Raw genomic sequence first — 144,179 nt, 5'->3', positions numbered from 1 at the left:
AAGAGCGCTGACCTCCCTGAAATGTTGGTCTCTATATTGCTACACTCCCCCAGAGGGCAACGTCTCCAGCACATTGGTTCCTCCCAGGGGATGTTCTCATGACTGAGGAGGGAATGGGAGAAAGCACGTACGCAATTACTGTTCACCTTCTCTCTGCTGCTCTCGGTGCCTGTAACCCACAGGGCGTAACGGTGTGTTGATAAAATCATAGGAAAAAAGCTGCTCCAAACCCCCACGATCTAAAACGAAGGATAAATTAACAGAGGTCAGTCATAACACCAATGACGTAACAAGTGTGTGGGGGGGACCTGCTGATTTTGGAAAGATTAATGCGAATCGTGACTGCGCAGCTACGCCTGTATCTGGACCACGGCTACTGGTCCTGGAAGGAGAACGACTTCAACTGGGCTCTTGCTCTCAGGAACTCATTGTGGGCCAGTGGAGAATAATCAGGCCGGTCTTTAATGCTTGACACTGCTGGAAAGGCAGAGGAAAAAACACTGAAAAAGTTACCCCATAAGCATGAAGACTGTAGTAAATTGTACCCTTTGTAAGTCCAGGTGTGATGCCCATACTTTGCAGTAACAGGGTCACTTTGTGCACTTCCTGCTGTCAACACCAGGTGACGTCTGCGTTCTGTTTCAGACAAGCTCCTCACCGACAGCTTCACAGCTGGACTGATTCAGGAGCCCACCACTGAAGCCTAAAGTTTTCAGACAAGGGGGACAGTCTTAAAATAAAAACAAAAGTAAAGCAGATAAACTTTTTTGCTGTTACCGTTGAACCCGGGTGTGAATGGACCACAGCACTGTGTCGCGTCCTGGTGGAACCATGGGCACGACTCCTTACGCGCTGACTTTAACCACTTCCCTGGCTCTTTTTATTCTCTTTGCCTCACTCCTCTTCAGCAAATCCCACCCCCCCCACGAAAAAAAAAAAAATAGTACAGGTATAACACAGTCAAACTTGTGAGGAAACTGAACATAATGTAATACACACACACACACATTTTCAGAACCGCTTGTCCCATACAGGGTCGCGGGGAACCGGAGCCTAACCCGGCAACTCAGGGCGTAAGGCCAGAGGGGGAGGGGACACACCCAGGACGGGACGCCAGGCCGTCGCAAGGTACCCCAAGCGGGACTCGAACCCCAGACCCACCGGAGAGCAGGATCCGGTCCAACTCACTGCGCCCCCATAATGTAATAGTAAAATTATAATGCAAGAATGCGTTGTACTGCCCTATTACTGCTGCAATGTGCTGTTTCCAGGAACACACACATTCGTCAAACATTACTTATAAATAACACTGAAAAACACACAGTTACACATTAAGGATCAAGTGGGTTAATTTAGGACCACGTAAGCGTGCGAATCGTATCACCTTGAACACTGAAGGCACGGCTCTTGTTAAGGGCTATAGCTTGACAGCTCAGCAGGTAGTCAAAGGCGTCAAAGGTGTGTGAGCCCACAGGATGAGGTAAGGGCCGTTTCCTCACTGCTTCTCTGGATTATATTAGGAATGACAGGGCTACACACTCCTTAATAACATCAAACAAACAAAAACGCAAACACATGCAGGCTTAGACGTACGGTCAGCAAATGTTCTAATGTCTCTGTCTGTCTGTCTTTTTTTGTGTGTGTGTGTGTGTGTGTGTGTGTGTGTAGTGTTCCAGTTCACAATAATGTACAGGATGAAATCCAGACTAGCCATGACAACCGTGTCCCCAGGAATCTTAGCTGGATAGAGTACTGCCCCCCCGCCCACCCAAAAAAAAATACACACCTAACACTGCTCTTTCTTACCTTGCTTTTCCCACACATTGTTTGCACTATGCCCAGTGCGCGTTCCGCACGACTGCCTCACACCTCGAGGTGAATTCTGGAGGTGCAGGAACAGTGGGTGGGGGAGGGGTACTCTACCCGTCTCCCTTCTGAATGAAGGAAATGAATGAAGAATTTCAGATTGTAATTAATTAATACAGCGGTGTGTTTTCTCCTCCTCCACCCCTGGGCCCACCTTTGTGTTTCTCGTGAAAGACGGGGAGAGGGTGTCGCCTTTCAGCCGCAAGCCCTCTGATGAGCCCATTAGCCTTGTGTCTGTGTGCGTGTGTTATTTTTTGGGCTCTCCAGACATAGCCACACGCACCTACTGGTCCAGACAACAGAAACGCTTTCACTTGAATCCATGTTCTAACGATCCGTAAACAGCAGCAGCGCAGAAAAATCCCAAAAAAAATGTGATGACCTCTCTGCAAAATAGAGGCCTCCTGTGAGATAGAAGTGAAGTTACCATGCCCTTCCACTCCGCTGTGAATTTGCAGTGGGCCTATGTCGCTCTTTGGAATTCCGCGGCATTTCCCCAGTAATAGCGGAATATAGGCCCGAATTATTTTACACCATAAGTAAAATGTTAGAAAACTCAAATTTCACCCAGAACCAAAAACAACAAAGTCCAGCATCCCAGGGTTTAAATTTTGCTTCTCTCTCAAGCTGTACAAACAACAGGCTCTTAGGGGCTGCTGGATGTGTAGTGGTTAGAGCTGCTGCCTTTAGACCCAAAGTGTCACAGCTTTATATCCCATATCCAGTTGTAGTACCCTTGATCAAATTACTTACCCTAAGTTTCTCCTGTAAAATAACTCCGCTGTATAAATGGGCAGATAGTTGCAGGTTAACATTGTAAGCTGCTTTGGAGAAAAGCATCAGCTGAATAAATGTAAAGGTCCATGGATGTGTTCCTCTACCGATGAGACACTTTACTTCCCGTTTATCGCAACAGTCTCTTGTCTTCAGCCTGGATCTACCTGCTTATTGGTCCCGGGCTTCAAAATGCCTGGACCAGAAGTCCACGTTTAAGCGTTTCTAAGCAGTAGAGTTTTTGTTGTCACAAAACTAAAATTCATCTCCTTCCGGAAGAAGACACAACACTCACATTCTCACAGTACACAGTTTGTACACTGTTTATTTCTTTCAGTTTATTTTCAAACTTATTTTGAACAAAGCGAAGGGCTGCTCAAGCACTGCTGCTGGTGCCAGATTAATCATGTCAAAACTAAAATTTTTGTTACTGATAAAATGAAATTTATACGATAAAGTGGCATCCATATCCGCCCACAAAGATTTCAGGCTCTGAACCGCCAGAATCCTTACCACAACAAGCAGTGAGGGAGTGAGGGAGTCAGTAAAATGAACATTTTCCAGGTGTTCTTCAATGGTTGGAATTTCTATGAGGAATACCAAAAGTGGCAGGCATAGAATAAAACATAAATTATTTCAGAAGCAGCCATGAAATGGCATAAGGGTGTAACTCAAAAAGTGGCAGACCATGAGAAATGTGGACGACTGTCCAAATGCAACCCCTCTATGTCATCAAGTGGTAGATAATGATTTTTAGGTAATCAAACACTATTTTAATGTCTACTAAAAGTATAAGGGGAAAATATGTCCAGTGCAAGTGAAAAAATAACTAAATCAAAACATTTTTAATTTACTTGTGTTACAGGTCATTTTGCAACCATCCATTTACAAAACTAAGAGCGAAAAGAATCTGTACATAGGCAATACAATACCCAACACTTCTTGGCCATATATCATTTTTTTACATTACTTTTGCACGAGTGAGTTGCTCATATGGAGGCCAAAGACCTCCACACAAAAAACTGCTATGGCAAATACTGAAGTATGAGACAGGGTGGAACTCAGGATTATGCCTGTAAAAATTAATACGTTATGGTATTTTATATATGTATATATGTATGTACACTCTCATATTTAAATAGTAAATAATTCGTAAACGAGTCGCTTTGGAGAAAAGCATCATATAAATGTAAATGTGTGTTTCAGGTTTCACCCAGGTGTTCTGACCAGGTCCTGGCCTGCATCCAGGTAGCAAGAAAAGTTGAAAAAGTTTTGGTTCCTCTGGTTTCCGCAAAAGAGCCAACTAACTTTTTTAAAAAGAATATGAGCCCTCTTTAGATTACATTTATTCATCTCTCTTCTTCCTGAAGCAACTTACAATTATTTACCCATTTAGATAGCTGGGTAAACTGTACATTACTTCATTCAGCAGATACTTTCCTCCAAAGCGACTTCCGATGAACTCTATGTAGTGTTATGAGCCCACACACCTTATTCACCAAGGTGACTTAAGCTGCTAGATACACTACTTACAATGGGTCACTCATCCATACATAAGTGCAACACACTCTTTCTGTCACTCACACACTACAGGGAAACCTGAACAGTATGTCTTTGGACTGTGGCAGGAAACCCACACAAACAGGGGGAGAACATGCAAACTCTACACAGACTGAGCAGGGATGGAACCCACATCCTCTTGCACCACCCAGGTGCTGTAAGACATCAGTGCTACTTGCTGCTCCACCCCATGGTGTGGCTTTATAGTAACAATCTAGAATAAGTACCTTGCTCAAGGGTAACATACCTGGGATTTGAACCTGCAACCTTTGCATTCACAGGCAGCAGCTTTGCTACTAGCAAAGCTATGTTACTAGCTGCCTGCTTTTCGGGATTTACTATTTTACTAAAAAAAAATCTCCTCACAGGTTATGCAAACCTGGACATGCACTCACACACATGAACTCACTCACTTACGCACACACCATACGCTTCCAGACACAACCGATCAGCAAGGATATGCTGAGAGAGGATAGGCTGCAACAGGGAATCTGTACTTCTTCACAATGGAGTGGCTATTCATCCCTTGAGAATGAAAATGCTCAAAACTCCAGTCATCACAGAATGTCCCAGTTCTTTCAGCAGAGGACACCATTTCCCTCAGCTGCTGTCCAGGAGCAAACCCGCCTCTTCGGCTCAACAGGCATCCCGATTCTTTATTTATCATATGTCTTGAGATGCTTGCTGACTACTATTTTCGACTTTCCTTTCTTTGGGTTTGAAGTTTCGAATGTACATAGAGACTACCGGATTATCGTTCATCGTGAACGCAGTTCCCTTTGAATCAGTTAAATTTTTTTCTCGAGCAGAGGATACCCTGCAAGACATGATACACAGAAAAACCAAATGTCAATGGTCTACCTGCACGCGGTCAAACAGACATTTCTGGAATCAGAGCTGCTTCGGTCGGACAAGCTACTTCAGTGTTATTTCAGTCTTTGACTTTTAATCTCTCCTCCGTGAACCGCCACCTTATCGTGGTGGAGGGGTTTGAGTGCCTGAATGAGTCCAGGAGCTATGTTGTCTGGGGCTACATGCCCCTGGTAGGGTCTCCCATGGCAGACAGGTCCTGGATGACAGACGAGACAAAGCGCGGTTCAAAAACCCCTTATGACAAAAAAATCAAGGCGTCCGTTTACCCCGCCCGGTATGGGGTCACCGGGGCCCCACCCTGGAGCCAGGCCTGGGGGGGGGGCTCGCATGCGAGCGCCTGGTGGCCAGGTCTATGCCCACGGGGCCTGGCCGGGCTCAGCCCGAAGCCACAACGTGGAGCCGCTCTTCGGTGGGCTCACCACCTGCCGGAGAAACCATAAGGGGCCGGTGCGTTGTGATTTGGGCGGTGGTCGGGGCCGAGTGCCCGGCCGACCCGAACCTCGGGCGCCAACTCTGGTTTTTGGGACTTGGAATGTCACCTCACTGGCGGGGAAGGAGCCTGAGCTGGTGCGGGAAGTTGAGAGATACCGTCTAGATATAGTCGGGCTCACTTCCACTCACAGCTTGGGTTCTGGAACCACTCTACTCGATCGAGGGTGGACTCTCCACTATTCTGGCGTTGCCCAAGGTGAGAGGCGGCGGGCTGGTGTGGGCTTATTAATAGCCCCCCAGTTCAGCCGCCATGTGTTGGAGTCTACCCCGGTGAATGAGAGGGTCATCTCCCTACGCCTTCGGGTCAGGGAACGGTCTCTCACTGTCGTTTGTGCTTATGCGCCTAGCGGCAGTGTAGAGTACCCGGCCTTTTTAGAGTCCCTGGGGGGCGTGCTGGAAAGCGCTCCCACTGGGGACTCTGTCGTTCTACTGGGGGACTTTAACGCCCACGTGGGCAGCGACAGTGATACCTGGAGGGGCGTGATTGGGAGGAACGGCCTCCCTGATCTGAACCCGAGCGGTGAGTTGTTATTGGATTTCTGTGCTAGTCGCGGTTTATCCATAACGAACACCATGTTCATGCATAAGGGTGTCCACCAGTGCACTTGGCACCAGGACACCCTAGGTCGGAGGTCGATGATCGACTTTGTAGTCGTTTCTTCTGACCTTCGGCCATATGTCTTGGACACTCGGGTGAAGAGAGGGGCTGAGCTGTCAACTGATCACCACCTGGTGGTGAGTTGGATTCGATGGCGGGGGAAAAAGCTGGACAGACCTGGCAGGCCCAAACGCATAGTGAGGGTCTGTTGGGAACGTTTGGCGGAGGCCCCTGTCAGAGAGGTCTTCAACTCCCACCTCCGACAGAGCTTCAACCAGGTCCCGAGGGAGGTGGGGGACATTGAGTCTGAATGGACTATGTTCCGCTCCTCCATTGTCGGTGCGGCTGTTCGGAGCTGCGGCCATAAGGTCTCCGGTGCCTGTCGCGGCGGCAATCCCCGAACACGGTGGTGGACACCGGAAGTAAGGGATGCCGTCAAGCTGAAGAAGGAGTTCTATCGGGCCTGGCTGGCTCATGGGACTCCTGAAGCAGCTGACGGGTACCGACGGGCCAAACGGAGCGCGGCTCTGGCAGTCGCCGCGGCAAAAACTCGGGCTTGGGAGGAGTTCGGTGAGGCCATGAAGGAAGACTTTCGGTCGGCCTCAAAGAGATTCTGGCAAACCGTCCGGCGACTCAGAGGGGGGAAGCGGTGTTCCACGAACACTGTTTACAGTGGAAGTGGTGCGCTGCTGACCTCAGCTGAGGATGTTCTCGGGCGGTGGAAGGAGTACTTTGAGGATCTCCTCAATCCCTCCGACACGCCTTCCGTAGAGGAAGCTGAGGCTGGGGACTCGGAGGGGGACTCGTCCATTACCCTGGCTGAAGTTGCTGAGGTAGTCAAAAAACTCCTCGGTGGCAAGGCTCCGGGGGTGGATGAGATCCGCCCCGAGTTTCTCAAGTCTCTGGATGTTGTGGGGCTGTCTTGGCTGACACGCCTCTGCAGCATCGCGTGGAGTTCGGGAACGGTGCCTCTGGACTGGCAGACCGGGGTGGTGGTCCCTCTTTTTAAGAAGGGGGACCGGAGATTGTGTTCCAACTACAGGGGGATCACACTCCTTAGCCTCCCTGGGAAAGTCTATGCCAGGGTACTGGAAAGGAGAATCCGACCGATAGTCGAACCTCGGATTCAGGAGGAGCAATGCGGTTTTCGCCCTGGCCGTGGAACACTGGACCAGCTCTATACCCTCACTAGGGTGTTGGAGGGTTCGTGGGAGTTTGCCCAACCAGTCCATATGTGTTTTGTGGACCTGGAGAAGGCATTCGACCGTGTTCCTCGTGGCATCCTGTGGGGGGTGCTTCGGGATTATGGGGTTCGGGGCTCGTTGCTACGGGCTGTTCGTTCCCTGTATGACCGGAGCAGGAGCTTGGTTCGCATTGCCGGCAGTAAGTCAGACCTGTTCCCGGTGCATGTTGGACTCCGCCAGGGCTGCCCTTTGTCACCGATTCTGTTCATTATTTTTATGGACAGAATTTCTAGGCGCAGTCAGGGAACGGAGGGTGTCTGTTTTGGTGGCCGCGAGATCTCGTCTCTGCTTTTTGCGGACGATGTGGTCCTGTTGGCTTCATCAAGTCAAGACTTGCAGCGTGCACTGGGGAGGTTTGCAGCCGAGTGCGAAGCGGCGGGGATGAGAATCAGCACCTCCAAATCCGAGGCCATGGTTCTCAGTCGGAAAAAGGTGGATTGCTCCCTCCGGGTTAGGGGGGAGTTGCTCCCTCAAGTGGAGGAGTTTAAGTATCTTGGGGTCTTGTTCACGAGTGAGGGAAAAATGGAGCGGCAGGTCGACAGACGGATCGGTGCGGCGTCTGCAGTAATGCGGTCATTGTACCGGTCTGTTGTGGTGAAGAGGGAGCTGAGTCGTAAGGCGAAGCTCTCAATTTACCGGTCGATCTACGTTCCTACCCTCACCTATGGTCATGAACTCTGGATCATGACCGAAAGAATGAGATCGCGGATACAAGCGGCAGAAATGAGTTTCCTCCGCAGAGTGGCTGGGCGCACCCTTAGGGATAGGGTGAGGAGCTCAGTCACCCGGGAGGAGCTCGGAGTAGAGCCGCTGCTCCTCCGCATCGAGAGGAGCCAGTTGAGGTGGCTCGGGCATCTGTTCCGGATGCCTCCTGGACGCCTCCCTGGGGAGGTGCTCCGGGCTTGTCCCACTGGGAGGAGGCCTCGGGGCAGACCCAGGACACGTTGGAGAGACTATGTCTCCCGGCTGGCCTGGGAACGCCTTGGGGTTCCCCCAGAGGAACTGGAGGAGGTGTGCGGGGAGAGGGAGGTCTGGAGTACTCTGCTCGGACTGCTGCCCCCGCGACCCGGCCCCGGATAAGCGGAGGAAGATGGATGGATGGATGGATGGACTTTTAATCTAACACTCTCTCCATCGCACTGGGAGCAGCCACTTGGAAGCAATGCTTTTGACCCACAGTGAAATGGGCGGTGTTCCATAATGATGGGAGGACAATGTCCACCCTGGCTCAGCTTTAACTGTAGACAGGTGAGACCAGAGAGCTGACACCTTGAATACATTACAAATGTGTATACCTAAAGAAGGCTTGCTACGTGTATAGTGCAGTTTGTTATCCCATTTAAAATAAGTTGACTCTCAAGTGGGGGGCGCGATGGCGCAGCAGAATTGGCCTATGCCTGCTCTCTGGTGGGTCTGAAGTTTGAGTCCTGCTTGGGGGGCCTTGTGATGGACTGGCGTCCCGTCCTGGGTGTGTCCCCTCCCCCTCCAGCTTTGCGCCCTGTGTTGCTGGGTTAGGCTCCGGCTTGCCGCGGCCCTTGTTAGGATAAGCGGTTTCAGTCAGTGTGTGTGTGCCTCTCAAGTAGGACACTACCTTATTGCATCGAGTCAGTAGGTGGCATTTCCTGTTTAACAGTATCATCAACTGCCACTGCTAACAGATGCTCAGTGAGCACAAATATGAAAAGCCAAACTCAAGCCACACTGCCAGTGTAAACACCGAAAGCTGGTTGATAAGTTATAAAAGCAGTTATTTGCTGTGGAAGCACAGTCACAAAACTGCCAGATTATTTAGTGGAGTTTTGCTGTGTATTACATCAGTGAAAGACACGGCAGGTAGAAAGGAGAGTTGAGATGAAAACCCCTTTAGGCTGGACTTGCAAATAGATATAATTAACTAAAAGGAACTCAGGAGAGAACATGAGAATAAAATCACAGTGAAATGTTGAAAAGACAAGTGGAGTATGCAGTATTATTTATTGTTCCTTAGACATCTTTTTGCAAGCAAAGGCAAAAAAAAAAAAAGCCTTCTAAATGACACAAATTTTTTACTTGTTTTTGTTCTGTTGATTTGATTTGATCAAAATCAGTGCGAGGACTGGAAATAGTTAGAAATGTTACACCGCAGGGCTTGAAAAAAACTACTGGCAAATATATCGAAATTAATTTTGCTGCCATGTGTTTTTTATGCTGTTCAGCGGTCCTGACTTGTGTTAAAGATCAAGTGGCTCTAAGTAACAAAATCTCTGTATTTTTCTGAAGCTCTCCTCATCCACTGACCTTCCAACAAACCTCAGAACAATCCCATCAGTGACATAAAAAATATTTTTAAAAAAAATCTCTCCTCCTTTGTGGAAAAGTTCAACTACACACACCCGCTTGTCCCATACGGGGTCACGGAGCCTACCCAGTAACACAGGGCATAAGGCCAGAGGGGGAAGGGGACACACCCAGGATGGGACATCAGTCCACCCCAAGGCACCCCCAGCAGGACTCAAACCCCAGACCCACTAGAGAGCAGGACTGTGGTCCAACCCACTGTGCCACCGCGCCACTGCACCCCTGTTTCACTCAACCATTTTATTCCAATTTAAGGTGAACATAAATCAGTTGTGACCATCTATTGAGGCTGGGAGTCAGAGCTATATTTACCCATGAAAACCAAACAATGTGGATTTATTTTACCTATACAAATAAATTTTTACTTCAGCGCAAACATTGTTCTGAAATATGTTAAATATTGACCAATATCCATTTTCCCCCACAAAAAAACCATCCGTGAAATACACATTTTTTTGCCATTTATGTAAATTATGTATGGTATGCCGGTCTTTGATATTGTTGCATACACGATCTCTTACAGCTTTAAGAGAAATCATCAAAATGTAAAGATAAGCATATGCAAGTGTTCTTCACCGTATAACTGCACTGTCTGATTTGCAAAATAAACTGCATGTCTGTCAGCGACTCTGCGATGCAATTTGCTTGCTGGCCCGCTTGTCAGGGGGATGGTGAAGGGGTGTATCTTGCAGAGGTGAAAACCTGGCCTGGGGAGAGGTAGCGGGGTCAAGGAAGCTCAGTGTTGGGGCTTTCCAGGCAACAACGTGCTTCAAGAAGAATTGTCTCCTCTGGTGCCAGTGTGATCCCTGAGGAAACATCTCTGAGTATGTTTGTCCACACTCTGTGCTGTGCTTGTCTGCATGTCTGCATGTCATGTTTTTGTGGCGCTCCATACAGTTGGCAGAATACATCTGAGGGTACAGAATCTGTGATGAGATTGAGGTTTTCCATATTGCACCCAGAGCAGCTCACAAAGCTTACAGACCATGAAACTCACTGAAACAATCAGGAAGTCTTCATGTGTCACGATGTAGGACAACAGAGCCTATCTGTGCACCTGCTGGCCTGAAATGGAGCTATATCAAACACATAACTGTGTTATATAGCATGTGGTATCATCCTGCTAAATCTTTGCAGAGGAAGCAAGACCTATGACAGCACATAATGCTACTGGCCATATGAACATGGCATGACATTATAAATTTTATGACTACATTAAATGTTTTATGTCATATATTTGCATGCTGCATTGCATGCCATTGTGTAAAAAAAATGACAGGTTCCAATCTTTTTCTCCTGTGCAAGAAACCATTGAGGAAAGCGAAGAATATTTTCTGAGTTCTAATGGTGTGGTTATTCTTTTCAAAATGACTGCCTGGGGTTGGGGTGGACAAACACACTCAGAGATGTTTCCTCAGGGATCACACTGGCACCAGAGGAGACAATTCTTCTTGAAGCACGTTGTTGCCTGGAAAGCCCCAACACTGAGCTTCCTTGACCCCGCTACTTCCCCCCAGGCCAGGTTTTCACCTCTGCAAGATACACCCCTTCACCATCCCCCTGACAGGTGGGCCAGCAAGTAAATTGCATCACAGAGTAGCTGGCAGCAGTCAGTGTACACAACATGGCAACACACGTATTGCTACAGCAAAAAATTGAGCTAGAGCTAGGCATCTGCCTTGAATTTCAACTTTGAAAGCATCCTCAAACTCGGAGCTGTGTGGAAAAGGTAAATGGAGACATTAGGGAACAGCTGGACACTGGGGAGACCTTCTGAAACTAGAATGTATGGTAATTGCACCAATTATAGATGATCTCTGACCCTGCTCTGATCCATCCTGGAGCCAAGAGGTGAATCTGGGGTGAGATGCGACTCTCAGGTTTTTAGAAGACTCCTTGTCCGCTGGAGGGGACATACCGAGGACTGGACGCCAGTCCGTAGCAAAGGCACCCCAAGCAGGACTCGAACCCCAGACCCACCAGAGAGCGGACTTGGCCAGATCCCGCTCTCTGGTCGGTCTGGGGTTCGAGTCTTGCTTGGGGTGCCTTGCGACGGACTGGCATCCTGTCTTGGGTGTGTCCCCTCTAGTGTTGTGCCCTGTGTTGTCGGGTTAGGCTCTGGTTTGCCTCGACCCGCTTTGGACAAGCAATTTCAGCCAGTGTGTCTGAATTGAATATTATAACATAACACTGTCAGCCAGACTCGCACAAATAAGAGGCTCCAGGTAATAAGAGACTTAAATTTTCTTTAACATTCATTTCCTTCTTGCTGATCTACAATTAGATGAGAGAGGCAAATAATTCCTGATATACTCCCCGCAGTCGCCTCCAGTGATTCATCACACTGAAGAGCAGTGACTCCCTCAAGAAGATAAGTAGTCTGAAGCAAACCCTGGTGGGAAACTCCAGCAGCAGTCAGAACACTAACTAGAGTCACTCACAGATCCGTGCTCCAGAAGGCTCCTGGGTCAGAGAGCTTACCAAAAACGCATCCGACTAAAGGTCTGGGCTAATTCTGAGATGCTGAGATACGCTGTGTGATTCGTTACAAAGTTTGCGTTGTGAAGGCTCTGACCTTTAGCAGTGACCTAAACCCCTCCTGTTACCCCTTCAGTGAACACAATGATTTGCAGGCCACTAATTAGCTCATTTGAGGCAGATCAAGGCCACCGATGACATGGGTTAAGCTCAGGGCTTAGAGGGAACATACACCCCTCTTAACGAGAGCCTCACAGAAGACAAACATGCTTGGGGTGAAGAGTCAGAGGTTGTGACCCCTTAAGGGCATGCTGGGTGTGCCTTTCTTGGGCAACCACCCGACTGCGGGTGACCTCCGAGATCATGACTTCCCTGATGACGTCCCAGGCAAGCAAATGACAGACTTAAACCCGCCGTGGGATGAATAATGAAAGCCACATCAAGCCCCACATCCACAGCACAGGTCATAATACAGGGTCATCTGCAAAAAGAAAACTTTTTCACTCACTGAGGTTCTTCCAGGCTGTCAGGTGTCACTTGTATTGTGTTTGCTGCAGCCTTCAGCAAAAGGGAGTATAGGAAGGGTAATAGTTTTACATTTACATGTACTGTATTCGTTTTGCTGACACTTTTCTACAGAGCAAGTTACAATGAACACTATGCTTTACTTAGTTAATAACTTCATTCTACAGAGCAGTACACTACAGAATACCTCAGGTTTTACCCTGTTCAGTCTTGCAGCTTGATCATGGTACACATTCCATCATGCCATGAGCAACACACCGAGAGCACAATGTCCCAGAGGAACAGTACACCTATTGAACACCTGTGTACTCATTTCCGACTCCGGTATTTAGTACCGTTCGAGGGGTTAGATGAAAAAGGAATCAAACTAGAACAACAGCTAAGTAAAACAAAGCAATAATAACAGCATTAATGTGGCAGTAAAGACAATTTCAATCATTCACACTTTGGCACGACTTGAACGCTGGGCTAATTCTTTAGGAGAGAATGGACTGTGCTTTGTACAACTATGCGCGGTACTGTTACACAGAGCACTGCCAGTGACTGAATGCTCACGACCGGCCTTGGCGCTGGTTTGCACATTCTTTTTTCCGGTGTGAACCAAAACCCCAGTGAGACAACAGGAGCAGACCTGTGAATAAAGGGTCTCATAAGGAACTCACGGTCCTTCGTACTTTGTTTTAATTTACAAAGCGCAACAAGCCTAATAATATTTAAATCAAGGGGCCACACCTCATGCCCTTCATTGATAGTAGATGAATTACAGTTTTAATGAATAAATGCTGTCTAAAAGTTCTGATCTTGGCTCTCAGTACATAAAAGGAGGAAGATGCATCAAGGGATACCATGGGACAGTTAAACTACTGTTCCCTATGGATAATCTTAGAGGTGCTGGGTTAACTTCTGTTCTGTCTGAGAACTTCAATGACATTATTCTTTAGTACTTTTTAAATGTTTCTTTTAAACGTTGATTTTTTTTTTTCAGAAATAAGAGGAATTTTACTCAGGGTAATACATCTGAACACTTTTTACCACCCTCCATATTCCTTGGTTAGCCAAGTATGAAATTGTACTGTACAGCTAAGGCCACTCTCGTATCTAGCTACGTGGGGCTAAACTGAGAGTAATCTGTAAAACATCCCACTGAATCCCATGTCCCATAAACCCAAAACATCACAGGTAACCACCAAGACTGAAGTTTGGCTAATGAATGTTTGTGAATGACCTTGAAAAATCGCATACAGTGGTACTGTCATTGTGAATAATGCAATCCAAGTTCGGGAGGGGTAAGAACATCGAACCTCAGATGAGAGAAATTCCACTGATAAAAAAGACAAAGCCATTGTTCTGTGTGCTCATTGTCTAGATACACAAGCTTAGCTTTCCAAACCCTTAAGAAAGGCAACAATTACATTAACCGTACAAAAGCAAGAAATGGCCGGATCGAGCCGCTTAAAACTTCCGGGGTCGAATGTAAAAAGGGGCCCAAAAGCAGAACATTCAAACAAGTTTTTCAAAGAAAACTTACCCAAACAATTGATTTACAGTTATGATTATCACCAAATAGAAAGCAGCAAAGGCCCAAGGACTAAATGGGAAAACAAAAACACACATCAGTCAAGATTCCAGTTAGATTCTTTTTAATTTATAACAAAACAAAACAAAACTTTGTCACAACAATCTAGACACAGAATCAGGACACAGAGAAAAACCAAACATATGTTGACAACCCGTAATTAAAGCACAAGGGCAAAAGCTTACAACATTTTGCCAGACTTATCTAAGAAGTTCCAAAAAAAGGTCCCAAGTTTCACTTGAATCATCACATCATTGAAATTGTGCCTTTTTCTAACAGAAGAAAGTTAGATACTTGAGCCAACTACAGATTTTTAGAGTGAGCTTCAGGTGTGAATCACAGAAATAGAATATATTTTCTTCTTATATGCATCAGAGTAGCAGCACACGTTCCATAACTTCATCAAAAACAAAAACTGGAGTTGTGATTTAACAGGTATACAGGGAGACAAACTCCTTGTTCTTCTTAATGATGGCTCAGTTAATAAAATTCATTTTTAAAGGGCCAAAAATGTTCCCTCCAAAAGCCGTGTCTGTGACCTAGGGTTGAAAACGTACTACCTGAAAAATGAAAGAAAACAACTGTATTTTTTTTAATTTTATGATTTAGAATATAGCGCAATGCAAGGATAAAGAAACTGTTCACCTGAACATTTGTTTTGCAAGCCACGGATGTGGTGTACAAAATGAATTCTATAGTTTTAGCAACATTTTAAAGAAATCCTAAAGGTTTCTTACACATTTCCTCCTCTCAGGAAATTTCTCCACATCCCATACGCAGCCCCACATGCTGGAATTCCTTCCATGTTCCAGTGAATTCTCTGAACCCCTGTAAGCCGGTCAGAGGGAATTGAGAGGTGGGGGGCATTGCTGCAAAAACGAGTAACTAAATGAATGTCCGCAGCCCTATTGTCCAGCACACAATGGATCGTTGCCTTTGATGTGACACAGTGAAAGGGAGAGAGAGGCGTTCTTCTCTGATAACATCCTCCTCTTCCTCCCATGTTCTCACCCCTGCTTCACGCACATGATCTTTCGATGAGGCAGACTTCAGAAATACGAAACCAGAAAAAAGAGACAGACAAAAACTGGGAGGTTATTGCAAGTCTGTGTTTAATGATCCCAGTATTTGCAATGTGCCCCATGCACATCACCTTCAGACCTTCTGGCATGAAACATCACTCACATTTGGGAGAGTTTTAACTCAACATAAAGGAGCTTAAGCTGGGGGACATGGGTATGAGGCAGGTGTCCAGGCAGGCCTGTTTAATCAGTGCCAATGGCAGAACTGCACCGCCTGAAGGACATCGCCATACTTCGAAACTGGAACGGGGCCTTCGCTTGAAAAGACTCCCAAACCCACGCTGCACCCACCCCTTGCAGCCCAGAAGCCCAGCTTCCCTCCTCCTCGACACCTCTGCCCTTCAAAGTCATAAAAAGACTTTGGTCTCCAGCTGCCCCCCACCTGCACTGCCACCCCCGCAAGCTATTCTTCTCCTGGAAAGCTGAACGCTCCAACGAGCAGCTAAAGGAAAAAACATCCCAGCCTGGAAAGTGCGTCATTGTCCCCAGCTCGGCCCACAGCCAGCACTCTTCTCGCTGTTGGGAAAAGTTGTAAAACTCCTCCAGCTTCCAGTGTGCTCGCCGCCTTTCTTATTCTGCCTTTGTGAGATGTAGGCTGTGCATATTTTACTGAATCTATAAAAAGAGAGGGAAGCATTTTTTTTTTGGCGGTGCTGAATGGGCCTCATAGAGGAGAGGAGAGGAGCGGGACTGTGAGGGCACTGGCCATTGTTGCAAAACAATTGGCTTCCCATGCTTGGTGTAGGACCTGCTTCTGCACTAATGAGGGAGGGCATGGCATTTTCAGGCTGGATTTGCTGCTTAAATCCCTCCTCCTTTGCTTTAAGTTTCCATGTGGACTTAATGAAATAAACAGATCCAGAATTGGGGGTTAAATGGATGCTACCAGTGTTTTAACGGGTCCGCAATGAGGCCAGGCATCAATGTGCAGCCATCGGCAGTGCTGTCTGTAACACTGCGACTCACTGTTGTTGAACTACAGGCCATTTGCCCCTATAGAAGAAATTCGGAATAATAAACAACTGCATAGTGCGTTTTCTTTAACAGTGGGAGTCAAACATGACTTTGAAAGTCTTACTTTTTAATGTTATCGTAATCTGTTTTGTCATGTCAACAAAACTGTCTGAGGTGTACTCCCCCGTCAAATGTCGAAATTCAGTTTGCTGGAGCTCGGCTGTCTCAATTTGTCTGTAGTAGAACATAACTGCGCTGTTGCACAGATACTTCCCGAAAAGTCACGAAGTTCCGGCACTTGATGCAGCAGGAAATGGTCTTCACCGACGTCACAGCCTGAATGTTCTGGAATTTGAGCAGAAGTCAGCTGGAAGCATTACATAACTTCCCATCTTCTGGGATCCGTCCTCAGCTTTGTGGTTTTGACTGAGTGACTGTGAATAACTCAGAGAGGTCCTGTCACGCACTCAGCAAAGCGGAATAGTTTTAAAAATTATGTCAGCAAATCAGCCATCATATGAATGGCAAACGGTGCATTCCTTTGCACGTAGAAGGACACACGTTCCTCACGACGTTCGACTTCTTTTCTGTCGTGCTGCTCAGAACCCCAGCTGTGAATTATTGAAAACAGCTGTCAGTTATTGAACTTGGGTTTGAAATTCCCTTGTCCCTGTGCCAATAATGGGTAAAAGATGCCATCACTCACTAAGCCCGGAAGAGGGCAGGGTGTTCATGTTGACAGTCTCATTTTGGAAACCCCTCGGATTCCCCAGCATTCTGCCAGCATACGGACCTTCCCAGACGAGACTGGAGACATGCATGAGTCACATGTTACTGGCACAGCTCCCCTCCGCACCCAGCGTAGAGCTGGAGCTGAGTGCTGAGCACTGAGCTCTGAACACTGAGCGCTGAGCCGGAACATCTGCGAAGCAGGAAACCTACAAAGCACTGGTGTGCAAACAGCTTCGGCCACAGCGGCTAACTTTACGCCCAGTAGATGCCTGCGCGGTGCACACAGCCACAAATAGCTGGGTATTTTTTATTTTGTATGTAGTATGAAAACGCAGCTATGTATCAGGCTCATTGTTTATGCGTAACATACAATGTATGTGCACCTATAAGAGACTGAGAGAGGGTTTGGCTAAACCATTTTTAGCAATGTTTTGCTTAGCTTCATAACAGCACAGGACGCAAGCAGTCTTTTTGAGGCTTTTGTACTCCGAGGCAACTCCAGCACAGCACTGACAAAAACAATTTTTTCCTTCCCTTCATAATACACCCTATTTTTTGCTGCTGAACTAAAGAGATGTCACATTCTACCCTCCTATGTGTTAACAGAGTGATAGAAACTCTGTTTAAGAAAAATTCTTGAATAAGGCTGAAAGATGAATGGCCTGCAATGCACTGATCAATTCACCTCTGACCTTTGACCCAATCAGTGCAGTGTTGGAGCCACAGTCGCCAGCTCAGAAGCCTCGCAAACACCTGTTTTCCAAATGCAGTATGTTGGTAACCCACCCACTCCCACCACTACAGTTCATCTACATTTTAAATATGTATCCAAAAGCCCAAATGTATGGTCCTGTTTAGCTCATATCTCAGACATGCCGCCACGGGGCTGAGTTAATGTTTGGAAATGTGTCCGTTGCAATCAGAGGTCATGTGGTAACCAAATGTTAGCAATCCATCAATCCCACTTGAGCTTTCCAAACGGTCACGTTATCAGCTCGTCGGCCTACAGAAGGCATTGTGCAAACACGGCAGTACCAGCCTTCAGCCAGCAGTTGGCAGACTTTGCTCCTGTTACCTCAGGACCCAGAGATCAATGGCTCCCTCAGCTCCCTGCAAGCAGTCACGTCAACATCTATGATGCTGTTACTCATTGACAGAACATTAACAAAAGACACGGAGCAGTAAAACTCTACTGGCTCATGTTGGACAGTAGGATGTGTATGTCTCTCTCAAGTCATAGGAAATAACCATATACTCCGTCTTGACATGAATGGTGAGTATCTCAGGTGGCGCACTTAACCTCTATAGGAACTTTAGAGCTCAAGCAAACACAAGAATTCAGAAGCGGGAGTGAACTTCAGACTTGTCTCATGGCACACAAAGAGTGTATTAGTTCACTGACTCAGCTGAGATTCAGGTGTGTGCAGCAGTTTCTGTGTACCTGTGAAAGTGTGTGCTGTGTATGTGTGAGCATGTCCATACATTTGTACAATCTGCGTAGGAAAGAGCTGCACAGGAAGTGGATCCATTCCTGGGGTAAGAGTCAGTGGCCCTCAAAGTCCTCCCAAGTCCGACTCTGGGGATCTGTAGAGGTTCACACATTTACACCATATCCTGCCCCAGACCCCGGAAAACAATTTGCTGTACTGGTATTTGTTCTCTGACAAGTTGGCGAATGAATTCACATACAAAAAAATATTCCTCAGATGATGACACGCCTTTTTCTGGTACACTTGTTGCTAAGTAAGTTGGTTCCTTTGGGAAAGAGTTAAGAGCCTTCAGAGGACCTTCTAAGAAGCTGTTGCTAAAACCTACTGTTAACTATCCATCTTGAATATTTTTATGGAGAAAACTAGGGAGGGGGCTGCTTTTGCCAACCCCCAAGTCATAATGCCCTAACAACACAACAATACAACTCCATAGTACCTTCCTTAATTCTAGGCATAGGCCTCCGCAACTCTGCCCAGGATGAATCCTGCTTCTCCTTCCCAGAAGACCTTTGACCCCAGTCAGGACCACAAGACTGCTGTGATTACTCTTGCCTGTGTAAACAGAGAGGCTGAGGACCTCATGCTGCCACAGATGAAGGAAAAGAGGGATGTCTCGGTGCATTTCAAAACTCCTCTGCGTATCCATGTGTGTCTGGGACTTGGGGGAGACAAACTCCAGCTAATGGGGTTAGCTCACACTGGGGGATGGGATGTTCTCTCTTTTATTCCTACTCTGCCTGTTCAGCTGCTCTATTCCCTAGAGACAGTTACTGAGTTCGGAAAGCAATCCTGGCCCTCTCCACTTCACAACCCATCCCCCAATCTAGGTCTGAAAGAATGAATTGTCTTAATGGTGCTGGGGGAGGTCAGTGAAGACCCTGTCCACAAGCTCCTGACTTCTTCCGGAAGTCAGCCCTCTGGCCTGAGGGAAAGACAGTGGGGCAACCTTGACATCACACTTTATACACCAATTTTCCCCTTGATCACTGCAACCTGAACAACAAGGATGGGTAGCTCAAAAGTACAGTCCACTGGATTCCTGCACACCCTGCCTCCACAACAACCCTGCATCTATAAGAAGCCATTGAGGTAAAGCCACATTAGAAGAACACTTATGGGGTTAATGAATTAATGTCAGAGAATCCCTTCTTTGTTCCATTCTGGATGTGAAAGGCTCTCATCATTACAGCGACCCACAAAGCCAAGAACCCCTCCTGCGGGTCTCATTTCCTTGTGACTTCTCTGCTTTAATTGACTTCGATCTCTTCAATCTGATAAAAATCTAGCCAGACTGTTGCTAATAAGAGTTACAAGCTGTATACGCTAGTTGTCCAGAAGCACAAACTCCATTTCCATTAACTCGGTCAACTGTATTGTTGCTGAAAAAGTAGTGGAAGACAGAGGCTGTGCTTGCTTCAAAGAAAAATAAGCACGGCTCCAGCAGGCATGGACACAAGGACACAAGCTAGCACTATAAAACAATATATGATTCACTATGTGAACAGTTACTGTGTGTCTAATTTTCTGGCCTAAAATTTTAAGGCATGTTTCGTTCTGCACTGGTTCATATGTTGTTTGAAACTAAAGCAAAGATGGGAGAGCACACATGAGCTTACTGGAAGAGTAACATTTTTCGGTAGTAGATGGGTGTGTTTCAGTGGGATGCCTTCCTCCATGTTACATCAGGCATGTTGGTACGTGCGTCTGTGCTTTCCCATCTATGCTTTAGTTTCATACATATCAGGAGATCCTAAGGACCCAAGATCTTTACTTGATTCTTATATTAAGTTGAGCACATATTTTGTTTGTTCGTCACGTGTTGTTTATGATCCCAGGTTCATTTCTGTAATTTGTTTTCCTCGGGGGGGTGCAGTGGCGCGGTGGGTTGGACCACAGTCCTGCTTTCCAGTGGGTCTGGGGTTCGAATCCCGCTTGGGGTGCCTTGTGGCGGACTGGCGTCCCGTCCTGGGTGTGTCCCCTTCCCCCTCCGGCCTTACGCCCTGTGTTGCCGGGTAGGCTCCGGTTCCCCGTGACCCCGTATGGGACAAGCGGTTCTGAAAGTGTGTGTGTGTGTGTGTGTGTGTGTGTGTTTTCCTCGGTGCTCAGTCTGTGCTTCATTCTGTGTTCCACTCGTGTTCATTGTTCACAACTCAAATGATTGCCTGAACATGGTGTTGTGCAGTGCGACAGAAAACTGGGACGGGTGTGTTACCACACACCAAAAATTACAGCAACAGACGGGAACCAAACGCCTCGCACACATTTCCTGTCCACCAACACACATGAAAATCAGACCATGAGGTCTACACAATCTGGCACAGTGCGGGGGTGGCAGTGTCATGACTGTGCACAGCTCAGGAAGTCAACTACCTTTCAGATAAGGCTACCCAAGAGTAGGGCATCAGTCGATGTAGCACAATTGCTTATCCTGGACACACAAACCAGCCCCAATTTCACCTTAAGCTTAGTAGCGGTTTATTCTGCCAGTTACAATACAATCAACTTACGACCCTTTCCTCTGCCAGGGAAGAGTTTAAAACCACAAGCCTGCAACATGGTGAGAAACACGTAAACTGACTTCCTTTAGATAACGCAGGGAGGGAAATAAATGCCACACTCTACTGCTGAAAAGTGTCTGTTGAAATGTGAGAAATTTATTTCAACCTCAGTGTTGACATGTCTAAACAGAACCTTTCAGCTCCTGTATGCCATGTATGCAGTCTTGCCATGACCACAGTAAAACCTTGTTCAGACTACAAGTCCTTAAAGACAATGGGCACAGAAAGGATGTGCAGACCAAGTGGACGTCACACGATTCTGTTCCACTGCAGAAAGCAAAATAAGTGAACAGTGTGTCTCATAACATACATAGTATCAAAAAAATGCACACACTTCATAAATACCAAATTCACAAGAACTCAAACTATTTTAGAATTCCTTCTGAAATACTTTTTAGAAAACATTGTGCAATTTTGTAAAACAGAACCAAACTCAAAGTCTTGGGGAAGTATAGAGGAGGATAGGTAAGCTATGTAAAAGAAGAACACATAGTCAGATCCAGATGGACATATAAAGTCATAAAAGGATAAATACAAGTTATTAACAACAGCCTTGTTGTCTTTTAAAATTAATTTCAGTTACACTGACCAACGCCAACACACTGATACTACAGCAAGTTATTCTACAACATCCATCAAAGGTACCTTGTTGTACCCGTGACAGAAAAATACTGGTTACACTTTGCCACTAGAGAATTTTCTTGAAACAATCAGTGGATGACAGCCAGACATGCGCAGTCATGACTGAATGTGTCAGTCGGGATGTGAGCTGTACGTACTTAATCACACAACCTCTTGAGTCACCAAGTTTTCAACATGTCTTACTCTAGCATGTGTAAATCACAGCATGGGACTCAGTGTTTTTCAGAGGCAAATGAGGCTACCACATAATGCCAACAACAGCCAAGTGTTACCAGGTTGAGCCGAACATAGAAGTGGCCTTGGTTACATTTACATTGATTTATCTAGCAGACACTTTTCTCCAAAGCAACTTCCAATGAACTCTATGTAGTGTTATGAGTCCACACACCTTGTTCACCAAGGTGACTTACACTGCTAGATACACTACTTACAATGGGTCACTCATCCATACATTAGTGGAACACACTCTCTTTGTCACTCACACACTATGGGTAAACCTGACCAGCATGTCTCTAGACTGTGGGAGGAAACCGGAGCACCCGGAGGAAACCCACGCAGACACAGGGAGAACATGCAAACTCTATAAAGACTGAGCAGGGATTAAACCCATGTCCTCTCACACCACCCAGGTGCTGTGTGACAGCAGCGCTACTCGCTGTGCCACCGCACTGCCTGTTACAGATAACAGGAGAGCAACTTTTTATTTGGATACATGTGCAGATTCGTTCCTGCCACCAGGGTGAAAAAAATTACGGAGGTCATATGTATAAGACAATGTCATATTAAGGTAGAATACCATCACAGGTGACAATTTCGTACCACACGGGGATCTCACTGTGCGTAGATTCTGACCACATCAGAGCTCACTGCAGAAAGGCCAGAAGTCAGTCAATGTTGTAAACCTTTAACAAAACATGGCTCAGAGTCATCATAATGAAACTTTCATTTATCTTTTGAAGATTACCTTCCAAAAAAAGGGTGGTCTTATCACAGGGACTGAAACGAAAAGGTACTGTAGGTATTTTTCTCAACATCGTCACAGTTAAATAACTGAGTGTAACAAACTGTAAGTATCAGGATTCAGACACTGTGGCCATTGCCTCTTGTAACCAGACTTTTAATCAGTACCACAGATCCTCTACATACAGCTCACACTTTGCTCCAAATAAATTTAGAATGATTCATCTGTTTATATAGCTGAGTAATTTTCACTGCAACAGTTCAGTGCTCCTTGCTCAGGGGTACTAGTAGAACATTGTATTTGAACCTAATTGCTTTCACTGTAGTTCTAACCACCGTGCTGACTAGTTGGTTACATTAAAATATACTTATTTTACTCTTAGTATTAGTATAATACAAAGTAAATAATCTCTTAAAAGTTAAAAAAAAAAACTTTCAACTTAAATTTTGATCGATTTATTTTTGAGAAATATGAAACTTGACACCATCTTTCAGTTGGACAATATACAGTACCTATGACCATTTTGTCAGCTCCTTAATCCTTTAAAAAGCCCAGGGGGCCTACTTTAGTTGGAAGGACTTGTAATCTTTGCAGTCATTTTACTGGACATGTTGTATAAGGTGTAAGGCTTAAAATCATTTAAATGTGCTCTGAATACTGTTGCTAATTTTATATTTGCCTACATGGACATATTCAACCATATTAAAGATTCAAATCTATTGTTTATAAGTCTATAAATTTTTTCTTTTTATTTACACTGGACAGGGGTTAAGATTTATCTGTGTCAGCCAGCAGAGCACATAGAAGACAACTTGGATATTGCCTGCTTTGAGCAACAGGTTTCACAGACCGCTCCATTAATCTTGGAATTCATCTTTCATCAATCACAGAGACAGCCTACAGGCAGAGGAGGAACCAAAAGCAAACTCCTACCCTGCTGTCACGTGAAAAAGTATGTACACGCATCAAAGCCCACTTGGCATCACATTGCATACACATGTGTGCAGACACAAACAGACACACATAAAGCCCGCGGGGAACACAATGTTCTCCTGACATTCTCCATCAGGACCTTACATCTAATTTCCAGACGGATTAGGTAAACAGTGAGAGCACAGTAAACCATCAGTCTTCCCGTTTGCACTGCTGCACCAGAGTGCTGCTGTTGCATTTGTCGGGAATAACTCGGTTGTCGAGATTCGGACCATCGCAATCTGGGTAGTGCATAGACACATGCCCTCTAGCTCATTCACAAACAATTTTGCAAGCATGGCACGAAATACACCAGCAACCAGACATCAGTTTATGTAGGTTTTTAATGACGCAAGAATGCACAATTAGCTTGATAACCTTAGCAAGCACGTTGAAACTGCCCAAAGTAAATCATTATTCATACTGGACAAAGCTTGTTTCCTTGTTTTTGTCATCATGTTGATGCCCGTTTTCTAGGACGGATAAATTTGGAAATGCCCCGTTGTCTGAGACACACACCTCCAAACTGGTCCATGTTGTTCATCATATCACCCCTTACACATTCAGTCTTCTTCAGTGCACACTTGTTTTGGTGCAAAACTTTTTGGCTGAGAACTGTAAAACCAGTCATTAATACACACACACACACACACACACACACATTTTCAGAACCGCTTGTCCCATACGGGGTCACGGGGAACCGGAGCCTACCCGGCAACACAGGGCGTAAGGCCGGAGGGGGAGGGGACACACCCAGGACGGGACGCCAGTCCGTCGCAAGGCACCCCAAGCAGGACTCGAACCCCAGACCCACCGGACAGCAGGATTGTGGTCCAACCCACTGCGCCACCGCACCCCCATGTCATTAATACATCCAGTTATAAATTAACCTCGGTATTGCATGACTGCAAAATGCATGATATTGAAAATCCAAACAAGCTACAGGCCTTCTGCAGCATAATATCAGCATGTATAGTCAACTTCAGTGAATTATCTTTTTTGTTGTATTTGTTTCTTTGCCTTATGCCTTTGTTCAAGCCCTCAATAAAAATAAATTTAATGTATATAGATTACAAGCTGCATTGTCATACTGAAAACACACACACACTGTCCGAAACCACTTGTCCTGAGCAGAGTTGCAGCAAGCTGGAGCCTAACCTGGCAACACAGAGCACAAGACTAGGGGAGAGGGGACATACCCAGGAAGGGATGCTAGTCTGCTGCAGGGCACCCCAAGCAGGACTTGAACCCCAGATCCACCACAGAGCAGGCTCCAGCCAAAGCTGCTGTGCCACTGCACCCCCCCATACTGAAAACTCTGTTGGAAAATGAAGTAATTCATACGAATTGCTTCTAAACCAATATTATCAAGAAATAGACCATAACCTTCCACTGAGGACCCATGAGGACCTGGTTTAAATATTTGCCTCACTTTGCACCGACCTCAACAGATCAAGACGGAAAGATGAAAATGCTGAACTCAGTACAGGTAGCAAATGGTGAGGGAAGCTGCTTTATGGTTTGTGTATTGATGTAAAGTAAGAGAAGCTCTGACAATAGACAGCAGAGAGAAAAACCACAAACAGCCCAAATCCCTGCATGTGGCCGTTGTCTGTGTGTGTGGTCCACAAAAGGGGATGTACTAGAGGCTGGAAAAAGGCCGTAGAGCCCAGTGAGGTGAGGCGCAGTGGACCAGCTCACCAAACATTACAGTCTGTTTGGCCTTGGAGACACACCTGTCCCAGACATAAGGCCTAGGAAAAATAACCAAAACTCATTCTTGAGCTTCTTTAGACAGCAGTGCAACCATGGGGGCCAGGAATAGAAACAGGATCTTATACATGTAAAGACCAAAAGTTACAGCAATGCTGCAGACTGTTTCTTCAACACTATGATGGTCACATTCTGCCATTATGGAGCATCTCCCCCATTTCTACATCGGTAGCGCCTCTATTTATACTATAGACACAGCTCAGTTTTATCCTCTTTTGGGGCTTATGGAATCCTACAGCTCCGTTCAATTTTAGCACAACGTTTCTATATAGAACTATGTTTTGTTTAAGGGCTTGTGGAGCCAGAATGTTACAAATTACACTGGATGACATGTTTAGGAAAGTAGGATGACAGGCACATGGTAAATATTCGACCCCAGCACTCATAAATCTGCTGGATTGAGGGGAGTGTGTTTTCACCAGATGCTGTTGCTGGGCACTTGCCACGGCGTCCTGTCCTTCCTAAATTGGTAGCAAAGCCACCATCTTGCACTGTTCAGCCAAGCCATTCAATTGGAGGGAGCTTGGCACTGGGCATCTGTGCAGCCGCAACCAAAACAGGACTACAGAAGAAACCCTGCTAACTCTGCTGCACATAATCTCCGTCAGGAGTGAGGATGTAAAATAAACTGAATCAGTTACAGTGGCACTGCAATATGTATGATGTCAGCAAAAGTATAAAGTTCCAAAAAAACCCTCAAAATCCCTGAATCGTATGCAAAGCATTATACAACACAGATGTCTAGATTTAAAATGTGTTTTCTATTTTTGCCCCTTCCAGCCTCATGCAAAATACTGACAAAATGAGAGTTCAGGAAGAACGTGTGAGCAGGTGCAGTCAACATGTGAGGAGAGAAAGCTGAACACATAGACTGACAATCTGAAATGTCTCTATGATACATTTTATGAGTAAAGGACACTTAGTGTTTTAAAGAAATTAAATGCTACAGGTCCATGTATACCCTTTGCTTAGATAATTCTCCAAGACCAACTATGGTAAATTAGTAGGAGAAAAATGCCAAAAATGTGGCTAAATATTGTTACGACTTTTTTTTTAGTTCCAGAACATGTACAACAAATACACATGCCAAAAAAAAAAAACACACTCCACAAGCCACTATTAAAGACTAATTAATCTACATAAGGCAAAAGATTTACATTAAATTTACATTTATTTATTTGGTAGATGCTTTTCTCCAAAGTAACGTACATCTCATAGAAAATACAATCAGTGCATTACGTTAGCAGAAAGGGGGGTCATTCCGCAACATCGGAGCTAGAACCCAGAACCTTCGTGCTTTTGAACCTATTGCGCATGGGACCACCAAGTGGGCAGAGATCAAGGAGCATAGCAGTCTGGTTGGGGTGTAGTAGATAATCAGGTCTTGTAGATATCTCAGAACAGTTCCATTTCTGCTTTTCTATGCCTTAACAAGGGTCTTGAATTTGATCCGGGAAGCTATAGGAAGCCAATGGAGAGAGGTGAGGAGGGGAGATTCGTGGGAATGCTTCAGCAAGTCAGACAACTCGTGCAGCAGCGTTCTGAATCAGCTGTAGAGGTTTGATGGCAGTAGCTGAAAGGCCAGACAGGAGAGAGTTGCAGTAGCCCAGGCGGGATATCACCATGGCCTGGACAAGTAGTTGCACAGAGTCTGTTGTTAGATAAAGACGGATCCTGCAAATGTTGTGTAGGATGTATCTGCAGGTCTGAGTTGTGGCTTCAATGTGCTGAGAGAAAGACAGACTTGAGTCAATCATCCCTCCCAGATGCTCATCCACTTAAGAGCTCTGTGTCATTATGTGAGAAGAGCGCTCTATAAAAATAAATTGAATTGAATTATCCGAGGATGTGGGCAAAATCTGTGAGTTGTCCAGTTTGACAGAGAGTTCACGACAGGAACACAGGCCAGCTGGGAGGTGAAGGACCTCTGCTTTGGAGAGGTTGATTTGTAAATGGTGATCAGACATCCAGGCAGAGATGTTCAACAAGCAGGCAGTGATGTCTGATGTTCCGGGTGGAAATGAGAGGAAGCGCTGGGTATCATCGGCATAGCAGCTGTAGCTAAATCCATGGGAGGCGATGACAGGACTGAGGGTAGAGGTATAAATTGAGAAGAATAGAGAGCCCAGTACTGAGCCCTGTGGGACACCAGTTGAGCGAGGCCAAGGAGATAAACGGAAGCCTTGCCAGATCGCTTGGTAAGATCTGTCTGATAGGTAGGACTCAAACCATTTTAGTACTGTCTCTTTGATGTCAAGCTGACTAAGAGAGCAGAGTAGAATCTGGTGGTTAGCAGCATCAAATGCTGCAGACAGGTTGAGGAGGATGAGGACTGAGGAAAGGGAGGCCGCTCCACCCGACTGGAGAGCATCAGACACTGCCAGGAGCACTCACTCAGTGGACTGTCCAGCTTTGAATCCAGACTGATATCTGTTGAGGAGATGGTTCTGGGTGAGGAATTCAGAAAGTTGATCACAGGCTGCCCATTGTAGAGTTTTAGACAGGAAGGAAGACTGGTTTGTAGTTTTGGACTGAGTCAGCATCCAGAGTTTCTTTAGCAGAGGTGAAATGTGGGCAGTTTTGAAGGCAGATGGGAAGCAGCCAGAGGAGAGCAAGGAGTTGATGATCTTGGGGATGAAGGTGGAGAGATGGTCTGTAGGAGTGTCTATGGGATCGGATCGGTCAAGCAGGTGGTGGCTCTGTGCGACAGCAGGAGGTCAGTGATTTCAGTTTCTGACAAGGTCTTGAATTTGGAGGGGATGACTTCGCAGGGAGGTCCAGCATGATCAGGGCAGGCAGATGCCGAGAATTAATCCGTAATTGCGTTGACTTTGTCTCTGAAAAAGAAAGCAAAGCCATCAGCAGTGAGAGAAGCTAAGAGGAGGAGGTGGCGGAGAACACAGTAGGAATGAGAAGGTGGAAGGTTGAAGCCCTCCAACCTGTTTCAACCTCTCAGTAGGACTCTGGAACTGCCAGCCTTCCTCACAACAGACTGGCAGTTCCAGAGTCCTGTTAAAAGGCTGAAACAGAATGGAGGGCTTGATAGACGAGGATAAACCAGGTCGCTTGCATAGACAACTTTTATATTTGACATGTTCGACACATGATCCCTCGCAGGGCACAATGTTGACAGCAGAACTCACACAGTGGCAGAGGCCTCACTCAGTGGACTCCAGGCTAATTCATATCAGTTGAGAGGTCAAATTGAAACTACTCCGACAATAGTAACCAAAACAAACAAAACAAAGAGAGTGGCACAATCAATCAAAGCTCCTGAGTGACATCCAGTCTACAATACAGGACACAGTTTTTAGCTTTCCATGCACTCTGACAAACCGTAAATTGAATGAAAAAAAGATAAATAAAGAAAGAAAATAAGACAACTGCACACACACAAATATATTACATAAATTTTATAAATACAGAACCGATTACTTTTGTCTATCTGCACAACTACATGATAAGAATGTGTGCCAGAATATAGCGTTATCAAAACAAATAAAATTACCGGAATTGAGATGAACTGCAGCGGTAATCCTCCAACGTGAAATATAATGCACAAATTGGCAGGTGGAGGACAGGAAAGAGTCACTGGGAATATCTCTCTGTTCCAGGATTTTACAGAAGAATTTGGCAAATCAGAAATGACTGAGATTAGGTATCAGTAGTGCTGCAGTGCCAAAGACCTGCTTACCACATTGGTGTCAAATGTTTCTGTTGCAGGGCATTTGTGTGTCAAGCTTTTGCTCCAGCATTTGCTCTTTGTTGTTTAATACGTTTTGTCCTTTTTGATCAAGTATGTTTTATGACTGAAGCATGTTTGCCCTTTCAGCAGGAAACATACTCTTTCTATGTTACATATCTGGGAAAAACCAGTTGGTATGTATAGTAAAGATAATTAAATATTAAGTTAACCAGGTTGGTGGGGGGTTGAATGTGTAAGAGCCAACGTGAAAACTGCCCAGCATGGAGTTTAACCCCCCTGGTTTATAATATAGGCCTTCATTGACAGCCATTCATTGTGTTCCAGCATTCTAGATATTAAGCTGGTGCTGCAAACCCTCTTCAAATAAGAATAAGTGAAAACAACAGAGAGATGCCTTTGCCTGTTTTCATATACAATTCAATTCAATTTATTTTTATAGAGCGCTCTTCTCACCCACTGACACAGAGCGCTTGAACACAGGGATACGGCAAAGAAACAGTCATATGTCCAAGGAGACTGCAAATCATCAAGATTATGGCCTAATGTTAAGACATTAAGGTCTACAAAAAAGTATTAATAATAAGGCATACTGGTAAAGTAATATGTTACGATCACGGAAGAGCCAGTGTGGTGTGCGCCACAAGTTTTCAGACCATGAGAAAAAACTCACAGAGGCATAGGGAGAACTTATATGTTCCACACAGGCAGAGTTAAGACTCGATTTTAATTCAATGTGTTTTAAATTGAGTTTGAAAACCTCACACAACATTTTGTAAGCTTCTGAATCAGAATAAAATTGCTGCTGAGTGGGAAAATTGCCTACTGTCACAGCTAGAAGACAGCTAACAGTGCAGACCTCCCTGGGCCTAGATGCTCAGTACTCTCTCATGTTCAGAGTTTGTCACTGCAGAATCTTGGCAGTCACCAAAGCGAATCCATCAAGAAGCTTCATCACTGCTAACTTAGAGACAAGCCAGGACTCATGTGGGAACTCCCCCATCTATATGGTGCCATCTCTGCTCATGCACATTCACCTCTGATGCTGCTGTTGCTTTCAAACACTTCCTGCTTATCTATTTCTGTGACAGTCTGAGGTTATTTATTCATATTTTGAAAGTCTAAAACTGCACTGACAAGTTATTTATAAAAGTGGACTTCCCCCACCTAACTCATTCCCCTCATTTAGAAAGAGAAACCCTTTGTGGAAGTGTTTTCTTGTGCATGTGTGTCTGTACATACCCATTTTACGGAATACAACAGCAGCAATTTCACGATGGACATGACTCAGTTAATGGCCAAGATAGTAATGCCCGGTTGGGGCTGATGTCATTTAGTTTCATGCGACCCTCCAGCCTGTCACTGACCGGTTTTTCCCCTCTGAGGTTCAATATGAGCATACAAGCAACACGGTTCAGGTTTGGAATGGGTTAGCACAAGCTCTTGTTCTGAATGTGGTTGGACTCATTGACTTCTACTGAGTCATGTCTACGGCACACATCCTTGCACAATATAAAACTTTATACCATAATTTCCCAGTTCCTTCTTGTGACATGCTGTACACCACTCTTCTTTTGCTGCCCTAACGCTCCTCTCTTCCATCTGCGGTCAGCAAATGCAGTGTAGAATCTCAGCAACACGCTATGACTGCATCCCTACCACTGGAGAAACTGAGCCTTCCTACAGAGAATATCCTAGCATGCAACCATTTGTCCTTCCTGGTGTAAAGAAGACATCAGAACTGTCAGGTGGAAGCATTGGACAAGCATATTGTTTTGGCCCAACTTAGAAACATTCTCTCCATTTGCAAGTTATGCTGATAATTGTATAAAGTTAATGAACTATAGACTGCTTCAAATGCTCTTTGTGTAATCTTTGGATTTTATAAGTAAAATATTCACATGATTTGGACTGTGGCCTTCTGGCATGAGACAGCTGGCAGTAAGAACAGAGGGGTAAAGAGCAACGGAGTGAGGATGGAAGCTTCTGGACTTCGGATTTTATGCTGCTTTGTTTACTGATAGAGCTCTGTGTTTTAACTTGATGGTACAGACAGTTGCCTTAAAGGACATTTGGGGCTGTTTCCTGAACTGAATTTATTTCTTAGCCTTTATAGGAAAGCTACTAAAAACAAATACACATACTGGAGAACATCAGAAATACCTGTACTGCCACTGGAACTTAAATTTTAAAAATCAGTTTTCGCAAATCACTTGAATGAACAGACCTATGGTTTGGTGCCAACCCAGAGAAGACACAGGGCTCAAGGCAGGGTACATCCTGGACAGGGTGCCAGTCCATCACTGGGCAATCTCTCTCATACACAACACACATCAAGTGCCAAGAAGAATCCCCAATTAACCTAAGCCTCAAGTGTTCAGACCATGTGAAGAAACTCACGGAGGCGTGAGGAAAACATATGTTCCACGCAGACAGGGTTAGGACTCAGTTTAAACCCGTAAACCAGGAGCGGTGATAAGATACACGTACTACTGACATGCATACAGTCCAATCGTCAGAGAATGATAAGTGCTATAGAGTATTCTTAACGCTTGTTTCTACATATTACAAGTGTTCCAAAGATAATTTTTAATCCATGGTATTGGGTGCCCTTCCTCAACTCTCCTTCCCATGTTAGCAGTGGATGTTTGTTAATGAAAAAGGCAGGCAATCGGCCGAATGGTTCAGTGGTTTCCTGTATTTCTGACTACGCAACCGTACAGCCGTACCACGATCTGTCTGCAAATCAGGATGCAGCGTAACTCCAGGTGAGCACAGCTCATCACACAGTTTGGTGTGTTAATGTGTGTTCTCTTGCTCCCGTTCTTCTCATCTACGTGTGTATATGTTTACTTTTCCACCTTAGAACCCCTTGCTGTCTATTTGCTCAATGTTACCAAAATACCTCGTCTGATCTCTTAGTCCCAACTCTAAGTTCAGTTCAAAAGAATTTGCTAACGTGACACATTTGATTGAGAAAAATGATATATATTAAAATTCAGCAGCTAAAATAAGAACAAAATGCTTGTTTCCTTGAGTTATGGCATTCGGTAGAATTCGGCGCTGACTGGTCCCAAGCAAGCTTCTCGCTGAGGAGGATACTCCATACATCAGAATCTGACATGTTTTGGAAATTTGGAAATGTTTGCCTTATCTTGGGGAAATATTAATTTTTAGTGTTTGTGAAATTTCTTCCCCCTGTCTCCCTCTTATGGGGTGCGGTGGCGCAGTGGGTTGGACCGCAGTCCTGCTCTCTGGTGGGTCTGGGGTTCGAGTCCCGCTTGGGGTGCCTTGCGACGGACTGGCGTCCCGTCCTGGGTGTGTCCCCTTCCCCCTCTGGCCTTACGCCCTGTGTTGCCGGGTAGGCTCCGGTTCCCCATGACCCCGTAAGGGACAAGCGGTTCTGAAACTGTGTGTGTGTGTGTGTCTCCCTCTTCCCCTCTGCCTTCTTTTCTCTTCTCTGGTTGCATGTGTTTTTTTGTTTTGTTTTTAAATTCTTTATTTCAGTGTGAAAGTCTGTGAACGTGCAAAACTACTTTTTCAGTGTAACAGTAACATAATCAAGGTTAACTTTCATATCCTTCACATAACACACTTGGTATTATGAAATCGGCCCCATCGTTGTATCCCCCTCTCTTTCCTTTTCTTCTCCTAGAGATAATCCCTACTCACTCTCTCTCTCTGGCTCATCTCAGGGGCTCATCTAGCCTTGGGGGGTTCAGCTGTACATGGACCCCTCCCGGAACGAGACCATTTGGACCAGCTCTTTCTCTTGGCTCTTCTCAGGGTATCTGTGTATCTCTGGGAAAAAGGATTGCTCAACTCACTCACTCCTCCTTTCTCTGGGAACATCGATTGCACAATCCCTCACTGTGAGTACAAATCACACGTTTTCAAAGCTCATTACAGTAATAGAATAAATGCTAGGCCATTTCTAGTAAACTGTTATTGAAGAAAATACTTTCACATGGTGAGCTATTGACATGCGATGCAGTAACAACACATGCCCACAGTCACTGGTCTCAGCATATCAGTCTCAACGAGGAGTTGTTCATGAAGGAAGCCAGAAAGTTCAATAATTTCCTGAGCACTGACAGCCCTCCCTGGTCCACTTCCCTTTTCACAATGCTCCTCAGTCTTATGGTATTGATCGAAGAACTCCTGCCTAGAACAATCAACCAAGACTGGATTAAGGTTGCTTGTAGTTCATGAAATGATAGATAGTTAGATAGATAGACAGACAGACAGTACAGCAGTTATGGCATGGAATAAAAGATCAGAGGTTCAAACCCTACCTCCTGCCATAGTACACTGCATACCATACTTTAAAAGTGAAATTAGTCAATCTCAGTTTTTTTGATCAAATTATATACTACCAAACCAGACATACACCCTTATAATAGCTAATTTATTTGTAGATGAGAAGTAAACTTCAGTTGTGAATATTGCAAAATAAAGGCAGTTTTGTGTTCTGGATACTTTGCAAATGCGCGCATATACTGATGGGATGGAGTCATTTTTGCTTGGTTACTTAATTTGAATTTCTACCAAGTGTCAAAGCCACTTTATGGTTGAGTAAGATGGGGGAATTTATCTAGGGGAGGGGGGCATTACCTATTAGTGCTGCAGTGTTATATAATTACCAACCCAAGTGTATTTATTTATAATATTTTGGAAATTTTCTTTAATGGCACAATTAAAAAAAATAAAAACTTCTTATTATAAAGATTAAACACTGTGTACTTAACATTCAGTAAATTCTTTGGTGACAGTGGCTTGCTAATGACTATCTGAACACCCACTTTCTTAATAACAGGATCATGTGAAAGCAACACTCTACAGCATCTCGAATCAGTATTGCCATTTTAAAGACACACAACTAAACGAACATTTTAACCAAAAAGTTCATTAATCACGTGTACATTTAAGATGCTCTATCTCAGACACTACAAGGCATTCAAAGGTGAAATGCGGGATGTTTTTAATGTGCACTTTAAATATTAGCTCATAAATGAGAATTCACCTGTTTCCTGTACTCAGAAACAAATAACTAAGCTACACTACAGCCTTTTCAGAGTTGTAGTTTTATTAGATAGACAGATAGCATAATCCAAGATAAAATGGTGAGACAAGAGAAGACAAACTGTGTCATAACATGCTTGTCTAAGTAGCTCCAAAATGAAAGTGACAAAATTGTTGCCACATAGTTGAGCACAGTGCAGCAGCAGAGGAAGGCGCTACAGAAAGTGGTGCAGAACATCTAGGAACATCTAGCTATAGCAGGAGTGACTTCAGTCACATGTGTTTGAGATCAAGAATTGGAAAAAACAAAGCGTGGAGTTGTGAAACGTATGTTTGAACTGGCTGTTGCTCCCAAGTGCAAGGTTCGCCTTCTGTCCATCTCGGCGAGCTACTGGCTCACCTGACTACATAAAGTCCACCGAACAACAAACACACCTGCTAGCCGCAGAGTGCATCGTGGAAAGTACCTACATTTTACCGAGGCAGGCAATGACTTACTTTTCTTAATCTCTTAATCAGAACCTTTCCCTTTCACAGAGAGAAACAAAACTCTGAAACCACCACAAGAGGTTTTATTATCAGAGCTGTGTTTGAAAACATTACTTTAGGGAGGAACGCTCCAAAATTAAAAAGCAATAAATCAGTATCTTCAAGTATTATAATGCCTTTATCTGATAAGGTTTATCGAAACTTGAAGGGTAAAGACATTATTTTCTTTTTACGTATGGGAATGAACAACATAAAGTCAACATGTTCTTTTTATCTACACATTCCTGTGTCCTGTGGGCCAATGAACAATGGTAACACACAAGGGAATACAACATAGTACACAGCATAATTTCACTCCCCTATTTGAGCACCCAAATCCTTTCACAACTGTTCGTGTCACAGGACGCACCGTGAACCTTCCCCGCTGCCGCATACCAGGGTAAAATGAAACGTGTGCCACCCGGCTGACCTCTGGTACCTTCCCACAGGGATGCACAGAACCACTGGACAGCATGACATCAAAATCCCCGCACTTTAGGTCTGAGAAGGAAGTGCACGACAAGGGGAGTTCTCATTGAGAAGAGTACTAAAAAAGAAATCACAGAAACAAAACAAAGAGGAAAATATCAGGTTCCTAGTGATTTCTGTTCAAGTGTTTTCCAGTATTTCTTCAGTCTGAAAAAACAGAATGGAATCTGGATGTTAAAAAAGAAATAAATAAACAGAGCCCAGTAAGACAGATCTGTGTGCCTTCAGAGGGTGTCTGACCCATAGCGCACCCATCTGCAGACCTATGATAAATGAAGACATTCAGTGTAGATGACACAAATATGTCCTGGAACATCAGGAATTTTTCATGAATTGTCAAATAAAATTTGCCAATATTTACACAACCAACGGGTGGGGGGGACTTGTTTATCCCTATGTTAATTACCCACCATGATATCTGCAGTTTTTGAAGCCTGCTAGTTAGTCATACGACAGTTGGGTCTGACATGCACTTGACAGGGCATTTAAGGTAATGAACTTGCAACCACTAGGTCAAAGGTTCAGATCCCTGGGGAAGAACTACTGGTGGAACCTTGAGCAGAGTACATGCAGAACTTGAATAGCTTAAGCAAATATTTGGCTAACAAAAGGGTAAAGAGTAAATTATGCACTGTGTGTCTGATTCAGGGTGTCTACTAAGCAAATAAATAACACAGTGTAAATTGTGCATAATACCTCGTCCTGTCTGAGAGAGTATTCAAAGTTTTGCTTTTAGGGACAAGGGATCAATATTTCAGCCTCCGTGTCTGGAGAGAGACCCAGAACAGGCAACCTGTCTCTTCCAGACTACTAAAGACAAAATGGGTAACACAAGATATTTTAAGAAAAACCTGTTAAAGAAGCTGAGCATACAGGAAAAGGCCAAACAAGGTGTTTTAGAAAAGAAGATTTATTGCACTTAGTCTGATAGTCTTTTGTAATGTAATGCACTTTCTGTCATTTTGAAACCAAAACTGCAACCATGAACACAGACACTGTCCGGTACAGCAAAATAATCACTGAATGAACGTTGAATGTTTTTCTTAACACTTTTAAAAAAATGTTCGTATACAGCACACCTATATTCAATATTGAAAAATAAAGAAGGAAAAAGAACTTACAAATAAAACATAATTCTTGTTCTAATGATAAGAACTAAGTATTTAAGTCAAAAGGAAATTAATAATGACCTTAATAACTAAAAGAGAAAAATATGAAGATGAGTGAATGCTGAATGTTGATTGTTTCCTTTATCCCCCTCACACTAGACATGGAATCTGATCAACATGGCTATGACCGTGGGGAAGACATTTCACGTGTTTCAGACTACAGCTTGATTGTGCTGGCGGTGGCAGGTAGTGGCTTTGGAAAGAGGCATTTCGAAGCAGGCTTAATGCTGTAGCTACAAACACGAAGCACACCCTCAGCAGACTCACAGGACTGCATGGACGTTCGAAAGCAACTCAAAGCTACAATGGAGAATGTGGGGCAACGTACAGGAAAGGAACCTATGCAGGAACGGGAACCCACCCTAATTCCCCATCGGCAACTCCGCTGCAAAAGTCGAGACCTCATTTCCACGTGTCCTTTTCCAATGGGACTTTTGGAGGTTCTAAAGAATAACTTATTAATAAAGTGAAACTTGGCCTCTGCAATATACAACCTCCTCCACTCTTCCTGTGTGCTTTGTCCTCACTCCCCCCCTACGCACTGCACCCACCTCTTGGCCTACCCGCTGACAGCTGCCTCAGATTACGGCTATGGAAATGGGTCAGGCTCGCTGTCGGCATTCCTGAGCCATGACGGGGCACTTTCTCCGCGTGCTCTGCCTGGTGCTTCGCTCCTACTCCCTCCCCTGCTGGGCCCCCCTCGCTCGTTCATGGGCGTGCATCCAACACACTTCCCCCTAGCATCTCATTGCCACTGCAGGCAGTCCTTGAGTTCAGTTCTGGGCCATCCTGCGCCTGTGCAGAACTCTATAGGGGAAAAACTGTGCCACTATCCTGGGTGTTTTCTTGTCCTCCCTACTGGTGTGCATTAAAATAACTTACAAATGAAGAAACCTCATTCTGATCTCTCCTGGAGAGGCCCAGTCATTCCCTAAATACACTCACCCCCCTGTCATCCAGTCTTAATTTGTTGCTGAAAATTAACCAAACAATAAAAAAGTTCTCGCAATGCAGTGCATTTCAGAGTCTCTGTCATGCAGCAGCATTGCACGAATTTTAAATACCATCTCACTTTATCGCTCCACCCCAAATGTACTGGGATGAACTGGATTTGTCAGAATGGATAAATGAAATTCTAAAGCAATTAATTAAAAGTGGTATTAATGATTAAACACCAGATAAGCGAAAAGGGTAATATCAGTGATGAGCAATTTAAAAATTTTATACCTCCAATTTCACCGTAAGTCTGCAAATCTACACACTTCAGCAATGCTGCCTTTGTCACCTATAATGTCACACCATTGTAAAAATTGAGAGATTACTTGTGATGTAATATATTTTAGAGATTCTACTCAATAATGTCATCTAGCAGGACAAGGTCAAGTTTTAGTTTAAGGAGTTTCTGAACATTTACATTTATTCATTTAGCAGAGACTTTTCTCCAAAGCGATGTGCATCTCAGAGAATTACAATTTGTGCATTACATTAGGAGAAAGACAGACATAGTTGCAGACGTGATTCTTAAGTAAACCTAGTTTGTTTCTTATCACTTCATGCACCGATGTTCATCGCATGAGTAGGTGCATAAAACCCAGAGCAGACAATTCCTGATCACCTTCCTACAATTTTTTTTGAAAGGTACACAAACATTTACATACAATACAAGAGTAGCGGCTGTGTAAAGGCTTATCTGGACATGATCATAAAGTTATGGCGCACGAACATTTACACCATACATGAGCTGGAGAGATCATGAGCAAAGTGAGTGCGGAAAAGGTGAGTTTTCAGACCCTTAAATGTGGACAGAGTTCCAGCAGTTCTGAGTGAGAAGGGGAGGTCGTTCCACTACAACGGAGCCAGAACCGGGAATCGAGAACCTCCCCGCTTTACCTTTTGTGCGTGGCACCACCAAGCAGGCAGAAGTAGAAGAGCGAAGCGATCTGGTTGGGGTGTTGTGGTTTGTCAAGTCTTGTAAAGAGTTGGGAGCAGTTCTATTGATGCATTTGTAGACAACAACCAGGGTCTTAAATTTGATCCGGTCAGCTATAGGAAGCCAGTGCAGAGAAATGAGTACAGGAGACACATGGGAACGAAAGCAAGAGCATAAAAGGTAGCTTTTTTGAGGAAATGCGGGGAATATTAGGGTTGTTCCAAAGTGAAGAGGAGTGGGGGACAGTCAAGGGTGAGTCCTTCTTGGCTGCTGTCCTCTGTTGGGTTTGGCAGTCACATCAGCTCTGTCTTTTCCACCAAAGCAATGTGGTGACTCTCTTATGAGTAGAAACCAAACCCCAAACCCCAAACTGTAGACATGGCTGGGACCCAGCGCATTTACCGGGAATGCAGTGGCAGGGCCACCGTGTTTACAGTGGGAACTTTTTGTTTTCTAGGTCTACTTATTTCTAGCTCCAGAACCTCTCAGCTTCTGTGTGCTTGTCTCTAAGCAAAAACTTCCCTAATCGGGAAAAAGTACAGCAAAAATCAGCCACTTCAGCCTAAGAATACACACCCTCCAGTGTTTCTTAGATCTTGAAGCTTAAAATGCTGGCCATTTATTTTTACTGTGGGTCAAAGGAGGTAAACGGAGGTAAAAGGAGTAAAGCGCAACTAGAGATCGAGTGTTGGATATTTTTGCGACGAGTGGTGGAAATAAAAATAACTGAGAAAACTTGACATACCAGATGAAAAGCTGTGTATCTTTAAAACACTGTAACTAAACCATTTAGGATTAGGAAAAATTTATAATAAATCCTATTTCTCAGTGAACACATCCATTTTCACAAACATTTCAATTATATTATTACGCTTATTGTCTCACTGAAAATAATAAAATTTGTTTCTTACAGATAAGCTGTTTTTTCACAAAAGCCATATAAGTCATGGAGAATATTTTAATCAGTGCTGTGTTAAATATGGGTGCTTTTATTTAGTCTGTTGCCTAAATTACGCATGATTCTTCAACAAAACTGTCTCAGCCAGAATAAAATATACCGCTATGCTGAAAAACAGCTCTCTCCCTGTCTTACTTGCCTGCAAGCGACCATGTGTTTCCAAGATGGCAAAAAAAAGCTGTCGATGTGTGTGTTGAACTGAGATACAAAATATGAAATGTAAAACACAACAAATGACCATTGGATTTGCAATCTATTCTATGCAGCCAGCAACGCTGTCTGAATCTTCTTTATTGTAAGCTGGCCCTGGCCACATTCTTCCTCACTCTCCGCATGCACTGTGGACATGGACAAATGACAAAGGAGAAAAATAAAGCAATACAATAGGCAATTAAAATGTACGTACAGTACAGTGTTTTCAAGTTCCCTTTTCTTTTGTCTTCAAATCATTAAAGTAGCAAGTAATGAGCCTTGGCCTGTTGGTAGTCCCATTCGTCTTTCAGTAACGCATTGTCTTTGGCTGAAATCCCCTGCTCTAAAAAAATAGCCTGACTGATATTCTGCAATAGGAGGAGATTCTCACTGTGACACTCATGAGTGCGTACACATTACTTTTTACCGTTCCTCTTGGGGAAAAAGACAGCTTCCAGCATTAAGCCAACAGTCCGACACATAGCATTAACATATAAGGTAGAATAAATTTTTATACGATGCTATCAATAAGACACCAACCAAAAATAGAGTAGGAGAGACATTTCCGGGAAGGTATATGACTGATTCTGTATAATAATAATAATAATAAATGTAAAATTAACCCTGCTCTATATTTACCATATCCATAGCTGCTATTTCTGGTACCTCAGCTTCACTATAAACAACATCACATCACACACACCATCTGAAACCACTTGTCCCATATGGGGCCACAGGGAGCTGGAGCCTAAGCCGGCCGCACAGGACGAAAGGCTGGAAGGGGAGGGGACACACCCGGGATGGGACGCGACGCCAGTCCATCGCAAAGCACCCTAAGTGGGACTCGAACCCCCGACCCACCGGAGAGCAGAACCCAGTCCAACCCACTGCGCCACTGCACCCCCCTTCATAATCAACACACAGTGTTTAATAACTTTTTAAAGTTGAATAGTAATAATAACAATAGTAATTAGAATATATAATATATATATTTAAAAAAATATTCATATTCAGCTGCTTGTGTAAATGTATCCTGGTTCATATAGTGGAATGTGACAAGTTGTTCTCAAAAATCATGTATCTGCATCCAAATCTAAAGCATAAAGAGACTTGGCTGAAACTAATGGTGAAATGGAAATGGCACTAAGGAGTGAACTCCCAAAATTCTTGCTCTTGGGGAGTACAAATTCATTAAGTTCAATTCAACTTAATTCAATTCAATGTATTTTTACAGAGTGCTCTTCTCATGCAATGACACAGAGCACTTGAACAAAGGCATAAGTTAAAGAAACAAACGCAACAAAGAAGACAGTTGACTACAGACTAGCGTATTGAAATTCATACTGTTTGAGTAATATTTGCAGTATGTCACAGGTGAATTGTTTTATTTTTAACTTTTTAACAGCTCTCCTCTTGGCATATGGCCATCAGATATTAATAAATAATTTTTATGTCATCATTACAAGTGGTAAAATTGGAACATGGCAATCATATTAAAAAAATGAAAGGAAGCAAAGTTAATAGGTAGGGCACATTGAGCAGCTGAATTTATTCCATGACAGAAGCCCAGAAAAACTCAATGAGCCTCATTCAGAACAGAAAGAAGAAGAAACTGAATCACTTAAGACCTGATATACAATAATTATGCCTCCATTTTAGAATGCTTACATTTCAGACATAAAATGAATATGAGACAGGAGAAGCTAAAAAAAAAAATTAGGAAATAAATTTAAAATTTATTCACTAGTGGCCATTTGGACATTTGCCCTTTGTGTCTTGAAACACACTCAGTATTTTCACTAAAATCTCATTAAAAGGAACTGGCACTTTGAAATATTCACTCAGAGTTCATGTACATTCCCCCAGAGTAAACAGTGTGTCTGACAATATGAATATATAAAAAAAACTAATCTGGTCATGGATAAACAAAAACATATATGCAGGCTTTGGGGCAAACATGCAGATTTATGAAGCACTATAAGGAGTACATGTCTAAAGACTAGTAGCAATTGCATTCATATAACTTGGTTAACTCTATGAATGGCCCTAAGCACAAAAACCATGAACAAATCTGAGGAGAAAGTATTAAAAAGTAGTCTGATCTGGCCTGTTTCCTGAAATGGCACAGCCTAAACCGGGAAGAGTGGCAGTGGAGATGGCGGCTGGTCTTTGGCCACCTCAAAGCTTTACAGCATTGGTTTGGAAAGTGTTTTGAAGAGAGGCAGCCTTTTGTAATTCTGGTCGTGAGGGGAAGTGTGCATGGAGGGGTTTAAGTTGGAAGAGGACATATTTAGGATGAGGAGGATTCTTTAGCTCCTTTCATCTCACTTTGTATGGGGGACAACTGGAGGTGTCTTGGAAACTACAGAACAAACACCACCCTTAGTCCCATCCAAAACACCATGCCCTGCACAGGTAGTCAAGACGAAGTCCAGGCAAAAAAAAAAAAAAAAAAAAACCCTAAAACACTTGAACTAAGACCTAGTGTCTAATTAAAGCGTTCTGTGTCACACTGTTAGAAGAACGCTCTTTAAAAATAAACTGAATTGAACTGAATTGAAGACTAATCAAAACCTGAAGTCACTGTGAGTGTATGCTGCATTTTGGTCTTTGTTTCTCATCACAGGACTAGTCTAAACTCTCCAATTCTCTATTTTTTTTACCAATGATATTTTAATTCTACCAGTAAAATAGGTGGTAATCAAAGCATCCATTTCTGCTTGCCTTTGTTGGTTATAAACCTTACTTGTGTCTTACCCTAAACCATCAGTGGTTTTCTCTTTGTCAAAAGGAATATGGTACATTTCACTCTGGCATCATTATACAGCAAGTCATTACATTGAAGAAAAAGAGGAACAGTTTTCAATTAGCATAAATGAACTGGTGAATAAACTATAAAAACTAAAATTAATAAAGCTATTGCTAATTGTACATATTAAAGTTGGATAGGTAATAGTCTAGAAAAGCTAATGCTAAGCAGTAGTACAGCATTACAAGCACTCAAGTTTTCTATCAGTAGTATAATGTGTAGCAAAAGTACTGCAATGTGTAGTAAAATCACCTTGTTTTAAACACCAAGGGAGAGATGGGAGATGTACACCACCAATGTACTGTATGTCATGAGTTCTTGATGCAGGGTTGTACCTTAAGGAGTACAGCAATCCTGAATGACTAAGCAGTTACTTGTGTAGGTTTCATAAGGAAACATTCCAAATGAAGCCTGTCAGAGGTATTCAGAAAATGCCATTGTGTTTTCAATCAAAATCCAGTTATGGTCTCAGCTTTGCTTTAAAGAACTGTCAGAAGGTATGAAAACTCAAGAAAAGCAACCATGTCTTCCATTTATCATTTTTGTCCCGGTACAGCAAATACCTACAATATATCACACTGTATCCCCGGTTCAGAGATGGGGGTTGTAGGTATTTCAGTTTCAAATTAATCCTCATAAGAGGAGAAAGGTGTTATGAAAATACAGTGCTTTGTATATTTCTGCATGCAAAGCTCCTCTGACTTAACCTGTTTCTATAAGTAGAACCCATGCTGAGCGTTGAGTCACTTTGGGTGATCATGATTTTCCTTAAGAGATTTCAAGTGCCAACAATTCCTTTTAAAGCTGACTACACACTAAAGTAGCACTGTGTAAACACAATCCTGAGCAATGCAGAGAGAGCTTGGCCTCATGCTCGTACTGGCCATTGCATGAATGGGGTATTAACACATACCTATAAAACACAATTACGTGTATTGGACTTGGGCCCATTTAAAACCAGTAAAGTCAGACTAGGAGGTACATGTGAGGGCTAGGCAAACAATGACAGAGTACAGTTCTTCAAAACACTTTTGAATGTATTACGTTTTTCATTTCAACATCAGTACTCAGTTCAAAAGAACCTTTTCATAGAGCAAGGTACACACAAGGAAAGACACCAGTCTATCTCAGGGCACTCTTGCACACTCATACTCACACACCACTTAGAGTCACCGATTCACCTGAAGAATACGTCTTTGGACTGTGGAAGAAAACCAGACCACCTTGAATAAATAAAGCCAATAAAACAAGTAAACTCCACCTAAGTGGGTCGGTGTACGTTGTGTTCATTGAATTTTTGATTTGAAATTGAAAAACAAAATGCGAATTACAATGCCTTCATTCGTTTTTTGATTTAATATTAAAAGCAGAAAAATTTGAAAAACTGCTTTTTATTGTTTCTGAGCACACACACACACACACACACACACACACACACACAAAAGGACTTGTTAATTTTCTCTTTTCGTTTAATCATACAAAGTGTAGAAATCAAAATCTTACAATACCAAATATGATGAATGTCCTAAAGTGCAGAATATGTTAATTTAACAAGTAGCCTAACCTAGAACAGGTGGCACAGTGGCACAGCGGCACAGCAAGCAGCATTGCTGTCTCACAGCACCTGGGTGGTACATGTGGACGTGGGTTCGATCACTGCTCAGCCTGTGTGGAGTCTGCATGGGTTTCCTCCAACAGTCCGATGACATGCTGTTCAGTGTGTGAGTGACAGAGAGAGTGTGTTCCACTGATGTATGGATGAGTGACCCATTGTAAGTAGTGTATCTAGCAGTGTAAGTCACTTTGGTGAATAAGGTGTGTGGCCTGATAACACTATGCAGAGTTCATTGGAAGCTGCTTTGGAGAAAAGGGTCTGCTAAATAAATAAATGTAAACTAGAACTTCAATGTGCTTTTAACACCTGCATTAATTAGTAATAAGATTCTTAAGAAGTAGCACCTGAAAAATCCTGCTCATTTTCTCAGTGGACATGTCATCCTCCCTTACTGTCAGTCTCTTGCTGCTTTAGAAAAGCACTTAGTGATCCATATTAACTTATGAAGAACTCGGAGCGAAGCCAGCATGTTCGATAAAGCCACAAATGGATTATGCGCGGTTTCAATTAGTTTACACCCAGGGTGTTCAAGAATACCACAAAACGAAATAAAGTAAAAAAATAAGACGGCAAGAAACTATAAATAAGGCATATTTTAAATAATTTTACATTTTCAGCAAAAAAAGGTTTTTAAACATAGTTAATTCGTCTTTTTTTTTTTCATTTTTGAAAGTAATTGTAATTTGCATTTTAATTTTCAATTTCAAATCAAAAACGAATGAACGCAACGTGTACGGACCTTGGTGCTGTGACGTACCAGCACTACCCACTGCGCTACAGTGAGAAAACATCATAGTAATATAAATATGACTTTTTTAACCCAAGTTCCAAATCCTTTATCAGAAAAATATCTGGACTGAACTCCAAAACTTATTTTAACACCAGGAGTGCACTGTAAAAGAATGTGGCTGACTAGTAAATAATAATAGCACAGTTCATTAACCAAAGCATAGCATTAAGAGCAGTGATTTGGCTATGGATCTTTGATATGGCAACACTAAATATCTGCTCATGGCTCAGACAACTGAAGATTTGTCTGTTTCAACCTATGTATAACACACTCTCCCAATTTTACCTTTCATTTTAACAACACCCAGCAAACAGAAAGTAAAACTAAGTAACAAACTTAGCTAACCCACAGGAAATAAACACAAATTTCTTTTCTTTGGCAGTGGTTCATTTTTTATTTCACCTGGACTATGAGGGTGAAATGAGTGTCTTCTGGCTCCATCACTTCAGGCCTTCAGTCTCAAGATGAAAAAGAGGTGAGCAGACAAGATCCGATGAATTTCACCCGAGTTTTAGCTTAAAATTCCACTGGAGTGCCAGCAACCTGTGAAAAACACTTTCTGGGAGATGCATCATTAAATCACATAAGTCAGTAAAAGAAAACTGCACAATGGGTGATGCTCAGTTCAATACATGTGAAAGATATCAGGGTTGAAGTCTATTCCAACAAAAAACAGTAATACAGACTACAATAAATTCAGGAAGTATTTTGAAATAACTGAATTTGGGGACTAAAAAAAAAAAGTAGTTGCTGGGTTAGCAAAACTTCTGCCACTGAGCTCCATTAGGGCTAAATTATGTTTACCATTGGTTCACAATGTGGTTAAAATAAGAGTCCAGGTTCTCCATTTTTGGGTAGGGGAATGATTTCACTGCGGGCAGGTCCCAGCCGCAATGATATGTTATCCATCCATGAGTTTTGGAACTGGCTGCCTCACCACAGTTACCCCCAAAACACACTAGGCAATGGAATGTGGAAGTGGTCAAGCTGTGGGGTCAATGTACATATAGAGAAGATCTTACTGCACCCTGACATCAGCTAACTTCACGACAAAGATTACTGCAGTCATCACTTTGAACGTTTCAGGTATGTCTCTGCATCACTGAAGGAAGGAATTTCAAAAATATGAATTTATACAGCCCTCAGTTCTGGGAAGTCTGATGATCAGCTGTCCTGCCAGCACATGCCTACCAAAGAGAGATATTGTTTTCACCAACAGAATGAAATTCACCTGCAATTATTAGTTAGAGCCGTTAAAATTTCCAGCCAGAAAGGACACAAAGCCTCCTTAAACACAAATGTCCTTTTCTGGGCCTGGGGAATTCCATGTTTACATTTATTCATTTAGCAGACTTCCAATGTAGTATCAGCCCACATAAGTTGACTTACAATGCTAGATACACTATTTACAGTACAATGAATCAGTAATCCATATACCAGCAAAATAATTTTTCCTGTTTGTCACTCACACACAGCTAAAGGCAACTTACTAATTCACCTGAAAAGCACATCTTTGGACTGTGGGGGGCAACCCATGCAGACAGAGGAAGAACATGTAAATGCCATGCAGACTGAGTAGGGATCGAACCCATGTCCTCTTGCACTCACCCAGAGTGACTACTAATGCGTGGTCTGCATTTCTTTTTATAACACGCGCACACTAAATTAAAGGCTGACACAGTGGTGTGGCAGGTAGTTCTTGTTCCTTGAAGCTCCTGGTGTGTGGGTTCAAATCTGGCTCAATCTGTGTAGAGTATACATGCCCTCTATGGTTTTCCTCTGGGTGACCTGCTTACTTCCACTGTCAAACAACATGTTTCAGGCAGACTGGTGACTGCAGTGTATGTGTGTGAATAAATGGGTGTGCATGACTGCCTTGTGATGGGCTGGCATCCTGACCTCAGTGTACCCCAGTCTGTATGTTTTAGGATAGGCTTTAAACCACTACCACCCTGCATCAGACAAGAGGTTGCTGACAACAGATGAATGGAGAAATGAACAATTAAGTGATTGAACTTCAATTTGTGAAAATTCAGACTCAATGTTTACACCATTAGATCACTGAAACATAAAAATTGGACAAAAAATGGAAAGGGAAATTCCAAATATGTGTAAAAAACATATGTACATGGATGCAGAAAGCAGTCACAATGGCCACAGGAAAAGGGTCATAGGTTTGACTAGCAGGCATGAGTTTTACCATGTTGGCTGCATGTTGTGCTATAATTTTCATTCTGAAATTCCGTGTTACCCTTTTGGTGACTGCATACCCAAGAGGCTCCTGTGCTTTACTTTATGCAGACCAGGCTTTCCGAGAGCGACGGCAAAAAATTGGTTTAGTCATCACAGCGGAAAGACAATGCATGGGAAATGAGAACATTATGTCCACTGGGAACATTCACATAAAAACAATAATAACTTGATGGCCTCTTTCCTGTCACCTGAAGTTTTCAGATATTATGAATTAACATTTAAAAAAAAAAAACTTGGAAGCAAATGGCTTACATACATACATAGTCCATGAAATACACAAGATCACAAGAAAAATAATTTGACACATGAATGGTTTTAACCACCTCAAGAAATATTTTACAGGTCAGTGGGGAAATGGAGTTCAAACTTCACTAATTAGCAAAAACCTTCGCAATGTTAAGCATTAACTACTATACAGCAGCAGTATTTATGAGTTTATGACTGTCACATGATACATCTGTAGACACTCAGCCATTGGTTGTGTAGGTCTGTGCATCATCTTGAAGGGATTCCCTACATGCCCAAAGTCTCTGTGCCCAATCCCAAAATGTTCAGAATTTCACAAATACTTCAAATGGAAAAAAAAAAAGTCATATAACTCCCACCAATTTTATAAGACAATTCAGGTTTGCCAAACAGTTTATTAATAGGAAAATTCTTTTCCTCCTTTTTCGAAAAAGTACTACTTGATCATGGTGTTTGGACCTGTAAAACACTAACAAGAATGAGGACTGAAAGTGTTACAAAAGACAGTATATGTGGGAAACATGATAACGACTTTCTTATTCTTAATTTTAAAGAAAACTGCATCATAATAGTATTCCCTTTGCTTTGCTTACTTTTTTAAATAACTGCAAAAGTTACGGTCTGGCTCAGGCATTCATTTTACATTATTCAAATCATCGAAGTGTGTCAGTCGAACTTGGGATCAGAAGGTACAGTTAAATTTTAGGTAAAGGTCATTTTAATTTTAGGAAATGGCGAAAAGACACTGTCGTGTGACGAGTAAGAACCTCGGGATCTACTGAGCGATGGAATCTCTCAAACTATAAAACACCAACACGTCACGCAGATCAGGTTAAAATATATGAACCATATTGACCAAAAAAAAAATGGATGACGTTTACCTTGTCAATTTACAGCTGGACGGAGGATAATGCAATGCCGTGAATTCTGTCTGCATTTCGCTGACCAAGATCCCATCTTGGCTGATTGTCGGCGGTTAAAGTGCGAAGCGTAAAATGGCACGTGCAGCTGGGAGGAAGAGCACAGCCACCAGCGCGCGCGCCTCATTGAGGTAACGAGCGGTCGCGCGGAGTACAGGCCGGGCCTCGTGCCGTGCCATGGCATAGCGTTTGCGTCATACTGCGTGTCTGTGTCCCGTATCTACCAACAAGATGCTCCTAACAGGTTCAAAGACGTGTCTCTGTTGTCATTTGAAGAAATGTAGAGTTGTACCGCTCAAAGTGCTCTCGAGATGCCTTTTTTAAACGACGCTCACAGAGCGGTTTAGCATGAAACTGGGACAGTGACAGCCGGGTGCATATGATATGGGACCGAGGGGGCAGACCGAAACCACGCGGAGGCTGGGTCCCTAAGACCAAGACTCAGAGCCGGGGACCGAGGAGCGACCGAGACCACCTTGGACCGTCCGAAACAACCCGCGGGGGAGTGGAGAAAGCGCACGCACCAGAGTAGAGACCACGAATCGAGAGTGGGGACCGCGCCGGTTCTCCATCATGGAAGCCGTTCGTTCACCTCTCTTCTCGCACGACGCGTCTTTGCAGCAATCGGTGCTGACCGCTTTTAGCTGGAGGTATAAAGTATTGCGGAAGAGTAGGTCGGTACCGTTCCGAGCTGAGGAATTAATGGTCTCTGCGAATTGCGAAAGTGTTAAACTGCAAACGCTACGCTGACACAAACTCTGCTTTTGAAGGTAGCGCTCTGTGTGCCTGGCCCGCGCTGGAAGGTCCCTCCCCGCTGCAGGGCGACACGGGGGCGGAGCGGGGGGGGGTTAAGAGGGCGGAGGGGGCAGCAGGCGGCGAGGCGGAGCCGCCCACCGGCTCATGGCCCCTCCTGTAAGCGAAGAGCTCTCGGCGCGATTATAAAGCAAACCCGCGGAGCGAAGCACCGACAGAGGGGGTCTCTGTGGAGGCAGCTGGACTAGGCTAACAGGCGCCGTTGGCTGGTTCATTCAGCACTTCGTAACTCGTATAGTTCATCAAAATAAAAGTTTCCACAACGAAGATGACCACGGTCGTGGCGTCGACATTCTTTGACTTCGGCGAAATGATGACCAAGGTACGCTTCTTTTTATACAGCTTTGGCCCACTGCGGTTTTTAAACTTAGTGTTTAACACGCCAGCGATCGATGGATATTAAAAAAAAGGCGCAACTGAAGGAAGCGCTCTTTCTTCCCCGTGACCGCAGATGTGCGCGTGCTCGCTACGGCGGTGCGCTCGCGGAATTTGCTCGTTATTCGCAGCTCGGCTGTCGCCGCGTGGCTCGCTGTGGAGCTGCCACGCTGAGGTCGCAGACGGACACGTTTCCACGGGGTTATACGGCAGTGCTGTCTTTAAATTTGCACTCAGGCCCGCATGTTGTGAGGGTTTGGTGGGGAGGGGCGGGATACTTACTGTTCTGTTATCATTTTCTTTTTGTTAAGCAGCGCGTCACTTGTAGATACTACTACGCCACCGTTACTAGAACTTTCAGAAGCTACTGTGTTGACATTCGTGTCATTGATTGGGCAAAGAAGCTTAAGTTATATTCTTACAGGTGTCATGTTTTAACTCACTGTAGTGAAATCTTTAGTTCGTGATAGGCTTAAGTTTAGTTGGACGTTTCTTTATACACTTGTCTGATTTGAGCGCGTTCTGCAGAGGGATAAAATTTAAATAACTACTTTTGCAGGTTATTCAAATCACCGTAGCCGCAACTTTTTTTTTTTTTCTTTCCCTAAAGGAATCCCCATACTCGCAGGAGACACGTGTGAATTTGTACGAAGCGCGAGGCTGTGCACATACATAGACTAGTGATGCACTGTACAGTGGTGGCACGCGCTCTGCCCTTCTCACTAGCCCTGCAAGTTGCTTTATGGTTTTTACTGCTCCTTTTAAACTTTATAACTGAGGTTAAAAACGGGTTATAACAGCCCTTTCGCGGGTTTTGCACCAAAACAAACCGCCACGAAGCTTACGAATGAATGAACGCGTGTAGGAATGCGGATTTCATGCGCACAGAAAAAGCGCTGTTCCACACTCCGCTATGGTATTTTTCGCTCTGGTTTTGAGTCACGTCGCCCGCGCAGGCCGCGTTATGTAACCACAGACATTATAGAGCGAGCTCATCTTTCAGATTTCATAAGAAGGAAAAAAAAAAATCAATAATTTGGCTTGTTGTCCTCGCCCCGCAGTCCGAAAACGTTCCTGAATGGCCACAGGTCTCCGTGGTGGAGAGCGAGTCTGCATATTTCACCACAAAACTTTTCCTCAGTTCTGCTGCATGTCTAAAACATCAGTTTCCGATCAAAATTGTACATGGTTCACTTCCTAATAGTAAATGCAAGTGGTGTAACTTAGACCTTTTTTGCTGGGGAAGCAGTCCTGCTTCTGCTAAAAGGGCTAGCTGTGTGGTGGCCTGCTGCGGCGCAGCCACAGTCGTTTAGAAGTTCTCTGGTGGACCAACTCAAAAAGCAGTGCTGAGTGGAGCTTCTGCAGAACATGAAGCTGCACACGGGAGATGTGGCCAAGACCTGTGAACTTCCTCTTGACTACAGGATAAACTTACTGGCCTCCAACCCCAGATCTGTGTTGCACTCTAGTCATTGTAGTTCAGTTGACTTCGGGGTGAAAGTGATTAGTCAGTAAGACGCTTGGTGTTTCTTTACTGTCGGTTAAGGCTCAAGGTCCAGTGATCCACTTGTTTTGTTAGTACCTGTTTGTAATGTATAAATGAATTCTACCTGAGTTACTGGTTGGGTTTGTACTTCATTTAGTAACTCAAGTGGCGATGGACCAAAGGTTGTTCAAGATGGGAATCTTAAAACTAGCTACCATTTAGTGCTTCACTTGTTGAATCTCTAGTGTTTCCTCCACAAGATGGTGAGGCATGTAACATGGAAAAAGTGAGGATATTCAGTTCGTGATATTATGCTTCAGGTTTCCTACGAGAAGCAGAAACTTTAACAATAGTAATGTTTAAAAACTGATGCACTAGTTGAGTGTGGTCAGTCATGTGTTCTGAAAAGTGACAGGAAATAATTACTCTGGTATGTATGTCAGATGTTGAAATTTTTGGCTTACTCAGTTTTGTTGTACATGTGTCTGCCTTTTCAAAGAGCAAAGATCACTTAAAGCTTGCAATTTTAATGATCTCGTGCACTTGTTTAAATGTGCGTAGTAAGAGCTCAGTTTGAAAGTATTGCACCATTCAGATTAGATCAAGAAGCGAATGTCAAGAAATTTTTAAAATTTGGGAACTCCAAGAGTTGTGAAAAGCTCTCAGAACATTTAGCCCTGTGTAAGTACTTTTTGCTACAAGCCCTTGAGCTTGTCATTGTAAAAAAAAAATTTTATTTTATTTTTTAACTGGTACTTTTAATTTGTGAAGACTCTTTGCAGTACAGTATATGTATTAGAAAGGTTAACAAAAATCATGTAGCTACAGCTTTTAATGTACTGAGTCAAGAGTTTTTAAATTGTTTTCTAGACTTCTTGGAGATTGGGGTGTGGGACTGACAACATGCATCAGGTAACCAAAACCATGCGTTGCTGTTTATAGCTGAATTTCTCATCCGTATGCCGAGTCCAGTTCAAAGTTTGAAAGTAAGAACATTGTCGTTGTATCAGTCCCAGATTAGCATTTGCTTCCACAGAGTGGTCTAATTAAACATATTGTTGTTTGCTCATCTTCCATTAAATATATTCTAAGGAGAAGTATGAAGATGTACGAATAATGTATGACACATTTCTGTTTCTGTCAACAGAACAACAAAACAAACTACAACAACAACATCCTTACTGGCTCCCATCAGATACCTGCCTCCTGCACTGGTAGCACCCCTACGATGGTCTCCCCCACTGGGGCCCTGCTGGACAGGAAGGCAGTGGGGACCCCCTCAACAAGTGGGATGTACCAGAGGCGACATTCTGCCTCTCTTCCAAGCTCAAAGTTCAACCAGAATCAGTTCATCAATGGCCTTAAAGTAGACCCCTTGCCCACCTTGGGCAGTGGCAGCAGCAACAAGGAGAACCGCTTCCGGGATCGCTCTTTCTCTGAAGGCGGTGAGCGTCTGCTGCAGAAGTCACTCAGCATGACTGGCAGTGGCAACAGCCAGGTAAACTCCAGCCGCTACAAAACAGAGCTGTGCCGTCCCTTTGAGGAGAATGGCGCCTGCAAGTACGGTGACAAGTGCCAGTTTGCGCATGGTGTCCGTGAGCTCCGCAGCCTGAGCCGCCACCCCAAGTACAAGACGGAGCTGTGCCGCACCTTCCACACCATTGGCTTCTGCCCCTATGGCCCACGCTGCCACTTTGTCCACAATGCTGAAGAGCGCCGGGGGCCTCCACCACTCTCAACCTCCAACAAGCTGGAGAGGCCCCGTCTCCAGCACAGCTATAGTTTTGCTGGGTTCTCAAGCACAGGCAGCCTGCAGGACAGCCCCACATCTGTCACCCCTCCACCCATCTTCTCCACTGAGGATCTCAGTGGGTGGCCCAGCAACCCATTCACTTACTCCAGCCAGGAACTGGGGAACCTGTTCGGCCCCAGCCTAGGTGGTGCGTTCAGCAGCGATCTTTCAACTCAAGCACCCCCCTCCCCAACAGCAGCCTACTTCCGACCGATGTCCGAGTCGCCTTCCAGCCCTCCGGAATCCCTCTCAGATCAAGAAGGGTACCAGAGCAGCTCAGGGAGTCTGAGTGGCTCAGAGTCCCCTGTTTTGGATGCTACGCGTCGCCTACCCATCTTCAGCAGACTCTCCATCTCAGATGAGTAAATCAGACACACATTACTGAGATGGTGCAAGAGAAGGAAGGCAGTGGTCACTCCCCTCTCCTGCTCCACCCTTCCCACTTTCCTGGCTTTGTTTACAAGTGAGGGACAGTCAGATTTATATCCAACTGTTTTAAATTAAGCTGAATGCTGCCCCACTTCACCCGCAGTGACAGTCAAATCCTTTCCTGCCGTTCACTTTGCCTTTCCTCGCACATTGCTACCCTAACCTTCACCGATGTGGGCCTGGTAAGTTCTACTTCAGAAGAACCGTTCAGAACTCCAGTTTCAAAAGGACTAGTTGAATTAAGGGAGAGTCTAAAATGGCCTTTCAGCTAAAGCAATAAAAGGGGGGGGGGGGGGAACTCCTATAAGTTCCTCAAAACAGCCACATCTGACTTCATGCCTCCCACTTTCTTTGGTGCCAGAAGGGTGAAACAGTTGTAGAAAACGAGAGCTCTGTGGGAAAGGTGTTAGTCTGTGACTAATGCTACACATCTCATGTGATGTCTTTCTCCTATTCCCTGGTCATGGTTTCATGTTCTTCACTGGCCACTGCCTCAGGATCCCTATTCATGTTTGGCAAACAAAGGATGCAACCACAGCCTTATGTACAGTTTTGTAGCAGCAGCTAAAGAATCAAAGTGCCTGGGGGAGTGTTGTAGCCAGTGCTAAAGCAAAGGCCTGCAATTGGCCCCATCATTCCTGTAGGAACACCCACGTGTGGAAAATCTGCAGGAAGGATTTGAAAGATTGGGAAGATTGTACTGGCTTGAGAGTTTGACAGGAAAATACTCATTTTCTTTATTTTGGTGTGATAAGAGTTCTGCCCCCCCTTTCATCACCATGACAGCATCCTTAACTTGTGGCCTTAAGATGTTTTTATTTAAATGTAACTCTTTCAAATGTCTTGTTTTTGGGAGGAGATTGTTGCTGATGTTGGGGGGGGGGGGGGGGAGAATGACCTTTGACACCAAGACTGTTGCCCTCCTGCTTCTGCTGCCCTTACCCCAGACTTTAATGCATTCTGCCAAGCATGGGCACATTGTGTTTCATCAGTGCAGCTGTGGTCTGCCACAAAGTGGTCCGTTCCTACCTAAATTCCACTTTGTGGAGCACTTTTTTTTAGCCCTCTCATAACCGCTTGCTTTTTTATTTTTTGTTTTGGAAAACCTTTCAAAATGTAAGATTTGCTTGTCACTGCTTATTTATCAAACATATTTATTGCTGATCATATGCATTTTTTTGTTAATTTTGTTTGTATTTATCTGGATAATAATGAAACGATAGAATATATTTTCTTTTATGTTAAATTATGATCTTCCATATTAATCTAAAGATTGTGAACTTTTCCACAGTTAATATATTCTTCAGTTTTTTTTTTTTTTCTCTCCACTGTTTTATCATGAGGGGGAAAACAGACTGCAAAAGTGTTTTTTGCATTTTAATTATTTATTGTAAGTTTTTTCCATCCTTAATGTTGGACTGCAATTTCAGGATTCTTACAGTGGCTTACTTTCATTCCTAAACTTAACTAGTAGGAGTGGGCTTATTGGCCTTACTTGACCTTTAGAATGTATAGTCTATAACTTGCCTTGACAATAAGTCCCTTCCCGATACTCTAAACTCCACACCTTAATGTGGACTGACATTGCAAATCTCAATAATATAGCTGCTCCCCTGGTTCTGTATCGGTCCTTTGTGGTTTGTTTGCGGTTCAAGTGTGTAGCCCATTGCCTAATGTCCTCAAAAAAATATATATAGAAATTTAACCTAGGAATTGGTGCACATTGACTTAGCTGATATTTGAGACAATTGCCTCAAATTTGAAGTAGTAAACAGGAGTGTGTAAATATGTACTTTAAAAAATTTGTTAAAAGTAAACTTACAATGACAAGCCAAGATTCTGGGAAGAAAAAAAAAAAAGTTGGCAACCAAAACGTTTAACAATTTAGCATTTAAAAATGTTGTAGCAGCAAAAAATTGCGAACGAGTGACAGATGGTCTAGGGAGTAGGAGTCTATTATTGTGGAGAGTATTCAGTTTTGTTACCTTAACATTTTTATACGTGTTCTAAAGTGATTTAATTCTGCATTTATGGTCAAATAAGTTTCTTTCTAATTTTAAAACTCTGATCTTGTTAGTTTACCATGAGTGAATAATGGAATCAAACCATTCTCCCAGCAAGTGAGAGGTTATTAAAGTGCAGGCAGTGTGTGACAGAAAAACAGGTTTTAACTTTGTTTCTCTGTAGTTATAAGTGCCTCTTTGAATACATTCCAAGTTTCTGCCTATTTTGTCTGTTTTGGGGGGAGGGTGATCAGGGCTGGAAATAAGTGTTTATAGTGAGGATTGACAATGAAAGCAAACTGAATGTATTTCTTTCGGTGTTCCTGCAGTAATTTTTTTTTTTTTTTTTTTTGTAAAGACCAATTTGCAGTTTAAATAAACCCCATATTTTTGAATAAAAGGTCTAATGTGCAGTTATTGACAGTGGTATGCACATTTCTATTAGATACTGACCTATGGAACATGGTGTGATTTGGTCTAAAATGCTGGAGATCAAGTTGATTGAGCTAATGTGCAGTGATGGGGAAAAGTATGAACTACCAGTATTAATAGGGGGATGGAATCAGGGGATAGGTAATATTAGAATATACACAACATTAAAATCACCTGCCTAATATTGTGTAGGTTCCTCTTGTGCCACCAAAACAGCTCTGACCCAGCGAGACAGGGACTCTACAAGACCTCTGAAGGTGTCCTGTAGTATCTGGCACCAAGATGTGAGCAGACCTTTAAAATCCTGTAAGTTGCGAAGTGGGGCCTCCATGGATTGAACTTGTATTTCCAGCACATCCCACAGATTCTCGATCAGATTTGATATCTGGGGAAATTGGAGGCCAAGTCAACACCCTGAACTCTGTCATGTTCCTCAAACCATTCCTGAACAATTTTTCCAGTGTGGCAGGGTGCGTTATCCTGCTGAAGGAGGCCACTGTCATCAGGAAATACTGTTGCCATGAAGGGGTATACATGGTCTGCAATAATCTTTAGGTAGGTGGTACGTGTCAAAGTAACATCCACATAAATCCCAGGACCCAAGGTTTCCCAGCAGAACATTGGCCAGAGCATCACACTGCCTCTGCCGGCTTGCCTTCTTCTCATAGTGCATCCTGCTGCCATCTCTTCCCCAGGTAAATGATGCACACCTACCTGGCTGTCCACATGATCTAAAAGAAAATGTGATTCATCAGACCAGACCACCTTCTTTCATTGCTCCATGGTCCAGTTATGACGCTTTCGGTGGTGGATGGGTCAGCATGGGCACTTTGACTGGTCTGCAGCTATGCAGCTCTATACATAGCAAGCTATGATGCACTGTGTCCCCTGACATCTGTCATGGCCAGCATTAAGGTTTTCAGCAATTTGTGCTACAGTAATTCTTCTGTGGGATCACACCAGATGGGCTAGCCTTCATTCTCCACGCACATCAATGAGTCTTGGGTACCCATGACCCTGTCTGACTGTTCACTTGCTGCCTAATATATCCCACCCCTTGACATGTGCCCTTGTAAAGAGATGATGTTATTCACATCACCTATCAGTGGTTTTAATGTTGTGGCTGATCGGTGTATACTACTGCTACCCTGAAGAAAAAAAAAAAAAAAAACACATTCAGCCTATTCTATAGGCCAAAGCTTCCTAGAGACTGCAGATTTATACTGAACTGGCCTTCTTTGCATCAGCATCCTTGATTTCCTTCTCCCCGCATGCTGTCGTTCAGGCTTCGACAGTGACAATGAACGGCTGTGCGGATGCTTGGCTGTCAGCCCCGGGCAGATGCAGGGGAAGTCAGTTGATGGGAAGAAACGTGCTTTTGTCAGGCCACACATGGGCCAGCAGCCCACAGGCAGGTCCTAACTTAGCTAGTGTGACTCGAGAACTTGCTGCATCGCACCTGCATGGCCTCTTGCCATGGAACCAGTCTCTGACATTATCAGATGATTAGTGCTCTGGAAAAAGGAGCTATTTCATTTCCTGACAACTCTGGTTTGTTGAGGGAGGAAAACATGGGTTCCGTTTCTCACATGTACGCTGGTATTCACAGGCTAAACGTCCATGTATTTGTTGAAAGGAAACTTCCTATTTTGCAAACAGCCTCCCAAACTCACCTCTTCTGGACTCACTTCGACCATGATCCATTAAGTTCATGTAAAGTATAAATGTTCATGCACTATAAGTTTGAGATCACGCCTGTTAATGGATAAACCTTCATTCAACTACTCCTGTAATGTAAATGTTTACATATATACTGTATATGTATATATAAATATATACACATTTTTTTCTATATATATATATATACAAACAAAATTAGGAAGGAATCGTCAATATTCAGATAGTTTTATGCAGCTACCAAAGTGATGTACATTGATTCATATGGTGGAAAGAACTGTACTTAAACATCTGCATCTATGTTGCTCTTTCTGCTAATGTAATGCACACATTGTATTTTCTATGACATGTACTTCGCGTTGGAGAAAAGCGTCTGCTAAATTAATAAATGTAAATGTAAACTGGCCACCTTCCTGCGCATGGTTTGCGCTTCAACTGTTTTCCAGGAAAGTGCTGCCAGAGCAGGAAATTCAAGTTCAGTTGAGCCCAGCACTTTCCCAAGGATACAGGTCAATGGGGGAAAGGAGGGGGGTGAACATTTTTTTTTTCCCCTGCAAATCACACATTTTCAACCGGCCTTAGTGCAAAGCTGACTTAATGTGTTTGCTTTTCAAAACTTGTCCTTCACGCTTGAATTAAGACACTTATTGTGTTAGCATACCAACTGCTTCCCAAAGAACACACACTGTCCAACTGTATTTGTAGTAAAGTCCACGTCACTTTTCCCAAACTCAGGTGGCCTTCTGGTTTCGCTGTAACAGCCGAGGCGCTGCACGCGTGCTCTCTACACCCAGGCTTCCCATTGTTTCAAAATGACTGTTCTGCACGTGACGTGGAAAGTCCTACTTCCTGTTTATGATGAAGTCGAGTTAAATGGCATTTCACACACGCCAGGAAGTAGTTTGTTGGTTCTTGGGAAGGTCTGGCAATGGTACGGTCCGTGGATGTGGTAAGAGCAGAGGGACGTGAGGGTATACTTTCACAAAAGAAAAAGGCAAACCTGATATCGCAAATTTCCACTCATTGTTTCACTTTAAAGTTTTGAACATCACATCCTGACTCTCCCTCATCCAGGACTTCTTCATCAGGAGAGCACGACCTGAGACGAATGCAGTGGCTCCTCTCTCTGTTGCTCCAGTAGCTGTAAGAAGAAGTTGCTTTTTGATTTAAGAAAGACATAGTTCCAGCACATCAATCAGCCACCACAAATTTAATCTTCGTAATTCAGTATCACATTAGCTACATGTCAACTCTTCAGCTACTCTGAAAAAGGAGCCACAGAGAGAGAGAGGCAGAGCAGTGTTAGTGTTGGTGGGGTGGGGGGCTGGTGTAGAAATGATTGAAATCTAAGGTTCAGACATGCTCTGGTTTCCCTGTGGGCAAAGGCAGGGCAGACAGCCTCAGGCTCACTCAGGCGACCTGTGAAAACACGCCGTTGCCAAAGAAAACAAGCTGGGCTTGTGGTTTGAAGAGTACAGTGTTGTTTTCTCTGTGTGCTCTGGGCTCATCACTCTCCTCCTGAGTCATTCTGCCACCTTCTGCACTTCGGTTAATGTAAACATGAGTAGGTCTTCCTCTACACACTCCTCAGGGTTAAGTAGTACAAGCAAGCGCACGCTGGTGTGCAGCCTCGTGCAAAGCTTCACAGGTGTACCGAACATCACTCCACGAAGGTCTTGGTACAGCTGGGAATTTTTTCATCTTTTAATTTGTTTTAAGAAATTCAGGGGAAGAATCCAATTGTGACGACCTGGTAATTTGGATGCTTTTTAAATGAACTCGCACATAGAGGTCAGAACAGGTAGATCTACAGTACTTGTAGTTAATGGTTGTTTATTGCTCTCGATGGGCTGTTTTATGTTACAAGAGGAAGGAAGTCCAGATAACTTCATATAGTTTATATGGGCTAAAACACAATGAATATAAATCATTCTCGTTTCTGGAGTTAAATCCACCCAATGAGACCATCTGTTTTCCAGTTTGATTTTGGTTTAAAAAAAAGCTCAATAACCAACTTCACACTTTCCAAGAGTCCCACAGTCTGATACATTTCAGAGCTTTGTATAGACACCTATGGTCTGTTCTTACAGTAACCAGGAAGCAATGCCCTTATACCATTTTACAATACAATACATAGAAATGCCTCGAAATACTGGGATCCTCTGCTTTTGTTTTTATGTCCCAATGAAAACACAAATTCATCATTCTTTAAATTGCAGCTTGGATTGTCATGTCTATGAAAGGCACCTGGTCAAAATATATATATTTTTTTTAATTTAAGTTGTAAAAATTACTTGCAGTTTCACCTCCCATGCTGTATTTAGGATTTTATTTTTAAGTTGAAGTATAAACACTGAAACAAAAACAAGCAGTTTTTCTCTTGGCCTAGAGGGGTCCTTAGGGAGCAGATGATGGATTTCATTTCTTTTGAGGGAATGGAAGTACCAGACAATAAGGAATGGAGCCATTTATTTTCAGTTTACTAACAACTACTTTTATTATTAACCATTCTTTTAATCTGGGATGTGATATCTCCCAAATACAAAACGGGAGGAAAAAAAATAAATAAATGAAAATCAATGCAATCTGAATAAATGGCAAAGCAGTACAAGAAGCTTTAGGACAAACACAATTTACTTTCAGGGTCACAACTAGAATTAGGTTCTGACAGTCTGAGCCTGAGAAACCAACCTCTATTCACATGTGTATACAGTAAAAATGAGGAAGTACCTAAAATAAAACCATTGTTCAAATAATCAGGCAAACTTCCTCATCTCCTCCTTCAGACCTGGGCCTTATGGCAACAGCTGGTTGAGCTCCACTGGAGAAGGCCAAGACCGATGCCCTTTCTTCAGTTCTCAAGGCAGGTAATAAAAACAAGAAGGGAGTGCAAGATCCAGTAAATAATCAGCCAACTGACAAGTTTTGAAAAATATCACACTGGATGCCTTCCATTAAGATTAACTCCTGCATAAGAACCTGTCCAGCAGGCTCCCTGCCTCTCTCCTTCTCCACCTCCTGAGGGCTTGTTACCTGGGGATTCGCAAAGACATGTGCACTAAAGTGTTACCTGAGCCTTTATTTCACACCTCAGACCTGCAGTCACACTGCTTCTGTGCAATCCTGCACAGTATGACAGTGTAGACAAAAACAGTCACTGACCCCGATCAAGGAGAAAAGAAAAAAAAAAAAAAAAAAGACAGTCTTTTCTAGCGGTTGTGGTTTGCCTTGCCAGGAAATACTGCGCAAGCTCAAGTAGTCATCTCTTTTCAACTTGAATAAAATTCTTGGCCGTTAATTTCACAACATATTTCTGCAGCTAGTCTATTTAGTGCACCAACCGTGTACAGGGTTGACACCACAGAAGTAGAAGAAGTGACACACTAAGGAACTTTGCTCTGCATTCCCATCAGTGAGATCACTCAGTGTGATAGGTTGAAGTGTTGTGTCCCACAAACCTCAGCCTTCACTCCAAAATGACCAAACAGCTCATTATCACTGCGGTAAGTAACATCATCACCTGCATGGGAACCTATGGCAGTAGAGGCCACAGGTTAACAAGGTCTTTTTATTATACAACAGCCCTCTGAAGTTATTGCTAATATTTTTGGCTATCACTCAGCCATTTGGGAAGCCCAGGGACTGGGTAAACAGTGTAGATTAAAGCGTACATAAAAGACAAGGCCACAGCCCAGGTGCTATCTGGCCAACCACTTCTCCACAAATGCTGCCGTTTACTGAGCTAACAGCCTGCCATCCTGCCCAGCAAGTACACAACAGTGGCGATAAGGGCAATGGGCACATGACCGCAGGCTGGGAGGGCAATGCGGTGAGGTGTGTCTGACCACAAACAGTCTTCTGTGACGCATAACCAGCAACATATTGCATCTGAAAACCATGCAGGCCACCCTACCAATTGTATTTAGGAGCCTATCATCCGGTTATTCATTGAGCCTTTGTCCGAAGTAGGGTGGTCTGTCCCGTGTCTTCTGTGTTTTTTAATAAGGAACACAGTGGGCTCTGCGATCCTCAGGAAACGCTGCTCCTAGAGTGGCTGCCAGTGGGCGAGACCTGCGTCAGGTTACAGTTGAATCCTGTTCGCACCCTGATGGGCTGGAGCCCTGGATCTGTGCCTTGATGGGAGGGGTCTGCTTGGTTACTGTCACCTAAAAGACCAACACATCATAATAAAGCCTTTGTCCTTCACAAAAATAATTACGTCACAAAAAAGCAATCACACAATGTCACAGGTAATGGGAAGTCTCCAAGTAACGTTAAATTATTCTTTTTTTTCATTACAGTAAGTACGGACTATTATTACAATTATTATTCCAGACTTATTGCAGTTGTTTTCAAATCTTTGGAGGAATGGTAAACAGAGTAGACACTTAGCAGTAAATCCTTTTTTTTTTTTTAAAAATGACTGAATAAATGGAACAAGATAAGCTAAATGGGTTGTTTCAAAACAGCTCTGATATTACCTTTTGGGATTTGAACACCAATTTTCTGTTATTCTCCCCCTATTTCACATACCGATAACTAACAGGGTGACTGCAGAGCTAATCTGTTTTCTGCACACAGCTGTCCATTTGCAAAGAAAACAAGCAGAATTTAACAAAAAACTGCACAGCACAGAAACACATGAAAGATAAGGAAATTTACAAGAGCAGCAGAACTGATACAGAAAACAAAGCAATACTGTAGGCTCTAAGTAAAATTTCCCACAAGGTGCCACTCCATTGCACAGGGGTGCTTGACCACAGTAATTATAACAAAACTTGACTATACACCCACTTACCTCTCTGTGTGGCAGTAGACATGTTGCAGTTAGCATATTAATAGATAAACTGGATGATTCAAAACATTCAACCAAATGTAAATTCATAGCTCTATATTTGCTCTTTGGGGGCACGGTGGTGCAGCGGGTTTGGTCAGGGCCTGCTCTCTGGTGGGTCTGGGGTTTGAGTCCTGCTTGGGGTGCCTTGCAATGGACTGGCGTCCCGTCTAGGGTGTGTCACCTTCCCCTCCAGCCTTGCACCCTGTGTTTCCGGGTTAGGCTTGGCACAGGGGTTTCAGATAATGCGTGGGCGTGTGTATGTGCTCTTCATTTATGAGATGTTCCAGGAAGAACACAGACTTGATTAACACATTTAAAAAATGATTAAGAGTCCAGTTCTAGTTCATGATTTCAAAATCATGCATCATGTTCCATAAACAGCTCAGTAAACAGGCATAGGCTGCAAAAAAAGAAAAAAAAACAGCACATAGGGGATCATGTAAGGATCATGGTTATTAGACCTGGAGAGGAAAGGAGAGATTTCACATCACAGCTGATCTAGTGCAGAGTCTTCAAGTAACCTAATGATAAGAGGAACAATAGAAAAGACTGGATTATACACTTGGATGTTAACTTTGGGTGACACTATGAAGCACTATTGATTCTCTGGAAGGCTCTCTCTAGTTGTATTGGAAGGGACCACGTTGCAATGTTAGCCATCCCTAAACCCTGTGGCAGAAAAATAACCATTTTCTAAGCATAGGAATTAGGAGCAACAGGCTATAAAAAAGGTGATGATGCCTCATAATTCCACCTAAGCACAGATTGCAGGCCTTTATGTTTGTGGATGGAGCAGTAACAGAAATATGGTGGCTGCTTCATTTCTTCCCTTAATTTTCTAGTATTTACCATTACCTGACTCCTACCCAGTCCTCTCTTACGGTCAAGTTTTTGTTCCACTTTCGGTGAGGGTTTTCCCAATATAGGAAGTGAAATTAAGAATCAAACAGCCCATCCACTGTTTTCAGGAAGCACAGGCCCTCAGGCCCTCTCAGATCAGACTGTATGATTCTGTGAAACGAAGAGTGCCACCTGACCAAGCCAGTCCTGAGCTTGGAACAAATATGCGTCATATCACCGCCTTGTGAGCAAGACTCTGGTGGTGGTATGCAAACAATTTCAACAGCCTATGACACGACTGAAAACGGTTCACTAGAAGTGTTCCTTAATGGTGATGGGACAGTGGTGCTAAATTTCACAGCTTTAAATACCAAATCAAAAAGAAAGAGGAAGCCTTTCAATCACCAAAGAGGAAAATTTGATCACACAGAAAATCAATCTAATTCACATCTCTTTTTGAAAGAGGTACCAAAGTCAGAAATGTAAACTGAAGAGGATTAAAAACCCAGACTGAAAGAGACATATATAGGCATATACAGACTGACTGAGGCCAATGCAGGTGCAATGCAATGCAGAAATTGCAGGTGCATTGGTCACAAAAACTACAAGATTTAGCCTTTCAAGGGCAGCAATCTTAGAAATAATGGCAAAATAATTCATTTGTTATTACAGCTTGCAAGTTGAAGCTCACTGACAGGGTAGACGTACATTTTACAGGACAGTTGCTAAATGCCGCAAAAGTATAGCCTCAAAAATGACAGTAAAATGGAATCAGCACCTGTGTGATTCAATATCAACAAAAACTATATGTAATGAGCGTCACAAAACTGAAATGTATACAGGGCTGCTATTCAGAAACTGCTTGAATCCAAGGCCAATGCACTAATGTACTAATAAGATCCACCTAATCTGGAGCCCTTAGCCATTTAAAAAAAAAAAAAAAAAAAAGACATTCTGATGAGTCATCTTTCACTATTTTCTACATAAGGACAGGATTACATTTGGACAAAACCAAGGAATGCCTTTAACCTACCATGTCTGCTGTAAGCTGTTTAGCATGGTGGGGGGGTCTGTAATGGTATGTGCAGCCATCTCACGGGAGTCAGTAGGTCTGACGATTGCTCTGCATGTTCGTCTAACACCCAAGGAACACGAGGCCATTTTGCAGGACCAGGTGCACCCTATAGCCCAAACACTGAATAGTTCCTATATTCCAGCATGATAATACCCCGTACACACTGCTAAAAAAATTCAAGAGCAGTTTCTTGAACACCAAGATAAAGACAAATGCCTTTCACAGCCTCCCTGGTTACAAGATCTAAACATCACTGAACCTTTCTGGAATGTTCTGGAGCACAGGGTATGAAGGAAATTGTGTCCTCTTTGATCCTTCAAAGAGCTGGAGGCTTTTCTTCTATGCAATATAATGCAATATTCCACTACACAGAAATCCCACTACACACAGAAGAACCAAAGCTGTTCTGAAGGCAAAAAGTGTCCCTACTCCTTATTAGCTCCTTGATATTAATATTAGTTGTGTCAACTGTTTTCTGCACCCCCTGAAGGGGCCCAGTTAAACAAAACTTCTGGTATCAACTCAAGACTCCAGCTTTGATTCAATCCTTTTAAAAGGAGGGAGATAGAAGGTCTTGAAATTAACCCCTTAACAAAACCTGGTACCATATAAAGTAACTGAGATGTGTCTTGAAATGGGTCCAACTGGGCCAAGAACAGTCAGTCACATCAGTAATAAAAATATTTGGCTGTAGGCTTGGGCACTACCTCTTAGCAACTAATTACAGCTGTAGATGAAGGGTTGAAGCTTCATAACAAATGCAAGACCTCCTGATGGATGGATTCATAAGACCTGCCATACATTTTACATCAACACTGGGCCAGACTGGGCTTGTCTAAAGCCTTATGTAATCGCCCTAATAACCAACCTCCCTCGCCCCGCCTCAAGATGACTAAAAGTAATCTAATCAAACCAGTTGGTAACAGAGCAACCGTTACAATTTTGGGCACTAGGGACGGTCAATGTTTCAGTGAGGTTCTCAGACTATGGGAAGATACTTCCACCCACCGATAACTGGGGGTAGCTTTCGTCTGCAACACCACTGGAAACGCTGAGTCACCCACTTTCTTCTGCTTCTTGTTTTTGTATGTTAGTCTGCCAGAAGGTTTTCTGTATGGTGGTTTTTCAAGACTGTGCTTATGGACACTTCACTTCTGCTGAGTAGGTGATAGCAGTGTTAGTACACAGCACATAAGTGAAGGTCATCTTCAAGGAATCTAGTTACAGATTTCCCTTGCATGGATTTTTTCCCAACACCCACCTGTAGGGCTTTCCAGACCAGAAATTATGCAGCCAAAGCAAGACTGTGACCATTCAGACAAGCCTAAATTCTATAAAAACATCATGCTGACAACAGATGAACTCAATGCTCTGAAAGAGGAACCCATTGAACTTTATGATGAGGACTTCTACGAAAAATGTCACTAGAATCATATAATAAAAAGTACCATAAAAAGGAAAGACAAGCAAGAACAAATCACAAGAAAGAAACCAGCTGGAATTCTTTTCTCTGAGGGAGGCAAGGAAACAAGAACGCATGCATACTCACAAACCGAAAAGAGAGCACAGTGCAGCACAGTCAAGCTCCTACTTATCAATGACATGTATTCTTCAAGAGCAGCCAGAGCGATGCCAAAAGATGGGAATGGAAACTGCGGTCTGTAGAGTGCACATTCATTCCATTCCCTTGGCAGACAGAGGTCAGACTGCACTGTCTCCATACTGTCATTTGAACAAGGGCTGCACCCTGTTGTGCAACTCAGCTGAAGTCTTATATAATCCATGTGTCAACTGGGGCAGCAGGACTTGCCTCAGCCCAGCTCTGGATACAGTGGCTTCACATGTAATAAGAGGTTGACTAACAACCAAAATCATTAACCAGTTTGAACTGTATTCATGTTAACTTGTTGAAGCAAATCGAGGGCTCAGGTATTAGATAACGAATATTGCTTTGGAAAAAATCACATGGCTGCCATTGTAGAGTTAATCCTTAATGGGTTTTGTTAAACTAATCAAAAGCAGCAAGATAATAATTACAGAATTAATTTGTAAAGCGGTGAAGATACAGGTGGTCCCCGATTTACGGTGGGGTTACGTTCCAGGAAACCTATTGTAAGTCGAAAATATCCTAAGTTGAAAATGCATTTAACACACACCGCAGCATGCCAGACTGAGAGATGTGGATCACTGCCACTACCCAGCATCGCGAGAGAGTATCTTACCACATATTTCTTGCCCGGGGGGGGGGGGAATCCAAATTCAAAATTCAAGGTACGGTTTCTACAGAATTCCTATCGCCAGCTCACCATCATAAAGTTGAAAAAATCGTTAATTGAACCATCGTAAGTTAGGGGCCACCTGTACACTGACCTATCCCTTAAATTGTTTTGTCTTCAGAAAAAATGTAGAAAAGTGAAAAATCAGTGTATACTTAATTTTGAAATAACTGTTGGGTTGGATGTAAAATGTTTTTAATTAATTAGTCCTCAAAGTCCTCTGAAAGAACAAATTTTATGACAAACTTTTTTTCAGAATTATTTTTAAAATTGTCGATTAACATTTATGCCCCACTCAAGGCAAGGGGAAGTAAACATTGTAATTCTTTCTCTGCAAATAATCTGTATTTTTACATAGTAGGTACAGACACTGCACACCTAGCTGTCTAATTACCTGCTTCAAATGTTGAGTACACAATTGCTCTTACGTGAATATTTTATTAGTTCACAAAACAGTTACACAAATCTGTAAGCTGAGAAGACAAGGACTTAGTAATAACAAAACTGTAGAAATACACTTTCCATCCATCCATCTATTTTCTTGCCCGCTTGTCCTTCTAGGGTCGCAGTGGCAACAGAGAGAGCAGAGGGGCCCAGCCACCCCTGTCCCCCGCAACTTCCTCCAGCTCAGCCCAGGAGATCCCCAGCCATTCCCAGGTCAACTGTGAGATAAAACCCCTCCAGCGGGTCCTGGGCCGACCTCGGGGCCTCGTCCCAGTTGGCCGTGCCTGGTATACCTCCAAAGGAAGGCGCGCAGGGGGCATCCTTATCACGTACACGAACCACCTCAACTGGCTCCTCTCAATGTGGAGGAGTAGCGGTTCAACTCTGAGTTCCTCCCGGATGTCCGAACTCCTTACCGTCACAGAGAGTGAGTCCCAACACCCTGAGAAGAAAACTCATTTCAGCTGCTTGTATCCGCAATCTTATTCTTTTGGTCATTACCCAGAGTTCATAACCATAGGTGAGGGTAGGGACGTAGATCGACCGGTAAATAGTGAGTTTAAAATAGAGATTTTCCTTATGGCTCAGCTCCCCCTTCACCACTACAGTCCGGTACAGCGACCGCATTACTGCTGCCGTTGCTCCCAGTCTGCGGTCGATCTCATGCTCCCTTCTTCCCTCACTCGTGAGCAAGACCCCAAGATACTTAAACTCCTCCACCTGGGGCAAATTTTCTCCGCTTACATGAAGGGGACATGCCATCCTTTTCTGTGAGAGAATTATGGACTCCAACTTGGAGGTGCTGATCCTCATCCCAACCACTTCATGCTTGGCTGCAAACTGTTCCAGTGAGTGTTAGAGGCAACTATGTGACGGCGCCAAAAGGACATCATCATCCACAAAAAGCAGAGACCTCACCTTCCGACTCCCACACACAATGCCCTCCTGACCTCGACTGCACCTTGATATCCTGTCCATGAAAACCACAAACAGGATTGGAGACAAGGCACAACCTTGGTGGAGTCCAACACCCACACTGAACGGGCTTGACTTAATGCCGAATATACGGACACAGCTCTTGTTCCGTGTGTACAGAGACCAAATGACTTGCAGTAGTGGCCCTGGCATCCCATACTCCCTAAGCACCTCCCACAGAACTTCTCAAAGAACACAGTCATAGGCCTTCTCCAAGTCCACAAAACACATGTAGACTGGATTAGTGAACTCCTATGCCCTCTCAATTATCTGTGAGGGGTTAAAAAGCTGGTCCACTGTTCCACGGCCAGGACAGAATCCGCATCGTTTCTCTTCAATCTGAGTTTCAACTATCAGCCGGAGCCTCCTTTCCAGCACTCTGGCATAGACTTTCCCAGGGAGGCTGAGAAGTGTGATACCCTGATAGTTGGCACACACTCTCCGGTCCCCTTTCTTAAAGATAGGGACCACCACCACCCCAGTTTGCCAATCCAAAGGCACTGTCCCCGAGGTCCATGCAACATTTCAGAGGCGTGTCAGCCATGACAGCCCTACAACACCCAGGGCCTTAAGCAGTTCCAGGTGAATCTCATCCAACCCCGGCGCTTTGCCACTGTGGAGCTTTCCAACTACCTCAGTGACTTCCACCAGGGAAATGGACTCTGATACCTCGGAGGCCTCTGGCTCTGATTCCTGTAAGGGAGGCATATCTCTCGGGTTTAAGAGTTCCCCAAAGTGCTCCTTCCACCTCCTGCCAATGTCCTCATTAGAGGTCAGAGTTTCTCCACTCTTGCTGAGCACATCTTGAGGGAAGCTCCTCCGAACCATCTTGAGCCGCCAGATGGTTCTCCAGAACCTCTCTGAGGCTGACCGACAGTAATTTTTCGTAGCCTCTCCAAACTCCTCCCATGCTCTGGATTTTGTTTCTGCAACCACAGCCGCTGCTGCCTTTTTTACCTGCCAGTACTTGTCTGCTGAGTCAGGAGTCCTCAGAGCCAACCAGCCCTGAAAGCCTCCTTCTTCAGCCTGATGACTTCCCTTACCACCGGTGTCCACCAGTGGGTTCTTGGGTTGCCTACCTCCTCCAGGACATGGGAGAAGCTCCCCCAGAAGTGTGAGTTAAAATCAGTCTGGACAGGGTCCTCTGACAGTCGTTCCCAGCATACCCTCACTAAATGCTTGGGTCTACCGGGTCTGTCCATCAGTTTTCCCTGCCATCTGATCTAACTCACCACCAGATGGTAATTGCTTGACAGCTCAGCACCCCTCTTCACCCGAGTGTCTAGGACATGTGGCCTCAAGTCAGATGAAATGACTACAAAGTCAATCATTGACCTTTGGCCCAAGGAGCTCTGGTACCAAGTACATTTATGAGCATCCTTGTGTTCAAACATGGTGTTCGTTATGGAAAAACCATGACTAGCACATAAGTCCAATAACATTTCACCATTTGATTTAGATTGGGAAGAATGGCTTGCCCAATCATCCCCTCCAGATTTCCCAGTCATTGCCGACGTGAGCGTTGAAGTCCCCCAGCAGGACTATGGAGTCTGTAGGTGGGGCCCTGTCCAGAACCCCACCCACCCTCTCCAAGAAGGCTGAATACTCTGAACTGCTGTTTGGTACACAAGCACACACAACAGTCAAAGTTTTCCTCTCTGCGACCTGAAGTCACGTTGTGGCACCCTCTGGTCCGCCAGGATAAACTCCAACTGTATGGCAGCCAGCCAGGGACTTGAGAGTATCCCCACACCTGCCCAGCGCCTCTCACCCTGTGCAACTCCTGAGTAGGAGAGAGACCACCCCCCTATCAAGGAGTTTGGTTCTAGATCCAGCACTGTGAGTGGAGCTGAGCCTAGTTGGTATCTCTCAACCTCCCACACCAGTTCCGACTCCTTCCCCCAGTGAGGTTACATTTCACATGCCAAGAGCCAGTTTCTGTTGCGAGAGGCCGAAATGCAACGCGTCACCCTGCCCGATCCAGCTCCCTGAAAAGCACTGCATCCGACCCCCATGAATAAAAATAGAAATACACTTTGCCACACATATTTAGTCAAATCGCTGCATGCAAATTTTGAAAAGGGTTCATAAAACTAAACCAAAACAGCTTTCACTGGCCTTATTTCTGTACAACCTCCCAAAAACTGAGAGCCTGAGATCACACTCAGTATGTGGAGCAGCTGGAGCCTGAATACTAGACAGGAAAAGCAACCACAACACAAATGAAAGAAGCTGCCAAATTATATCCTCTCCTTTTATTGCTCTGTGCATGTGTCTACCCTCAATGACATAAAAGTTCAAATGAAGTTTTCACTTTGTGATTGTCTCTCATATCATTAAGGGAAACCCTCCTTGGAGTGTAATGCCAGTCACCTAGTCATTAAACTATAGTGCATTTAACATATTTTTTCCCTGCAAGTCCAACTGCAGTCCCCTGTTCGGATAATTTGTGACAAGTGATACTGATAACCGATTTCACCAGCTTGTCACTGGACCTGGGCTCTATACGTGTTTATACCGTAATTATATAGTAACAGCTACAGGGTACTTGCTTTCTTGGTGCAATTTCTGTGAATAAAAGTAACGGCAAGTTGATCCTACATATACCAAAAAGCCAGAATTTAGGACAACTGTATAACATTTAAAAAAAAAAAAAAAACCCACTGAAACAGGCCCAGTCGCTCAGCTATGCAAACCTCACTTCACGATGACATACAGGTAGTGATGCATGATTAGAGCAGGAAAAATTCCCCCCTTCCATTTTCCAACCTGCTGCTGCATTGTATTACATAAGACTTCTTACAACAGAGAGCTTTGACATGTAATCTTAAACAAATGCAAGGAATTTAACAAACCATTCAGCCAGTAAGAGACTTTACAGAAATTTTATTACATTCACAAAGGGGTAGGTCTGGGACACAGGTCACCCAAGTTAAACCATGGAGCAGTACAACTAGTATGAGACAATACTCAGTTGGGCTAAACCCTCATATAAGCCATGGCATAAATCTTACCTTTAATGGTCTTGAAACATTGTTTTTAAGTTAGTGCTCACCTGGGACAAGTTCTAGACTAATGGGGGTGGGGGGGGTTGGGCCACATTCTGATCACAGACCAGGCATGACACCATCCCCATCTTCAAAAACTGGAAAACCAGTGTGACAGACCTACTCAGAAAATAACTATTACAAACCTAAAAAAATGCTACATAAACATGTAAAAATGAACACTAGGATCTACCTGTGGATAGTTCAAACCATTTGTAACAGGACGGGACACACGAAATGTAAGAGAATGTGGAATGTTGACTTTTGGTAACAAGCCTGAAAATTTGCACCTTGGTCTCTAAAGTTTAATGGCCTAAGTGAAAATATAAATAGTTTAGTGTCTGTTTACCGAGAAAGAACACCAAAACACTGACCATCACACATCTGCTTTATTAAACAGTTAAAGATTTAAAGAAGCAGTTAATCAAATTTTAAACAGCGCTTCCTCTGCATGCCAATTAAACAGCTTGTCTGACAGCACCAGTAAAGGTGGGTGGGTGTGTGTGTGTGTGTGTGTGTGTGTGTGTGTGTGTAGCTAATGGGTCACACTGAAGGTGGGAATGTTTGAGGTAACAGTAAATACATTTGATTCATAAAGTGAACACCAAAAATTTAGCAAATTTTTGATCAGTTTGATTATGTCAACTTGAGTCCAGTAAATTTTTGGAAGTCTTTGGGATCCAGTCCAGTAGCTGACACAGTACTGGAATACTGGCTTTCTCTTAGAGACCCTGCCAGCCATGGTCTTGTCTTAGGGTATTCTGGCCTTTGCGGCAACTAGGATTTTTTTTTTTATTACTACTGATATAATTTAAATCACACTGGCATACAGATAACTTTTAGAGTGGGAGATAACTTGGAAATATAGAAAAGTAAAAAATGATTAAACTTCATTTAGTGCCAGAAATACCTTCACCAGTGCTGAACAAAGAGCTTTTCTTTGAAGATGAAAAGTCACAATATACAGAAACTACATAAACACTTTTCATCAGAAACACTGGTGAAAGAAGCAGTTTTTTTTAAATCTGAGAAGAAAAAGGAGAATGCTATTTAGCATAATCTTCCATTCTGCTTTATTTAGCACCTTATACAGTCAATGCTTTTTTTTTTTTTGCTTAATGGCATGGAGGCATTCCTTATTCACCCTGATACTGAAGACAATCTATAATTGGCTAGAAATCTTGCAATAATTTTTTATTCAATAAAAAGACAACACCTACTATAAGGCAAGAGCAATTTGATAATGTGTATTTTTGACTGGACATAATTTATATGTAATATAAAGACACACATTGGCAGAAGCCGCTTGGCCCAAGCGGGGTTGCAGAGGGCCAGAGCCTAACGCTACAACACAGGGTGTAAGGTTGGAGGGGGAGGGGACACACCCAGGACAGGATGCCAGTCCGTCACAAGGCACCCCAAGCGGAACTCGAACCCCTGACCCGCCAGAGAGGAGGACCTAGCCAAGGCCGCTGCGTCTCTGCATCCCCCACTGCATGTAACATACACACACACACACACACACACACACACATTTTCTGAACCGCTTGTCCCATACAGGGTTGCGGGGAACCGGAGCCTACCCAGCAACACAGGGCGTAAAGCCGGAGGGGGAGGGGACACACCCAGGGCACCCCAAGCGGGACTCGAACCTCAGACCCACCAGAGAGCAGGACCCGGTCCAACCCACTGCGCCACCGCGCCCCCTGTGTGTAATATATTTTAAGTCAAATTCAAAAATAAAATTTTAAACTCAAAGTGGCTAATTAAGAAAACTGTCATATGTAGTCTCACCACTATTATACAAATGGCATAAAAATGTTCAGCACTGGGGCAGAATTTCTCCTGTTCGTCTTATTCACCGGCTGTTATTTTAATTGCCCCTATAATGGTCTTTACTTTTGACCAGCCAAGTCAGGATGGTCTTTTCGGCCTCTTGCTCACCAACACACACACACACACACACACACACACACACACACACAAACTTTCAACCAACTTAAAAGTTCTCCAGCCTTCCTGTGCAGCCCAGGGGCCGATAAGGTTAACTTCAACAGCAAGTTTGTTATTGTTTTCCTTCCTTTTCATTTCCCCTCTTTGTCTCTTTTTGCTTAGGTACTTTCTAGACATGTGGGCAACCTTAGACAGCTCACCCCCTAGAGGGGAAGAAAAAAACTCAGAAACACAATCTTCTGAAGTGTGAGAGAATGAAAGAAAGAGGGACAGAAATGGGAGGGATAAAGGATAACTAGGATAGATAGAGATGGAGCAAGTAGGAGAGAGAAAGGACTGAAGAGAAGAGAAAGAAAAAGGAGAGAGGGAAGGGGAACAGGAAGGCAGACTTTATGAGAGTCTTGCAAACAAAGGGGGTCTTTGTATGGTACACTGAGGGACCGAGGAGGAGCTAGCACTCGGGGAGTGTTCAACAGTGTATTTGAACTGCATTCCTGCACTGTGATAAGACGGTTTTCATTTATGCTCCTTCCAGAAGCTCCTTCCCTTCACCTGTTGCTTTTTTGATTTTGCCAACCAAAGCATGTTATCACCTTGCCAATTTAAGTAATTTTTACATGCATTCCTTTGTTTAGAACACACAAAAGCTTTGATAGAGTCAAAGTACTAATGCAATGGACAGTACAAAATACTCACTTGAACACACAAAAATCCAATAACTTACATCTACTTAAGTATGGGTATGAGAGAATGACTTCATAAATTTGACTTTCATGATTTTAAATACACCGAAGATGATACTTCTTGTGGTGCCAAAACATTTGCAAGTAAACCACTCAACCCTGCATGTGCTTAGCAACTAACCAAATGCTTCAGGTTACTCATCTTTCCTCTTACTTGAAAATATGCATTGTAATTTATTTTTGACTTTGTATATAAGTATTTCATTGCTGTGTTTAATATATTATTATTGTTATTATTAATCATCATAATACTTTAAACATCTCCATGGAGAAATTCACTCAGGCTGCCACAGAACCAGCACCAAACATGTCTTTGGACTGTGTGAGGAAACCCATGCAAGCTGAGCAGTGAATGAACTTGCTTTCCCATGGATCTGTGAAACAGCAGTGCTATCAGCTATGCTGCTGTGTCCAACTTTACAGTATATTACTGCTTATTATATTTATGTTAATGTTGCAAAATATGAGATGGAAATGGTTTTGTTTTGAGAGTATTTAATGCAGTAGTAGTCTCACACTATGGTATTTTCATTGTACAATAGTGTCTTTGGAACAAATTAATATCACAAAGGGAGGGATCACTAATTGGTGGCTGATGCATCTAATACGAAATAACAGCATTACTGAGTATGTCCTACCTTCTGCTAGCTTTGTATAGGTCTGAAAGGGAGCAACTTGGCACTGCTGTTCTGGAATGCTCCAATATTCATGTTTTTTTCATAGAGTTACATTACCACAGGGTCCTGACTGAACCTGCTCATTAGTGAGCTCTATAAAAGAGGCTAAATCTTCACTGAACTCCCTCCAACCATTTCCACCACCAATCTCTTGCTATGTCTTCAGTGCTACTGGCAATTCTTGGGCTGCAAGTACCCAGAAAAAAAAGGGGATAAAGAAAGTGTGTGTGTGTGTGTCTCTCTCTCTTTCTCTGTGTGGCGGGGGGGTTACAGAAGACAGAACTGCTACAGGAGAAACTAAAAGAAACTAAAAAAGCCCCTGCAGGAAGAAACAGCAACTCACTTCATCTTTTCTTACCCTTTTACTAGCTTCTCTTCTCCTCACATTAATAAGGCCACTATGTGTTCTTCAGAACCTTCTCCTCCTTCAAAGCCTTCTCCAGCTGCTTTCACCAACAAAAGAGAAACTGCATGGACAATTATGGAATGATCATGATGAATAACCATCTAGAGTCCCCATTCCTAGTAGCCCCAGGTGAGGAGGCAGGCTTTCCACCACTTTTTACACTATCAACAACCTTAGAACTGAGGGAGCCCAAGGCTGATTTAATAAATTACTTTAAATTAATTGTTTAATACCTTAGGGAGATTTTTTTTTAAAAAAACATGACAATATGCTGACCCCTCAGGACATTTAGACAGATACAGAGGAGATAGATTCAGTGGGGTCTAGTTGTATCTATTTGCCACCAGACCCTTTTCCCATAGATAAAAATTCCTCAGAAATGTGTCCCTAAAACTGGCAAATCCAGCCAAGTCTTCATACTATCTGCTGGTCTTGATTTCTCATTGCAGTGCAAAGGAAAACAAACGTATGGTCTAAGCAGTGCTTTAGCACTTCAGCAACCAATCAATCTGTCAAGCAGTTAGTTCCATGTGGTAAAACAAGTCATAATATGGCCTGGAGTAAGGCAAATACAGGTTCTTTCTCGTAAATGTTTCACTTCTACCAACACTGCTTTGTTGTCTTGCAGAAGCTGTGCAAGTGATAAGACCTCCTTTACAATAAATGTTTTGCAGGCCAGAGAGGTTCAGAGAAGCCTCAACTGGACAAATACTATGAAAAAAATTACCACGTCCCAGTACCTGTTATACTCACAATACAAACACCTAACTCACATATACCATGAGTTGTCATTCTAAACTACCACAGACCCTACAGTCTTGAGTCTTAACTTACTATGTGGTCTGATGTAACAATTCTGCCGACAACAAAAGAAATGCACACCTTTCCTATATATTGACAACTTCGACCCAATTCCATCCTTGGAAAAAGTTCTCTTGGAGAAGGTGAACAGCAGGTGGATGCTGCAGAGGAAAGTTGTATACAGAGCACTGAAGCATGGGATTGGTAGCCCCCAGCAAAAAAAGACTGGCTCTCTGAGAGGACAAAGAGTGAAACCCGGCCAGCTGTTGAACATGATATGTGGAATATTTGAGGGTGGAACATTTTGTTGTCTTTAAATCTGGTCCACTTTGCTGTACTGTCTTCACACCAGCTGTATTTTTTAACCACTCTGTGGTTAAAATGATGAATGCAAATTAACATTGGTCATTTATCATAATAGCGGTATATTTCTCAGTTGCGGCAAGTTGACGATGTTTAATACTGTAGAAAAAACAGAGACATGAAAGTGGTTAGTTGACCAGCATGTTTCCAATGGCAATTGTAACCAGTGCCCTTTTGAGACTTTAATAAGGTTATGGGGCATCATGAGATTAAAACAAAAACTCTACTTGAGTATGAGGGAACAGGATGGTATCAGTTAGCAGCACTGAGAAGGTCAAACCACAGAAGTAGTTGGAAAAATACCACACAAACAGGACTGTCATATGCTAAGATGCTGCCAATGAGCCAGTTGCTAGGTACAGGGAGCCACTGGCTCACAAAAAAGAGACTGCTAATCCAGGTGAACAGCTGGTCCCTGCGACACACAACACCACATCAGCCTTAGTATACCAACTAAAGGTTAATGAATAAATAAAAGGGAAAAGGAAGAGAGTCACAGCATGATGTCTACACTAACAGCACAACTACACCAGGCACCTTTCTGCTGCTGGACATAACATTATGACAACCGAGGTGAACAGAGGACACCACCAAAAGAGAATTCATGCAGCAACTGGGATCTTTGAGAGTTGGTTCCTATGAATTCAAAGCTTCTTCCTCAGTTCCCACTGAAAAACACAGATGGGGGTCAAGGAAAAGTAGGGGACACTAACAGCCCTGGTGTCACTGAAAGCTTATAAAGCAGTAGACAACCGAGGTGACTGCACATCCTGACTTATGTGTGACCTATTAATCAAGCATGACATGCCTGTCTCCCCTCACACCATGTCTATAACCCCTTTCTCATTTCACTGTAAAACAAATCAGGCCCAGCGCCGCTTTTTTATGCATCCAGCTCTGAAAAAGAATGGCCCTTTAGCAACAAGTGTCATGAAAGTACAAACCTGGGCCACAGTGACTCAGGGAGACAGAGCAGCCCTCTGTTTCACATTCACACAGTGTCTCAGAAACCGCCCCTCACTAAAACCATAATTCATAAGCTACAACAAAAGCTACCATCGCTCTCCCACAGCAGCAATAGCTGGTCAACCTGTAAAATGAAAACTCCTTGCATCCACACATAATAATGTGCAGTGAAGTTATACAGGAAAATGCTATATGCAAAAGTTTGATCTATGTTAGCAAACCGTGATCAATCGAACCTATTAAACCTGAAAACCGATTAAAATGACACTGAAAGATTGTTAAATAAAAGGTTCATGCTCATCAGTAAACAGTAGAACAGTTTGTTGGAGGATGACTATTCTAGAGTCAGAATGGGTACAGAGAATACATAGAGTCACAGTGAATACTGAATTAAAGATTAAAATACCACAAATTCCTATTTCCAAGGCTTTTGCCTGGGTCCCACTGTTGTTAGGCAACATTAATGAAAAACAGAATCATGGTAAACCTCAAAGAAGAAGAATAAAAAAAGAAAAGAAAAAAAGGACAGAGAAAAGGAAAGTCCTGTGACTGTATGCAGACCTAAAGTTTGGAAAACACACAATATTTGTTCACAAATTGGAGCACGTCACTATAAAAAGCCCCTGGCAATCAGTCAAGAAAAACTGCCTGGGCCTGGCTACAAGAAAGTGATTTAAGCTATGAGAGATTAAATAAACATAGAAAGTATAGCAGTCTTCATTTCTTCCAGAGAATCTCTGAAAATAATGCTTTGCACAGGACATCTCATAGACTCCTGCTCTGAGACACGGGAAACTGAACCTTGAAGAGAGAAGCAGGTTTGCAGTTGTGTGCACTCACTTGCTAACCACTTATCCCAAGGCAGGAACATGATGGTCTGGAGCCCAATGACAGAAGCATGCTACGCTAAGCACAGTATGACCCGGACAGGATGCTACTCCATCACAGATAAATCACACACAGTCACTAACGTATTTTCACACTACAAGCATTTGAAAATATGAGACACTAAAAATGGAAAATGGTTGGACTGTGGGAGGAAACTAGAGCACCTGGAGGAAAGGCACGCAAAGATGGGAACAACATGGAAACTCCACATAGACTGAAATGACTGAACATATGCCAGATCAACACAGAATCAGATTAACAAACATGGCTGACAGGTAGATGACGCAGATTCGATTCAATTAATTTTCAGAGTTTCCTTTTTTGATGATTGACTTATGCCATGTGGCCTAGCCTTGTCCGTATGAGTGGAACCTCAACTGAAGAGAACACTGAAAGCAGAGGATTTAAACAGGTGTTTATGTGAACAGGGGAAAAGCTAAAACAAAAGAAATTTTATTCACATCATGCTGAGACAACATGCTTAAGGTACAAGATTAACAACAGTATTTCCATTTTTTCTTATTGCCCTCTCAAATTTAGACGGGAGTTTAAGAGCTTCCATCACATGCCAGGAGAACAACAGTAATCGAGCAGGCAAAGAAATGTGGAGACGTTGTATGGAAGGAGAAAGGCTGAAAGGAGAGATATGAGCAGGCTGGAAAGTCGTCACTCAGGAACGATTGAGAAAACCTCAGGCTTTTTGTAGCCTATTTTAGGACAGTGGTGTCCACCCATGCTCTATCATGGATTCTCATTCAATCACATTTTGTTTGTCCATGTATGGAGCACCAATTGCTGTACAGTTACTATCCAGGATTAATATAAGTACAGTCATCCTACAAGGCTTTCCTTTTCACTTATAAGGACCAAATTTGGATCGAACACCTCCCAACAGCTGAGAAGTTTGAGAAATTTACATTTATTCCACAGTGCGTATTAGTTTTACCACTCAAAACTGTGGCTGCCCCCAGATGCTGCAGTAAAAGGATTTTTGTAAAATTCAAAACCAAGTCTCTGTCCTGCTTCTCATTATACATGTTAATGCTCAGACAGAATTCCAACTAGTAAAACTAGAGAAGAGAAGAAAAAAAAAAAAAAAACCTTCCCCTCTGAAGTTAATGTATTCATTTTATTTTTCGTCTTTCCATTGTTTTAAATTTAAGAAGTTTTTGTATTTGTACATCTGCTAATGAATCTGCATTTACTTTGATTATCTACACACACAGGATCAGCTGGCAGAGTGTTTAAATACAGTATAAGATTACCATTTTTTGTGCCTTCATAGTTCGTAGGGGATGCATAGTATCCCCACAGATACTATGACCACACCACCACCCAAACAGTACTAAGGCTAGACAGCCCCTTTACTCTGGGAAAACAACTCCCTGTTGACCTGTTCTTTGGATGACACTAATATTTGTGGTTCTATTTAACTACTTTACATACAGGGGCTATTTTATTATTTTAAAACGGATTTGATGATACTGGATGCCATTGTGGGGGGGGGGGCGCGGTGGCGCAGTGGGTTGGACCGGGTCCTGCTCTCTGGTGGGCCTGGGGTTCGAGTCCCGCTTGGGGTGCCTTGCGGTGGACTGGCGTCCCGTCCTGGGTGTGTCCCCTCCCCCTCCGGCCCTACGCCCTGCGTTACCAGGTAGGCTCCGGTTCCCTGCGACCCCGTATGGGACAAGCGGTTCTGAAAATGTGTGTGTGTGTGTGTGTGTGTGTGGATGCCATTGTTCTGAAACAGAGCCAGGGAGTTGTGTGACAATATTAGAGTTATTTTGGCAGAATTTTCAGATGTAAAGAATGCATCTTGTATTATTTTTAACAATTTAAACATTAAATGCCATGTCCATTTTCCAGCTGCAAAGATTAATGTTTCCACATGACCCCAGGCTGGACCCCAGACTGAACCACATGCCCCTGAGATGGAGCATTTCTTGTGGCAAGACTCTGGGATCGTGGACTGCACAGCATTCCAGTGGTATGGTTCTCATGAACGCCTTGGAGCTGTTTCTGAACCAGAAATGAACATAAATGCTTAAGAAAATAGATACAAACCATCAGTCGCACATAGTGTTGATGGAAAGAATAGTGCAAGACACGTGAATCCAAGAAGACATACCACTGCACATTTTTTACACGATTTGTATGCAATGCAGTTTGAACTTGCACACATGGGAATAATCAGTCATATTGTGTCTAATGGCTAAATGGTAATGGACCAAATGAATTAAGAATTAATGCAATCACCATCACCTTTACACCTTGCACCCCCCAAAAAACTCAAGGGCCACCAAGCCTATGGGAGAAGGTCAACTGACTCCACTGGAGAAATAGGCCAACAGCCCATGCCCCCTTAGAAGACACAATTAATTTTGAGGTCTTCTGAAATAGCCGTGACATTAAACACCAATGTACACTCACCAGCCATTTTATTAGGTACACCTTGCTAGTACCGGGTTGGACCCCCTTTTGCCTTCAAAACTGCCTTAATTCTTTGTGGCATAGATTCAACAAGGTGCTGGAAACATTCCTCAGAGATTTTGGTCCATGTTGACATGATAGCATCACGCAGTTGCTGCAGATTTGTCGGCTGCACATCCATGATGCGAATCTCCCATTCCACCACATATACTGCATTGAGATCTGGTGACTGTAGAGCCCATTTGAGTATAGTGAACTCATTGTCATGTTCAAGAAACCAGTTTGAGATGATTTAAGCTTTGTGACATGGCACGTTATCCTGCTGGAAGTAGCCATCAGAAGATGAGTACACTGTGGTCATAAAGGGATGGACATGGTCAGCAACAATACTCAGGTAGGCTGTGGCATTTAAACAATGCTCAATTGGTACAAAGGGGCCCAAAGTGTGCCAAGAAAATATCCTCCACATCAGTACACCACCATCATTAGCCTGAACCGTTGATACAAGGCAGGATGGATCCATGCTTTCATGTTGTTTACGCCAAATTCTGATCCTACCATCTGAATGTCGTAGCAGAAATCGAGACTCATCAGACCAGGCAACGTTTTCCCAATCTTCTATTGTCCAATTTTGGTGAGCCCATGCGAATTGTAGCCTCAGTTTCCTGTTCTTAGCCTACAGGAGTGGCACCTGGTGTGGTCTTCTGCTGCTGTAGCCCATCTACTTCAAGGTTTGAAGTGTTGTGCGTTCAGAGATGCTCTTCTGCATACCTTGGTTATAACGAGTGGTTATTTGAGTTACTGTTGCCTTTCTATCAGCTCGAACCAGTCTCGCCATTCTCCTCTGACCTCTGGCATCAACAAGGCATTTTCGCCCACAGAACTGCTGCTCACTGGATATTTTCTCTTTTTCTGACTGTTCTCTGTAAACCCTAGAGATGGTTGTGCGTGAAAATCCCAGTTGATCAGCAGTTTCTGAAATACTCAGACCAGCCCCTCTGGCACCAACAACCATGCCACGTTCAAAGTCACTTAAATCATCCTTCTTCCCCATTCTGATGCTCAGTTTGAACTTCAGCAGATCATCTTGACCACATCTACATGCATAACTGCATTGAGATGCTGCCATGTGATTGGCTGATTAAATATTTGCGATAAGGAGCAGTTGAACAGGTGTACCTAATAAAGTAGCCGGCAAGGGTATATTTGTCACCATTTATATTTCATGCATTCATTTACACATGCAACTATACAGCACATAGTATGTGTATACACACTTAGATTAAATGATACTGCATCACTCATTTTAAATCTAATATCACCAAAATGTTTCAAGTAAACATCTGGTTTTCTCTTCTTTTGACTTGGCATATATTTCAGCTTCAAAAAGAAGAATTAGATCACTTTAACACTTCTTGGAATATAGTCAGCTGTGATAAAATGCAGATTTTCCCTCTGAACTAAGTGCTATGCACTTCTCATTACTTCCCTGAAAAGATTTCAGTGGGCAAGTAAGTGTTAGAGCAAGTGCTTAAGATTTCCAGTTTTGATACCTACAAAGATGACTGATGAAAAGATTTCAGTGGGCTATAGAGTACGAGTAGAACAGAACTATTAGTGAGGAACTGTGCGACTGCATTGTCAGTTCTGCACTTTTTTTGGCAGTACTGTTACACACAGCAGCCATACTGTAAAATGCCTGGCTGCAAAGTGAGGGAAGTTATGCAACAGAAAGACAGGCGAACAAGCATACCTAAAAAATAAATCAACGCAAGTCTCATCTCCATTACAATCTTCAGGACTCCACCTCTAATTCAAAACTTACTTTCAGTGACAAAAATCATAACTTTGAAAACAGCAACGTATAACATGTACTGCTAACAAAAAAAAAAAAAAGAAAAAAAAAAACCGCACAGCTTGAAAAAATTTTCAGTTAATGGAAAAGAAGCTTGGACTGGTAATTGCCTGGGTGATTACAGTAAACCAGGTTTTTTTTTGGCAGGACTGATGTCATTTCATGGTGGACATCTGCTCACTCTCATCACTTCCATTAGACCTGTTGTTAGGCTCGTTTCTATCATCATCCACTCACACCGAAGCGTACCGCATTGGCCCCCAGCCAAAAGAGTAACACTTACCATGAAAAACTGCCTTGGTCAACAGAACATCAGCTAACCCATGACTTTCAGCCAATCAGAAAGAGTGTTTCCAAACACCCACCCCTTCCATGCAAGCATGATGCATGGCTGTATGAGCAGTTCATATGACTGCACAAGACTACAAACTGTGACTCAGAACAGCTGAAACCACATCAAGCAGAAGCTATGGTTCCTCAGTGTGCTTTCAATGTTTTGACAAACTCTAGATGTGAATTCACTCAGTACAGACAAAAGACACTGATTTTTTTTCCTCCATTGAAAGCATTTACAAACTAAATGGGTTTCACTGTCAATTATCCTGCTAAAGACATAAGGTCAGAGTTGGCCAGCCCTGAAAATGAAGTACAATACATAGACACAAAAAAGTAGGCTGAGCTGCAACCAAATAGAAGAGGAGTAATGGGCATAACACTGAATGCATAAAACAGCTGGAGGAGAGATTCATTCAGCTTTGCGCTCAACTTCAGAGACAACAGTCACCTGGGAGCAGCTGTCCTACCAGGGCTAGGTGCTTAGTTTTGGAACTGACAAGATCCTATCCATTTCAATTTAACTTTGCAGATAAATGCTTTGTGCCACTTAGTGAGCAGTTTGAGGAAAAGATGTCCAGGTCTACAGGAACGAGGGGAACTGACTATCTATAGCAAGCAAGTGGTATAGTAAGTGGTTAAGATTTCCAGTTTTGATACCTACAAACATGACTGGTGAATCTCATAAAAATGCAGATTTTGCAGTGGAGAGAGATGCACATAACGGCAGAGCTAGCGAAGGCTTTGAGAGACCTTGCATGACCACAAATGATCCCAAACAACCAAATCCCCAGAGACAGAGGGTCATGAACATGCCTTCAGGTCCAAGCTGCCGGCAGGGTGGACTGGGGTGAACTAGCAGCAGGACAAACATGGCTGTGCATGCGAGGGCTTGGGAACAGGGCAAGGGAATAATAAAACAGAAACCAACCGAATCACAATTAAAAAGAAATAACACACAACAGGGTCCCTGAAAACTACCGCAGAATGCTTAAATCAGTCCCCAGTATAATTCCCCCCTCCTGATGAGGCCAAAACCAAAGGATACATACAAATGGGAATGAATACCAGATGAGGTCCATATTTTAAGTCTTTTCTTTGTCTCACATTTTCAGCCTCTTTTTCCCCTTCAAACCCCCAGCCTGACTCAGAACCATTTTTTTTTTTAAAACAGCGAGGTGGTTATTCAGAGGACTTGGCTGTTGTGGACACTTGGCTTGGGGGTGGGCAGAAATAGGGGAATCGTACATCAATGAAAGGGGACTCTGAGGGCGATTATGCACCACCCACATTTCAAAGCACTATCAAAGCCTAATGCATTCAGCAAAGAAAAGCTCTGATACCGGAGCCCTGTTGGGAGTGCTTCCTGTCTGCTCTGCTTTCAGATCAAAGGCCTGCTTGTGCAGAGGACCTCGGATTAACACGACCCTTTCACAGATAGAGGGGAGGGAGAGAAGAGAGTCAGTCAACGGCCAGGCCCACGGGGGGTATGGGGGAGTTGCACTCGCCTGCACACACACGGTGGCACATACACCCCATGGCGCATGTGAAGCAATCCCTCTTCTCCAACTTTGTAATCCTGTCCTGCCCTCTGATAAGGCTGTGCTAAAACAGCCTGTCAATAGGCCTTCTTCGGCAGCCTCATCAACGACACCTTCTCCCTTTGGCCCCGCCCATGCGCTGCAAGGAGAACATGTTGGGTGTCTGAATGGCCCAGGGGCCCCATAAGGGCTTCTTTTCTTGGTGGCCCAGCCTGTCCAGATAAAAAGATGGACACTTAACACATCAAAGCCTTCCAAGTAAAGAGGTGGTGTGTTCACTAAGAGTCAAGAGGGTACAGCATAAAACTAGTGTACAGTTTTTGACAAATACAGGAACCAGATATTACATTTTTCATCTTATATAATTATTGAGTTAACAATTACTCAGCCATGTGCCATGATATGTAGACAACACAATACCTTCAAGGATGGTAAATCTGTTTTACATTTACATTTTTTTTATTTAACAGACACTTTTCTCCAAAGCAACTTCTAATGAACTTTATGTAGTGTTATCAGCCCAGACACCTTATTCGCCAAGGTGACTTACATTGATAGATACACTACTTACGATGGGTCACTCATCCATACATCAGTGGAACACACTCTCACTCACAGACTAGGGGTGTACCTGAACAGTATGTCTTTGGATTGGGGGGAGGAAACCCATGCAGACACAGGGAGAACATGCAAACGCCATACATACTGAGTGGGGATCGAACCCATGTCTTCTTGCACCACCCAGGCACCATTTTCACTCAGTTTTAGAATTGATCACATTTACTTTTAGATCCAAAGTCTATCCAAGTACGGAAGTAAGATATTCGTGTGGCAGAACAGTTTTGGTCACGGCCCATATTTTACATTGTGGGGAGGTTCTGAGCATTTCACACCAGATCAGAAGTGGAATTTTCTAACAGCTGTAATATCTCAGTGACCATGCGTTATGGATTTTCACACACACTTCTTATTTTGATAAAGTTGTGCTTATGTTGCATCCTGACAAAGAGAAAACAGCTAACAAGAACTTCTCAGTACATCAATGGTTTTCAACCCCAATCAATCCTTACACGTTGGTTTTTATTCCATAGGAACTTTTTGTCTTCAATAAGCAGTTGATTGAGTCATGCAATATATTCAGTGTTCTAATGAATTTATTCAGTTTTCTTTCAGTTTCAGAAATAAACATGCAGTTTATTTTCTTAGATCTACATGAATTTGCTGTTTCACAGGTTGTCCTCAACTAATGTGTTTTGTTTGTGGTGGTTTAAATTGTTCAATTCATTGATGAACAGATAAATGATGGGAAATTAATTCAGCTACAACAAAAACAAATTGAGGACCTGCCAGGGCTTCTTTACACAAATAAAACTGTAGAGTATATGAAACACATTAAAACTACAAAATATATTTTGGTAAATATGTGGCAAAAGAAACAGAGAAAACGGCAAAGTCGGTTTTCAGGAAACACTTTTCATGCCTAAATCAATCATTTTTTCTTTAGATGAATAATACCTTTACATCTGGAGACAAAAATACAAGGTGGCACCACCTACGGCTTTTCTTGAGATACACAGGCTTGATGAGAGTCAAGGACATGAGAAATGTTTCAGTGGAGATCCACAGATCAAAACAGTAACCAGCAATTTCTGACTGAACTTTGTTGAACTCCATTGGGAGGCAGAACTCAACTTAAGGGTCACTGGCAGTAACACGCTGAATGAAAGAGACAGGAAGCAGACTTAACTCACCCTCCAGTTGGATGCCATCCCTCTGAACACTGTAGTTAAATACAGCAAAAGGGGCAACGGGTGACTTTGCAACAATGATCTGAAGCAGAAACATAAACAGAAATGGGGGAAGGGGACAGAGAGGGAGACAGAGGAGTTGTTATTCACATCTAGGAATTTTCCCTGAGGCTGAGAACATGGACAGCGCATGTATGGCCAAAGCAATGTGCACAGTAATATATGGATTGAAAAGAGCCTCAGAGACTTTGACACAAAGCGTTCGTGTGTCTCTACCATCCTCCCACAAACCAGTGCAGCAAGAGAAGCCAGGGAGAGAGACAGAGAAAGAGAGAGAAAGGAAAAAAAGGGGGCAGATTGCCAGGAGTGGGGAGGGGGCAGCTTGTTTCAAGATTAATGTGGTCCGCAAAAAATTTGCATGAGGCCAGTTTAAAATTCAGTATTACTGAACTAGCCGTACCGAGTGGAACGCCAAACATAAAAATTACATTTGCGTCTTAATCAAATAAGTATGTTTATGAAGTTGTCTATTTCTTTTTCCAAATTTGCTGCTACGTCACTGGGTGCAAGTTGCGGGGCTTCATGATGCACAGTTGAATGGTTGCAGATAGCTAGTCACCATCTGGAGGCTCATCCCAACCCTAAATAAACTCTGTTACAGTTTTGTCACAATTAGTTGTTTCAAGTAAAACTAAGTCATGGAACATATTTAATTTTTCCCACATACACTTATACGCTTGGCAATTCTTTTCTTGCCAAAGCATTTTTGTTAATCATTCAATTCAATTTATTTTTATAGAGCGATCATCTCACGGAGTGACAAAGAGCGCTTGAACACAGGCACTATCAAATTCTTAATGCGTTCTTCTAAATCGCGGACTTTTCGCGCCAAGTCATTACTCGTCACGCATTTCGAGCAAATGAAATGTTCCACAATTTCAGCAGGTGCAACTAAGCAACATGCATTACACACAGCAGATATCTGTGAGCAGGCAGCGAAGTGCAAACTAAACATCTCTGGAGGGAAGCTGAAGTTTTTAACACTGTGCCAGAAGGGTAACGAGTGGAGGAAGGTGTTTATATAACTCCATTTGTAGACACAAATCACAGTCCGAACTCCTTACTGGACAAAAGCAACTCTCTCTTTGGGAAAGTCCAAGAGAGACACTTCCTGTGTGTCTTGTATGCAATCTCACTTCCTGTCTGAAATGCAGCTGTTGCTAAAGCATGTCTCCAATACATTGAGAGGACAGGAAACTGCTCAGTAAGCAATCAGTTGTCCCTGATCTCCCAGTATTCACATGATCTCTAAAAACACCCCGAAATTGACTTACACCAACACTAGGACACATCTACTCATCAAACTTCAGGTGAATTTTAAAACAACAACCTCGCTTTAATAGCACAACTTCACTCTACCAGAAGACTCCCTGTGGTATAAATAAAGCACAAATAAGGAAGCATGTCTGACAATTAAGTTTAATCCAGGTATCACAAAGCATACTACAAAGCTAGCCATAACAAAAATCTAAAATTCACTCAATGAATCAAAAAGGTTAAACACTGGGTCAACATTTTTCCCATTAATGACTCCGCATATGAAAGCCCCCCCCCAATGATTACATCCTGAGCTTTAAAGGCATCACTAGTAAATAAATAAATAAATAAATAAATATACAACACTGACTAATCAACAATGAACCTGGGGCTCGGCTGTTCGCCACATGTGCCAGAGGACCTGGGATTGGTCCTGGTTTTTGTCACACCATTTCTTTTTCCTTTCCCGTAAATCATAAAAAGGAAAACAGAGCACTTGTGACTAATTATGGCGCAGACAGGGTTTCAGACAAACATCAAGCCATATGTACATGGAATGTACTGGCAGCTGGAAGCAGGGGTGTGGGGGGCAGCCATATTACACTGTTAGGAGATTACTAAAGAGCTGTCACGGCTTGTGGAGTACTCTGCGTTTTATCACTTGGGGCAAATCTCACTGTTTGCTGAATTCGCTATGAGAGTCTGGGTATGTCTTTGGTTTAGTTGGTATGATTTTGGGGGAGAAAATAAAACTTATTGGCACAGAGCATGAGTATGTTGCAATTTCTGCACGGGAAATAAACTCAAATTAGGCACTGATAATACCACAACACCTGCATGTCAGTCTTACTCATGATGCCACAAAGAAAAAAAAAAAAAAAATAGACTTAACTGCAAGACATCTACTATTATTGCGTAACTATTGCACCTGTGACTCACGCTTGTCAAAATCTTATCAAATGTTGCTAATGTGAGAACACAGGAAATGAGGGATTCACTTTGTGCCATGTGCCATTTCCACAGAGCATGTGTATATCTGCATGCACCTGTAATTCTGACCGTTTTTAGTACTGGTTTACACATTTACTGTGGTTTGAAGTGTCAGAGTTGGACCTGATGACCTGTAACGTTTTAACACATTTAGAGGGAAGGGGTGCAGCAGGAAACCTCCTAATCTTCTACTTGCCCTTCCCCATATTTTCCTCTTTGACCTCCTTTAACTCTCCTTGCTCCCTCTAAAATTACTCATCTTTGTCCCTAACTTGCTATTAGATGATCAGTGTTATAATAAATTGCTCTGAAAGTATAGTAAGTCATAACTCTGGTCTCAGGTTACAGGCTCCACTTCACAGGCCAAAGCAGAGTGGATACGAGAAGAAAAAAGGGGTTCCAGGTCTGAAATGAAGAAAATCTTAAACAGATGCCCCATGGATCCAACCCCTCACCAAAAAAAAAAAAAAAAAAAAAGCTTTCCATAAAAGAACCCAAAAGCTTAGCACTCTTTAAAAAAACTAATCTCATGGAAAGACAAAAAAAACAAAAAAAAAAACAAAACAAAACACACAACACACAAAGGAAAACACAAAAACAAATAGTCTCTAAAATGTTTTCATTCACTGAAAGGCAAACCAGTTCCACCCTTCTGACTCCCCTGCTCCTTCATGAGCAGGACCTTCTGCGCAGTGGCTGTGGAGGGTTGTTTCCTGGAAGGGTCTTCAAGCCTACTCTTTTGTTGTGAAGTTTCATCTCGTCACAGTTACAACAATACAGTGTTTCCTGTCCTTGTGATCTTAGAGTGTGACAGAGCTCTCTCCTTTCCTTCTTGTTCTTTTCCTGCATCCACACACAATACACCCCAGCACAGAGGATCAGAGTGAAAAATTTCACATACATTGGATGCACCTCCTTTTGCAATTCCCTGTACTGAAATTCTTCCCCAGTTCCAGCACTCAATATACCTTCTCAACAACTCCTGTATAAAAGCCAGCCAAGTTTCGGTGTCTGGGAGCCGAGGTTTCGGTAAAGCTGTTTATTCAGCTGCAGAAAGGCTCACAGGAAGGCCCGGAAACGCCAAGGAAAAATCACTCAGTACCATAAGAGAGGGAGGGAAAAAAGGCAGAAGGAGTAAAAGAAGAAACAACAAGCTGAGGAAAACTTAAGTCATGTATCTTCAGCAATATAACTATGCAGATGCTGACGAAAGCAGACATCATCTTAAGAGCGATCGTGCAATAGTAGGTGCCCACTTCTTAACTCTTGGGTCAACCATACAAAAGCTAAGGTAGGAGGATTTCAGGGAATCTGCACAAAAAACCTGCACAATAGCAGCTTTACTCAGACAATCATGAATTGCTTTCAATAACTTATCAAACCTTAACTGGAATAACTGAAATCATGTCAACTGGTAACTTGGACCAAAAAAGGTCCAACCAAACCCAGGGCCATTGCCAGTCTGTAGCTTACCTGCCTCTGACATGAATCCAGGTACTGCAAAATGAGACGTGTGTTGACAGTGTGGCTCCATGTATTCCCCAGTGCCGCTGTCACGTACCCAGAATCCCCATCTCCAGGCAGCACAAACCCTAAAATATGGACCACATGGAGTACACTGAGAAACATATGTGACAAAAGGGCAAATCTGTTCCCCACTACAATCATTAGACTCTTTGGTCAATGACAAAACCTGCAGGTCTTACAGATAATTTTCATTGTTAAACAAATGTGCACAATGAATGCCAACATTACAGAATCGCAGTGCTTAGGAAAAAAAGAAAAAAAATATTGTGAGTTCACGATCACTGAAGTTTGTTCCAACCAGTCTGTCAACATTACGGTCTGAAAGTGAAAGCATACTTTATGACTACTTTAGGACTGCAAGAAACTAAGGAAACAAGCAAATCAAGGACAAGATCCTGTAACTTCCTACCACAACTACTTTATTTAACTGTTACGCTTTAAAAGTTTGGGAACCGAGACAAAACTTATGGTCATTAGAAAAAAATTAAATTTAAAAAAATTATTGCAAATTTGCTTATTTGGATTTTCATACTGTTCTGGTAAGCCTAATGCTGTCTAAATACAACGAAAGCAAAAAGGGGAAACTACACATATGTTTTGACAAAGAGCCAAGTCATTTATCAACTGGAGTGCTGAAATTTCAGCCTAACAAGAAGAGAAACTCGAACCTGAGCCCAGCTGTCCCCAGTTTGATATCACCTCTCAGTTCCCGCCACACAAGTCCACATACCAGATTTGAAAATACCCAACCTAAAAGCACTTACAGAAACCAGACCTGTGAAATAGAAAGAACATGTAACTTGATTTGTAGTATTCCTCTACTTCAGGTAAAATGAAAAACTATAAATGGTCCTTTGTCAATACAGTGCAGGTTTTACAGGAAATACTGCACTATTTTATCTTATAAGGGCACTAATGGTTTCAGCCTTAATGTTGATCTTACTGTAACAAAAGTGACAAAAGTAACAGATTTGATCTCTGTCTGCTGCAATCACAGGAACGAGGGGGAAAAGAAAAACCATAAAAGATCTCCCAGGTGGAAAATTTGCAAGACAATTTCCATTAATACTTAAAAGCAATCTGCCCCCCATTAGTGCTTTGTGGATTTTTTTTTGCTTTTATTTCTGTAGTACAGTAAATACAGAACTTATTAGCTCCAAAACATATTTCTGTCATTCCATAAGATAGCAATTTCTAGGATTCCGTCAGTAACTGACATAATGGGACTCACCAGGACACATTGCTAGAAACATGGAAATTTGTGTTTTTAAAGCACTCTTCTCACCAGAGTCACACAGAGGACCAAACAATGTTACTGGGAATGTCATCGGCTGTGATTAGTAAAAATTAACCTTAACTATAAAATAAGCCAGCTAGCAGTTGAGGAGAGGAAAACAAAAAAACACTGAACAGCAAAGAGCAGGAGAAAAATAAACCTGTGGGTCCAAGTACTACTGGCTGCCCACCCAGCAATTTATATGCACTTTAACCTTAGTCAAAAGTATCAAACTCACTTGAAAACTTCTTATCCCATAAATTCTGCTTTAGTGGGGCCACCCAAATGCCGTAACGATATTTCCCTTACTTACAGGAACACATAAACCAGTATTTAACCATATTCTACAAATCACACACACACACACACACACACACACACACTTTCAGAACCGCTTGTCCCATACAGGGTCACGGGGAACCGGAGCCTACCCGGCAACTCAGGGCGTAAGGCCGGAGGGGGAGGGGACATACCCAGGACGGGACACCAGTCCATCGCAAGGCACCCCAAGCGGGACTCGAACCCCAGACCCACCGGAAAGCAGGACTGCAGTCCAACCCACTGCGCCATTGCACCCCCCATTCTACAAATCATTTTCAGCATATTATGATGGAAGGGAGGGTTTAATAGCCAACCTTTGACAGGCCAAATTCAGAGTTGGGGCGAGAGGTCTCCTTATATCCACCCAGCTCACAGTTTGTGTGTTCATGTGTGTATGCTAGCTGAACCAAAGGTAGACTAAACAGAACACTAGTGCATTTTAGACTTCTGGACAGAGCCTGAATGACCAGCCATTATCAGCGAGACCCCTCCCAACTCCATTGATGATTCTGCATTCCAATACAAACATTATGGCTGCACCCCTACTGAGTTACATAAACACACGTCTTACCTAGCAGACAGTTTAAGTAGGGGAATAGGATAGATGTGAGATACAGAAATCCAAAGTCAAAGCAGTCAGACAGACCAACACTGGTAGATTAGGGCAGAGTGCCAGTCCTACATAGGGTCAGAATGCACTGTAAAGTTTTGATAAAGCCCCCCCCAAGTAATGTCATTTCCCAACTTAAAGAGGAAGTTGATATTTTACCAAGACATACCTGAAATTGGGTGACCAGTGAAAAAACTGGATTCAAATTCATCTGTCTTGCAAGTTCTTTTGCAAGTCTCACTGAGAATGGTCTGCTGAGAATTCCCAAAGATGCCCTCCCTGTCATTGCTATGGTAACAGTTCTGGAGGAGGGTTCCATACAACTGACCACAGAAATAGACACCAAGCAGTAATACTGTTGTCAGGGGATAAGGATGAAGGAAAAAAAGGGGGTAGTCGCTACTCCACCACATGACTACCGCATAAGAGGTGTATTATCAGGCCAGGAAAATTAACCAAGAAGCTGTGTCACAGAATCACAGAAAACTTTGGAAACTAAGTGTTACCAAGTCAGTATGCAGACAAACTCAGGCCTCAGAGACATACCTCTGTTTATAACAGCCAGTCTGGGAGATGGCAGAAAGTAAACACAGAAACAGGATGAGAGCTGCCAGGCCTCATGGGATAACTGACCGGAGGAAGCAATCAAACAACTGGAGTAGGATCACAATACCCAAATGAAGATACTTGAGGGAAGGACAGGGCCACAACAGGTACATAGACAAATGATTTGGAACGTAGCAACCATGTATGGGTTATATGTTGCTGATGCAATTAAAACTCATCTTTGAAATCTTTTTAACTTAAACTTTAGGACAGTATGCTTCCTTTCTTGCCTTACCGAGGATAGTTGCGTGCAGAGAATTGCAGTGACTTGCGTGGGAAGGGGGCTGAGAGGAGGAGGGGTGGAGGAGGCTAGCACTCTGACATTGTGGTGGCACTGCGCTTGGGTTTGGTGGGGGGCAGCAGATGTTTCAGCTTTCTGCTTAGGTTTGGTTAGGCAATTACAGGCAGCCTTTATGATGCTGGCACTGACTCACAAACCAGGATCATTGAAAAGAACTTCTCATTAGGGAATGATGCAGAAACAAAATCTAGCCAGTACAAAGTAGTAACCAGGTGGCTGCTGGTTCAAATCCTTGGGATTTAAACTCTTCTTTTAACAGTAAGGCTTAGGGGCTCAAACTCATCCTAAGCAATTGCAAGCTCAGCATTATGAAGGATATAACATTAGGAGAACAGCTTCCAAACCCAGTCTGTCACAGGATCTTCATGACAGAGGACAGATAGTAAACTAGGACTCTCCAGGGACAAAGCAGTTATAATGGATATTTCCCAGGATGTTGGACTGGACTTTATCCTGGCTGACTTAGGTGGGACAGATTGAGCATTGGAATGCTAGAAATAATAGTAATTATTGTAAGTTCCCCACCTTTATACCAATTAATCTCTTAGCAATTTGTAAACTGCCTAAAGAGCTACATGGAGAACTTAAGGCCTCTCCTGCCCACCTCAACGGTAGCTTGTTCCTAGGGCTCTTGTCCCAAGTCTTGCTCTGATTAAAACCACTGGTAGCAGACACTCATGGTGTTCCATGCTCTGCTGAGGTCTGACAAAACTAGGTCATCACGAGGCCTGACTGGACAAATGTGCTGAGACTAAATTTATGAAGGCTGGAGTAGGAATACAAGTTCTCCTTGGCACATAATCAGGACAGAAGTACTGGGAAATAGTAGGAAAACTTGTGTTTTTGAGCTATTGAACTGGATGTCATGCAAAAGTTCAAGACATTTTTGAACTGTAAAATGGCAGCACATTTGCATGCACACACACACCAAATGACACAAGAGAGATAATTACAAGATGACTATGAACCCAGTGACCTACCAGATCACTATTGTGCAAGCCTGTACTACTGAGGACTTACCACACATACGTCGAAATATACATACTGGTCAAAGACAAATGAAAGGTTACTTTCTACACAAAGTACAAAAATTTGAATACAGAAATTTTTAAGAAGTATCAAAGGCCAGATCAACACCCTTTCCTTAAATCCCTACCAGAAAATTATCACTATTAAAGAACCATAAAAAATCCACTTGACAAACATTGTACTGAGTTCTCAGATAAAGAGCAAGAAGATCTGCCTCTTGAAAACATTGCATAACTGTCCATCTACCTTCCAGACTATTCCACTTGGAAGACACCGATGGTCTCTCACCCAGATGTGTGGTAATCTGATTAGTCAGCAGTACCTAAAAAGCAGGAAGAGAAAGAAGTGGCAGTGTCAGTATGATCGACAAATGGCTTTCCATAAAGCAAGCGGGAGTAGCAAGTGTCAAATGATAGGGCATCTGGAGTTTCAATTGTGTGGCTTAAAGAACACTGATGGTGAAGGTCAGAAGGCCATGTCTTGCTCTAGGACTAACACCATATAGAAACACTGTCAGCTCTATGCTACTTGTGCCAAGTAAGTAATACAGCCATCTGACTCAACCCCCCCCAGCACATCCACACCCTGACTGGTAAACAAAAAATGGCTAGAGATGAGACTAATAGTGTCATGTCGTATGATGTCAGTGTCACAAGACACAGATAAAGATTTTGAACAAATACTCTCAACACAAACACAAAGCTTCTGACTGCAAGTTAAAGTGGGAGGGATTATATGTCAGATGAGGAGAGTGGGGGGGCATTAAAAAAAAGATAAGAAAATCCCCTCCCTTTAGCAATTTTTTTCCCTGTGGTTGAACCTGAAACTGAGGTGTGACCCAATTTCATTTCTTTAAACAGAAGGATGCATGACTGTGCACCATGAGAAACCACTGAGAGCAAACTCATGGCATGTTGAAAATTTACTGATAAAAATAATTTTTTTTTACCATTTTCAAAAAACTTAAACATGTATCACAGATACCTGTAACTTTTGCAAAAACGGGAAAATAGTCATCTATACAATTCAAAAGCAGTGCACAGATTTTCATAATGAAGACACAAACTTAAAAATAATGGAATTAAAGGATTTTATGGACAGAAAAGTAGAGGTATCAATATGTTGTCTAAGCTAGAGATAATGGGACAGATAGAAAAATACAGTGTCTGGATGTTTCCTTGATCACTTCCAATTCTGCACCTGCCTGAATGAAATACTGTGCTGCAGCGCATTCTTTAGAGAAAAACTGAAATAAATCCTGAACGGAAACAAGACTCGACTGAGACAGCAGGGTGAGCCGATTCCTGTTCCCCTCTTGGCACATCTGCATTTCGGTCTAGTTAAAAACACCAACAAATACACAGAAAAGACACAGAAAAGGTCAGGGGTAACATTATGAAACATTTAATAAATGGCCAAAAGAAACAGAACAGGTATGTGAATAGCACACTTCAGTAGGTACCACTTGGCTTTTAAAATGGACTCTGTGCAGCTCCCAACTGCTCACATTTTTACAGGATAAATATTGCCCAAGAAAAGTGACTCCTAGTATTACAACAACAAAATTTCACATTATTTAAACAAGTACCAAACAGGGGCTACCTGTAAAATTACATCCAAAATGCAATATCAAACCAAAAGGACAGTGTTCGCCCTCTTGATTCCTCCAGTAGAAATACAACTTTTTTTTGTATTATTTGCCCAGTTTCTAAAGACTTTGTACGTGACTGGCTATGCTCATGTAAACATGGGCCTGTGTTTCAAAACAAACAGAGCGCACATCGGGAGAAGTTAAGCCCTTGAGACGGCTTCTCCCCCCCGCACAAGATTCTGGCATACTTTTTCTATGCATAAACATGGTGTGAATGCTTGTACACACAATGTTTTTCACTTTGGCAGTGCAGCCAAAGCAAGCCGGAATAACCTGAACCGCCTGGCACCCGGCTGACTAAACCAAGATGAAACACAAAGGTAATGACCATGGAGGAAAGAGCCTTGTCAAATACAGACATTTCCAACCTGCCGTTAAGACTGCAGCAGCTTTAAAACATTCTTAGTTGTTATCACATGGACAGCAAAAGGGCCAGGCTGTTTCAGTTCCTATCCCACAAAAGTGGGGGGGGGGGGGGGGGAGGAATTTCCAAAAACATTTTTTTTGTACACCTGCATACATATATGATAAACTTGACAGGGAATAGGTTGAAACTCCACAGTGCCAGGAAACGACCATTCCTCAGTCTCCCACATCATGGATATAGGCCACCTCAAACTTGATAATCAGCATTCTGTCCTTGACCCATTTTTCTCCTAGTCAGCAGGCCACCTCACCTGTGAAATATATATTCTCATACCTTTAAATGTGGCCCACAACCACTTCATCAAACTGCGTACTTCTGAAAAAAATCCAGTGTACAAGCCATCAGTCCACACTGTAGCTGGACTACTTTAATCATCATACCACTTCATGAAAAAAATTAGACTAAAGACACCAGCAAATCAGGAGCATTCTAAAGAGGCAACGTAAAAATTATGCCAGTTAAAATCCTTAGGCTGCAAGACAAAGTCTTTGGATAGACCGGCTGTACATACTAAGAATTACTATCACTGTGCCTAATACACTCAACATACCTAGGAGGCTACAGGAAAAAACCATCATATTTTAAATGTACTATTCAGACAACAATTTAACCATATGAAGATACCAAATTAAAATGATCACCTTTAGACATATTAATATCTATTGACTCATTACTTCAAGCAGCTGAACTATAAGACGTACCGGTCTGCTCTGTGGCAGGGAAAAAAGAAATTAAAAACCCCTCAGAGCTTCCCTCAAAGCGCTTTCCCTGCCCTCTAGTGGCAAATGTTTCCCACCTTGAAAGAACACGTGTGCACATGTGTAGAGACCCAGCCTCACTCTGGACAGTAAATGAGCCAACTGTGGATGCAGCAACCAAAGTCAGATTGTTACTACAGCCACAGATGCAAAAGGTTTGAAGTGAAGAGATGCCAGACATATAAACAATGTCCTCCATTACCTCCAGAGACCATACGTGCTTCTCTGAGTTGCAGCCTGGGGCCTCCTCGCTGACATACTCTTTCGACCAGTCTCTGAACTGGAAAAGGAGGAAATCCTGAGTCCGTCCCATTAAAGAGACCAGCCTGCACTCTCAGTTACATGCAACTCAAGGCCCACATACCCTGCCTGAAGAACAAAATTCATTTTGGAAGGGGAGGGAAAAAGGTTGTTAATGACCCAGAGCTGAATCTCACTATAGCAACAGAGACAGACTGAATGAGTTAGAAAATGAGAAAGATGAAGGCTACAGCAGAGCTGCAATGACAATATGTGCGGAGGGTGGTGGGAGCGAGAGTCTAGCTCACCCTTTGCAGTGACTTCCAGAGGTGGTCTTTGACATTTGAGCAATGCTTGACCTGGGAAGAGCTGTCAGTGTTAAACAAGCCCTCCAAAGACCCCGATAGTGCCAAGAATCTCTTCTTCAAACTATAGTCATCAGAAAATGCAAGAAAGCAGTTTAACTGACACACAATATAAAAACAGCAGAGATGATATTTTTGTTTGATCCAGGCTCTGTGTTTATTCAATAAGAAGCAGCTAAGTTGTATCTATGAGTCAGCCATATGCATATAAACTCAAAATACTAAAGACTTGAATTACTAAGTCTACTTAGTAAGTTGTACTGCAGTGGTATTTCCTGCATGTAACTCATGGGTGAGTCATTAGAATTCCCTGAAAATTTACAGTGAAAAGCCTGATATCTTCAGATAAAGTTGCCCACTGATGTTACATGGCTTTTTTCATAAATGATTTTTACCACAGAGGAAAACAGATTAACAAGCCTATTAAAGTTGTTCCTTAGCAAAAGTTAAATATTGAAATAGTTTTACAATTATGTACAGGCCTATTTGCCTAAAGTTTAATAACATTTTAGCAATTACCACTGGAGACCGTAAGAACTTTAGATGTTCATTCATATCAGTAGGTTTCTATTTGTTTTTGCAACAACAGAAACATCAGAAGCATTAAAACACCCAAGAAATTTTAATAATCTGCTTATGCAGAAAGGAAATTCAACTACACTGGAATCATTACATTATATAATTACCTATACTGAGACCTATTTAACCTCTTTTATTAATTCTTCAGTTCTGACTACTAATTAACCAAAGTTTTGATGTACAGTACCATGTCCCTAAATAAAACAATTGGAATGGCCCATCTCAGTCCTTTTGTGTTCAACTGCCTGTTGCTAGGAAACTAACAATTCCTTTATAGGCCCTGTATTTAAACATTAAGAGGTAAACAAATGGCCACAACAAGTGCAGGAGGAGGAAAGCAGAGAAGCAAGTGCAATTGTCCCTGGTGTAGATTTTTAAAGAGCTCCTACTCACACAGATACCTATTGTGTGAGTTGAAAGGAATGATTCACGTACTGCATGACTAACTCCCAATTAGGTCAAGGGACCTGTCCGCTTTGTGCTTCTTGGCATTGTCCTTGTCCTTAAGGAAGTGAGTCAGGGCACTGTGAGAGGCAAGAAAAAGAGACAAACTATTGTGTGAAAAGTAAGGCTAAAGTGCAGAGATACTGCTTTGGCAACAGACGGTGGATCGGTTTAAGTCTGAGTGACAGGTTGCGTTTGTGTGTGTGCGCATGTGCACGGCTCTACATGCAGTTTAAGCAAGACCCTTCCACCTCCGTCAAAAAGAAAGTGTGTCAAAACACTGTCAGCCACCACCTTGCAAACTAAGGTTTAAATCAGCAAAGTGAACAAAGATATACAAAATGTCACTTTCACCACAGTAAAACTACACAGATCAAATGGTCTTGTTGTTTACCAAGGGTAGTCAGAAAATAAACATAAGAGGCCTACATATAAATAGATGCATATTTTTTGCCAAATGCAAGTAGCCACTGTACATACAGGATGGCCAAGAAAATGCAGAGGGGTCCAGATGGGCCAAATAGGGGGTCAGAAAAAGGGCAAGTCCTGAAACAACCAACCGACTACACCACACCCTGTTATGATGGAGCACGAATCTCTTGAACTGCTTGCAGAGAGCACTTTTTAAAAAAAAAAATAATAAATTTTAAAAAAAAAAAAACCCTTCCAGAGAGCCCATTTCTTAATGGCATGACCAACCCTCCGAAAAAAAGGCTGGCGCAAAAAAAAAAAAAAAAAAAAAAAAAAAACCCACCCCACACACACACACACACACAAAAAAAAAAAAAAAAAACTCCTGTGGGAACCTCAGTGAAACAATATCAGACATGAGTCAGGGTGGTCCCCAAAAGTATGTGGCACTCGGTGAGAGGGCACATGGCAGACACAGGCCAACTGTCACCCAGTTGAGGACCAAATGTCAGCAGAGAGTTGGAGGAGGGCACAGGCAGGCATATGAACACCATTTATATGTGAGCATGTGCATCTGGAAGAACAGTCTCAAGCTGTTCATGCATTCCTGCTTCCCTCCATCCTGCCAAAACCATCCTAAAAAGGAGCTGATCATGCGAGTCACAGAAGGTGACCTTGACCACTACGACAGATTTGACAGCACAAGTCTCAAAGGATATCGGGGAATAAGCATGTATGGTACAGACCTAACAGGAAAATGCTATGCCCCCCCCAACCCACATCCCCTATGGGCAGTGTCTCCGTGATCCTAATGACATCTAATAATCACAGCGCAGATGATTTGCCCTTAACCTGTACTTCACCATCTTCAGTCATGATCATATGGGACTCGAAGTTACTCCAGAGCTCATGAGAGTTACAAAACAAAGTGAAGGTTGACTTGCCAGAAGCTACAAACAAGATAAGGACACACTGGCAAGCCTTGGCATCTCAGCATGGGAAGAAGAAACTTGCTTTTCAAGTTCTACCCCTGACACCTACCTGACCAAAAATCAGCACAATACTCTGCGGTTATGACTCAAAAGCCCATGTGGATGTGAACAAGAGAAAAAACCTTTGCTCTAATGATAGCACAAGCTCACGTATGCAGAAGAAAAACAACATAACGTGTATCTGAATGAGAGGGGTGAGGAATCATAGTTGTCCAACAGAGGGTTATTATCTTCACCCAAACCTGGAACAGAAACCATACTGTTACAAACAAATCTCCATCAAAGAGAAGCATAACTTTTGAGGCTGAGTTTGGACAGAGGTAGCATAGGGGTAGAAGGGCAGCAGGTTGTGTAGTGGTTACAGCTTCTGCTTCAAGAAGCTTACTTACAAGTGCTGAGGATTTCAGTACTCCAATTTTCCTACAAGCTCCTCTCTAAATGAAATGTCACTTATTCTCAGCTTCTTAAAAGTTATTCATTAATGACAATATCTTTTAGGAATAATTACACTACTAGACAATGAAACAGTAGACTTCAGACTTCAGAACTGTTCAAGGCCCTGAAAACATATCCCTCACTATAAAATTGTAAGCTGCTTTTAGAGAACACTTATCGAAGTGACAAAATACCTTTACCATTTGATGAAAACGTCTGTCTGGGAGACTGCTTTGTGGAAGCAATTGAAATACATCCCAGAAACTGCAACAGTGACTTGCTGGAACTTTGGAAAGCCTTGTGATTGTTCAGTGCATCATGAGCACTTGTTTGTGGGAACCACAAGAACACTAACCACTCCGAGGATTCCCCAATGACAACCAGTTCTTGACTTCCACAAAAACATTAACAATAAACAAACTTACATTTCCTGAAAAGAGCTTTCTGAAAAAGTACAGATGCCCATATAGTAACATTAACTTTACAGTAACTACAGCATTTACAGGGAGTTCAGGGATCAGTCACAGCTCTGAACCATCTGTTATAAGATAGCTATTGTTCACTAGACAGGATCCACTCCCTCCATGAAAGAGTTAGAGTCTTTTTCTGTTACTTTTCATAACTCTTGAGGGAATAAGCTGCATAACCAAAAATGAAACTATTTCCCTTAATGGTAACAGAACCATGGGAGGTCTGAGGTGAACGATTGTACCACTCCTTTTATCCACACCTGTGCAAACAGAGATAAGGCCCGGAGCCCAAACGGCTGAAGCGTTGTACCCTGTTGCGAGATAGTGGCATGAACGTAAGGTCTTGGCATATGGAGAATATACATAGCTTGGAAACAGCCTGCCAGGTAAGCGGCATAATATGCTGGCCACTGCTAGAAAATAACTTCTTTAGATATTCTGGGCAGGATGCACCTAACATGGACGTGCTCTTTGGATGCTGAAACAGCTCATTTCCATTGTTCCCTTGATGAGAGCTTATGCAACAGACAGAACCAACCCTGCAGCACCAGAACAAACTAATAAGAGCAACTGCTCTACAATGAAAGTACATTTTAAACACACTACATAAACTGTATAAAGAAATAAAAAACATTATACAAGCTACAAAAACACCAATACTGCAATTTAAAAAAAAAAAGGGTAGAACAAGGGACTTACTGATAATGCCATTTCTGGACTTTTCCATGCATCTCATGCTAAGCACAATGAGGCAATCTTCTTATAAGGGTGTAATACAAAAACAAAAGTGGCAAAAGATAAAAATGTATGATTTTGTTGGACACAGTGAATCATACACTGTACATCTTCAACTCAGTGATTCAAAAATTTGCAGCAACAATAAAAACTCTTCTTTTGAAGCATGCCTGAGGCCAGAAAGGATGGAGTTTGCAAATGAGATGCCTACCAGACACTGGAATTCTTGTTCAACAGCACTGCATGCTTTTGGGAACAGAAAGTTGGGTGTGGGAGACCAGCCATTCCTCTTGAGTCAACTAACCTAATGACCTCAAAGTGCCATTTTAGACCAGAGTCCATACCGACAGCTGTGGGCAGTGCTGCAGCAGGTAGCACAGTTATCTCACAGCTTCTGGATGGTGTGAGAGAACATGGATTCTGTCTCCTGTCAGCTATTGCGATGTCTGAAAGTTGTTTGTCTTCACGTGGGTTTCCTCTGGGTTGCTCCAGTTTCCTCCAACAGTCCAAAGGCATGTGTTTCAACTGATTTGATGACTGTGAACTGCCTATAGTGTGTGAGAGTTTTGCTGTGTATTGATGAGTGAATGACAATAGGGAGCATTGAAGTACCTTAACACTAAATCACCGTGGATGAAAAAGTCCTCAGATAAATATCACACAGTATTCATTACAAGCTGCTTTGGAGACAAACACCTTCATCCCCTATGATAATGAAACATCACATAAACATGAAAATTTCATAACTTCCTTACCCCTAGCAAAGAATGACTGGTTTTTCCTGGAAGTCAGCCAGGGCCAACAGTTGTTAATAAAAGACAGAGTGATTGCTGAACCGCTGAAGCATGTCCTGAGTCCTGACTTGCCCTTTATCGGTTTGGTTGCAATTTCCTAGAGTGTAACAGACTGGTTCTGCTGGTAGTGTCATTTCCCAGATCAACTTGTTATATCACAAATCCACAGGTGGTAACAGACTGCACAAGCCCCCTTTCTGCAGGTCCAGTCTACTGTGTGCATACATGGAAAATGAAGTTACACAAGTCAACCATGTCATCCTTTTGTTTAAGTAGTGCAAAAAAAATTAACTCTAGAAGTGCACTCAAAGACTACCACAAGACACTATAAAACCACATATAAGGCGGAGAAATGGCTTCCATTCCTACTTAACGCAGCTAGCTTTAAGAGAGTTCTCATTGGTGATGAAGGTCTGAAAACCACTACTTTTGTTCACTGGTTGTTTTGTTTTGATGGAAAAGTATTTACCGGGGGGATTAGTTATTCTATTGTGAGCAAGACACTTGGGGGGACTAAATGAATTGGGTAAGTGGGAGGAGAGCTGCAGTAAGCCATATGATGTGTCAGAATACTAAGTTTACATAGAATACTGTCATGGTCACTTATCTAGGCTAGTTGCCATCCTTGATGTGGGTACCATGTCCCCACAGAAGATGAAAGACAGTAACATGATAAAACCAGTCTGTCTCGTGTTCAAATTGAAGGCACAATGTAATGCTCAAGCCCCACATCAAATCCATTTTTTGCTCATGTTCACTGGAATAGTTGACCTTTACCGCTCTTATCACTTGGAATGGATTTTAAAAAACCTCAAGCAGCAAACCACTGGCAGACTAGCCTTCTGGTCAACCATGTCTGGAAAATGCAAAGCAGCTTGGACAACCCAGGTCCCCATATGCAAATTCTGGCGGGATATGGGCTGCAGTGGTTTTCTGAACAGTCAGGCATTCAACAGATGGGGGAAGGTGAAACACAGATGTCCCACATTTTCCAGACTCTGTGCTTTAAGCAGAGCTATAAAAAGAATATTTACATAGACACAACAAGGAGATAACTGCTCCTCACTAGCAATAATAAAACTGAAACTGTATGCTAGATAAAAACTAAAACATGCTAATTTTCTCTCCAATTCATCACACATGTAGGCAGACAAGACAAGTTGCAAATACTTGATTTGCTAAGTTGCCTTAAAGCTTGTTACGATGGATGAAGACAACACTGATGCACACATTGGACGAAACATACAGAGCCAATGACCACTGAAACTGCTAAATGGTGAATCTTAGGGAGGGAGCCTTATATAGCCTGTAGAAGCCCATGCTGGCTTGCTGAAATTTCAGTGCTGAAATACAGCCCTTTAGGAACAGGAGGCTGAAGAATGTGGACAACACTGAACACAAGGGAATCTGGTATGCACTGACAGCCCCAGTGCAACTAAACCACAGAAGCCAGTCAACTGCATGCTCTGGTTCCATGTTTCAAGGAGGCTTTGACAGCCCACCCGCTTACTATACAATGTACCATATCCATCTGTTCACACTAACTATATGCTGACAGAAGAACCCACAACCTGTTAGTGAGCTACAGGGTCAAGAAGATTAACATCAACATACACCAAATAACTGTACAAGAAAGAAGATTTTTTTGAGAGTTGTTCTTGTGAAGAACTGCAAATTTATTTTCTTATTACCTTGTAACACATCCCCTATGCCAGCTCTCCCTGGAACAGGGGATGTGTTACAAGCTAATAAGAGATGGAATGGAATGGAATGTTTGATGCCCTGCTCAACTACGGTTCACCAGTACACAAAGCCAAGTCAGCAGCTGCAGAAATACAGGAATACAGGTGCTGTGATTTCAAAGCCAGAGATGCACACACACGTGGCATCCAAACAGCAAGATGGACAAAAAAGAAAAACAAAAGACAGGGCCCCATACTAAGAGCTCAGAACAATGCAAACATAGTCAGACAAAGCACCACAGGAAGTAGTCAAGTGAAAGAAAGAAGAAGTGCAAGGGAAAGAATCTGTATAAAGGCACTCAGAGGACCTCTCTGGATACTGCCCCTCTTTCACAGGCTGAAAACATGGCAGCTCTCAGATGAGTTCCAGTAGCACTGCATCAAGAATTTTCCTTTTCAATTCTTTTTTTCTTAAGTTACCATATGACAGTATACAGGAAGGCACTTTGCCATTTCCAACATTAGAACAAGCCCTTCTCTCCCAAATGTACCATGACGCTAAAGTTCACCCCAGGTAAGCTTGACACATGGCGGCTGGCAAGTTCTACAGACAGAACAAGGTCTTTCTTGGCACCAAAAGAATAACTGGTCAAGAACTGACATGTAGGTTGAGAGTTCCCATGTGCATACGTACATTTATTCTGTTTGTGGTTAGAGAAAGAAAAAAAAAAAAAAAACCCTCGCGGTCTGTCTACAAACTAGGTCTCATTTGTTTTGGCTCATCAGGGTGGAGACTGGAGAGGTGTTGCTGTAAGGTGGACCGTTTCTTCACTTTGCTGGAGTGCATTCAAGAAAAACACGTCCAGCTTACAGGTACATAGTTAAAAAGACTGAAGATATCATTGCATGGCACCTCTGCCCTTCAACAAAAACAAAAGACAAAGCAATACTTTGCCTGAAGGCAGAACACTGGGGTTGGTTTCCAGGGAGTAGGGCAGTATGAGCCTGGCATAGGACTCTCACGTGATTTCCCTTCCCATGGCTGAGCTTGCATGGGACTCCTGTCAAAGTGATGACAAGGAGGCAAAAACATGCAGCACCCAAGCAACTGTGAAATGGCAGCTCTGGGGCTTGCAGAGATGAAGAAACACCCTAGCCAGAACTGCACAACATTCTCTGCAATGGAAGTAATGAAAAGAGGAGGTATAGTGTGCACACATACAACTACCCACTTCCCACATGTGTAAGGGCACACAAGTGGCATCTACAGCCCAAACTCCAAGAAAACTGCAGAACAAAAGGCAGAAGCTGACCAGGTCTGCTGCACTCAGTCAACCATATGGTTAGATGTTTCCAGTAGGGCCAATGGCACCACCAAGCAAGGCAGTTAACTGTAATGGCTTTACAATCCAGCAGTCAAACTGGACCTTTGGAAAAGGGCCACCCAGTTCCTGGCTTTGTGTTTCCACCAAGCCAGAGGCAGTCACAGATCCCTACAACTACAGTTACATCTGTGCATTCTGCCTTCACCTGCTGCACAACCCCAGCTAACCCAAAGCAAAGAGAGAGACATTACTCTCTATTCATAATTTTTCACAATGGCCTGTTGGTCATAGTTCAGGGCCTTGGTACCACCATTATTACTGTCAACACAGCCACAGCAATTCACCGGACATCTCATAAAAAAGAGAATCTTTATGTATGAAGCTGAGCACAGAAAACACTGCTAAATTAATAGGTAAAACTAACAAAGTGCAAATACTTCAAATTAAAACCATACCATAAAACCTCAACCTCACCATCTCCATTTCTCCCCTGACCACTTCCTTCCTCCACATTTGTAAACAAAGTCATTCTTCAGCTCATCACACAGTAAGGAGGGATTTGAATTTGAGATACAAACAAGCTATGGGTTTAACTGTTGACGATTAACCCGTTGAAAATTCTGGCATCATTCTGAGTCTCACCAACCGCTTATGCAAATATGCCTCAACTGTACGCAAATAAATGCATAGAGCGTTCCAATAGAGTTCCAGTATTAGGGTACACCCCAAACAAAGAAGACCTACAGTAACTGAATCCAAAACATGTTTCCTGTAGAACTGTTCAGGCAAGAACCTGAAAACCAGAGCATCTGGTCTTCCTAACTGAGGCCTACAGGGGAGACAGCAGTATCACTTTAGGATCACACAGCAGAAACTAGCCGGAGGCAAAGTGGCACAGCAGGTAGTGTTGCCACCTCATAGCACCTGAACTGTTTGGGCATAACTTTGATACAAGCTTTGTCTGTATGGAATTTGCATGGGTTTCCTCTGGGTTGTCCGATTTCCTTCCGCAGTTCAAAAACGTGGAGTTTGGGTGAACTGGACACTCTAAATGACCCACTGTGTGACTGCCTGCATCTCTGTGCGTCTATCCTGAGAAAGGTAGAAGTCCTGTCCATGAAAGTAAGTGAATGAGTGACTAGAAACTGGGTTAAAGGAACCATGAGGATACACAGGGGTTACGGCCATGACCTTGCAGTTACATTTATTCAATTAGCAGATGCTTTTCTCCAAAGCGACTTACAACGGATACATGTAGTGTTACTAGCCCACACACCTTATTCACCAAGGTGATTTACACTGCTAGATACACTACTTATAATGGGTCACTCATCCATGCATCAGTGAAACACACTCTCTGTGTCACTCTCACACTATGGGGAACCTGAACAGCATGTCTTTGCACTGTGGGATGAAACCCACGCAGACATGGGGAGAACATGCAAAAACTCCACACAGACCGAGCAGGGATCGAACCCACGTTCTCTCGCACCACCCAGGCGCTGTGAGACAGCAGCGCTACTCGCTGTGCCACCTTGCAACTGAAGAACCTTGAAATCTCCACTCCAGCCATTCAAAAAGGTAGTTTATGCTTCTGTAAAAATCTATATGTACAAATGGACATATACTAATAGGTTGCCTCATGTACAAATTCACACTGAAAACTTATTTGGCGAAAAGCATCTGGTAAATGAGAACAGTAATGCAGCACTTTACATATTCAACGACAAATTTTAATTATTCAATTATGTACTAATTTAGCTGATATGTTTCTTCAAAATGACTAACAGTGATTAACTCATTTGTACAGCTTTGTTTTTCTTTTTTCCTGAGCAATTCAGGGTTATTTCCATCCTCTAGGGTATTACAGCAGGAGATAGAAATTGAACCTGGGTCCTCCCAGTGGAAAGCATAAGATGTAACTATTATGCTACCTGTACGAAATCAGCAAACTAAAACTGGCCAAAACTGTACTTTTTTTCAAAGGGTGATATGAATGTGTGTGTAAAATGTTGCCAAAGCACAACCCGTTTCAAACAGCTGAATTCAGACTTCGTATTGAGTTTGCAAGAAGAACCTGAATAGTCTGTAAGTACAACAGGGACACCTAGGGACTCATACCAAGAACTGCAACTCAGCTGGAGCACTCACTCAAGCTACATCACAAAAAGTGACATTAGTAAGGTTGTGCATTGCAATAAAACAAAGATCACGCTCCAACTATGTTTAAACAGAGCCCAGAAATTCAACAGGAAACTTGAACACTTATGGCAGGTCATTAATCACCACTGTCATTCTTTGCATATCTTTAGATGAGGTCTTTGTTACTGGCATTCAGCACAGCTGCTTTACAATTACCAGCCTGCGAGTACAAGGCGGAACTCACCGGGATGCTGAACTCCTGGGCCAGACATTTGAGCATAGCGGCCTGCTGGCCCAGCAGGTTGCTGCGGTGGACCAGGTTCCCTGGGAGACTCAGTTCAAACTCTTTTCGCACCACAGATGCCATTGAGTCCAGAATTACTAGCCTTGCCTGGCAGGAAATTATGTCTTCCTCTAAGTGCTGCAACCTGGGCCAAACCACATGGAGGCAGAGTATTAAATATGTATCTAACAAATAAACACTGAACAATTCTGATGGCTTTCCATACACTTATTATTCTCTCTCCTTCTGTTGTTGTAATGTGCTAATTATATTTTTCTCTGAGTTGTACATCGCTTTGGAGAAAAGCATCTGCTAAATGAATAAATGTAAATGCAAACAGTTCATGTGTGCTTTGAACACCTGCAACAGGACTGGCTTCGAAAACTTCACTTTGCCCAGCTTACCTATTCAGGACATCTCTACAAGTGAGCTCACGGAACAGGTGGACTCGCCCAGCCATTTCCACAATTCGTTTCCGGTCTGAGAAGTGGTCCGGGAATCGATTCTGAGCAATTTCCACCAGCCTGTGAATGTAGATAGGTCAGGTACATTTACCATTGTGTGATAACACCAAAGCAGTGAGGGGATCCAAAAGAAAAAAAAAAATTCTGAAGGATTATGGCACCTTTCAGCAGAGAAAGCAGACTCAGTGTCTATGTAGACCACCCCACCATCAAGACCGCCCATGCTTCGTGGCAGTGTTGCCAACACACTGAGCATCATACACAGCTGACTCTTCCCACAGCCAGCAGGGCCAGTCATCTGCATGACCAAAGAAACTATTTTACTTGAAAGATGCATGCATGACAACTGTACACCCAGCAAGTCAGAATGAGAGGCATATTGCTCTTTACAGCCCAAAAGAACACTAGAATATGAGCACCTACCTCAGTTAGTGTGCCGCATGCCAAGCCACCCTGCAGCCAATGGTCAAGTGCAGCAAGGGATGTGGGGAAATATTGGTCAGCCCTCTGCTTCCACAGCTCCAAAGCCTGGTGAACAAAAAGTGTAAGCAATCACACTAGAACAATATCAACAAGATGCATAGTCAATATATCTCATAATTGTGACATATAACAATTTAAAATACAAGAAAACTTTGCATTATTTACACTACTGACAAGGATGAGAGCACCAGAAAAACAAACATGAGCAGCTGATGCTGCAGTTGTTAGAGCTGTTGCTTTGCAATGTGAAGTTCTCAGATTCGGGAAAACCATGAGCAACATACAGTACTTGACCTCAATTGCTACAGTAACAATATTCTGCTGTTGATATGACAAATTAAAGTTGATTCGTTTTCACTGCAAGCCACCGTGGGAAAAGGAGTCAGCTAAACAAATGTGAATAATAATAATAATGGGGGTGAACACAACAAATTTCAGTGCCCTGTTTATATTTTTGAGGGGATGGGGCTAATGTATCTGCATAAGGGCATCAGGAAGCAAAGTAGGGTTAGGGCTATTACCTTTGAAATAAAAATCTGGGTTCAAATTCCCACTCCGGATGAAGTACCCTTGAGAAGAGCAGTTAACTTAAATCGTTCTAGTAAAAATTTTTCAGCTGTATTAATGGTAAATGAAAATGATGATTCTCTTAAGGGGGTGCGGTGGCGCAGTGGGTTGGACCGGGGTCCTCCTCTTTGGTGGGTCTGGGGTTCGAGTCCCGCTTGGGGTGCCTTGTGGCAGACTGGCGTCCCGTCCTGGGTGTGTCCCCTCCCCCTCTGGCCTTACGCCCTGAGTTGCCGGGTAGGCTCCGGTTCCCCGCGACCCCATATGGGACAAGCGGTTCAGAAAGTGTGTGTGTGAATGTAGGTAACCAAGTACACAAGCCTAACATTGGACATCACCTTACATTTACTTATTTAGTAGTCACTTTTCTCCAAAGCAACTTCCAATGAATTCTATGCAGTGTTATCAGGCCACACACGTTATTCACCAAGGTGACTTACACTGCAGGATACACTACTTACAATGGGTCACTCATTCATACATCAGTGGAACACACTCTCTCTGTGTCACTCACACACTATGGCTGAACAGCATGTCTTTGAACTATGGGAGGAAACCAGAGCACCCAGAGGAAACCCACACAGATATGGGGAGAACATGCAAACTCCACACAGATTGTGCGGGGATCGAACCCTCACCACTCAGGTGCTGTGAGACAGCAGCGCTACTCGCTGTGCCACCGTGTTGCCCCCTGGACTGCCAGTTAAATCATGGTAATAATACCGTGGTCATTTTGGGGGCACAGATCTGGCTGACCAAGCGCAGCAGCTGACAGGCTTGAGCATAGCTCTGTCCAGCCAAACACATGACCTCCAGGGCTGTGAGGGACAGCAGGTCCTGTGTAAGAGTAAGAGAGAAGAGGCGCAGTGGTTAAAGATGATGGAAAACAAACAGGCAGTTTTACCATGAACATGGAAACACTGCTTAACAATTTCTCCAATCAATGTACAGTGTTCAACAGTTTAATTTGTTAAACAAACTTTTCTAAAATACCTAACAACCTGATAAGCATTTACAAAATAAAAACCAACAAAAAAGAAAAAAAAAAAAAAGTATCTGACATACATCTGACTGTCCAATACGGTAACAGGTTCAATGATTCAATAATTTAAAATGTAATTCGTTCTCGTTACACGTCGTAACATATAAGACATAAAACGTGGGGTGAATGAGCGCATTCGTTCATCCAGGTTAGGCTTAAATTGGCTCCAGATGACACCTCAACGTAAACGGAATCATATCTTTGTTTCTTACCTGGCATGTTTCTATATGGTGCCGACTGAGCCGCTCGCAGACATCTGCAGGAACGCTGCTCCTTCTCAGCTTCCTACTCGCCATGTCCACGAGTGGAAATAAAGCTAACCTAACTGTTAGCTAGTTAGCTAACAAGCTACAATTTCCATCGGCGTTGGTAAATAAAAAGTCTTTCGTGAACGTACATATACACATTGTAGCTCTCTGAAGATAAATAATCTTGATGTAAAAGATAATTGCGCACGATAAAAAAAAAATGAACAAGTATAATTAAAAAAGTGAAATTGTAACCTGTATTATTATCTAATCAAACGCGTTGCGTCATCGACCAGCGTGAAAGTTAAACGCTGTGCATCCTGGTCGATGTAGTCTCATGAAAATTGAACTGTCGGACGATATACACATGAAAATAACTCACAGTTCACATCATATACCTTATTTTGATTGTTGTTCATGTGATATTTTTTTAATCCTCCGTGGTTATAACTGCTCTCGATGCTCTTGTTTGTAAATGTTCTTGTTCAAAAATAAGGAAAAACATGCAGCTAGAATACATTGTAATCGTTTTAAAAGATAAAAACAGTGAAATACACTGGAAAAAAATGGAAAGCAGCTCTACTGAAAATACTAAAACAATACATTTACAATCAACTTAATACATGTATGTCTGAGATGAGAAAATAATTATATTATATTAGGTCCAAGTGAAATTCAACACACAGTCATCAAAAAAGTGATACGATCACGCTGGAATAAAATGTTCCAATCTATTTAGACTTCTAACAGATCATGGTGCAGTTCACTCGACATGATTTTTACTGCTTGTTCACTTTGTTTAATTAAAATTGCTTAATGTAACAATTCTTTTGCATTTTGTCAACTTAATTTCGTGTACAATCAATCTACGTTTACTTGATCTAGTTGTGTTGGGACTACGTGAATAATATTTGTTGGGTCAGTGTATTTCTGAAACTGAGCTGAAAAGAGAAGCTCTGTTAAAAAAAAATATATATCCATTTTATAGAGTATATTGTATTATATATAGCTATAATTTATATTAGTTTAACATTCTATCACTTTATTAAATATATGAATGACACGTAATTAATAATGTTATGCAGATGATTGGGATACATGTTTTTTCTGTCTTGTTTTCCCGAAAGAAGGAGGAAAAAAGGAGAAAATGATGGCTTCAGAATGTTCCGAGTCTGAACTGTTTGCGAATGCATATTTCCACTAAGGTTTATCACAGCTTCATTTGTATGGGGAAAAAAATTAGATGGACTTTTGTTGAAACACTACCCATGTATTTAGCTTGTATTCAAGAAATATCAAGTTTATTCCTCACGTATTTTTGTCTCTGCCTTCTGCGAGTTTTTTTTCTCTTCGTTTGCGCGGGAGAAACAGCAAAGTGAGCGAGCGCGCGTGCGCTTTGTAAAGCACGACCGTTAGTCTGGAGAGCTACACCTGAGCCTGAGGGGACCGACTGGTAATTTGGTAAAAGGTAAGAATTGCAATAAAAATCTGATTGTATATTCTTAAAATAGCTGTCCACCTAACCTTAAGTACAAAAAATAGTGTTTTAAGAGAACCTTACACGTTTTTAAATCATGCCGACCGTTAACAAATTAGGCCTATAGTATAGTTTCGCCGAGCGTCGGTCGCCTGACTTGTCCAGGGCCAGAATAGCTTGTTATGTAATACTTTATTATATTGCGAATGCGGGCGTATTGTTGAGATAAATATTACGTCGTACGAGTCGTGGTTTAGTCAAATATTTAAAGCGAATCTCTGAAAATATATGAGAACGATTTTGAGATTATGATGTCTGGTGAAATGTCACACGTTTTTTGATATATTTAAATGAATTTGAAGACCACGTTCTTGGCCTATACCACCAGCAAGCGGTTTATATTTTTTTATATGTAGGTAATGATACGGGTAAACAGCTCATTTAATTGCGCGCGCCCGTTTTCACATCTCTGCCATTATTGAGCACGAGACCTATGAGCTTCCCTTGAGTACAGTTAGATACATGATGATGACCCCCGTCCATCTAGATTACTTGCTTCACTCAATCAATACTGACATAAGTTAATGTAACTACGATGCAAATTATTAGTAATAGTTAAATTATTGTTGTTCATGTTATTTATGACTAATTGCTGCTCTTTCTCTCGTTTCTTTGAGGGTGTGATTGTGCAGGACAAGGATGTGACTTTTGCAACTGCAATATTGTTGTTTGGTCTCATTTATGCTCTCAACCTAAAGTTCCCCACAAAGTTGTTACACTTTTGAGGTTTCAAGCTGCATAGAAGAGTCTGAGAGGACAAAGTTGTAATTAAGTAAAATTATTAGTGCTGTTATGTTCTGCTTGTTTATAGAGACATGCGGTTTATGTTATGCAGAAATGTGATGTGTAACTTGTGTTGCTTATGGTATTGTTAAAATGTTTGTTTATAACCTTCATAATGGAATAGTTAATATGTCAAGCTGTAAAATGGTTGTGTATGTATACATCAGCACATTTTTTACATATTTTCACATACAAGTTGCTTTTAAGTCATACTGTTGTCAATTGGCCTGTTAAAGAGATGTCATTTAAACTAAGTTTTGATAAGCATGATCCTTTAAGAGCTAATCTCTGTATTTCACATTGCAATGCATTTGAGTATTGTTCATATAGCTGTTAAAGAACATCTGGATCACTTAAAGCCTTTAAATCAAAGCTGTTTGTTTTACTGAAAATAAAATGGAACATTAACAAAAAACTATTAAACCTGAACAAAGATAAAGATGTGGTTAGACTGCATAAAAATAACATGATTCAAACATGTATCTGAATATAAAAGAATAACATGATTGAATTATTTTAGAATAACTTAGAGCATGTACACTTTATTAAAATACATCCGATTAACAAAATTATGATGTTGAAACCATCTTAATGTGTGGGATACTGTGAACCCAAACTAATTATGGGGAATCAATGTCCATAATTTGAGTGAATCCAACAAATTCTTCTTTTGGTGTAAGTCTCATGAATCACAATGTGTGTCAAGTAGAAGGTAAGGTATACTTTCAGTTCTTGAATACACAAAAGCAAGAATATGAATGTTTTGGGGTACAGAAAACTGAAATGGGTGTCAGTCTTATGGAACTACTATGGAAGTTAAATTCAATTTAAGCACAATTAAACACTGGTTTTCAGTGGGTATAGTGTTATTCTACACAACTCATAAAGACAAACCTAAGAGATATAGCAAAGTTTAACAGACATACTATGTGGCTGCTTGTAAACCAGCGGACACATCAAGGCAGGATCCAAGGCACCACCACAGTGCTGTACAACAAAACAGCTTTATTTACAAACACAGGTCAAAATCAAGACAAGAGAACCCCACCCAAACACTCCTCTCTTGAAGCCTTCAGGGCAGCTGCTTTAAAGTCTTTCATCATTTCATTCCATTTGCAGCAGCTGGCCTTCATTATTCTAAGGACTGAGAGGGGCAGGTACTGGGAAAGGCTGTCTATCACAGTAACCACACCCTCTGCTCAGCTACCACTGTCCACCAGCTCGCGTAGAATTCATACCGTATGATTGGGTTAGAGGGAGAATTATGTGGCATGTTAAAAGGTAATTTTACCTCACCTCTCAAGATTTATGACAATGACAAAAAGATTCAAGTATAGAGGATACAGTACTTAAACGTTCAAACAAATGGCTACAGTCAACTTCATAATCCATGCACATCCTTAAGAAGCTGTTCTTGGGAATGAATCTCACATACAGTTGTTATGTAAGAACATGTTCTAGCAAAAAAAATTAATTTCAGCTTATCTAAGCTGAGTTTTGGTGTGGTAATTAAAGAAAAAGTAATTTATTCATATTTTGACTTTCCTAAAAATGTAATGCAAAATATTCAGGTGTTAATTTAACAGCATTTTAAGTTTAGCAGACATACGCTAAGAGCTACTCAATGATGCTGATTATCATTAATATGGCTTAATGACATATTGATTTGCTTAGTGGGGGTCAACACTTTTGAACAGAATACATTTTAAACCTTAAAGGCTTGCATATTGATTAGAAATATGAATACATTTATAAAATTGTTTTAGCTAAACTTGGAATAAATGTAACTGCCGACATTAATGGCTACAGAGTTAGTCGGAAAAGGCACTGTACCAGCAATCATGTTTTGTTGCATCTGCTCTACACAAAGCATTATGAAGTCAATGGACATTGGACCATCACACATAAGTTGAAAGAGTTCCCCCTCGAAAAGTTTTACAGGTTTTGAATAGCCGCAGCTCTGAGGATATGGCTTCGTGCTGTCCAAGCCTGTGAAGTGAGTGCGACATTGTGTAGAACGATGGTTTCCACAGCTTTTCAATCTACCTTGACATAGCCATTGGCTCTTCTTCCTTCTGGTGCATTTGGGGCCCTGCTCACAGCAGCTGGGTCTGTTACTTTGTCGAACCGCAGCCGCAGCGTGTTGCAGATGATCAGCCGCTCCACAATGAAGGAAGCGCAGAACCAGGGCAAGGCATACTCAGCTGTGATGAGGCCCATGAAGTTGTAACGGAATTGGGAATAGTCCCAGGGACAGGCGTTAAACTGGCGCAGCAACAGCCCAGTGCCAAACTCCCACAGGTAGGTCCAGAGTGTGTAGATCAGGCAGCGCAGCAGCATGGGGCAGCACCCACTCAACCGTAGGTACATACGCTCAATGACCAGGATGCTTGTGCCGTAGATTAACAGCGCCCACACGCTGGTCACACCGGGGAACTTCCAGTTGCAGTGAATTACAAACTCCCAAGCTGCAGTAAACATCACCTCGCAGAAGTAGCCATGGATGGCGTACAGGTACCAGCGCGACAGCGCTGCCAGGGGTTCTGGGACTATCCTCCTGGCAGCCATGCTGACTGCCACGTCCAGCCAGACACTTAAGATGATCAATCTGGTGTGTAGATAAGAAAGAAAATTAAGAACTTGAGACAGAAGATGCTAGAAAGAGATACAGGTTGACATTAGACATCTCTGGTAGAAGCAATACAGATCCTAGTCCAACAGAGCTACAGTCATGTCAGTCCAGCTGTCCAACAGATTCAAGACCAAAGCAGATTCAAAATCCATCAAGAGGCCTGGAGAGAGATTGTTTCACGCTAGAATTATATTCACATATTTCATATATAATCCTTTAACATTTCACAATTCTGGTATTAAATTTTCTAATAACAGATTTATACAAAGCAGGAAATTAGCATGTCCAGTACAGTCAGCATGCTTTACACCTAATATTAATATCTAATTCTGGCCATATTAGGAACCGCAGACGAACAGGCTTTAGCACTTGTGTCCTCAGGTTAAACCAAGTAAGATGGCTACAAATGGCCCAAGATGATTATTGACAGTATAGATGGAATCCCAGCAATAAGGTTATTTTTTTTATATGAATTTAAACATTTAGAAACTTAGAAATCTGAAACAAGATTTATATGTGGAATTTCCTCTGGGACTTACTCACACACACACTTACTAGATGAATGAAACAAAAGATGTGTACTGTTAAATAGCTTTCAGGTAAAGCTTGTGTCATTGTTCTACATATCATATAGACCCACATTTGGTACAATATTTCACAGCAAGTACTAAGGAACACTATAAAATCTTGCTGAGACATGGAATCAGAAAAATATTAACCATTATAACAAATTGATTCTTTTTTTTTGAGATGATGATTTTACAACATTAGGACAGCAGCACGGGGGCACGTGGGTTGGCCCTTGTCCTGCTTTCCAGTGGGTCTGGGGTTCGAGTCCCGCTTGGGGTGCCTTGCGATGGACTGGCGTCCCATCCTGGGTGTGTCCCCTCCCCCTTCAGCCTTGCGCCCTGTGTTGCCGGTTCGGGCTCCGGCTCCCCGCGACCCCTTATGGGTCAAGCGGTTCAGATGATGTGAAATGTGAACAGCAGCACAGAGTGAAGCATTGGAACAAAACAGAAGAGGCCTGTGAGTGGCTGTCATTAGAACCAGGCTGGAGCCACCTGTCACCTGCAGCAAGCCAGCAGAACACAAATAACTGTGGACAGTTGTTCAGTGAAAGCCTTAAAGATCAGCATTGGGATGTGCTGGTGGGTTAAGAGTGTGGATGTTGTCTAACGAGAAGGTCAGGCCAACAGAGATCCATACACTTTGAGTGTGACCTGACTACCCTTTTGTGTGGGAACAGGTGAGCTGTTGGGGGGGGATGAGCTGCCTCTTCTGAACCGCGGAAGTTGGGTGGGAGCGCACATCCTTGACCTCGGAATGCCAACAACTTCTTGATCCACCTCCCCTTCTCCGCGACCTTTCCACCCGAGACGGGTGCAGGTGGAACTTCTTAACACGGAAAGTGAAGATGTGTGGGACACGACGCACGTGACCATCATCAACTGGTGGTGGTGGAGAAGCTGTGGACACTGCGAGAACTCAAACAATATTATATTGAATATAGTCAAGTTGTTCGCTGGCCGGGTTCGACCCTCATCTTGCGAATGTTTGAATTACGAATTTGAAGATGACAACATTTTTTCCCGTGTAAATTTTTTATTGTATTTTCTTCACTTATCTTCTACTTTGGAAAGGGAAGTGAAACGCTACAAAAAAGAGCTCTCTACCTTGAGTCGAAGATGAAAAGGGCAGTTTGTGGTGGAGAGAAAACTGTGTCGTTAGTAGCGTCTCACTCGGTAGCGCTGCAGGAGAACGTCGCACAGCCGCATTGTGCAGGGGACTCGCGTTGGGTGCCGCTTAACAGCAACGAAGACAGCTGGGGGTGGAGCGAGCGAGCGAACGCGCGCGGCACTTCCGGGTTCCGCAGACATGCGCAATGTAACGGAAGAGCGTTGAACGGTGCAGCTTTAAAGAAGTCCTCGCGGAATGTTTCTGCGGAGTGCGCGGCTTAATGTCAATGTGTGGATTTCGCTTAAACCGGCTTGTACAGTCGTCGTCCCCCCCCCCCCCCCCCCCTTATTTCCGTGATTTACTTCAATTTAAAAAATGGGAGCGATTCCCGCAGTTACTGAGAACTACTCTTCTACGATTCCATTTGCTAAAGATACTGTGGTAAAGTGACTGGAAACTGATTAGCCAGAAAAGTCCACTGTACTTCAGCTGACAGCGAGGAGGCGCTAAAGGGACTTGTTTGGTTTTAAGGGAAGTTCAAGGTTATTGTCATAGGTACAAGTACCATGAAATTCTTTTTGAGTGCTTCTCTACAGACATGATGAACAAAAAAAAAACTGGATAATACTGGAGAAAACGATAAATAATGCCAACAATAAATAACAGTAAATAACAACAGACTGCCAGAGTACTTAAAACTGATTGGAGGGATAGCGACACAAACAAAACAATACACACAAAAAGTACCAAGTCTGCGAAGATCAGCAATCAACACGTCTCCACGCACCGGCACCGTATTCTCATAAGTTTAAACATGATATGCGGAAAAATACAAAAGTAAAGACAAGGCAGGACATGTAAAGCTGTATTTTCCTTCACGAATGTTGTCAAGTAAAAGTTAAAAGCGCTGTACTGGCTGTCAAAAAATGATTATCAGAAATTACTGTGAAAAGTACAGTTTCTGGAAAAATGTACTTACCTACGGAGTTAAGACGGTCACTGTACACCTCTGAACGCTGTGTTACAAAGAATTGACGGTCACCACCTTGGGATGAAGCTTTTCTGCAGCCTGGAAATGCAATGACAAACAAAACATCTTGTTTCACTGAATTGTTAACTACCCCAGTACAGTTCCATCCATCCATTTTCAATAACTGATTATCCTGCCCAGGGTCGTAGAGGTCAGGAGCCTATCCTAGAATCACTGGGCTCAAGGTTGAGCGGGTACACCCTGGACGGGATGCCAGTCCACTGCAGGGTAGCCACACACACTATTCACACACTAAGGGCAATTTAGAGTCACCAGTTCACCTGAACTGCATGTCTTTGCACTGTGGGAGTGCAAACCAGTCATCCAGAAGAAACTCACATAGGCACAAGAAGAACGTACAAACTCTACAGAGGAAGATCTAGATTGAAACCAATGCCTGAACAGCGCTACCCACCGCGCCACTTCGCCACCCCTCCAGTAAAGTTGCAAGGGATTTTTTTTTTCTTTTGTGAAACTAAAGACGGATCTCAGAACATGCAGTTGAAGGCTTCTGACGGTATGTATCTGAAGTCAGGTCACGTCTGCACAGGTCAAAGGCAAATGAGCTAGAGACTATACTGTAGCTTGTGGTGAGTGTACTGTGTTCTCTGCACTAATAATTACCCAATTTTTACAGAAGAGTTACTGATGAAAAATGACTTATTTGAAATCATTTGGACAGTGAAGAAAGACAATATCAGATTATATCCATCCATCCATCCATCCATCCATCTTCCTCCGCTTTTATCCGGGGCCGGGTCGCGGGGGCAGCAGTCCGAGCAGAGTCCTCCAGACTTCCCTCTCCCCGCACACCTCCTCCAGTTCCTCTGGGGGAACCCCAAGGCGTTCCCAGGCCAGCCGGGAGACATAGTCTCTCCAACGTGTCCTGGGTCTGCCCCGAGGCCTCCTCCCAGTGGGACAAGCCCGGAACACCTCCCCAGGGAGGCGTCCAGGAGGCATCCGGAACAGATGCCCGAGCCACCTCAACTGGCTCCTCTCGATGCGGAGGAGCAGCGGCTCTACTCCGAGCTCCTCCCGGGTGACTGAGCTCCTCACCCTATCCCTAAGGGTGCGCCCAGCCACTCTGCTTATATCAGATCTTATATCAGATCACAGAAATGTATATTATAAACAGCAATGGCAATTATCAGAGCTAATGTGCACAAGACCAAAGGATAAGTTATGATGCTTAAGTTTCAAAGCCAAGTTGATTTAGCGCTATTCCCCTTTTTGTAAGTCTTACATAAATGACTTTAATTCCACCTGTAAGAGCATTCAGATCCTCTGTCTCATGTTGTCAACATGTCCTTCCAGTTAGAATATGAGAAATTTTTTCACTGATTCTTGCCTGAAAGTCTGTACTATGTGTGTACTACATAAACAGGAGCCAGGGAGTGCGGTGGGGCAGCAGGTTTGACCAGGTCCTGCTCTCCAGTGGGTCTGGGGTTTGAGTCCCACTTGGGGTGACGAACTGGCATCCCGTCCTGGATGTGTCCCCTCCCCCTCCAGCCTTGCGCCCTGTGTTACTGAGTTAGGCTCCGGTTCTCTGCGACCCCGCCTGGGACAAGCGGTTTCAGACTGTGTGTGTGTGTGTACATAAACAGCTCAACTGTACACCAGGCAGCAGGGCTACTGTTGCAGATTCATTAAACATATCCTGAGCAATAACAAGTCATCATCACAATCCTTCTGAAAGCAGCCTGGCACCATAACGTAACATTCTTTAATTTTCTCAGCTGTAACAAGCCCAGCGGCCATAGACACGCAGGAAAACAAAGGAGCTCGGCAGAAATTGTTAAACAAACTCAGTGACAGCTGCAAAGAACAGTCACTGACTGTACTGATTACTGAGAACAGCAGCGGAGAAAACGCACAACCTCAAGCTCTTTCAACACCGGGCTGTGCAAACTTTACATTCACTGAGTCACATGGGCAAAGTTAAAGACTATATTTAATGTTACCAATGTTAAATCCACTGACCTGTGTAATGGATGCTTGTCCTATACCGAATTCCATATTCATCAACCCAAATTGGTAGAGTTAAAAAAAATAAATAAATAATGCACTTATGAGACTCTAGAAAAGGTCTGTCAGTGTCACCAAAGAAGGAAACAGTTGAGATATTACCTGTGACTGAATAATCCAGTTTTTCTTGCCTTGTTTATTTGCACCCAAGCAGATCTCGCTCTCCGGTGTCCGTTTTCAGTCACTGTACCCCTGGTACTCCGTCCTCATTCACACAGATCTGTGTACTTTGTGGAGGGAGCACAGGACAAAAATCAAAACAAACCGCGGGAGAAAGTGGAAGGAAATCGACGGAGCCTTAACCACCAGCGAAGGAAAGGGGACAGCAAACATGACAGTCATGTAAACAACAGCTGGAAGCTCAGTCAATTCCACAGCACTCAGTAACTCTCCACCACCGGCGATGCTGGTCTTCCAGCAGCTGGTCTTGAACTCCCTTCATGTCCTCACCGCTCCCATGTTGATCATTCCTATCAGTTTGAAACTTGTTCTGCAGGATCTCTATCGCAAACAAGTCTCATGGCAAAAACCGCTGACGCCACAGCAGGGAACACGGACATGAACTGCAGCTGTGCTGGTTTCAGTGTCATTACCTCATCACCGGTGTTTACTTGTAGTTTGAGTCTTTGAATCTCAGGACACCAAAACCAAAAAGGGGGAAGTGAGGGGTTTGCGGATGTTTCCTTGCTCTGTTTCATTAATATCCCGTTTACTTTGGCTTACTTCCTACTTACTGGCTGTGGCCTCTCATTAACTCCTTCTTGTTTGTGCTCTGTCCTGTTTGGCTGATATCTCTTGTGCTCTGTACCTTCTCAAGAGCAATAATTCAATTCAATTCAATTTATTTTTATGGTGCGCTCCTACACAGTGACACAGTATAACTATGTAACTAAATAACCACAATATCTCATAAAAAGCTCGGAAAAGCCATTTTTGATTGCTGGTTGAGCAGTGTGTTGACAGTCTAGCTACTTAGTACAGGAGCTTCATACAGATTCATCACACATACACACTTTCTGAACTGCCCGTTCCATACGGGGTCGCGGTGAACTGGAGCCTAACCCGGCAACCCAGGGCGTAAGGCTGGAGGGGGAGGGGACACACCCAGGACGGGACGCCAGTCTGTCGCAAGGCACCCCAAGCGGGACTCGAACCCCAGACCCACTGGAGAGCAGGACCTAGCCCAACCCACTGCGCCGCCACACCCCCTACCAGATTCATCACACAGACTTTATTCTAAGCAGCCTGTTGCTTTGGTCAAAGCATCTAGATTTGTGCTGCCTGTTTAGTACACGGGTCCCAAACTGGCACCCGAGTGCTACAAAGATAAGCTGGAAAAAAAAGCTTCCCTTCTAAAGAGTCCCCTTCTAAGTCTACTGCTGCACAAAGCATGTGCTATTTTTAAAAAACCTCTGCAATCTCAGGTCAATGGCAGGAAGTTGTACACAAAAAGACTGAAATTGTGCCATTGTCACTAATAGGTTCTGGGCTCAAATGTGACTCCAGCTCTGTTTGTGCAGCACTTACCTGTTCTTTCCGTGTTCTTGTGTAATTCTGCATACTGTGGCTTCCTCTTACAATCAAAAATGTACTCTTCAGGAGCATAGGAGATGCTAGTACAAGACAGGAGGTCCTGGTGATGGACTACCAACTCAAGTAGAGTTTGTACAACCAAATGCCTTGCATTTCTTAAGACAGGCTCGGGGTCACTGCAAACAGCACTACTGTCTCCTGAAAATGGATAATGAATGAAACACAGCACAGATCCTAGTGTATGATGTAATGATTAAAAAGCTGCGCCAAGGAAAAGAGAGGAAGATAATGATTTCTCCAAAGTGCCATAAGGACCCCCTTTTTTGTGCGGCACAAGGCTTTGTTTTCAGGTGCACAGGTTTGCAACAGCTTTAAAAGGTCAATGTCCCATTTGTGCAATTAATTTTATCTTTCATATACTTGGTCCAATGATTTATGCTATGGATGTGGGGTCTTTCAGAGCTGAATGTGGTAAAAGATTAATGGAAAAGATGGGATAGACAAGTCTGATGAGTTCCTTAGTTAAAAGTTAGGAAATATTAACCCACAGGTTTCAAAATGAGTACACACTTCAGTAGGACAAGGTCTCCAAATTTGAAAGCACACAATATCCTCACTCTGGAGGTACAAATTAAAGAAGGGGAAAGGCTGCAACAATGTGAAAAGGCAAGGTTTGTTGGGAGAGGTTAGTCATCCATTAGACTATTTCACACAAGTTAATCTGACCTATATTTGCCCTTCAAATTACTGGTGATTACAGTAATTGTCTAACAAATATCACGTTTTGTGCAAAATTAAGACCCCGATTACCTGCTGTATTTTCTTCTTCTCACCAGTGAAAAAAAATAGTAAAACTGGTTGTTTATTGCTAAGTGTTATGTAGTTGACATGTTTGTCCAAACTGATATTACCATGTTAGATAACAAATTTTACAATGATTTATCCATTAATACAGCTGGTTATTCTCATTGCAGTTATTCAGGGTAAATGCAGTACTTTGATCAAGGGTACTACAGCAGGAGTGTTTAGATTACACCACAACTTCCACCACAACCCAAAGAAATATAGTTGATCAGTAACGGCTTCTCTTTCCAAATGAACCCTTGGGTGAATCATCAAGTAAATAAGGTACCTTGAGGGAAATATTCTGGTCACGAAAGCTCTCTTAACTGGGAGCAGCAGATGAAGTGGACATCTACCTCTGGGCACAGATGTTAGCATTCCTGTTCAGTGTCATATCGCTGAAAGTTACAGTTCATTTCACACACTTTTTTTTTTTTAAGCAGGTGTGCAGACTGTAAGAGAGAGAATACAGTTAATGCTGTGTTACTACAGAATGCTATGGTACAGTTTGTCGCCCCTCTTTACCAGATCGATTCCAACATTATTAATTCCCAACACTGTATGCAAACTGTTCATTACACCTATAGAAATCAATGAAAAACTCAGCAGTAAAAGCGGTAAAATGATGCTAATACTAAACTGTGTGTGGTCACACTCACCATGCTTCTAACGTATTTCCACCATTCAGTGTCACAGAAGAGTCTTCACGGAAGCAGCAGTCAAATATTCCATAAGTCATTTTTAAAAACAATTGCAAATACTGAGTCATCAATGTTTTGCTTTATATTTGTGTTTTCACCAGCATTGCCCTTCTCCTCGTCGCTCTTCACAGATCCTCTTTGCGTAACTTTGCTTATGTGGTGGAACCGTGTTTGTGTGTGTACAGATTGGACTCTAGAGTACACCACAAAATTTTGCATCTTCACATTCCTGAAAAAGTACCATGCACTGCCTTTCCAAAAATCAGACAAAACTTTTACATAATCAGTGACATATGCCTCCCTGTTAAAGCAAAGTCCTGTATGAAAATACGATGTGGATTTTTTCTGCTGCTGTTATTGTGAAAGCTGGTTTGCTGTGCTCTCAGGAAGCTGTTACAGATAACTGCATGAGCACATGGAAAGTCCTCTTTCAGTAAATATAACATTAACATGATAGAAACATTTCTAAAACAGGAAATAAACTGGTACTTCACATAGCATGGTGCCATGACCACTCCAAGTCCTCAGAAGCACTGCATCCTGCTGATCCTCCTCCCATTCCTTCTTGCTCAAAAAAAAGATTAATATAACAGAACTAATGATAGAACTTCAATGTGAACCTATAAAACATCTAGACTAACTCATAATTAATCTAAACGTGTCAAGCACAAATCTTTCATGTAATGAAACAATGCTTGGCATTCAAATATTCACAAAGCAGAAATAACCAATTTATTTCAATTATAAAAACTGTAATGCGCAAGTTGTGAAAAAGGTATAAAGGCACAGTCATATATTCATTCAATAAATTAAACTCCTTGCTTCAAAGATGGAGCTGGTTCACAAAACAGACAAGAAACAATAAAGAAACTTTAAAAAAACAACTTTTTTCTTTTCTATGTGTAAGAGGTAAAAAGACACGTGGTTTATGCAACTTTTAGTTTCATGAAACGTTACTTTGTTGTAACAAGTAACAAATCAACAAAGTGTATGGTCAATATAAAAGCAATATTTAAAACAATACAGATTATTATGACCAAAACCTAATGCAGTCAGCTCAATACTGATTGGCTGTAGCTGAGATCAGTCGTCAATGACTATTGGCTCCTCGTTGACAGGTGCTCTAAGTGATGAGCCAGGCTGGAGGGGAAGGACACTGATTGGCTGATGTGGTCTCCTTGCAGCCCTTCTCATCTGTGCAATAGGCAGAAGTCGCTTGATGTGTCTGCTTGCGTAAAAGAGGCAAAGGTGTGAAATGTTTTCCTCAGGTAAGTAGAGCCATGCCTTATGTCTGAGCGGATCTTCAAGGTGAGCCCAGCTTCTCACCTTGTCCCTCTTTTTGCCAGGAAACAGAGATCACCACAGGGGTTAGTCAAGCTTGGCCGCTGTCTCTTGATGGGGGGCTGAAATGATTTCTGGGTCAGATGGCCTTTTTGGCAGGCCCTTCCAAAGATGCCCCGGGGCTTCACACTTGCCACCTGAGACATGGCGCAAAAGAAGGAGAACACAGGGTGTTTACAGAACACATGTGCCCACTGAATCCATTCAGGCCTACAATGCTGGTCGAGCAAGATCACAACAAAGAGCAAGGCTCAAACCTACACAGAGCCTGAACACAGGTCATGTTACCTCAACTAAGGCAGCTCCTAGACTGCTTCTTCAACAAGAATTACCGCAGTCACGTTACTCCTGTTGATCAGCTCTGTGTGACAAAGTCATTGGGTAACTGGCCATCCATTTTTTTCAAAGATATCATATATGTCAATTATACAGTAAGTCCTCGACTTATAAACATTCAGAGATACAAACGCACCTGACCGTATGTCCACTACAAACAAACTTGGACATACGGTATGTCCAATTTCCTGCACCAAGCAATAATTTCACCACATCGCTGAAAACAGGATTCATTGGCAGCCCCAGAATTCCCAGAAGTTCCAGCATGCCCAGCTAAGCTGCCACCAGTGCTGGGGCAGCTTGGCATTCACATCACTGCAGCATATTTCTCATGTTCTTTTTTTTAATTCCTCCAGCAGAGCATTATGAAAACAATATACTGCTTGTAAGAAAAATGCACAGGTACTATGTGAAGGAAAGCGAAAATAGTAAAATAAGTTAACGAAGCTGAGAAAACTGCCATTGCAAAGGCAAATGTCACCTGTGTTTTTCACAAAAATATCATGTTCGAAAGTTGAGGACTTACTGTAGTGCACACATTATAGTGTACTATTTAGGAGTCATGTGAAATATAAATATTCAGCCCAGATGTCCAATTCATCTTGATCTGAACAATGATTGTTTCTTAAAATCCATGTGGACATCTATGGGCACGTCCAGTCTAAATCCAGTGGGATTGCCAGACTCATGAGCTTAAAGTTTATACCACACAAATGATTACAAACACGTGGTATTTTTTGAATGAGCACACTGTCTGTGTACAAAGTGGGAATAAAAAGCTACATTACAGTGAGATGAACATTTAACTATTCCTGTGAATGGCAGTGATTCACAAACGGAGAAAGAAGAGGAGGCTAGACAGAAAAGCAGAGCAGACCGAGCACCCTGAGTGAGGTCTGGAGCATCCCTACGTGGGACTATGGCAAATCCAAGAGGGCAGCAGGGTTGTCTTTCCTCCCCTGGAAAAGCGAGAGTCGCACAGTGAGTAGAGGACAATCCATCACTTTCAGTAGACATGCTGAGTGCTTCTCACAGGACGCTCAGCCTGAGAAGCACTAGTCAAGCAAAAGCCTTGATGGCTCCAAGCTGTGGAGTTTTGAAATTCTGCGCTGTCATTTGCCAATCATGACGAGGAGGCCCACGGCACCAGAACGAACTGGCACCCAGGGAAAAGAGGGACAAACAGATCCAGAGACCTCAAACAATCACTACTGACTTACAAGGTGACTCTGCTTCGGGCTGCAATAAGTGAGCCATGTAGTTTCCACTCTAGGCATTTAGTTCTCCTTAACGATGGCTGATTATAACTCTCCAGAAAGAGATCAGAGAGCAGTACCACTGCAGGGGTGTAAACCACCCTAAAAGACCCTGTAATCATCAGGGACAAAATGAAAAAGTGGTTCAAATGTTGAAATTCTTTGCATCTATCCACCCATCCATTTTCATTAACTGCTTGTCCTGATCGGGCTCGCGGGGGTTCGGAGCCTGTCCCAGAAGTACCGGGCAGACGACTATGAGGGTACGAACCTCGCCCAAACAGCCTAGGCACCATCTAGGATCTACTGAGTAAGATTTCTTTGTTTCTTGTAGCAATACAATATTCACCATAGACAGATCAATATAATTTGATCTTGGGTCACTGTATTATGTATTTAAAAAATACACCCAGCATTCCGATAATGGGGCTTATTTGTTTAACGAAATCATCAAGTTAAGCAAATTCCCATTTTGAGCTGTTTGAACTTCCATTTCTTCCTCTGAAAAAAAAATCACATAAAATTAAACTAAAAAATGACATAAAAAATGAGAATAAAAAATATGCCTGACAATAAGCGATACATTTAATATATTTTTATATTTTGCAATAAAATATAACTTAAGCAATTCAGAAATTTTTCCCTTTCAATTTTTTATATGTTACTTTATATTATATACACACACACACACACACACACACACACACACACAGTGCGCTTGGCTTTCAGTGTTATATTTTCATTAATTTATTGTCAATAACCACTTATCCAATGCAGAGTCATGGTCGTTTGGAATATATGGTATTTTACACCAGTTAAGAAACATTTTTTCTCCTTTGGTGGAAACCAAGTACATGCTCATGAGGCAAAGCAGTGTCTTTTTAAAGGCTCTTTATTATCTTTTTTTGTACAATTTATATTTTATAGTGTTTTGAAGATTTCTGTTGTTTCAATCCATTCTGGGAGTTTGTGTTTTAAAATTTTCAGTTGTCATTTTGAAGAAGAGCTTTGTCTATGTTCTGCTGCCCTTTTTTTGAACAAAAACATTACCAGAGACTCAAAAGCTAATTTTCTGCAGCGCAAGGTATATTTCATCTGGTCTGTAACTGTTCCAATTTATTCATTTTGAACGGATTTTTTGGGAACACTGTTAGAACAGCCCGATGAGGCAAGTGTGGTGTTTGTGAACTAAATAACAGTACTGCAAGCACACTTGCGAGATGAAATACAGTACACCAATGCACCAAAAATCTCTCACCTGTTTTTCAAGATGGCACTTTGACTGTTTTAACCTTTTCGAAACATCCTTCTAGCGGTTCGCCCGACAGCCTGAAAGCTGCACAGCAACTGCTCTGCCAGCAAAGTGATTTGCTTTCTCTAAAAACTTGAAAAAGCTTGAAATAACAATATGGACAACTGGCTTTCTTTTATTAATCATTTTTATTGCATGCACTTTTTACTGACTGTTTCCCTCACTGGACAGTTTTGCACCAGTGTGCAGGGTAACACTTTCAGTGCGCAAGTGAGACCAATGGTCACCTGGACTGTTCCATAAACTTTTTCTCGGCCCCCTGTTCATATTAAAGGAGGGTATGAATTGCTTATTGTCCTTCCACACAATGTCCGCCTGCGTATATGTCCGAGGTCACATAAGGTTATAATAGAGTTGAAAAATCTCGATCGACTAACGGCACGTAGCAGACATAAACGACCATAGTGCATCTTCCCACAACACCTGTATCCTATTTAAACAAAGCGATTGCAAAGCCATTGCACTGCCAGGCGTATAACGATACAGTGCATACACATAATACTCGATAGCGATATTAAACATCTATGTTACTGGTTCATGTATTTATTGTATTGTACTTTTTATCACTATTTTAACATGAACTCTCCTTACTTACAATTATGGCATTTATTTGTTAAAATACGGTTTACTGTATAATATTTTGTTTCGCCCCGTAGCCAGCAGCATCTCAGTCTTGTGTATCTTGCGTCTCATTGAGCGCATCATTTCTCGGTTAACTTACATCTTGCAAAATAAGGTGCATCATGACTGCCCAAAAGTACCAAAACCAGTCCTAGTGATGCCAACAAGAGGCAAAGGAGGATTATTGATTTGGAAACTAAATTAAAGGTGATGAAACAATACAAAGGTGGGAAAAGGAGTGAATGTTATTGCTCTCGAGTTAGGCATGTCCCACTTGACAATCACGTGTACAATAGTACAGTACTGTATTAGTTTAAATACAGGACAGAATCTTGGTTATTTAGTCAGTACAGTATAGGTACGGTATTATGCCATAATAGGCTTGTAAGGTATATATGATGTTCGCACAATATCCAAATCGCCTAACGCCCTATTGGACAGAACGTATCCTGGACGTTAAGCGACACATGGCTGTATTTACATAAGGTGCTGCAGTGGTCTTTGGTTGTAGAGAACCATGGTATATGACGGCTGAGCGCACGCAGCGTAGCTTTTGGTCTGGGTGCCTAACAGGAGCCAAAAAAAGCTAGTAAATTAAATTAAGCAAACCCATAACTTTAAGATATTTCAACTCTAATCCAAGTTCACTGTAGAAAACATTGTTCATCTCTGGCAACCTCTGCAAAATAAAATCTAACAAGGCACCCCCTCTACAATCCTTGCTTTGTCATCGTCATCTCTTATCCCAGGTCATTTCCATTCCATCAAATTTTCAGCTGTTATTATTGACTTATTCAAGGTGACGTCACATTAACAAAAGCGCTGTGCACTTCTGTTCAGCTGAAAAAATGTTTTCACCAGGCTTGTCAATTTAAAGAGGACTTTCATTGTTCTAAAGAGGAAAATCAGCCCTGATAAGATTTTAATAAGCAGGACAGGTGAGATTTCATTAGATGTTATTACACTGGAACTATTACTGGACAATGGCTTCATGAGGAAATAATGGTGGTTCACTGATCCCTACAAGAAGTGTCTGTTGTCACGTACTCCAGCTACTTGATTTTAACTTTGGAGTCACAGTTATACAGCACTGACATGCAGATAAACAACAAAAGCCTTTAAATATTGTGAAATAAAGCATTATATGAACACCATATAAAACAAAGCACATCAAAGCTTCCTTATTATTATTATTATTATTATTATTATTATTATTATTAACCATTATTTACCTGACACAGTTGTCCAAAATGACTTAAATGTCAGGTTTATATACTAAGCTACTTACAGTTATTGAACCATCTATACAGCTTGGGAATTATTACTGTAACAATTGAAGGTAACTACCTTTTTCTCAAGGGTACTACAGCAGGAGTGGGGATTCAAACTCTGGTCTTTTGGGTCCACAGCGGCAGCTCTCACCACTACACCACCTAATGGCCCTATGTGTACCTTTAAGGTATACAATAAAATTGGATTAAACAATATTAAAACAAATTCAAAAATATATGATGGCGGACATAAAATTCTTACGTTATTTGGTTAATTTTTATTTAACAAGAAAAATTCCCTCTTTTGCTGAGAGGAGCACCAAAATGCTAGTTTAACTGGCTGTCTAAAAGAAATGCAGCGTAATGAGTTTAGAAATGTGTATCTACTCTTTAGAATTTTCACATATACACATGAACTAAAAGGACATTTTTGGCCCAGAGGTGTAATATGTACTAAATATACACAAATGTTCTCCTTCAGCCCTAGGAAGTGTTGAAGTGCACATATTGCTGCCCAGAGACACTGCGCCTGCTGGACGTTACAGCCCCCATTATTGTGGTAAAGACACACCTGACAATAGGCACAAGCTGCCGGGTCCACTAGTGTCAGTTGAGTAGGGATGCTCCAGCACTTTCCAGGATGGTCCCCAGACAGATGTGAAGCTGCCTGAGGCAAACCCTTCAGCGCTCTGCGTCACTGTGTGAGAAGAGCGCTCTATAAAAATAAATTAAATTGAACTGAAACCCTGCTGCCCCCTCCTTCACTGCCTGGTTCCCTCCTCATTTCCCTCCCACCCCAATATTGCCTGCTCTCAGAGAGACGTGGCCTGATCTCCCAGAATACACCACCACCGAGGAATGTTCTCTTACCATCTGTCTGGTTTGTCCATGGTTAGGTTTACCTAACAACATGAGAGAGAACACAACTTAGTCCAGGAGGACAAAAACTCTGATTTGAATGTCAAATTTGAGACAGAGAGACATCTGCAGATGGAGATGTAAACACATAAATAGAAACTGTACTATTAAAAAAGCACAGTACACATTCTGAAAACGGCCAAAATTCGATTAATTTGAACCTAATGGGTTTAGAAATCAAATGTACTGTTTCAAGGTGCTCTCAGTTTTATTAAGCCTATGAACATATTAACAACCACCTCTAGTGATTAGATATACTGAAATACTGAAGTAGTTTTTTTTTTTTTTTTTAAAAAACTTAGGCATCTGGATACTATAGTAACACTGTTGTGTGCAGCAAAGTATGTGATACAGTAGAACTGGCAAGAACTGACAGAAACAAGTGAGAAATTTGCAAGAATCAGAGTCCTAACCAGTTTTCCAGTTTATAGCAGAAAACATTCACTGTGTACCTGCTCCATACCTAGTGATCATACACTAACCTTTGGCCATTCACCACAAATTACTACAGAGAGCAGTCGGTACTGAAGGAAGCAGACAGCTATTGAGCTCAACCCCATCCAATCTGCTCTATACTAGAAATGTCACCTAATGAATCACACAGACACCCACAAATTGAAAGAGGTTATATTGAGTTGAAACAGTGTGCAGTCTGTGGATCTGATCTCTGTATGATACTCCTGAAAGCTAGAGATATTGGGAGTTAAACACACACACACACACACCAATATCAGTGCCAGCATATTAAATAGAAGAAATAATAAAAAAGGATAGGTGTTGCACTGCCCTCTGCTGGCTCCAAGCAGCATGGCACTCATCCAAGCACAGATTGGGTAATGTTTCCCTGCCATCACACAATGGCAAATCAACAGCATCCGACACTACGGCACAATGCAGCCAAGCCTGGAACAATCTGTACTAAAATCATGCAACAGAACTGGATCTCATTCAAGAAGACCTAAAAATTAACTCTCTCATAAATCAGGCTGCCAGCCAATGTTGCTATCCTTTAAAGTTCATTGTAAAAAAACTACATTACTTCACTTTCACTTGAACATATTTTAACACTCAGCAATCACTTGGTAGATATTGTCTCTGTCTATATTCTATAAGTTTTATGTAATTAAACAAACATTAAGTAAACAATTAACTGTTAGAAGGATATAAAGTGACAAAATACATCACCAGTAAGTTAAATGCACTGCTGTAAACAAAAAATGTCATTAATTTAACTGCTATGCCACATTAAGAAAGGTTTCTAATTTTAAACCAAGAAATGAAAAATTTCAGTAATGCTGGATCAGGGTCTGGTGGGGTTCGCTGAGAGGGAGTCCCACTAGCAGGAGACAGTACAAAAGCAACTGACAGTGCTGTTTTACTACAATCTCATCACACCACACTCCCAGACATATTTCCCATCTCTTTGTCCCCCTCGTTGGCCCTCCTCCACCTACCCACCCACAGCCACGTCCCCCCTCACCATCCAGCCCGTTGTGGTGCTCATAGCTCCTCCTGCCTAGGATGGTGGGAGAGCTGTTGTTGAGGGTTGGGGTTGTCTTGACAGGCACCTGGTTCTCTGTGCACTGGGTGCTGTTGCGAGGGGCTCTGGGTTTCTGAAGCCTGGGGTGGGTCACTGAAACCAGAATGGGACATCTCAATCTTGACAGCAAGGTACAGAAAATAAAATAATCATCCAAAATTCAAAAAGTTTATGCTAAGAAATACCAACATCACAAAGCTACCCTGAAGATCATTGAAAATCAGTTTCGTAAAACAGTTCTTGGAATGCAGCATAACTGACAGCATTTATTTTCACATTTATTATTAACCTTGTTCCTTCTCCAATAAAAATTAAATGCTTCTGAATGCATGCAGGCCATCAACTTACTGAGAAATAAATCTCAGAAAATACAGGGCACTTATCCTCTCACCAAGGTATCTGATCACCGATTCCAGGGGCTTCCGCACAACTGGCTTCAAAGGCAAGGAATTCCTGGCCACTTCCTGCCACCGCGCTGCACCTGCTGGCCCAGCAGATCACACTGATTTTACTGTATGACTGGGCCATCAGGTGGACCAAAGCAGAAAGGTGAGGAACGGACACAAGAGTCACAGACTAAGGGCTCATAAACGCACCCATTTTGTGGAACCCCAAAGCCCACAGCTAAAGACACACACTCCTTGTGCTCCAATGATGGGAGACCCACTGCAGTGTGTGCTGGGTGGAAGAAACTGGCTACTCACACTTTGCCCTTGCGGCGACCGCGGTCAGTGGGGTGTAGGGGTTGCGGGCGAGGTGTCTGGGCCGCAACATTTCATGGCACGCCCGCCTGGCAGCCCTCGTCAGCTGGGATGTCTGCATGTAGAAGCCTTGCCTGGTTTTTGGTGCAAACTTTGGATTCGAACCAAATCTCTCCAGCTGGCTGTGGGGGCTCTGCAATGGCATGAACACAGGGACATACAGACAGTGAGTTCACGCACAGCCACACACTGAACATGAGGACTCGGGGCAAACACAAATACACCCTCCGAAAAGTCACACTCTCCTCAAACTCCACAATCAACCTTTGTAATGTCAGGACAAGTTCTTGGACCACAGTTTTCCAGGTGAACTTAATGAATTAATATTTTTTTGATTGAATATAATCACAGAATTGAAAAAAAAAATCATTCATTATCAATTCATAATTACAGGGATCCAGTGGTCCACAGCCTATTCTGGAAAGACAGGGCACTATTCAAGTCAGGAAACAACCTGGACAGATCACCAGTCCATCTTGAGGCAATCACACACAAAAACTCAATTCTCTCACTTGGATTGTGGGAAGAAGCCAGAGCACCTGGAGGAAACCCACGTGTACACAGGAAGAACACCCAAAGTCCACAGAGACTGAGCAAGACTTGAACCTACGTCCAAAGTCGCGGCCCAGGGAACGTCAGGCACTGGTACCACCTGCTGAAGTGCCGTGCCACCGATAATAAAAAAAGGCAATCCAAACAGGCGTTTCCAGATGTTTTTACTTCTCCCAAAGAACTACATTTAGCTATTTAATTAATCAGCAGCTACTTTTCTTCCACATCCATCCATCGTCAACAACCGCTTGTCCCAAGCAGGATTGCGGCGAGCCGGAGCCTTTCCTGGCAACACAGGGCGCAAGGCTGAAGGGGGAGGGGACACACCCAGGACGGAAAGGGTGTGTAAGGTGCTGGTAACCATGCCATCTTAACATAAACACCTGGTTACCACTAACAAACACCCAGTTGCCATGACTCGCCATTTAAGCGAGATAGGACTTGCCATGAAGCGAGAGAGAGAGAGAGAGAGAGAGAGAGAGAGAGAAAAGGGCTTAAGACTGTTCTCTTCCCCTTCTCCCCAACACCTCTCCCAGCCTAAGAATTTCACAGTAAAGACCATTAAATCCAGACAACTGGAGTCAGTGTCCTTGTGTCCCTCAAACCAGTACATTTGTCACAGACTCGTAAAGCTGATGACAGTACTCCTCAGTGCAGTACAAGTGGAGCAGTCTGTCACTGAAGGTCCTCCTCTGTTTAGCTCAAGTGTCATGTAGACTCTTCCTTCAGAGAGTCCAGCTCAACTCCCAGGTCTTCCTCACTTCTTTATTCAGTCTGCTGGCTGTAGTCACTTGTAGAAATGCCACTTCCCCAGCACAGAACATTGTACTTGTACCCTCTGCAGCTGGCTGGTACAACATCTGCACCCTGTGTCCTCTAAAAGTCCTACAGGTAGGGTGCCTCTAGAAAATTCTGTCATCCAGTTGTGTTTTCAGACTTAAAGGGGTACATCCAGCAGTGATGTAATTTACCTGCCCTGGGTGTGCGCTTCATGCTTGTTTCTCTGGGTAACACTGGATACCTAATACAGAAACTAAACATGAGAGACGTAGCTCCTGTTCCTGGAAAACCATTTCAAGAGGTGTGTGGGCAAAGAGCGAGAGGGTTTGTTTCATTCATATGACTGTGCAGTAATACCCACCATGCTGCTGGGCCCTGGCCGATCTCCATCTAGCCGTGTGGACATCTTCAGCCCGCCATACTTCCTCCAGTACACCCAGCAGGGGGCACACAGGCGGCACTGCATGAGCGACGGACCCCACGAGTACCACTGGGAAGAGGCTGCAGCTGCACAAAGGGTCAAGGTCGGACATTAATATGGTCAAAGGCAAACCCCAAGCGAGCGTCCGAGCATCCAAGAAGTTCGGTCCTGTCTCACTCACCATGGCAGCTCTCACAAGGCCGGCTGAGGTCCACAGCCTGGCCCAGAGGGTTCGACACCACCCCAGAACCATTTACAAGGCTTGTCTTCCCACCAGCGCCACTCAGCCGGTTTGGGTTGGGCTTGTTGCTAAGTGCAACAAGGTGGGGAGAACCAGTGTAAAGCACTGCTCAGCAGCACAACAGCAGTGAGGAACTGAGAGCGACACACTTAAGAAACACCCAAATTTATACATCTACTCACTAGATAGGGATATAGACCTGCTTCAACTTGCTTTCCGCTTCTGCCGCCTTTAACCGTTTCTGGAGCAGGAAGAACAGCAGCACAGACAAGTAATTTCTGAAGTAATCCTATTAGGCTCTCATCTCTCCCCCATATGAACAGAAAGGAAATATGTCGCACCTGCTGGACGTATCTGTCCGTTGTCTTCCACATGTAGTAGAATTCAACAATACTTGTGAGGGACTTCCATGGGAGCTGAAGGTAAGGAAGAGCAGTATAAGTCTGTAAGGGACATTCTGAAATCTGTCTGCTGTCCTTTGGTTGTAACTCATGTTATTCAAAAATACAAATGCAAAAGGCCTACAGCTCTGAGGGCTGGAGCTACAGCAGTTGCACATTGTAGTTTTGTGACTCATTGTAATTTGCAGGCAGCAGAGAGGAGAGTTATACCCAAAGCCTTACAACAGTCCTTCGCAATAAACAGATTCTCAGTTTGAAATATGAAAATCATGAAACGGACTAATTTGGTAAATTGTCCCGATTGCTTTTTTTGGGAGTCCACAGCTACAAAAATCACTAGGTGTCAGTCAGAACTGCAGAAAGAGACAGATGGGTGTGTCACTCTCATCCCCACATACGACGACATACTGATCATCACATAACACATGAGGACCACTGACTCACGCAGTCCTGCCGAATGTCGGCAAAATCCTTCCCGTACTTCTCCAGCGCCTCCTCAAACCTCCTTGCCTCAGAAGGGCTCCACTCCTCCATCTCGTCCCGGCACAGAACCGGACCCCCATGGGGTACAAGGGCGCTTAGGGCTCGGGATATATCATAGCCCGTCTTGTGGAGCACATCCATGGCATGGAACTGAGGCAAGAGTGACACCATCACAGCAACGTTCAGCAACATGTTCTCATCAGATGAGCTGTATTAATATTACATATTAAAATTCTCACCAGGCGATCTGGAATATAACAACTCATGAGAAGAGAAGCGAACTCACAGTAAGTGTGTGGAGGCAAATCACTTGAGTCACTACATATCTGAACTTGAAGTGCCACAAATACAGATACTGGCAGTAACACTTGCGTGTGAAAGAACTGAAGTGAAGGGGAGGAGGGAAGTGGAACTGGACTGGATGTGTGACACCAATGGACCAAACATAGCCAAGGCAGTAGAAGTGGGCACCGAGAGGGTAGTTGTGTAGGGACCCAAGGGTGCGGCACTCACCAGCGTGATGTCCCGGGAGGCAGAGGCGGCACTCATATGAAGGCTGGGCTGGCGGGCCGCACTGCTGCTGTCCAGGGCCCGAGCAAAGGTGCCCACTGAGCTGCGGGGATGCAGGGAGGGGATGGGGGTGGGGCACAAGATGTAGGGGGAGCAATTCATTAAAGAAAACCTGCCTCTCAGGCAGTAGTACTCAAAGCATCCCCCGCTTACCGAGCTACCACCAAGAACTGGTCGATCTGCTTATCGGTCAGAGTGCTGCTAGGATCCCACACCTTCTCCTCCAATTTGGACTGGTCCCGGTCCTGGTCCACCTCTGGGGATAAATGATCTGCAACCATTAGCTTTCTGCACGAGCTGGCACACAAACCGGTGCATACTTTATTCATTCGTTCATTTGGGCGACACGTTTCTCCAAAGTGACTCACTTTACTAAGCTACTAATGCTTATTCAACCCTTTATGCAGCTGGGTTATTTTTTACCATACCCGTTCTGGACAAATAGCTTATTGGTACTGCAAGTAAGTGCTGGTATATGCAACCATGTTTTTTTTTTTTTACTACATGATGACAGCTGTAACCACTATGCAACCCGTTGCCCTGAACCAGGCACTAGTCAGCAATATTAGTAATGGGTACCTGCCTCTCTTTATCACAGTAGATGCATGGATGTTTTGTAGACGCAGACTGTAACATCTAAAATCTGAATTTGTCTATCATCAAACACGTGCTATTAAACGTCTTCATGCTCTCACCATCTACCAGGGAATCGGCAACCTCTGCCTGGTACTTGCTCCCGACCCTGATCTCGCCCTTGTCTGCCAAGAGAGTCCTCTGCTGGGGGTCATACACCAGGGAGTAGAAAAAGGAGTCCTGCAGCAGCAGTTGGAGGGGAAAGAGTGGATGGAGAGACAGATGGACACCGGTGATGTAACTAGCCCATCTCTAACACCTGTACAGAGAGTCCAGGCAGCCCTAGAGACCTGAGGACACGCCTACCTCTCGATCCAGGTAAGACGTGAGTATCTCGGTTTCGTTGAGCAGCGTGACGCTGCATTTGCCTCTGAACAAAAAAATGACAGTGCATCAGATTTACTGACTCTCCTAAAATGCATTTATGACATCACAAAAGAGGTGATTTTTTAGCTCGGAGAAGACCGCACTTCAGCTCAACAACATGAGGTGCTCTCACTTAGCAGTGGAAATGCGGGAACTGGGCACTGATGACAGCAGGTTCACATTTTATCCGAGCGCAGATAACGAGACGTCATCAATATATGTGGCAATGACAGGTGTGTGCAGGTAAGATGTTACCTGATGTGTGTTGCAGGCAGAGACTCCAGCTGGCGGGATAAGAAGAGCTCTCTGTGCCGTAGCTGGTGCTTCTGCTGCTCTGGGAGGCTGAGCAAGTCTAGGTTCTCCATCTCCTGTTCCATCTCTCCTGGCCCACAAGAAACAGCAGTGTCACCACTAGTGAACAACGCACCTTTCTGCATAGGTGATAAGCCCTGAAGTGGTCGTACAATCTATTTAACCCCAGGTTCACAACTCCTTAAATGATTCAGTAAACAGTCCTATCTTCTACCGGTTGCAACAGTTTTATGAATTTGAGTGGAAAGTCCTTTGACTGGGTTCACATAAAATTCAGTACACCCATTCCTTACATAATGGAGTTATTTTTTTCTGTGAAATCACCTCATAAAGAAAATTCCTACTGTGAGAGGGTCGAATGACCAAAAAATATTCAGTTCTTTCTTTAAAAACATCACAAATTTATTAGAATACCAAAATAAAGGGTATTTTTATACAGGACAATGATAACACCAACATATTATATACATTGTCACAACAGTATTATTTCTAACTTGTCTTTTATCGTTATATTTTCATTTATAGATTATTAATAACTACTTGCCCAGTGTCAGGTGGTGGAGCTGCAGAGTCTAAGAAGTACAGAGCATAAAAGAGGGTAAACCCTGGAACCATCATTCTGATAAACTGGGTCACGGATGTTTAAAGGACACAAGATTGCTGCCTACGGCTTTCTCACTGCAAAGCACATGGACACTACTCCAAACGTTGGACTCTCTGCTGTCAAACCCTTGTTCAGTGTACTTACCTTCAATTACTCCTACCGAAATAAAAATCACCGTGCTGTATAAATGGGTCAATTGCAATAAGTAGTTCAACCCTGTAGGTTCCTTTGGAGAAAACTCTCAGCTAAATAAGTTAACAATGATCTGCTATTTCATATGTGCCGCTACATATATGCTTTACTGATGGTTCAGACTGGCTGAGACTGTCAATTTGATAGAGAGAAAGTAGGAAGTATATACTGTTGTATGGAAAACGCCCAGTGCCAGGCAGTAAAAAACACAGAAGGCACTGAATAAAACACTTGTTGTGGAAGTAAAATTACCACTTAATCAGCAGAAATGTTGTTGTACATAACAATAAATCCAGTGTATGAAAAAGGTTTTATATTTTTTTGTAATGGATTCTTTATTGTACAAGGAACTGTTATGAGGAATTATTGTACTTTTAAATGTCTCTCCCATCTCTTTCTCTCCACTCTATGCATTTCAGTTTTGTTAGTGCTGTGAAGGAAGGGGAGAAAAAGAAAAAAAAAGATTCATGCTTAGTTTCCACATTTCCTAAGGGATAAATAACATCCATATCTGCTGCTCATTGGCAAACTGAAACACAGATCCTTTGATCATGTACCAAGACACAATCACAAGCTGCAGTCATCTCGCATCTACTGCCCTGGCGACTAATAACAGTGTAATCGAAAACTCTTTATAAGATTTTCATTTCAGGACGTGCCAAGTGGTGTAAAACCGAAGGCCAGATTTTGCAAGTCTAAGAAGGGTGGTGAGACCTCATCCTTCCAGCATACTAGTGGGGTGGGGGCAGTTCCAGGAAGAAGGGGTGTCCACTTCCGCACAGAGAAATAATCCCGTCTGAATCACAGCGTAAGCACTTGCACAAAAAATGCAGGCAGTGTGTGCAAGCAGTAAGTGAGAAGGCAAGTCCTACACTGTGGTTTCTCATCCGCAGCAACGGGCAGCATGGTGCTGTGAAGCAAGCGGGCCCCGGCACCTTTACCCACATCAGTGAGCCCAACATATGTTAGAAAAGAGTTGGTAGAAACTGGCCAGCACTTCACAGCCTGCAGCTTGCATATTTTTTCCCCACATCATGCAAATGTTCTTAAAGTAGGAATTAGCAAAATACCGAAAGGCAGGATGTCAGCACTGTATGGAAAAACCGTAGACCCTGCATTGCCCAGTCCTGTAGCAGTCCACCCCTACTAGCTGGACCTTCGCTAGTGACCTTTCCAGGGGCCCCCAAAAACGCCAGGAGTAAATAATTTTTTATTTAAGGCAATAAAAGAGCAATAATCTTTCAGAGGACCCACAGTTCCTAGATGTGCAGCTACCTAGATTTCGGTGTTACCAGTGTTTTTTTTCCCTTCACCATCGACCTGTTCCCTTAAGACGCATGATTTATTCCCAAAAAGTTATTTGTTTTAGGTACTAGACATATATTCAGAAAGTACCGTTTCTACACATTCATTCATTTCCTCCAGGAAAGGTTTTTTTTTTGGTATAGGAGTCACACCATTCTTTCACATAACTTGTCTTAAGAGTGACGGTTTATGGAGGGAGAATTCACTGATGAAGAATGTCAAATTAATTAAAACACATTCTGAAATTGCACATCACCAAAAGGAGGGAAACCATATAACTGAAACAGTAATAATTTCAAAAGGCTGCTTAGGATTTAGACTAAATTTGACTGATAGAACAGAAGTCACAAAATTGCAAAATTATAATTCTTATAATCACAAGGAGATCTAAGGTGACTGGATATTGGAATGACCAGACAGTCTAGTGGTTTGCAGTATTTTTTTTTTTTTTAATATATTCATATATTTTTGCAAAATTTTCAAAGAAAAATAAAAAAAAATGGCAAAGTGAAACACAAAATTTTCCAAAGGATTTTCTTGCATAAGAAAATTTTATTTATAAATGCAGATTTAATAAGTGAATGTTGTAAACATTGTGCCATGTTCCATCCTGTATCATAATCATCTGTAATTTTTTTTCTTGAGTGGTAGTTGCTTAGTCAGTAAAAAGAACCCCAGACAGTTAAAAAAAAAAAAGAAAAAAAAAAGAAAAAAAACAATTTAAACTGATTTGTAGCATACAACACTCAACACATAACATTTTTTGAAATGTAGAATTGGTAGGAATCATCTTATTCTTTGTACTCATTACGGTCATCGGTATTTTTTCTCTTGTACCAGGATACTGGACAAAATTTTAGTGTGTTAAAAGAAATAACTAACTTTATTTCAATATTTCAAGTGATTTGAGTACTGTGCATTCAATTACTATACAAATGTCTATTTCTTACTTTGACACATTGTGCTCCATTTCTTTAAAATAAAGCTTTATGTATAACAACATGACTATAATGTTAAATGATAATATATATGTACACACACACACACGCGTGTATATATATATATATATATATATATATATATATGATATATTGGAATGACTGGTTAATGACATGATGACAAATACCCCCCATTTTTCCAGTCATACGAGGATAAACTCCATGGAGTAAACAAGTAAGTTTCCTGATAAGATTTTCGTGAAAAAAGCTCAAAGAAATCAGCCCGTCAAAACAGTGACACCACCCAGACTCACGTGCATGCTTGTCCGCAAGAGCAACAAGCGCACTGGATATGTCCCGGCGTCTGTAGAAACACAACACCTTGGCCTCCACGTTGCCGTTAACAGTCTGTAAATAAAGATGCATCAAAATGAGGTCCATGTTATTCTGGAACTACTCAGCAAAGCACTTTCCTGTGTATTTAAAAACGGGCTCTTACAGCATCCAAATATTGCCCCGATGCTCCCAACCCAACAAATGAAACCAACAGTGACATTGACACATTTCCTAATCTCACAGACAATTGAGCAAAGGCATCACATATCATCCATACAATCATATGCATGCGGCTCATCTAATTTAACAACCAATGTATTATAAGGAACAACACAGGAACAACGTAAATGACCACCAGCTACTGCAACAAGTCATGTTTCGGAGCACTAACCTGGTGAAAGATCTGTTCCATGAATCTTTCCATGTAATCATGAAAATATATGAAATGACAACTCACTTTTAAAAATAAATATAGTTTTAAAGCTTATGGTGGTTAGTAATAGCTGTATGACAAACTACTCCTTAGCATGGATCGTTCTGGCCTTAGGTGGGTGCACCCTGTCTTACCTTATTAAGCTCCTCTATCCTTCTGATCAGGAAGGGGTTGCTGGACGAATTCTCAAAATAGACATAATCTATAAAGAGAGAAAAACACGAGGCTGAAGACATGGTCAACCAACACTTCTGTTGCTGTGGATGTTTGCATTCAAAAACACTTGTACATGTGCCACAGTAGTCTGTCAGCTTTCCATTTAAAACGGGGGGCAACCAGAACCCTTGGCGAGGCTGGAAGAAGTAGGAGCTCTTCATGCAGTGAACCCTGGACCCCGGTACCAGTAGAGAGCAAAAGGTCAGAGCTGAATGAACACAGAGTGTGTATTGACATATGCACAGCTCAAAAGAGAGACTGATCCAACTGGACCAGTACTGAAGCAGCCATTATTGACAGCTGGGAGTTGTATGACTGAGATGTGTACTGGGCTCCATGGAGATGGATGCTGGACATCCAACTTACACACACACACACACAGCCCCAGTCAGCAACAGCAACAAATGACAGCCAAGAACAGGCAGTCTGGCCGAATTGTGCGCAACCAGTGAACGCACTTTTTACACGTTTTAACGTTAATGCTGACCCTATTGAGCTCTATGTTATTTTAAACTACATTTAGATCTTAATAACAAAAACTGATATGAGCCCTGGTTTGAATAAAGATGCACATTGAGAAAATACAACTGAAAATCAGTGCAGCTTTTCCAGTAGGGCTGCGCAACTCCTGTCTGAGCTATGCTGTCGACACCCCATAGTAAAAGAAGGTAATACACACAATGGTTGACACACGACCTCAAACAGAAAAGCACACAATGTTAAGCGCACACTCATCAGTGTGTCACTGTACATAGCTCTTCTCCCATCTTACCTTTCAACAGCCTTCTAGAACAATAATTTTAAGAAGTTTGGTTTCGGAATAGCAGCGGGGGGGGGGGGGGGCACAGCACTTGAAACTAAACTTCATAAAGATCCTTCATTATACTTGTGAACAACTGTATTTATAGCAGCAAACCCAAAAATAAGCAGCCGGCCCACCTTTTCAGAGGTTGGCAGCACAATGAGTAGTGATGCTGTCTCACAGCACCTGTGGTGCGAGAGGACGTGGGTTCACTCCTTGCTCAGTCTGTGAGAAGTCTGCATGTTCTCCCCGTGTCTGTCCTGGTTTCCTCCCACAGTCCAAAGATATGCTGTTCAGGTTCCCAGATAGTGTGTGAGTGACAGAGAGTGTGTGTTCCACTGATGTATGGATGTGTGACCCTGTGTAAGTAGTGTATCTAGCAGTGTAAGTCACCTCGGTGAATAAGGTGCATGGGCTGATAACACTACATAGAGTTTGTTGGAAGTCACATTGTTAAAAAAAAAAAAAAAAAAAAACATCTGCTTAATAAATGTAAATGTATGAAGGCATTCCCGGGGGATGTGCGTGATCACAGTGGGCGTTGATCACAGCACCAGATGCCAAACAGTGAGGTGCGATCAGTGATCTCGACTCACAGCACCGCGCCGTCAGAGAGTTCGAAAAGAAACCATGAGGGGATCAGACCCATTCCCTGGAAGGTTGTGCACACACTGGGTCCCATTCCAACCCATTCCCCATGCCAGTTCATCACCCGCACTATTTTTACCAATGTATCTCCCCAAAACCTGTGCTGAAGTATAGCTATTTCCTAAACGCACAGTGAAATGGGTCTTAAAATGTGTTTAATGATATAAATTAAAAAAAAAAAAAAAAACACTGTAAGAACCTACAGCGTGGAGCCAGTTACAATATGGAGCCAATTAAGCAAAGACTGAAAACATGAGTCGGTGGAGCTGGCAGCATAGTGGTTTGAGCTGCTGCCTTTGGATCCAAAAGGTTGCAGGTTTGAATCTCACCAACTCGCTGCTCTAGGAGTCTGATCAAGCCGGTATTTTCCCTGCAACACACTGGTAAAAATGACCTTGCTATACAAGTCACAGTAGGTATCTTAACACTTTTGTAAATCTCTTTGGAGGAAAGTGTCCACTAAATGAAGGAAATGTCAGCATTAAAAACAAGAGTGGAAGCAGATGGTGCTCAATCAAATGATGTCCCCCCTGGCTGGCCGTCACTCACTGTATGTGGGGTGCCGGAGTTCGCTTTTTTTTTTTTTTTTTTTTTTTAAACGTTTCCTACTTATGAGAACTATTGTGCGGTTCACAACTTGAGGATGACAGAATCTTGACAAAGTTGTCTGCGCTCTCCCCGCCGTTCAGCGATTCTGAGAAGTGAGCACCCGCTAGTAGCTCGAGCGCGGACACACACAGAACTGCTGGCGCGCGAGCGCTCGCGGGGTGGGGGTGGCGCGGGGTGCGTGGAGGGGGCGTTGTTCTTAACAATGAGGAGTGCGGTCTGAGGCGGAAAACCGGAGGAAAAGCCCTTTAAGTAAAATAAAGCGCTTTAAAGAAACTTAAACCTCCAACTTGTAGCAACGGCAGTTTTTTTTTGCGCATGAAAAAAGAGGAAAGACAGTCCCGGGGTGCTCTTCACCCTACCCCCCCCCTTCGTCATCACCATCCTCCTCCTCATCATCATCATCATCATCATCATCACCACCACAGTTCGCACTCCTGGCTGCCGTACCCGTCCCGTCTGCACGCTAGCGAGCTATTTGGATAGCGAAAGGGAAGCGCCGTCCGCTTTTTCGCGTGTATTCCAAATCCGAAATCGTGTGCGCGATGAAGAGGAGGCAGGATGAAGAGCGCTCTCCTACCTCCCACTCGGTACATGTTGGCTGCCATAAGCGCCCCGCTCGCGCCGCTGTGCGCAGGTAGCGCGAGCCGCCGTCCTCCTCGCTGCCGCGGACCGCTACTCCGTTTTGGAAAATGGTGGATTCGTCAATGCGAATCGTGTGAGAGAACGATGCTTAAAGGGATAGCGCACATTTTGAACGTGCGCGCACCGAGTAACGGGGGATTTCTGGGAAATGGAGACGCCTGCCGCCAAATGACGGACAGCCAGCTGCCGTGGTGGTTGCAACATCGGGCTGCGTGCGTGCAGAGGCGACGAGAGGGAAAGAACGAGGGCAGATGGGGAGAAAATGGAGAGATGGTGGAGAGATAATGGAGGACAGAGAAATACTGGAGAGCACAGAATCAAAAACCTTAATCGAGAGCAGACTGAAGATCCTGAGATAACGTGAATTGATAAAGTAAAGGAAGATGGAGAGAACATGCAAGATGGAGCTCTAATGAGAACATGAGATGATGATGATGGTGGAGAGACACAAAAGTGTTGAGATAGGGAACATAAATGATGGAACGAGGGGTGCCGTGGTGGCGCAGCGGGAAGCGCTGCCGTCTCATAGCCTATGGGCTGTTCTGGTGTAGGTTTGGATCCGACTCAGTCTGTCTGGAGTGCGGGCAGCTACCCTGCAATGGACTGGCATTCTGTCCAGTTTGTTCCTCCCCTCAGCCTGGTCCCCAGCAATTCTGGGATAGGTGTGGGCCTGATCAGGACAAGTGGTTAGTGAAAATAAATGAAATAATAATGGAAAGTACATGAAACAATCATGCAAAGATGGAGAGATAAT

The 144,179-nt window shown here is 42.9% G+C and overlaps 4 protein-coding genes across 17 annotated transcripts; 1 reads left to right on the top strand and 3 right to left on the bottom strand.

Moving 5' to 3' along the window:
- Positions 1 to 49,048: 49,048 nt before the first annotated feature.
- LOC108924058 (mRNA decay activator protein ZFP36L1-like) lies at positions 49,049 to 54,248 on the top strand. 2 transcript variants are annotated; one of them, XM_018735177.2, is made up of 3 exons: positions 49,049 to 49,246; positions 51,656 to 51,697; positions 51,933 to 54,248. In XM_018735177.2, the coding sequence occupies exons 1-3, from the start codon at positions 49,193 to 49,195 to the stop codon at positions 52,941 to 52,943; spliced, it is 1,107 nt and encodes a 368-aa protein (XP_018590693.2). In that variant the 5' UTR covers positions 49,049 to 49,192; the 3' UTR covers positions 52,944 to 54,248. The 2 variants fall into 2 exon arrangements, with proteins under 2 accessions (XP_018590693.2, XP_018590694.2); XM_018735178.2 differs by lacking the exon at positions 51,656 to 51,697 and having other exon boundaries at positions 49,050 to 49,246; positions 51,933 to 54,231.
- A 5,390-nt stretch (positions 54,249 to 59,638) lies between these two features.
- On the bottom strand, positions 59,639 to 110,061 carry rad51b (RAD51 paralog B). 2 transcript variants are annotated; one of them, XM_018735175.2, is made up of 12 exons: positions 109,789 to 110,061; positions 109,258 to 109,371; positions 107,911 to 108,015; positions 107,649 to 107,785; positions 107,428 to 107,547; positions 106,985 to 107,168; positions 96,675 to 96,725; positions 96,329 to 96,406; positions 93,537 to 93,612; positions 89,094 to 89,212; positions 85,317 to 85,395; positions 59,639 to 61,284 (listed from the first exon to the last, which is right to left on the bottom strand). In XM_018735175.2, the coding sequence occupies exons 1-12, from the start codon at positions 109,870 to 109,872 to the stop codon at positions 61,148 to 61,150; spliced, it is 1,284 nt and encodes a 427-aa protein (XP_018590691.1). In that variant the 5' UTR covers positions 109,873 to 110,061; the 3' UTR covers positions 59,639 to 61,147. The 2 variants fall into 2 exon arrangements, with proteins under 2 accessions (XP_018590691.1, XP_018590692.1); XM_018735176.2 differs by lacking the exons at positions 96,329 to 96,406; positions 96,675 to 96,725.
- A 3,073-nt stretch (positions 110,062 to 113,134) lies between these two features.
- Positions 113,135 to 120,507, bottom strand: LOC108924060 (transmembrane protein 229B-like). Of its 2 annotated transcripts, XM_018735180.2 has the most exons (3): positions 119,611 to 120,507; positions 117,433 to 117,522; positions 113,135 to 114,752 (listed from the first exon to the last, which is right to left on the bottom strand). In XM_018735180.2, exon 3 carries the CDS (start codon positions 114,710 to 114,712, stop codon positions 114,182 to 114,184), a length of 531 nt encoding a protein of 176 aa, XP_018590696.2. In that variant the 5' UTR covers positions 114,713 to 114,752; positions 117,433 to 117,522; positions 119,611 to 120,507; the 3' UTR covers positions 113,135 to 114,181. The 2 variants fall into 2 exon arrangements, with proteins under 2 accessions (XP_018590696.2, XP_018590697.2); XM_018735181.2 differs by lacking the exons at positions 117,433 to 117,522; positions 119,611 to 120,507 and adding an exon at positions 116,450 to 116,773.
- A 2,897-nt stretch (positions 120,508 to 123,404) lies between these two features.
- LOC108924056 (metastasis-associated protein MTA1-like) lies at positions 123,405 to 143,511 on the bottom strand. 11 transcript variants are annotated; one of them, XR_001965263.1, is made up of 21 exons: positions 143,361 to 143,511; positions 140,643 to 140,710; positions 140,054 to 140,147; positions 136,644 to 136,770; positions 136,329 to 136,392; positions 136,085 to 136,202; positions 135,543 to 135,645; positions 135,333 to 135,432; positions 134,781 to 134,969; positions 134,277 to 134,351; positions 134,118 to 134,176; positions 133,876 to 134,003; positions 133,635 to 133,780; positions 131,885 to 132,074; positions 131,572 to 131,664; positions 131,121 to 131,273; positions 129,593 to 129,624; positions 129,294 to 129,437; positions 128,799 to 128,903; positions 124,215 to 125,221; positions 123,983 to 124,063 (listed from the first exon to the last, which is right to left on the bottom strand). XR_001965263.1 is itself a non-coding variant. In XM_018735171.1 (19 exons), the coding sequence occupies exons 1-19, from the start codon at positions 143,386 to 143,388 to the stop codon at positions 123,669 to 123,671; spliced, it is 2,061 nt and encodes a 686-aa protein (XP_018590687.1). In that variant the 5' UTR covers positions 143,389 to 143,509; the 3' UTR covers positions 123,405 to 123,668. The 11 variants fall into 11 exon arrangements, 6 of the variants coding, with proteins under 6 accessions (XP_018590687.1, XP_018590688.1, XP_018590685.1 ...); XR_001965262.1 differs by having other exon boundaries at positions 128,799 to 129,437; XR_001965266.1 differs by having other exon boundaries at positions 128,799 to 129,419.
- Between the last annotated feature and the right edge of the window lie 668 nt (positions 143,512 to 144,179).

This window comes from Scleropages formosus, chromosome 1 (assembly GCF_900964775.1).
Source record: "Scleropages formosus chromosome 1, fSclFor1.1, whole genome shotgun sequence".
Taxonomy (NCBI): Eukaryota; Metazoa; Chordata; class Actinopteri; order Osteoglossiformes; family Osteoglossidae; genus Scleropages; species Scleropages formosus.
Note: the sequence above shows the minus strand (reverse complement) of the source record. Positions and strands in the feature narration are given on the sequence as shown.

Excerpts from the sequence above, each read along its gene's own strand:
- LOC108924058 (XM_018735177.2), top strand. The coding sequence starts at position 49,193 with ATGACCACGGTCGTGGCGTCGACATTCTTTGACTTCGGCGAAATGATG. Across the intron at positions 49,247-51,655 it reads TCGGCGAAATGATGACCAAG|ACTTCTTGGAGATTGGGGTG; the intron begins GTACGCTTCTTT and ends ATTGTTTTCTAG. Across the intron at positions 51,698-51,932 it reads GGACTGACAACATGCATCAG|AACAACAAAACAAACTACAA; the intron begins GTAACCAAAACC and ends TTCTGTCAACAG.
- rad51b (XM_018735175.2), bottom strand. The coding sequence starts at position 109,872 with ATGGCGAGTAGGAAGCTGAGAAGGAGCAGCGTTCCTGCAGATGTCTGC. Across the intron at positions 109,372-109,788 it reads ACCATATAGAAACATGCCAG|GACCTGCTGTCCCTCACAGC; the intron begins GTAAGAAACAAA and ends ACTCTTACACAG. Across the intron at positions 85,396-89,093 it reads TGGATTCATGTCAGAGGCAG|ATCATTGTTGCAAAGTCACC; the intron begins GTAAGCTACAGA and ends TTTCTGCTTCAG.
- LOC108924056 (XM_018735169.2), bottom strand. The coding sequence starts at position 143,388 with ATGGCAGCCAACATGTACCGAGTGGGAG. Across the intron at positions 136,393-136,643 it reads CTGCCTGCAACACACATCAG|AGGCAAATGCAGCGTCACGC; the intron begins GTAACATCTTAC and ends TTTTTTGTTCAG. Across the intron at positions 132,075-133,634 it reads GGCCAGGGCCCAGCAGCATG|AGCCCCCACAGCCAGCTGGA; the intron begins GTGGGTATTACT and ends ATGCCATTGCAG.
- LOC108924060 (XM_018735180.2), bottom strand. The coding sequence starts at position 114,712 with ATGGCTGCCAGGAGGATAGTCCCAGAACCCCTGGCAGCGCTGTCGCGC.